General features: G+C 41.8%; 6 protein-coding genes and 2 non-coding genes across 15 annotated transcripts; 7 read left to right on the top strand and 1 right to left on the bottom strand.

Moving 5' to 3' along the window:
- Positions 1–18428: 18428 nt before the first annotated feature.
- pmepa1 (prostate transmembrane protein, androgen induced 1) lies at positions 18429–56549 on the top strand. 3 transcript variants are annotated; one of them, XM_067504513.1, is made up of 5 exons: positions 18429–18953; positions 46489–46643; positions 48674–48727; positions 48862–49229; positions 49706–56549. In XM_067504513.1, the coding sequence occupies exons 1-5, from the start codon at positions 18857–18859 to the stop codon at positions 50016–50018; spliced, it is 987 nt and encodes a 328-aa protein (XP_067360614.1). In that variant the 5' UTR covers positions 18429–18856; the 3' UTR covers positions 50019–56549. The 3 variants fall into 3 exon arrangements, with proteins under 3 accessions (XP_067360614.1, XP_067360616.1, XP_067360615.1); XM_067504515.1 differs by lacking the exon at positions 18429–18953 and adding an exon at positions 19164–19181; XM_067504514.1 differs by lacking the exon at positions 18429–18953 and adding an exon at positions 43933–44134.
- Positions 56550–63436: 6887 nt separating this feature from the next.
- pck1 (phosphoenolpyruvate carboxykinase 1 (soluble)) lies at positions 63437–68126 on the bottom strand. 4 transcript variants are annotated; one of them, XM_067506162.1, is made up of 10 exons: positions 67967–68126; positions 67284–67572; positions 66666–66850; positions 66275–66478; positions 65846–66033; positions 65558–65720; positions 65163–65417; positions 64888–65019; positions 64684–64779; positions 63437–64549 (listed from the first exon to the last, which is right to left on the bottom strand). In XM_067506162.1, exons 2-10 carry the CDS (start codon positions 67505–67507, stop codon positions 64092–64094), a joined length of 1905 nt encoding a protein of 634 aa, XP_067362263.1. In that variant the 5' UTR covers positions 67508–67572; positions 67967–68126; the 3' UTR covers positions 63437–64091. The 4 variants fall into 4 exon arrangements, with proteins under 4 accessions (XP_067362263.1, XP_067362265.1, XP_067362264.1 ...); XM_067506164.1 differs by having other exon boundaries at positions 65193–65417; XM_067506163.1 differs by having other exon boundaries at positions 67284–67518; positions 67967–68060.
- A 5069-nt stretch (positions 68127–73195) lies between these two features.
- Positions 73196–78000, top strand: LOC137128295 (SLA class II histocompatibility antigen, DQ haplotype D beta chain-like). 2 transcript variants are annotated; one of them, XM_067506168.1, is made up of 4 exons: positions 73196–73563; positions 74681–74971; positions 75106–75387; positions 75507–78000. In XM_067506168.1, exons 2-4 carry the CDS (start codon positions 74710–74712, stop codon positions 75644–75646), a joined length of 684 nt encoding a protein of 227 aa, XP_067362269.1. In that variant the 5' UTR covers positions 73196–73563; positions 74681–74709; the 3' UTR covers positions 75647–78000. The 2 variants fall into 2 exon arrangements, with proteins under 2 accessions (XP_067362269.1, XP_067362268.1); XM_067506167.1 differs by having other exon boundaries at positions 73196–73567.
- On the top strand, positions 76364–79424 carry LOC137128297 (ciliary microtubule inner protein 1-like). Of its 2 annotated transcripts, XM_067506172.1 has the most exons (4): positions 76364–76474; positions 76790–76871; positions 78027–78125; positions 78212–79424. In XM_067506172.1, the coding sequence occupies exons 1-4, from the start codon at positions 76416–76418 to the stop codon at positions 78365–78367; spliced, it is 396 nt and encodes a 131-aa protein (XP_067362273.1). In that variant the 5' UTR covers positions 76364–76415; the 3' UTR covers positions 78368–79424. The 2 variants fall into 2 exon arrangements, with proteins under 2 accessions (XP_067362273.1, XP_067362272.1); XM_067506171.1 differs by lacking the exon at positions 76364–76474 and having other exon boundaries at positions 76725–76871.
- On the top strand, positions 79328–87434 carry chmp4ba (charged multivesicular body protein 4Ba). The gene is made up of 5 exons (XM_067506170.1): positions 79328–79511; positions 84674–84851; positions 84996–85110; positions 85406–85526; positions 85659–87434. Exons 1-5 carry the CDS (start codon positions 79328–79330, stop codon positions 85721–85723), a joined length of 663 nt encoding a protein of 220 aa, XP_067362271.1. The 3' UTR covers positions 85724–87434.
- Positions 87435–90809: 3375 nt separating this feature from the next.
- Positions 90810–101747, top strand: ahcy (adenosylhomocysteinase). Its single transcript, XM_067506166.1, has 11 exons — positions 90810–90968; positions 94635–94825; positions 96413–96488; positions 96926–97078; positions 98159–98271; positions 98482–98689; positions 98887–98974; positions 99065–99182; positions 99620–99742; positions 99949–100020; positions 100457–101747. Exons 1-11 carry the CDS (start codon positions 90941–90943, stop codon positions 100586–100588), a joined length of 1302 nt encoding a protein of 433 aa, XP_067362267.1. The 5' UTR covers positions 90810–90940; the 3' UTR covers positions 100589–101747.
- Positions 96693–96829, top strand: LOC137128305 (small nucleolar RNA SNORA17). Its single transcript, XR_010914539.1, has one exon. It is a non-coding gene; the product is annotated as a small nucleolar RNA SNORA17 (small nucleolar RNA).
- Positions 97809–97943, top strand: LOC137128304 (small nucleolar RNA SNORA17). Its single transcript, XR_010914538.1, has one exon. It is a non-coding gene; the product is annotated as a small nucleolar RNA SNORA17 (small nucleolar RNA).
- Positions 101748–125317: the final 23570 nt, after the last annotated feature.

The raw sequence follows: 125317 nt of genomic DNA, 5'->3' as shown, positions 1-125317 counted from the left end.
TTGCTTTTGCATATTTTATGGTCTGTATGTTTTTATGTTGCTTAAACTTTGTTAGTTTGTGATTATTTATATATGTACTTTATGTATTTACACATATAATTTGGACATTTAAAAGCAGAAAAATATTACCATTTTATTTTATATATGAATTAATCTTGAATTTTGTGCTTAATATGTTCCCTTCTCTTTGTGTCTGTATGATTATCTCCTTGATATGTTGTGGGTTTTATTTCTCTTGTTGTACAGCAACTTGTTCAACTTGTGCTTATTATTAAATTGACTTAACGTGACTTGACACAAAAACAATGATTTACTTTCACATATGACCTAAATATGCATGGATGGTTCAATGGCCAGATTTACTGGGCACAGGCACAGGGACCAAAAAGATCAGGGACCTCTGGGCCAAGTGTTCGTGACAGTTGCAAGGCTCAGTTAAAAGAAGCAGAATGACCAAAGACAAAAAACATTCTAAAAGACACAAGTAACTGAATATTAAAATGAAAGAAAAACTAATGACAAAAAATACACAAAGTGATCAAAAGAGAAAATTGTAGCAACAAAGTGACTCTATAATTTTAAATATAAATTTTAAATAGTTTTTCTTTTTTGACACAGAGTTTTAGAGTATGTCACATTAAACGGTAAAGACTTCACTCGTGTGACAACCTTCAACAGGAAATTTGTTGACATTTTGAAAAGCTAAATCCACCAAATAATCAGTCGACAGTTCTGTTTTACTATAGAGTTTTGGAAACATTGAAAACAGAACTACTCTGATACTGAAGACATCCTAAAAACCTGATTAGTTTAAGGCAGGTTCTGAAACGTTCTCATATTTATCAGACCCCTAAGTCCTGTATCTCGTAATTACAAAATAAGGTCTCTACTTTTTTTTTTTTGCTTTGGTAAATGTAATGTGGCGCCGTACATAATAGTATTGTAAGTAGTAAATGTTTGAGTAAAATTTATATTTTCTTTTATGTTTATTAATTTATTATGTTAGCAAACTTTACTCAAAAACCATAAACCCATACTAAATAAAGCAGTAGCTAAAATGCATTTGGTTTAGTAATAGTATTTATGAGTTGATATATCAATACAAAACTAATTTAATAAACAAAATCTTTATGCATATTTCATATCCACACTAAAATTAGTTTGTTTACTAAATTTGTGGGTAAGAATTATTTACATCATTTAAATACGTAAACTTGTTCCTGAACTCTTGCAGTGAAGATCAAGTGTGATTAAAACAAAAAAAGTTAACATCCATGAATCATCGGACAGAAGTGGAGGTTTTGTGTCTTTGGTTGTCCCAACTTAAAATCTACTCAAGATAATTATAATTCAAAATAAACACTATAGTTTTTAATAACAAAAAAATAAATATTGATAAAATAGGATTTATCAGAAAATATAATTTTCAGTGTCTTCTTGTGCCAGTCCAAAGTCTGGAAAAATGCAGAGGGCTGTGTCAGGAAGGGCATCCGATGTAAAACACATGCCAAATTAAATATGTGAATCATGACTTTCACACCGAAAATGACTTAAATACCGGATCAGTCGGGGCCCGGGTTAACAACGACCGCCACCATTGCTGTTGACTTACAGGGTACCGGTGGAAATTGGACTACCGTCGAAGAAGGAGAGGAGGAAGGTACGTTCGTAGGCAGAGAGAGAAGAGGAAAGCTAACAATGTAGGACTGACAGTAGGGACTTTGAATGTTGGGACTATGACAGGGAAGGCTAGAGAGTTGATCGACATGATGCAGAGAAGGAAGGTGGACATACTGTGTGTCCAGGAGACCAGGTGGAAAGGTAGCAAGGCTAGAAGCTTAGGAGCAGGGTTCAAGTTGTTCTACCATGGGTCAGATAGGAGGAGAAATGCAGTAGGAGTTATACGGAAAGAGGAGTTGGTGAGGAATGTTCTAGAGGTGAAAAGAGTCTTAGACAGGTTGATGAGTCTGAAGCTGGAAGTTGAAGGGGTGATGTTCAATGTTGTGAGTGGTTATGCCCCACAGGTAGGATGTGAGTTAAAAGAAAAGGATAAAATCTGGAGTGAGTTAGATGAAGTGATTCAGAGCATCCCCAGTGGTGAGAGAGTGGTGATTCGTGCAGATTTCAATGGACATGTAGGTGAAGGGAACAGAGGTGATGAGAATGTGATGGGCAGGTTTGGTCTTCAGGACAGGAACGCAGAAGGACAGATGGTGGTAGACTTTGAAAAAGGATGGAAATAGCTGTAGTGAACACTTTCTTCCAGAAGAGGCAGGAACATAGGGTGACGTATAAGAGCGGAGGTAGAAGGACTCAGGTGGACGACATCTTGTGTAGACGTTGTAATGTGAAAGAGACCAGTGACTGTAAATTATTGGTAGGGGAGAGTGTAGCCAGACAACACAGGATGGTGGTGTGTAAAATGATGCTGGTGGTGAGGAAGATGAAGAGGACAAAGGCAGAGCAGAGGACGAAGTGGTGGAAGTTGAAAAAGGAAGAATGTTGTGTAGTTTTCAGGGAGGAACTGAGACAGACGCTGGGTGGTTTGGAGGTGCTTCCAGATGACTGGACTACTACAGCTAATGTGATCAGGGAGACAGGTAGGAGGGTACTCGGTGTGTCATCTGGAAAGAGGAAAGCGGACAAGGAGACTTGGTGGTGGAACTAGGACGTTCAGGAGTGTATACAGAGAAAGAGGTTAGCTAAGAAGAAGTGGGACACAGAGAGGACTGAAGAGAGTAGACAGGAGTACAGGGAGATACAGCGTAAGGTGAAGGTAGAGGTGGCAAAGGACAAACAAAGAGCATATGAGGACTTGTATGTTAGGTTGGACACTAAAGAGGGAGACGTGGACACCTCAATCTCATTTTTGCAGTGGCGTCTGGATTTGGACAGACAAAACAAATGAAAAAAGATAGATATGTTATTCATGCCAATGGGAAATTGACAAAGATGGTAATCAGATACAACAGAGGTACAAAAAAGGACAAACATACACACACACACACACACACACACACACAAAGCTGCTGGAAGGGTTTCCGCTCGCACCGGCGCCAGAAGAAAGTCTGTCTGATGATTGAATGAAAATGTTTTTTTCGCGAAGGGGCTGCATGTGCCCAGGGCCCAATTTTCTCAAGATCTCTTCATCTAAATATGGTGTTTGTTGTCACTCGAATAATTTAATTTGTGTTGTGTATTTTATTTGAGGTTTTAGCACCGACTCTGTTTACATCTAAACTTTACCCAAATGTCGGATCGAAATAAAATAATGTTTAATGAACCTGTAACTGACTTGCTTAGAGGTTCATTAAAGTTTAACGCTATGTTTGCTTTGCATCGTCCCTTGACCCACTTTTCTTTTCAGGTTTCTTCCTATCACAGATTATTAAATAGTTCTACATCAGCTATAAAAACAAAACAAAACATGAAAATAACGCATGGATGACCACTGGAGAATAAGAAGAATCTTCTTGGTTCATATGTTTCCACAGTACACCAGAAGACCACTGGGGGACAATATGCACGCATGGTTTTTGCATCACGGTGGGTTTCTCTCTTTAGAGTCATGTAAATGTGCTGAACACAAAGAGGCATCAGGAAGGAGAAGTGAGAGACACCGTAAGAGACGGCAGAATGAAACAAGTAAGCTGATTGGTTGGCAGCTCCGTCCGTCAGCAAGTCGGCCATTTGTAGTTTATAATAATAATCCAGCAAACACTTTTGAGTTTTTAAGTTCTTCGTAGATTTCTCTATATACACGGGTAACAGATAATGAAAATAGTTTTTGTGAACAAAAACACTTAAGAATTATATTATTAAAGATGTATGGTGTCACGTGGTCATTAAAAAAAAAAAGGCTCGTTAAATTTTAAGTGGAAACAACTTTAATACAAAATTCCTACTAAACAAGATGAACATGTTCTCCTGTCGCTTTAAAAATGTGTTTTTATTTTTGATTAATGTTCCAAAAAAAAAAACACATTACATCTTCTTTCAGTCCGGGACAACAATAAAACATTTGAAATATTAAACAAATTTTTTAACAAAATTTTTTGTTAACTCGACGGTGTGTTCAAACTCAGAATTCACACAATTTTAACACATTGAGTCATTTTACACACATACTTCTTTCCCTATGGTGAACAACAGTGATATGATATTTTGTTGGACACTACCTGAGATTTCAAGTGTTAAATTTAATGTCAATGTTATTGTGGTGACCGGCTGCAGACATCTATTTCTTGTCTTCTTACATGTTTGAGAGCAGATTAAATAGATGTGACACATCAGTGAGCATTAGAAGTGATTTTTAAGTTCTGTGGTGAGCCAGACTCCTTTGACGAGCTAATCGCCAGCCGGGGAAAGGTCTCGACGGACAGCTACCACCTCCGAAGCAAATGTCAGGTGACTGATGGAGACAGCTGAAAGTGTCGAACTGTGAAGAAGTACAGAATCACTTTTAGTAAAAGAAGGGACCCAAGTGAGGAGATGACAAGAGACGATGGTAAAATGGATTTATTACAAATATGTAGTAAAGGAAACAGAAAAATCTTTCCTAGAATGGAGGAAAGAAAGAGCCCACTATAGCAAGGCAACAGAATAAAGGACATAAGCACTTAAACGTAAGCTGAAGAAAACAATAGAAATGAACCCAAAAACTGCAGTGAGGGGAAACTAGAGCAAGGAAATAAGGAAACTAATCACAACAGTGGAAACAGAGAAACACAGAAACAATACAACAGGACCGACCAGGAACAGTTGATGACAATAACATGAAAGTACAAATGTACAGAGACTGATCAAAAGGGAAAATAACAATGAATCAAACGGTGGATCCATACAGAGGCGGACAATGCAGGGGTACACAAATAACTAAACCGTGTGCACAAACAGAGATCAACAGTGGGTTAATAGGAGTGAGACAGAAGCAGGGAAGTCAGGAGTCCAGCAGGAAACAATGTCCGGAAACATGGGTAAACAATCCAGCAGGCAGTTGTGGGGAGAGCTGGGTTTGAATCGACGGGGGCACAGGTGAAAGAAGCAGCACTGACGATGAGCAGTACAGTGACCAAATCCTAGGAAGTAGAGCTGAAGGGCTACGCGATAAAAACCCAAACAGGAAGTAAATCTATTCAAACAAAGACAAAATGTCCAGGGCCGGAATCATGACATGCCATTGAGAAGGCCAACAAGAGTCAACTTCCCACGTTTCTTTTTATGTAGACGTGTTTTTAAATGTGTAACTATGGTGATGAAAAACGATGATTGTGGGAGAGACACTTAGGAACATCTAGGTCATCAATGATGCGGCTGCCAGATCTTAACCAGATTATTTAGGAAGGTTTTGGAGCCACGTGTTAGGCCGCTCTCTCCGAGGGGCCTTATCAAAACCCCAAATAAAAGAGTTCCATGCCTCCAGTAGTGTTTCAGAGACTCAGGAGCCCTTAATAATATGCTTTCTGTTTGTTTTGCCTTTCATTTGTCACCCGTCTCTTGATTTTCAGATGCACGTACAGTCGCATGACACGACATTAATGACAGCTGCAACTGTACCAACTTCCAACAGACACAAAAATAAACTACTGAACAAAACAAATGAATATATTTCATATTGCCAAGCTGCAGTTTTACCAAAGGGTGTGTGTGTGTGTGTGTTACACACTTTAGTCTCTCTCATTCCTCATTTCCACCCTTCCTCTCTCTTTCTTTCATCTCTTGCTTTGTCACTTCCTCCTCCCTCTCTGTCTCTTTCAGTCACTGGGTTTCATTTCTAAGACAGCTTTCCCTCTCAAACAATTTCAGAGGAGGCAAATCATTTTTATCTGCTTTTTTTCCCTCACTCTCTTTTCTCTCCTATTTCCATCTCTGTCTCTCTGTTTTTTTTTCTCTCTGCTCCCTCCATCGCGTTCTCTCAGGTGTGATCTGTGTGGGGAGTCACTGTCTAGACAACCGATTATACCGAATAATGAGGGAGAGGGTGGGAGGGGGATAGACTGAGCATGAAAAGGAAAAGAGAGGGAGGAGGGAAGGAGAGGTGTAGTGTCAGACAGAGAGAGAGAGAGAGAGAGAGAGAGAGAGGGAGAGAGAGGTGTAAAAGGGAGGCAAATAGCAGAGGGGGAAAAAAAAGGAGGCAAAGCAATGAGCCAGGGATTAGAGATGAGAAAAGAAAATGTTTGAAGGAACTGTGACACAAAACGGAGGGAGAAGGAAAGAAAAGAGTAGGCAGAGAAAAGGAAAACGAACAAAATATGGGAAAGAAAGGAGTATTAAAAAAAATCAAACAAATCACTGAACAGAAAGGACCAAAGGGAACAAGCATGTCAGACGCACAAACACACACTAACACACAGAAAGAGACACAAACACAGAGAGAGAGAGACACAAACACACACACAGACTAAACCAAACACCACTGAGCAAAAACAGAGGCACAGTCTGATCTGCTGTGTTAGGAAACCCTATCAGTCACACAGGCTTTATTCATTTTGTGTGTGTGTGTGTGTGTGTGAGCTTGGCGATGAGTAATCAAGGAGCCCAAAAACCTCCCAGAACCACAATTACACACACACACACACACACACACACACACACACACACTGTAATAGGCTTATCCAGTGCTGCAGCTCCAGCCTTTAAACTGGGATTTTTTTTTTTTTTTTGCTGTCTAAATTGAAAGAATATTCTGTATCTGCTAAAACAATATTGAATTCCAAAGAAGCCCTCCTCCACATGTTTGTTTTATAAATTCAGCCTAGAAAAAGAGAGACGTGATTGAGACAGACGGCACGACAGGCCGACATTTGGGGGGAACAGACACGAAAATAATCAGCACAGCAGACAAGCTTTTATTCTGAAAGGCAGACACACGAGACACATAGACGATCAGAGACAGCGAGTAAGTAAAGGAAGCTAGAAAAAGTAAGTAAAACAGGAGGCTTTCAGTTACAAAGACAAACAGACAGACAAAGGCCGTGAGACAAAAATCTAATCAGGCTTATGTTTTGCAGCAGTGCAATGTCACTGAAATGCAGTCAGATGATGCAAATACAAATTGTTGTATTTGTACTGTAATGTAATTAGGCCATAATGTCACCAGAGGAAAGATGTCAGGGTGTACAGATGGATTAACAAGATGGCCGCCACGGGAAATCGCTCTTTACTTCCTGTTTACTACCAACAGCAAACACTGGAGCAGAACTGTGTCCTAACGTTGAAGCTTCAGCATTTAAATTTTAATTATTTACTCTTTTGAGAATTTTTTTTTAGTAATAATAGGTTTTTCTCCAAAGCACTTAAAAGGGAAAATAAAGATAATTATATAAATAAAATCAGGTTAAATATAAAATCAATGTAAAGCATTAGGTAAAATACATCAAGTTATATAGATGGAATCTCTAGTTGAACTCTGCTCCTCAACTTCTTATACTGGAGGCGAGGTCACTTCTGTGAGTTTTTCCGTGATGCTTGCCCTTCTAACCATGTGAGAGAGGTCCACTGATTTCTGCTTGTTCCATAACTTTTAGTGTACAGTCATTTGATAATGCTAAAAATGCCAAAAGGTCTGTGTGGAAGCAGGTGGTGTACAGCAGAGAGAAGAGCACAGAGAAACAGGGAGAGCTGAGTGGATTGATTTCGTGTCAGTGCATCCGGCTCATTTGTCTCTACCGTCTCATACAATGCAATGAACCGCTTGTCAAAACAGCGCCACCACATCTGGAACCAGGCATCTGCTGAAATTGCACCTCCTTTGGAACCAGGCAAGCGAAATGTCACACACAGTTTCTTACTAAGGAGCCAAAATGGCGTCTCTCGTATGCGTAGCGTTGATTGTTGAAGACAAGCGCAACCAACGCTCCACATCAACGTTCCCCCCCCCCCCCCCCCCCCCGTCTCTCTGCGATGACCGGCTTTTCACCTTCGTGTTTATAGCTGCTCCAAGTGTTTGGAAGCGCTGTAAACACTTCCAGCCTGGTCAGACAACACGTGACACAAACTCGTTCTTTCTCAAACATAAACACGGCGAGACGGGAAAAAGCCTGTTCGGCGGTCAACATGACAGAGACAGAAGGTGCAGTGGGACAGACGGCAATCGTGTACTGGAAGTAACAGGGGTGGTCAGCGGCAGTGAGATGGACAGTGGCGTCTTCAGGGGGACACTCTGTCTGTCTGCACACAAGACAGAGACAAACAGACAGACGGGAAATTGAGAGGCATCAAATCTGTCACACTGTAATCAGATTAGTCTGACTACACATTGACATCATTAAATCCAACCCCCCCCCCCCCCACACACACACACACACACACACACACACACACACACATTGTGTACCTAAATGTGAAATGTGTCTCTCCAAAAATTGTGTTTATGTCTGTGTGCCGTGGTTTTAAACACTGTGCTGGTGCTAAACATGATTGTGTATCTTAGCTTGCCTGCTGCTTTTAATTTTCTAGGGTGGATGTGTGTGTGTGTGTGTCTGTATGTGCGTGCGTATGTGTGGGCAGCCTGACTCCCCCTTTTTTTAAAAATTCTTTTATTTGTCTCTCTCTCTGCTCACTTGGGTTTTCTGCAGTAAAGAGAAGATCCCTAAACAAAAAGCAGTCTTTACAGATACACCACACAAAAAACAAGCAGCCTGTAGTTGTGACCTCCTCCACGGAACAAATTTGCAATATTGTCTGAAAAAAAAAGCTGATTTTCTCAGCGCTGGCATTAAAAAGTAATATAAACACAGCGTGTCTTGTCGGCATTTTTTTTTTTTTTTTTTAGCAGCTTGGCGGCTGCGATATTAGTTCACATCCACGACGAACATTAAGCTGTTTAATGTCAGCGTTTCCTGCGGTGTGAAACAGCAAACATCTCGACCCCACTGACACAAGAAAGAAAAAAGCCCTTTATTGTGAGAAAACATTAGGCTTCAGGGAAAAAGAGCAAAGGAGCTATATATTTACTAAAGCAAGTGTTAAAGCTGTTATGCAGTAATTAAATTAATGCAACGTGAGTCAAAGTATGATCAAAGTTTTTGGCATTCATTAGCTGTCATCTGTCCCAGGCCTTGGACTGAGAGTGTCAAATTTCCCCCCAACTACCAGGATGAACTGAGTTCAAAGATTTGCTTTCCCCGCTAAGATTGTTATGGAATATTCATAAGTTATCCATCTTCAACTGCTTGCCCGAAGTTGGGACATGGTAGCAGCAGCAAGGTAGAGTAGAGTAGTGTTTAAAAAGTCATTCCCATGACATCCAATAGTCCAACAGTTCCTCCAAAGGTTCCCAGTGGCGTCAATGTGATGCAACAAAGGATGTGAAAAGCAGCGCACAGTGATGCAAAAATCACGTTAGTGTCTCGATGACCCCTGATGTCTGACGCTTCCTCTCACTGGCTGCAGTGGGGGACTGTTGTGTTCTTAATCATTTTTGAACAACAGAGCTCACAGATCATGACAAACAAGCTAATCCAGGCTGCAGATCGACAGACCAGCTGTGACTACAGACAATTCATCGGTGGTTTTCGGGCCTGTATGAGGATTGTTGAAATTAACATGATAGAAAGTTTTAGATTGGATCGGTGTTGGATTTCTCGTGCACGGCTAAAAACATTTAGTCTCGTGAAGCCCGCTCATATTTACAGCAGGTTAAACAGGTGACTGACTAGTAGTAAACTTGTGTGATTTTCTTTGTTGTTTTTTTCTGTATTGTTCCCTTATTTTTCTTTTCTGTCATCCCCTTCTTCTCTCCCTCCCTCGTGCCCATTAACCTGATCCGCTTGCTGTTAACAATGCAACCTCTTCTCAGCTGAGAACATTTTAAAAGTCTGCTGCATCCATCCTCAGCGCATGACACAAGAGAGTGAGGGAGGTAAAGGTGGGGGGCAGACAGAGAGACAGAGGGCGAGATAATGAGATAGAAAAAAGGATGAGAGACAGAGACAGAGGTGGATTTGTTATTCTTGCAGGGTGTTGCACAGACACCAACACAGACAGACATTACCTCACACAGCTGCTGCAGTGAGAGGAGAGGGTGACAGTCTGCGTGTGTGCGTGCAGCCAGGCGTGAACCTGTTTAAAATATCCTGAAGCACAGATTTTAGTCAAACGTCAAGCTGAATTATTCCAGTTTATTCCCATGTAGTGTCTTATTTTTGGAGCTTTTGTTCCCCTTTGGTACAGATTAAGACTCAAACACAATTTTTCTAGCTAAACCGAAAGTGAGTGAGCCTGCAATGTTGGTAACTCTGAGCTCGGTATGCTAAGTACAGTGTTACTATGGCCGTTGTCTCTGCAGATTCAGCAGCCAGGGTCCAGCTGCGGCTCAGTGCAGCTGCAGTGCTGAAAAGACAACTGGTGGGGGGGGGGGGTCAGAGACACTGCTGCACTGTGGGACAGCTGCTGTGCAGGGGGTCTTCCCCGACTTTATCGGTATGTTTCCATCAGCCTGTTGTCATCTGCAATTTCAATTTGTGCGTAAGAAGACGCAGAAACCAACAATATAACAAACCACCATTTCTGAAGGCTGCTACATCGCTAACAGACAAATGTGACAAAGCAAAGGAAAAACATCAGATCTGTGCGGAGACTGCAACCATTTTCACATTTATACTTTAGAGGAAACAAACAGTTTCATAATTTCCCTTCTGCAAATGTTTAAGTGCATCTATATTAGAGAATTTAGGTTAATTTGCTACTTTCATTTAGCATACGACTTAGGATGGGATGCAGGTGCCATAGGGAGCAGGAAGGAAGTTTTTTTTTTATTTTTAAAGTAGATTTAGGGGCATAGGAAGGTGCAGAGGAGTTCAGTTTTTGGAATACTGGCAGCGAGGTTTTGATAGAAACCCACTGGATCTGCCTCCGCTGTCTCACAAACGTGACATGTCAATATGTTTCCTCAAAATTAAACAGCTTCTGGTCCTACTCCCTCACTAAGAAAGATGATGGAATTTATGACTTTGTGACTTTAATAACCTTCACTCTGAAATACTGCTGTAAAAAATACATGTTTTGCAACGGGACAACACTGGATAATGGCTGTCTGAGATTGGACAGAAAGAGATGTGTCCCCAGGACACTTGTTTATCGCTCTTAGACTGTTGCTAAAATTATTCTCATACTAAAAACCGTATTACTATGTAAAAAAAATGACCAAGGCCTCTACTACATCCGCTTAAGTACAAAAGTCTTAAATACAGTTTTACTCATAAAATATCCAGATCTTCAGCTATCATGGGTTTTAGTCTTTTAGTCACCTCACCGTAATAATCTCTCTATTTTGCTAGACTGAAGAAGAGTTATGTCTGGTATGTGCTGCATTGTTACACGAAGGTGTTGCCTGCCAGCCTGCAAGCCAGTCAGTTTATGGAACTGGGAAAATGGTTTGAGAATAACGAGTCCCCGTCATGGTTGAACAAGGTGCCTGGACACACGGTGGTGGACTCACATATGCTACCAGTTAGTGACATTTTACCGCCGTGTATTTAACACATTCACACCTACAGTCAGTTCGGAGTCAGCAATTAAACCCAACATACGTGTCTTTGGACTGTGGGAGGAAACCCACATAAGCACGGGGATGACATGCAAACTCCACACAGAAAGGTCACGGTCGGCCGCGGGCGCGAAACCCTGGCGTCCGTGCAGAGAAGTGGGACGTTAACATAACCACATGGATTCTTATCTGACTGTTGTCAGATTGGATGTGATATATTTATATATTAAGTTTTATTTTCTTCACACTCTGAGTTACTGTGGGCTATTTATATCCAATTTGAGCACGTCAGCAACTCTTAAGCAGTTTCAAGCAGTTTAGTCATCAATGAAATCCCTACCTGAGCCCCGATTTCATGTGTGGTTTTAATTTGAAACTCTAAACTAACCCTTTTGCCCACGTCAAGACCTGTTTACCGGTTTTGTTTGTTTCTCTCCCTCGACCTGTTCGGCAAAGCACATTTGGTTCCCACACAGACAGAACGCAAACAAGCACAAACAGACACACACTGTACACAAAATGCAGTTGCGGAAGAGTGGGATTGGTCAAGCCTGGCGCTTTTCGGTGCAGGGCTAAAGTCAGATTAGTGCTAGTCTGTCTGCTTTCACAGAGAAACACGCTTAATCCGTGTTTAATCCCACCTGCAACGGGATTGGCCACCGCCTAAGACTCTGACAGCTATTAGCACGAATGCAGGAATTAGACACAGACTACCACGCACCTGGGCTGGGAGAGGTAGGCGGACACAGTGAGGGAGGTATGTGAAAGATGTGATGTGATCTCACTTTAAATGAGATGCGCAGTAGGAGAATGCAAAATAAAGATGACAGAGAGTCCGAGTGGTTCAAGCGGATGCTCGTAAATGGTGTTTGTGGTGACTGCAGATATGATGCAACTTTCTATGCCTCTGTGCCGGCAGCAGCTGTGTTTGTCTGCGTGTGTCATTCTCGTGAAAGCGATATCTTAGGCCTCGAGGAAACTTCTTTAAATTTGGCACAAGCACAATTTTACACACAGACTCAAGAATGAACCCAAGAGTGAATGTCGCTGGGACCCCAAGTCTGTTGCATTCTCATCCATTCAGCATCTCCGAGACGTCTGGTTTATGGTTATTATTAGGCGCTGGCTGCATTTGTTTGCCACCGGGGTTAAACATGGTCTCAATTGACACAAAACACTGACTCGGAATGGAATCCAGGTAGTGATTACACTTCCTGCTGCAACACAAATGGGAAAACTATTTACTGCAACATGAACATAATTTCCCGGAGATCTGGTTGAGCCTTCTACTTATGACTTCCATGCCAGACAATGGAGCCCAGACAGTAATAACATTTCTTGCAAAACCATTTATTAGCTTGTAAACACTATATTTAGGAGACAGGGTGCCAATTAAATATGCATGAGTGCACCTTGCTTCCTTGTTGCAACATGAACATAGTTGATAAGGTGAGTCCAGGTTTAGAATCCTGTGTCACATTGTTAATAACCGCTGTGTCTGATAAGCGTCCTAACTCAAGGATCTGTTACTCAAACCGACCTTCCTGGATTGCGTTTCGTTCTCTCACCCGTCCCTGAAGCAGCAAGCCCCCACCTGCGTAGCCCCTTCTTTTAAAACCGTGCCATTTGCAGCCTGAACACCAGGAGAGACTGTGATAAACAGAAACACTCGTGTTCAAAGGGAGCCAGACGGGGCAGGCGAAGGGCAAGTCCTCAAACCCAGTGATTCACCCACTGCATTCTTCAAAGAAAGGCTGCGATAACGAGAGACAGAAAAAGACAGAGCGAGAGAGACAAAGAGTGACCACACCTGGGTGTCCATTTTGGTGACTCAGTAAACTGACTCACTGCCAGCTCAGCGATCGCTGTCTGCTGGTGCCAAGGCCTTTCCACAGACAACACATGGCAGAGGAGCTCCATCTGTTTGCTTTTATTACTCCACTTTCAAAATGGCGTATCAGGAGATTTTCGCTGCATTGCAGGTCAAACGAGCATAGTAGAATTTCATCCTGGTTTTAATACCCGTCCCGTGAGATCAGTTCTAAATTTTATCTAAACGATTTCATGAGGAAATCTGGGGTTTTTTTTATTCCCGAAGAGTTGATTTGGCTCAGTCTTTTGATTTGTTAACATCCGTGTGTATATTACTTTTTTTGAGAATCTGGTGATGCCTTTCAGAGATCAGGTAAAATCGCATTTGATTGGAACGTTGCTCTGTTAATATGCATTTGCTTGGAAAAAGCAGTACAATGTGCAGCAGACCTTTGCTTTCTGATCCACCACTTGTTTCATGTTACTTTACACTCATAATAGTCAGTTGGTTCAGAGTTTACTGGTGTAATGTCCCCAAAAGCCAAATGCCCAGTCAGCGTTTGTTTTCGGGGCCCATGTGGGTCACAAATGGACTGAAAATGGGATTGTACACAACGGCCCATATGGATCTCATACAGGATTGATCTTGGTGCTAGATTCATTCAGCCTAGGCAACACATACAAGACCCATCTTTGTGTAGGTACTCATGCAAGTTTCCCATGGTGGATTTATGCAGGATCACAGTCAGGTGGGGCCCATCAAGGTAATGTACTCAAGACCCAACTGGGTCTCATGTTCATCTCTCTGTGGATGCAACATAGGATTTACGTGGGCTAAAATCTAAGTCGCTACCGGGTTTGTTCACAGTTTCCGTAATGGGCCTGGGCCTATTGCCCACATAGATTTTAAGAAAAAAACACACTGGGTGTTAGGGCAGGCCCTACTGGGCAATATTCATAAGAGCCATCTGGGTCCCGTTTGTATGCTCTGTGTGAGTGCTGCTGTTATGTGGCTTACAAGTGGCCGGTGCAGATTGTGCCCACATTAGGTTTCACAGTGGAACTGGATGTAAGCATTTGAAGGAATAACAAAAAACAACTTCTAAATATCGGTGCTTTTTTATTCAGAATGATATCATTTGGTAATCATTTCAATTTTGGAAAAGGGGATATGACAAGGGTTGACGTTACAGTTACTTGTGCAAGATATGAGTGAGAAGTCAATTACTGGGCTTTAGAGATTATAGTACAGTGTCTTTTTAACACTGAAGAGAGCTGGGCTGGCTGCTTTGCGTCCAGTTTTTCTAACTAACTTATCCTTTCAAGCTTAAGAGTGACGCCAATTTTTCAACTTAACTCTTGGCAAGAATTTGAAATGGCTCGTTTCCCCACGAGTGTATTCGAGGCAAAACCAAGAGTCAGGAGCACGTTCAAAATGCATCCCTTGAAAGCTACAAGTAGTCTATTATTGGACCAAACTAAGACTGGAGGTGGTCAAGAGCAAAGAGCGGCTCTACACCTTCGTGCTCACCAGCATCAACATTGTTTGGTTCAGTCTCTGTACTGGTCCAGTGAGATCACATGTGTCTGTACTGCTGGGGGCCAGCAGGGGGCAACAGAGGCCCTGCGCACTGCCTTGCACTGCTGGATCTCATTCCTAGGGTTGATAAGTCTCATAATTAATAGGTATCAGGCTGACATGTCATGTGATTTTGCTCTTTTATGAAATTGGGGTTTGATGTGTTAACAAACGTATCTGTTTAAATCAGAGCTACAGGAGCAGAATGTGTATTTTCAGAACAAAATATAGTTACTATACTATATTCTCTCAAAACAAAACACTACTTTCTTTCATATGGTGCAAAAATCTACATATTAAAGATAAAGATATACTTTGGTTGACTTCATCGAGGTATCGACCTGTTGCTTTCCTTGCAAAAGTAAATGATTAAAAAAATGAGTGCGAATATGTCATGTTTTCTATACACACAAAGCAATAAATCTGGGCAGTATCATTTTTTTCCCTATCTGCATGATTAGGGCTTTGCTGAGACCAGCTGGGCAATAAAACCATCTTAACGTGCAGCTATAAACTTCAGCAGACCTAATTACAAAGTTGACTCAGATGAGACATGCTGTTACAGTCTCGCCCCATTGGTCCCTAGTGCCTGTCAATCAGAGAGGTGAGGTAATGCTGTCTGGCTCTGTCCACTGGACACACACACACAGACACACACACACAAGACATGTTTAACATCTTGAGTTTGCTTTTACACGATGAATGATGAATATTTTAAATGTATTATGAATATCTAGATTATTTGTCTCCGCTGTCAAAAGAATGTGTTAATGGGCTTTTTTGTTCACAACATATTTTAGTAACACAGCATAACATCGATTTGTTTTTTCATCCTTAAAATAAAATCTTTACTATTTCTTGCCGTCCACCTTTCATCACCAAAGGGAAAAAATAAGGGTGAATAAAGCACCCAGTCATCAGTCAAAGGCTTTTATTGTGAAGCTGCAGCAGATTTAGTTTGGTCACCTGTCAAACTCAGCTGACTTTTAAACAGCTGCACTGCTTCACCACACAACAATATAGGCCAGAAATAAAAGCAGACCAAACATGTTCATTTCTATCTATTTCTATGGGACTAAATATGGAATGGTGCAACACAACTTGTACTTTTACTCTACTACACTTTTCTGACAACTTTGCAATGAATAGTTCCTCTCAATGGTACCAGCTTCAACAGTGCTGAACACATTATTGATTATTAATTAATAATTAGAATCCAATAATCATATTCGCTGATGTGAAATGAGACATTCTGCATAAAGAGTGTTTTTTTTTTCCAAATGCAGGACTTTGATTTGTATTAAAGTGCGTATTTCTACACTGTGGTAATGATACTTTTACTTAATGATCTGAGTGCTTGTTATACATCTTACAGCATTAATTATATGTGCACATAAGTTAGTAATTTATGCGAAATATTGTCTAGTTTGAACTGAGATGCAGCTTAGAAAAAAACTGCAAAGGGGACAAGATTTTCAGGGGATCATCAAATATTCTCGTTGGCCAGTCTTTGGACGTGGGTGAGAGTAGCGGGCATCAGGGGGAGTTGTTCCCCTAATCTTTAACACATATCTATTCTCCTCTGTAAAGCTTCAGTGAGCTGGAAGATTTTACCGATTTCTGTATAATCTGTGAAAAGTTGTGAAGCCTCTCAGTCGTCCAGGTGAGTTCACCTGAAGGTGGGCTCATGGCAGCTGGACTTCTTTGATGTTGGAAATGTTTCACTGGGACCACAGAGTCATCCTTCAGGGTACTTTATTCCCAGAGTATTTCACAGCCCCAGGTTTGGTCATTTTTCTTTTGGTCTTTGGTTTTTGTTCTGTTGTTTCCTGTTTTTGGTCATTTGTTATCTCTTGTGTTCATTTTAACAGAGCGTTTCATTTCATTTTTGTACTGGTTTTCCCAGCCGATGAACGTAACCACAACAGAGAGTGGAACAGGGGGAAGGCTGTTAAGAAAAACTAGTTCACTCATTTGTGTACTATTTATTGATTTGTGGGCCCAAATGATTAATTGGGGTCCATAAAACCCCATTCTCCATTCAGCATGAATCAGCAATTCGTCTACAACTTAATAAACTGCGATGTTTATTAAAATTTAAAAAAATTTATTTCATTGTGTGCTAAAGCCATTTGCTTTTAAAAACTTTTAAAAGGGTTATGGTTTGCCTTGGTGGAGGAAAATAACTAAGTACAGTTACTTAGGTACCATCCTTCAATACTGTACAATTCTGAGGTATTTCTACTTTTGCTTGAGAATTTTGGTATTTCAGACTTTTAATTCACTGCCTGTTCACGGCCTCTTTGTACTTCACTACATTTACCTGATAACCAGTTATCTTATGATCTGAAGTGGTGTGAAATTGCCAGGCTGTCCAGCAGATCATGAAGTCATGTAAATACTCAAAAAAATCAAGCTCCATCATTACCAGCTACCACTTTGAGCTTACGCTGTAATGCATCAGCCACTATACATTAATATGATGAGCACGATTCTCAAATTCACCTACACAAAGATCAGTGGCTTTCAGCTTGTCGCTTCAGGGGGTCGTCAAAGCGCAACGTGTTCCACAGGTTGATTTAACATGAGTTTTTTTTTTCTGTCACATGCCCTTCTTGCCGCGTTTTATCTGGGCACCGGACTGGCACCAAGGTGGCCTTTGGTGGCTTGGCAGGGCCACACCTGGTTGGGTGGGATTCAAACCTTGCTGCCTTCTGCATCCCAACCCAATGCTCTACCACTGATCCCCCAGGCGCTAAAATCTGTCTTAATGCTAAACAGTGAAAGAAAATGTCACAGCTTTACTTTGATAAAACATTTGTTGTTCTGGACTGATTAGGCTCAGGCTGAGTGTATCCTTTGTCCCTGTTGTATTGCACAGATTGTAAAGTCCTCTGATGCAAATGTGTTAATTTGTGCCAAATAAGAAATAAAAAAAAAAAAAAAACAGACAGTCATCGTCTTTGTTCTTCCTTGATCTTCGGTTTTCTCCCTGTCTGCAGCCTGTGCCTGGGCAGACCTGTGATGTGCCAAAAAAACAAGTGAAAATCAGAACCCAGAGGAAGACACAGAGTGTGTCACCACAGAGACTGAGAGAGACAGACACACACTGAGAGAGAGAGAGAGAGAGACGGGCACAGAGTGTGTCATCGCCATGACAGAGAGAGAGAGAGAGAGACAGACAAACAGAGAGAGACAGATGGAGAGAAAGACACAGAGACAGATATAGAGTGTGTCATCACCAAGACATACACAGAGAGAGAGAGAGACAAATGGAGAGAGAGACACAGAGACAGATAGAGAGTGAGAGACAGATACAGAGTGTGTCATCACCAAGACATAGAGATAATAAGAGAGACAGCAACAGAGATAGAGACATACAGAAAGAGAGACAGACACGGTGTGTCATCACCAAGACTGAGACAAACAGAAAAAGAGGGAGAGAGAGGGAGACAGACAGACAGAGAGACAGATAGAGAGATAGGGACAGAGAGAGAGAGAGAGAGAAATCCCTGGAGACTGAGGGTGGGGGGGGGGTTGGGGGGACACAGACGGCAGCAGACAGACGTCCGTTAGCAGTTTAGTCGCCGGTCACTCGGCAGAAAAGACGGAAATATGAAAACTGAAGTGTAATGTACGAAACCGGACATTTAAAGTAACTGAACTCAGCGTTCAAACTACAGTGAACGACTGAATGCGAGAGATAGAGACAGAGAGAGAGAGAGAGAGAGAGAGAGAGAGACAGAGAGATAGATAGATTTCGGAGGAAAAGGAGGAGAAACCGGAGACAGGAGGAGGACGGACTGACCGGAGACGAAGAAGAGGAGGCTGGAGAGAAAAGGGAGGATTTTTTTGGCTGGAGTTTGGTGAGGTTGTTTTTTGCTCTCCTCTCCTCCTTCCTATCGCCTTTTCCTCTCCAGCCTGGCTTCTGTCTCCCCTCTTCTGGAGTATTTATGTCTGGTTTCAGGAGGCTTTAAATGTTCAACTTGATGGGTGTTTTAAACGCCACCGCCGCCAATGTCTCCTGTACTTGTAACTGCAAGCGCTTCACGTCCCTCCAGAGCATGGAAATCAGTGAGTAACTTCATTCCTTTTTATATGTGTGTGCGCTATAATTCTTTGACTTTCCATTGAAGCCACGAAGCCGTTTTTCTTTTTTTTCTTTTTTTTTTGGCTCCATCGGAACAGATTCACACCACCTCGCAGAAAGCGGGTGAAGAGCGAAATGGGACTTTGCTGGTTGGTGGAGCGCTAACAGGCAAACGGGATGTGGAGCTGTGTCAGTGACATCCGTCAACAACGGTGCCCAGTCTTTCACGTCCTTATTTGTTTTACGCTACTTTCTTTTTCTTTCTTTCTTTTCTTTTTTTTTTTTTTTTTTGTTTTTTGTTTTTTTAGCTTTCTGTTTTAAGGTGGAGAAAATCGCCCCGCCGAATTAAAAGACGTCAGGTTTTCTCCTCCGTGGTCATTGGAGCCTGGTGTTGAACTTGAACCAAATCCTCGAGATTCGGGCTCATTTCCGCACTGCCGCAATGAATAATCATCATCGACATTGTTTCCAGACTGTTTCCAGCAGTTTGCTGTGTCTGCTGTGGACACATTTGACAAACGCTGCGTTTTTATGCCGCCGGTGTCGTTTTCCATCGTAGCTTACTCTATTTGAAATATGAGCCTTTTCGCTCCCCCCCCCGGGATTTAAACTGCACAAATATCACCTTAATTGTGTTAAAACTGTCGGGAAGTTGCCATAGAGGACCGTTGGAGGAAAAGGTGAAAAAAAAAATGAGGAGGGGGGGGGGGGGGGGTTAACTCGAAGTTTTATCGTCGCTTCGTCGTGTCGAGCAGAGCCAGACGTCCGTCTAGCCGTCTTGCCCGTGCGCGCGCGTGTTACTGTGTGTGTGTGTGTGTGTGTGTGTGTGTGTGGTCGTATCCGGGAAATCCCTGTCTTTGTGTGTGTAGCCCATGTTTATATAGAGTCTTACTTCCATGTGTGTGTGTGTGTTTGTCTTTTGGTGATGCAGGACCCAAAATCCTCCTCGGTTTCATTCCCACAAACACGCTGAGGATTTATACAGTCATAATACTGTTTGGTAATTTGTAAATGAAAGGTGTGTGTGCGTGTGTGTGTGTCCGCTGAGGTCACGGCAGGACTGACTCAGAAAGCTTCAAAGCCTTTGACAAGACAATGCCCACTGAACCTGAAACAAATGAACATCCTCTCCAGATAGCAGCAATCTCCTATTAGTCATATAAGTAGCACGGCTGCCAGTCAATCTGTCACTTTCTTGATTAATCGATTAATTGCACAATTAGTCAACCGCAAACACGCCATGGTGCTGTCTTCAAATGTTCTGTCAGAGCAGCTGCCAAAAGCCTCACGATATTCAGTTTTTGAAGTTGAAAGCAACGAGAAAACGAGCTGGATTTTTTTTCCTTTGGAGAAGCTGGAATGACAAGAAATTAAGCAATTTGGCTGAGGAAGTGATTCAGAACAGGTTGTCTGGATTGTTGCATGTCCTGCAGGACAACAGCTCGGGGCTGAGTGATGAATCGCTGCCGCCCTTGTCAGCACCAAAACCGGTAGTAGCACTAGGTTAACAGTAGAGAAGCTGGATTGCACGTAGAAAAATAATCTGCCAACTTTGATAATGTTTGATTTTCCAACCAAACATGTCAAATATCCCCTTGTACCAGCAGTTGTGGTAAAAGAAGAGCATCACATTGTCACAGTTAAATCACAACTGTTTGTTTTTATTGTTTAAAAAATTGCATCAACAAGCTGTTATTATATTGGAAATTTGATCCAAACAAACAATTAATTATTGATACATATTGTTTTCAGTCATGCAAAAGCCATTATTTAGCCTCACAAAGCCAAATATATCAGTCTGTGTGATGTGATTCAGGTCACGGGATACATATCAAGCAAACACAATAAATATTGCAAACTGAATATTTTTGGATTTTGAATTGCAACTCTGAGAAAACAAGATAGTAAAAAATGTGACTTAGAGTTCTGTGGAGCTCTATACTAGATATCTAAGCAGTTGAACAAAGCAATAATTTGCTGATGAATTAAAACATTAGTTATCATGGCAAAATCATGGAAGAAGAAGTAGCAGTAATACAACTAGTACATTCAGTCACTATGGCAGACAGCAAAGCAACAAGGCTTTTTTTTTGGCTGGAGTTTGGTCTGGTTGATTTTTGGACTCCTCTCCTCCATTCTATTGCTTTCTATTGTCCAGTGTGGCTCTTGTCTTTTCCTTCTGGAGTGTATATATATATATATATATATATATATATATATATTGTTTTGAGAGACCTCAAAAGTTGTAACAGATGGATGTTTTAAACTCATCTGCCACAAATCTCTAGTTTATTGCAACAGCAAGCGCTACAGGAAGTGACCGGCTGCAAAAAGACGATTTTGTGTAAGAAATGTATTGTTGCCCCCCCCCCCAGAGGTTGTTAGCATAAAGGTTAGGGGACTGGTAAGTTTAGCATAGGAAATCGTTTTTTGGCATTTGGTTGTGACGACTAGTTGGACCTAGTTGGTCCTGGTCGGTGCCAGTCTGGTCCAGTGGGTGCTGACAGTCGGCAGAAATCACCGAAAATCTTCCAGTCATTGCCAACCAGCGATTAAATGTGTTACTTTTGTGTGTTTGCTCAGTCTCCAGGTGTGTGCTGCTCCCCGTCTGTCAAAGACTGGAACACTGTGATAATTTAGTGGAAACAGTCTTTAGGTGTGAACTGTGCGGTCTTTGAAAGTCTTAGCCGACCTTTAGAGTTGTCCTCTGCTTTAAGTGAGATACTTGGGCTTCGGTGTCTTACCTGTAGGAGTGTCCAACATGTGGACCCAAAGTCGAGGATTGAACCAGTGTTTCCATTAGTGGACGACCTGCAATGGCTCCTGAGACACAGCCGCTCAGTATCAACCTGTGCATTCAGATTCGGACAACCAGTAGTAGTATTAGCAGCTTTAGCAGTGCTAATGTTTCTTGTAGCTGCAGTAGTACAGAAAAATGTTGCAGTCCTGCTTTATGTAGCAAAAATAGCTGCGGCAAAAAATAGTCACAGTAACAGAAGGTTTGGACAGCAGCAGTCAGTGCCAGCATAAACAGTACTGCAATATTTGGCCAAAAGTATGTGGAGGCCCAAAGTTGACTAATAAGCATGTGATTCAAGAACAGTGTAGCAGCTGTAACAGTGTCTACTGTTCTAAGAAGACTCTCCACCACTTCAGTTCAGCTGCAAGAGCTTTAGGAGGGTCGGCCACTGATGCTGAACGATAAGGTGAATGCACTTAAAGTAAGACTTAGGTGCAGGCCAGTCACGTTGCGGCAAATTAAATTGCTATAAACATTTCATTATCGCCAATGCATTGTGTTCCCGATGAAACAGGAAACGATCTCCTTTCTACCAAACTGGAAACTGAAATATTGATAGTTCGCCGTAGCATTAGGTTTGTCAGTGTAATACAGATCATTGTCTGGGCTTGTAAGAGAAAGGCAAGAGAAGAATGCAGGCACACACACACACACACACATTTCTGAGAGCAGACATGATGTTTAGTCTAGGAGGCAGAGGGACAGAAACAGATAAACCAAAGAGGGAGACCGAGAAGAGGAGAAAGAAGACTAGAGAGACGGTAAAGAAAGCAGGCAATAATGGAAGTTGTCAAAACATGTGGGGAAAAGGAACAAGCCGTTTAAGAAAGAGAAGGCTGTGAAACCGAACCAGAAATGCTGTACAAAGAAGCTAAATTGCGAGAGGCATTCTGGTCAACTGAAAATTGTGAAACTAAAGAAAGTCAGGGCTTTAAGAAATATGATTATGCCTAAGCTGTTTCAGCTGTGCTGGATACTATGCACTGGAGCATGACAGGAAAGATGAAAGAACGTACAACGCAGCATTATCCATTTTGTACACTTGAGATAAAGTGATCAAAGGATGATGTGGACAGAAAAAAAAAGGGTTCCCCACCTGTTTCTCTACATAAGACCCTTAAAATAGATCCACATTTGGGTAAAAAAAAAAAAAAAAAAAGATCATCTCACGATCATCACTAAGGTGACGTCTCCCTTTACAAGTATCAATCCAAGCCGATAGTGATGGTTTCATATCTGATGCCACTGTAAACAGTTTTCTGTGTGTATGTGTTTCATTGTAACATACATGTGCTGACAGACAATAAAAGTTGTGGTGCTTCATCTACATAGATTGGTTATTTAGGTTAACTGTGCCTTTAAGGAGGGGCAACTAAAAGTGAACTTTAACCTCTTTTTTTTTTTTTTTAACGTGTTTGATTAAAAAACTCCCTCTTAGTCAGGGTTTCAGTAAGCTACGATATGAAACTGAGATTAAACGGTTCCTGTTTTTGCCCACAGGCCTTTAGGATACTAGATAACTTGTCCCTTTTGGTACACAGTTTTTCAACATGACGCTTTCAGGAAGGCAACTGGAGTCAAATGTGACGGCGACATTGAAAAGGCACAGGTGGAAAAGTTGCTGTGTTCAGTTGATATAACAAAAGGCCAGATTCAGTGCTCAAACACAACCGAACAGGCGTTGAGCTCATGCACCTGTACCAGCTGGATTTAATGCGCTGACTTTAAGCGATTCCGTCTAGATTGATTCAGGCTCGTGGAGGACCAGCGCAGTCTCTGACTGACTTAATGCCGTCATTAATCTGTCTCTCTTCCTCCGTCCCGCACATCTTTGCCTCATCTGGATCTGTTAGGTTGTAATTGTAGGGTTACATATACCTGTTACACCCTCTGACATATTAGAGCACACACATACGCACAAACACATCTGTTCTGAGCAGCAGACATCGCCAGCCAAAGCACATGACATCAGCATTACTCACAGGCCAGGCGTGTGTGTGTGTGTGTGTGTGTGTGTGTGGTGAAGTCATTGCTGGTATCAGCTTCTAAGAATGATTTCCTACCAGCAGCTTGGTGTCTCTGTACGATTTGTTACTACATGTCTGGCTGACTTAACATCAAACACCTCCCCAGTCTCATTCTATAGCCAACATAAATGTTATCCACATCGTTCGTCTGTGTGTGTGTGTGTGTGTGAGTTCAACTAGAGGGTAGTGGAATTTATTTGTGGTTATTGAATTCGAGGAAGAGAGTCAGAGTGTTCCTGAGTGAACAGGATGTGATCGCAGGGTTGGCCACAGGAAGGAAACATGAAGTCATGTGACTGGACGCCTTTCCCGGGTGAGTTAAGTCACAGGTTCGACCCCTGCAACAACCCGTGTGCCAACGAGCGAGACGATGAAGGCCTACCTGATTGCAAATGACTGTAGAACGCAGCATGTAGACGGCCTCTTTTTGAAAGAAAGGCCCGAATTATACATGGCACTGGTGAATAACATTGTCTCCTCATGGACACCTGGACCTGGACTCAGTATCAGTTTAAATCATTGCTGACCAGCACACTAGATAATTTAATTACAGTATCCAGATGGTAAAAGGAGTCACCAGAGGATTTGAGAAATACCTTCCGGGTTTGGATTAGTCTTGCAAAGCGATTTTTTTTTTTTATTTGTCATCTTTTTCTCCGTCACAAAGAGACTTTAAAACTAATAACTTAGCTTAGGCTGCGATTACAGCGCATATCATTTCTGTAATAGTTCATTAAACGAGGCATAACACGGTATTACATAAACCAAAACCTCTATAGATTTTGTTCTGAAATGTCTCTAGCGCTCAGAACTGTTGACAGCAGAGATTACAGCATAAGAAAGTATCCTGTAGATTTTCATATGCCCACACAGTAACTGTATTATGGATTTCATCAGGGTGGAAACGGACTCAGTGAGACTGAAGCAAGTTTGACATCTTAAGCAGTATGTTCGAAAAAAAAAAAGTCTCACTTAAGCTACTGCACATTAGGGTTGCAAAAGTATTCTTTTTTAAATATAATTGAAATGTTTCACTGTTGTCACATCGTCCAAATGAACAGTATTTGTACAAAAAGCACCAGCACTTCACTTTATTTATTTATAGCTTGACAAATCATTACTCTCAATTGTCATGTGAATTTCTCTCGTTCTGTGTCATCGTCATGTGTCACTCTGGTTTTTTTATATATATATTTATATTTATATAAAATAAATCCCTCTCCACATCCTGTTCAAGCTGCGGCTCCCATGTGACCCAGAGATGATGTTTACGAATCAGTCTGAAACAGCAAAACAAGGGGGGGGTTTGGGGGGAATGCACTTTTTTTTTTTTGACAGTATTTGTGGTGCAAAACCGGATCCTGAGGCAAACTGCATATGACTTTGTCTTTGATCTCCTGAACTATAAAAGCCGAACCAGAGGCAATTTTCACACCATTTGACTGAAATAACTGTCATAAATGTCGCTGTAGCTCAGCTGAAACAGCGTGAGCACAGAAAAACATCTGTGAAAAAAAAAACAAGAAAAGGAGGAGACAGAGCGTCATTCGAGTCAGGAACAGGCTGTAATTGCCGCGTGCTGGAAATTTTGTTTGTTCACTCTGCTCTTTTTGACATCTATGTTAGTTTATATTGGTTTTTGCCACTGTTTCATAGTTCTTATTGATTGGTTTTCTTTGTTTTGGTTTTCTTTGTTGGCTGCCACCCCCCCCCCCCCCCTCCCCACCCTCCCTCGTGAATCATGGGAATTAAATGATTGAGTCTGTTCTGGCTGGCCTCCTAGACTTATTATGTAAACCTCTGTCTGGCTTTCTCACTACTTTGTGTGTGTGCGCGCTTGTGCATGTATTAGCGTGCAAGTGTTAGTCTACATTTGTCTATTCATTTCCACTCTGTTTGATGTGTTGGCTGAGGGGGGGGGGTTTGTTAAGTTATATCCGAAAATTTGTTTTACATTGGCTTTATCTTGCAGTAAAGAAGGTAAAATGATATGTTACCATTTATAGGCCTGTTTGGATCTAAAACGGCCTTGACAGCTGATTGACAGCTGGCATCATCCCAGACTTATTGTAGTCATTAATCCTCACTTACGATAAACACACAGTAATTTGTCTCAGAAGAGATGATTTACCCGCGGAACGTCAACACGGCTGTTTCCTCTTTGTTTCCCAGCTCCGTTTAACACATAGCACCACGAGGTCCGTGTCCGTGTTCATGTATCCATTTCCAACTTTCTGCTTTCTCTCTGCTTCACTTTCATCAATACAAACGATAAATATAAATGTAGCCTCGCAGCTAGAAGGTCCCTTTCTGTGTGGTGTCCTAAGGGGGTTTCCTCAGGATACAGTGCATCCAAAAAAGGCTCATTTTCCTCTAAATTCTATAAACAAAACTCCATAATAACAACGTGAAAGAAGTTTGTTTAATATGTTTGCAAATTTATTAAAAATAAAAAATGAAAAAAATCACATGTAAAAATCACAAGTATTCACTCCCTTTGCTTAAGCACCTTTAGCATCACTTACAGCCTCAAGTCTTTGTGAGTATGGTGCTACAAGCTTGTCACACCTATTTTTGGGCAGGTTCTCCCATTCTTCTTTGCAGTACCTCTCAAGCTCCACAAAGTTGGAAGGAGCGTCGGTGCACAGTCATTTTCAGATCTCTCCAGAGATGTTCAATCGGGTTCAAGTCTGGGCTCTGGCTGAGACGCTGAAGGACATTCACAGGGTTGTAGCCACTCCTTTATTATCTCGGCTGTGTGCCTGCTGAAAGATGAACCGTCGCCCCAGGTCTGAGGTGCAGAGCGCTCTGGAACAGGTTTTCATCAAGGACGTCGCTGTACATTGTTGCATTCATCCTGGCTAGTCTCCAAGTTCCTGTCGCTTAAAAAACATCCCCACAGCATGATGCTGCTGCCACCACCATGCTTTACGGTAGGGATGGTATTGGCCAGGTGGTGATCGGTGCCTGGTTTCCTCCAGACATAACACTTGGTCTTCAGGCCAAAGAGTTCAATCTTTGTTTCATCAGAGCAGAGAATTTTGTTTCTCATGGGCTGAGAGTCCTTCAGGCGGGCTGTCATGTGCCTTTTACTGAGGACTGGTTTCCATCTGACCACTCTTCCATACAGAGATGGTTGTTCTTCCGGAAGGTTCTCCTCTCTCCACAGAGAAATACTGTAGCACTTTTGGAGCGCCCATTAGGCTTTGGCCACTTCCCTGACTTCAGGCCCTTCTCTCTCGATCACTCAGTTTGGCCGACCGGCTCGCTCTCGTAAGAGTCCTGGTGGTTCCAAACTTCCTCCATTTAGGGAGGATAGAGGCCCCTGTGCTCATTAAGACCTTCAATGCTGCAGAAATGTTTCTGTGCCCTTCCCCAGATCTGTGCCTCAATACAATCTTGTCTTAGAGTTCTACAGACAATTCCTTGGACTTCATGGCTTAGTTTGTGCTCTGGCATGCACTGTTAAATGTGGGACCTTATATAGACAGGCTTTCTGAATGCACTGTATTCAGGTTTCCCCCCACGGTCCAGAGAAATGCATGTGAGTGTGAATTGTTGTCTGTCTGTGTATGTCTCTCTGTTTTGGCCCTGAGAAAGACTAGTGGCCTGTCCGGGGTGGACCCTGTCTCACCCAATGAGGATAGGCTCTAGCCTAAAACAACAAACAACAACCCTAAACAGGACAAGCGGTCACAGGTAATGGATGGACGGATGGATGGAAAATCGAACTTTGTACAATTATCTAAGGGTGCTTTAAAAAACAGCCTTGTTTAGTCTGGTTCAATCAAACGGCACAGAGACCCTTTACTCTTTGTAATAGTATTTTCAGGATTTTTAAAAAGTGCATTCAGTATCTGCTGCTTGGTTTATCGTCCAGATTGTCAACAGGGTTATGACTAAATTCCAACTGTGCAGTTTCGAGTTTCATAATATTGGTAACATAATCACTTATACTCAACAGAATTTTGTTGTGGATTAGTGTTAGAGTTAACCTCTGTTTGATTTCTTGTTCCAGCCCCAAATCCATTATCTAATGACCAGACAAGAATATTCTTGCGTGATATATAGTGATGCTGGTTCCACCATTTGTACCTTTCTATGTGTAAAAGGAAATGGAACCACTAATAAAGTTTGGAAACTGGTCCACTGATCCGGACCAGTTTGTGAAAATAGAACAGATTATTTCAGCATTAATCAATTTACCTTTAATCTGTACTTGTGCAACGTTGGCAAAATGCAGAGAACAGGGGAAAACACCTCTTATTCCATTCTGGCAATTTCCAGGGATTATTCCAGTTTGCCATAATCCTGTTGTTACACCAGATTAACAGTCTAGCTACTTTTTTGTGTTGTAGTTCATTTCAACAGACATACAAACAGTCCAAATTAAAATTAGGCGAATCCTTTGTAGTAGTATTAATTTGTTTTTTTATGTTGACGTACTTGCCAGCAGTGGTGCATTTGCAGCCATTCTGCCAACACTTTGTTTTCTGCAGTTCTTTCCACCAAGTAGAAGATACAGTCGCTGCCAGAAATTCCCAGTATCTAAGCCACAGCACTGCATATTTGAGACAAATGCAAATGCAGCAATAAATTCTGGGTCATCTTTGAATGGTTTCAGAAACTATGGCACCGTGTTTTGTTCACGACTGCAACGGCTGCAAAACATCCTGAATTTGCTACAGCTTTGATTTGTGCTTCTAACTGGCTCCTTCTTCACTGCAGTGGTGGCACAGCCTCGTTGTCATGATTAGAGCTGATGGTTTTTTTGTTTTTGTTTTTTGATGCCAAACTGTCAGAAAATGCCAGATTTTTCAAAAATAATGCTGAAATTGTTCAAATCAGTGGCACAACATTTGTTTCTTCTCTGTTTTCCGTCCTTCGTCCTTGCTTCCTTCCATTCTTCTTTGTTTCCTCATTCAGCCTCTCGGCTGCTTGTTGTTTCTGGGTCTAGACACCAATGGGTCTAGACACCAATAACCCTAGAAATAACAGTCCTCAGCATGGTCCTATCATGCATGTATGTAGATGCATGCATGGTGTGCATGTGGGGGTCAAGGTCAGTGTCACTTTGAGTGGTTGTGTGCGTCTGTGTATGAGCAAGCTTTCTGCATATGATCTGCATACAAGATGGTGCTCAGCTGAGGCCCCTGTTGTCTGTTCCACCCATATTGTCCCTTTAATTAGTCTGAAGAAGGAGCCAGCCCTATATGTCTGGCTTGCAGTGTGAATAAAACCATACAGAGACTGTCTGAGGTCCAAGAAGCTGCACTATAAATAAAGGCAATGACTGTCTGCTTCCTATACGCTTGGCTGTGGAGCAGCAGTGTGGAACATATTGCTTCTTGTCTTTCATTAATTAGTCCGAGACAGAATGAAACTTGCATGACTGTCTGGTCTTCTAAACACTTCAGTTGTTTATGCAGATAAGAAACTGTGTCTTGTTATACACAAATTAGTCTGGGTCAGAGGAAATTGGTATAGCAAAAAAGAAAAAGTGCCTTTTGCCTTTTGTTAATTAGTCTGAGACAAAATTAGTCAAGATCAAGTCAAGCAATGTTGGTTAAATGTTTTTTAAACAATAACCAGCATGTGTAGTTGTACAGTTTTGTAGGGTGATAGAAAACAAACATTCTGTCATAAAATAGTCGGAAGGACTTCAATATGTGCCTCAAAGGCCATATATGGCTCACTTTAAATTATGAAATTAGACACACATCACTGAACAGTCCTTGCATGGGTGAATCAGAACACACACATGTTGTGTTTAATTAGACATGTAGATATTTAGACGTATGTCTGCAAATGCTTATTGTGTGGGTGGATTTAGTTATGTTTTGCACATGAAATCAATGTCACTCTGCATCTGACAGAGGAGGGGGTTAAGTAAGGGAGTCTGGGTATCTAGGCAAAGGTCAGGGTTCAGGTCAGGAAAGGGGGTGGGGGGTCATTGTCAAAAGAATGGGAGCTGCTTTGGAAAGTGTATATGTATTTGTGTTATTCAGTAGTATTTTCTCAGCTATGGAACTGGCCCACGTGTAGCCATTATTGGCAGTATATGAACTATTAATACGAATATGCTCTAAAATGTATCTGTTCTAGCAGATCTAAGTCTTCGTTCTGTGGGAATGAACGTGACGTGGTCCTGGCATGATATATGTATGTTGTTGTGTTTCCTGACATCATGTTGTGGCACCAACTATCTGTGACGTATTTTTACCACAGTGTCCGCAGTGAGACGGTGAAGCTGAGACGTCACTCAGTCAGCTGGACAGAGTCTAGACAATAGTCACTTCAGTCTGCAAAACACACACAAACACACACACACACATGACATAGACCTTTATGACTGTGGGCTTGACCTGTACACAGGCACACACACACTCAGACAGTCTTGCAGGGTGGGAGGGGGTCTGTGTCTGCCTCACATTGCCCTGTGGGCCATAGGAAACAGCTGGGACCACATCATTTGCATCCTTACATACGCATTTACACACACACACACACAGGCAAATGACACCCCACCTTTCTGTTTGAATTACTGACATTTTTCATTATACATTGGACTATTGAAACACACAATGCAGAGGCAAATACCCAGCCTGACACGCACTAAGCTCCACCTCAACGACGACAACCCCCCCCCCCCCCCCCCCCCCCCGACTACTGCAAACACACACAGGCTAGACTACAGTGTGTCTAGACAGAGGAGCAGACTATAAAACATACACACAGACAACGCTGTCAACTTTATGAGCATGTTAGAGGTGATTTAATGGTTTAAGAGCTGAACATTGGGTAGAAAACAACGTGGAGACGTACAAATAAAATCTGACTGCGTTTTTTTCTGTTCTGTTGAAATAACCATAGTTACAGTGACGTTTCGTGACCTGTCGGCCAAGACCAAATGCACAAGTCTCAAATGTGGGGGAGGCGGGGAATATTCACCGTACCGGTCTTTGAGTTGACTCATTGTTCTGGATGGTTAAACCATCAGGACATGGCAGCATGTGGTCGTTACCAGACATTGACGTCCAAGCAAAGAACACTCCCCCAGGGGGGTTGCAGGAGTGTTGAAGAAGAGGCAAAGAGACTGAGTAGGGGGAGCCTAACACTCCAAATTTTACTCCTTCTGAGAATTGTGACTAATCAGTATGTAAATGTGAAACTACCGCCACAGCATTGCACCATTTTTAACTGGGCTTGGAACTGTCACCAGGGTGACCCTTGGTGGCTGGTGGGGCCGGGATTTGATCCCGTGGCCTTCCGTATCCCAAGCTGACGCTCTGTCCACTGAGCCAACAGTCCCCCAAGTACACAAGAACAGACCAAAAGCTTAAAAAAGCCCGTAGTTGGATTTCCAACTTCTTATCAGACATATTCTTAGTAGCTGTCAGTGGTGCAAGTGGTTCGCTATGCTGCATTGTTTACGGTTCTCACTTTCTCTTCGGCGGTATGTTCGGGTGTCATGCGCTGCCCCCAGATGAAGGTGATGTGCGGCGGCTTTTTCTCTGCGCTAACAGTTAGTCGTAAATATAGGAAATTAAGATCATTTTTAGTTCAGTCCATTTTATGGATTTTATGGGGACTTTTCGTGGCCATGATAATTTTTTTTTTTTTGATTTTTTACCCAGACATAGGAGGCTTATAAGCATTTTATGTGCAAATTTAAACGTTAATGAATGTTTCTGCAAAGCTTTTTCTGACGGGGACAACTTGATTAAAAGAGAACTAAAGGAAAGTGAACATGAATTCCGTTCATCAGATGACCAAAAACCTACAGTGATAACAATATTTATTTATATCTACATGTAAATAGACTGTTTGCATATTCTCCCTATAAAATCTAAATTGATGTCAGTGTTGTGTTTATACCTCATTCTGTTGCCCGAAAACTGGGACTATATTAAATGTAAAAGAGCAAAACTGTGACATTTAAGTCTTGCAATTCAGATTTTGCACTCTGAATATATTTTCTATTTTTAGCCTTGGTAGCGTAGGAGCTTAGCTAAATGTTGCTTTGACCACAATGTCTTGGTTAAAGTTCAGCCGCACACCCTGAACCAACCCCTTACCCCCCCCCCCCCCCAAAAAAAAGGCTTATCATGCTATACAGTGTCTAGAAGAGGGAGGTTTGTAGAAAAAGATTAATTTGGGAAAGTTTTTTGAACTTCCCACAAACAGGAAGGTGCGAATCAAATTACACATTACACCACTAAATTGTGAGCCGACGCGTTCCTTAAAAAAAACAACAAAAAAAAAACAACAATCCCATCACACCTGAGCTGACAGATTCTTGGCAACGTCAGAAACACAATCGCTGCTCGCATTGTGTCCAGCAACCTCCCACACCTCGTTGAGAGACGAGAGACTTGCCAGCTGGCACACGCAAGTACGTATATGCCTTATATGAGGCAAGTATCGTTTTGTGCTCCGAAGGCAATGAGCCAGTTTCCCAGCTTGTTTGCCATCCATTATCCCTTCATTACTTAAATACAGATGCACTCATGGTAAACATTACTGACATTGACACTGCAGAGAATTGCTGACAACCTAAGGCCCTATCAGCTGCAGTACATGGAAACCTGCTTTTGCTTTCTCAAACAAATTGAACGAGGAACTAAATGTGCAGGTGTGTGTTGCGTTTTCGCCATATGTCACATGTCATGAATGTTGACTTGAGAGCTTTTCCAACCGGCAGAGGTTCTGTTTTTGTGGAGTGAACCCCCTTAAATTGAACACAAAATACCCAGACGGTTAAAATAGTTTTACTTTTTATTTTTCATTGGCTCGTCTCCTTCACCCACCCTCTTTTTTTTTTTCTTATCTTCCCTTGCTATGCTTCACCTGAAGGGCTTTGTCACAAGGATCTTGTTTTGGTTTCTGTAAAAATTTGTTTTGTCTAAAGAAACATTTATATCTCTCTCTCTCACACACACACACACACACACACACACAAGCAATGACAAGTTGATTCATGTAGATGATAAACTAAGGATCTGGGCAGATTTCAGCTTTTGAGAAATGAAATAATTTCTCAAAGCCGGGTGTTTCGAATGTTTCTACAGTCGGCCACTGAACTGCTGTGGAACGGCAGGCTCGACGACACCTGAAAATCCGTACCGTTGTTGGTTTATACTTCCTGAGGGTGTTGTGGTATTGGTCAACACAATCCTAGACTATTTCAGTATTCATGTAATGGGTGGGCTGGAGGGTGGTGGTCCAGCAACCGGAGTCCAGCGTTCCCATCCTGAATCCAGCCTGTGGTTGGTTTCAGAAACAACAAAAGCAGGTGTCTGAATTCGCTGTAAACTTTCTCAGCATTAAATTAGATCATGACCTTTTTTTGTGCTTAAATCTACTGGTATGAGTGATAATGTAGGGCAGCATCAGATATGTTGGCAAAAAAATATTTGAAAAACATTTCCTTGTTGTATTAACCAAGTTGACTTCACCTTTCCTACAGTGTTACATCGACAGATATCACAGTGATTCTCAAACTGTTTAGCTTGTGACCCTTTAAAATTGAGCAATGCTTATTTGTGACAGCTCATTACACATTACGGCCAGTGTGGACTCATGTTATGACCATTGGTAACCAAATTTCTTTTTCAAACCTCTTTTCATTTGATGGTTGTTACACTTGAGAGAAGAGGCGATGGAGCTACACTTTTTTCTTTTTCCTACTTTTAAAACACCGGAAAAGCCTTTAAACACAAAGTTTGGCACTTTATTTATGTCTCCACTGGTTTACAGTATGTGGATACCGTCTGGAAGGTTGCTGACTGCCCAGACTATTATGAAAATACACGGCAGAGTCTGATAAATCGTTTCTGAACTATTAACTCCAACAAACCTAAAGCAAACATATGATGACAACACACAAAGAGAGAACCGATACCAATGCACATCACACGGTTTAAAACTGCATGAAGTGAATTTCTTTGCCACTGGCAGGCAGAAAAATACCAAGCCAGGCCCACAAACACATACGCACTTCAGACCTTCAGACCAAAGGTGATAGTGCTGAAGTGTTGGCATGTTTACCTACGGCATCAAGCATTTTACGCGTTCATTACACAAAGCTACGCGGTAATATTCACTTTCGTTTCAGCTCTGTCTTGCTCTTTTCCAAGTCAGTGTTCCACTTTGTTCACTCGCTACTGCTTTGCTACAGCTTTGCTGTTTGATGGGACGCGGCTAGTTCACAGCAGGTTTGGGCTGCAAACAGTGAGTCGGAACGAGCTAAAAAGCAAGTTAGAGCTGCCGACTTCAGGGAAAATTCACCGTGACCTAGTGCAAGTTACATGTCGTGTGTTTCATTGTTAGTTTGAGAGATGCTGGCTCGGCAAGTGTCGCATCACAAGACACACACTAATTTTGAGGACATATAACGTAGATGTGTGTCCATGTAAGTCATTAGCATTATTCATATAGCTGTCCTGCTTTTCACGAACACACACACACACACACACACACACACACACAGACACACACACACTCAAACATACAGCGGGATGTGGTTTCAAATTATTGCTATTGTTTGTTAATGTGGAATTGACTTTCACACACATAAACACACACACACACACACCATACACACACATACCTGGCTAGACACAACAATGTCTGAATGTCCGTACGTGTGTGTGAGTCTGTGTGTATAGGGACCGGCTGAGCTGGTTTTGCATTGGCACCAAAACAGTTTAGACAGGAACATGTCTGGCTCACACACACACACACACACACACACACACCCTTCCTTTTGCAGACTTGATCTCTTATCACCTCTCGCTTTCACCTTATTTAACACAAACACACATTCACACACCTGCAGTTTCAACATGCAGGTTTGCCCTTGAATAATTCTTCAGTCCTTAATTTATAAGTGTTCATATGAACTGTATGTTATGACGGACATGAACGTAATGCTCTTGTGTAAAAGACAGAAATTGCAGGTTCTCAGTGCTACAGATTGTCTGCAATTTGTAGAAAATGGCTTCAGGTGTATCACTAAAGGACATTTGAATTTTGAAACCTATGAGACAACTGAGTTAAAGAAAGAAAGTGATGCATTACAGGCTGTTTAGGTGCTTGGCTGCAAGGTTCTGCACCAATAAAGCCAATGAAGGCTAACAAAATACGGTTTGATGTGTGTTTGCAGATTGTACAGATTACGAATAGCTGAAAATGTGTTGCTTTCTAAAGATGGATGATATAAATGATCCTTAAAAGGAATTTCTCACTACGCTAAAGTGAGAAAACATCAAACCATCTGAATCTGCTTAGAACCACAACAACCTGTGGCATCTAACTGGACATACAACCAACAAATCTGATTAAAATCTGTACTCTAGAACGTCACCAACAACGAGATGATCATCCCCTCGGCACAGTAAGGGAAAGATTGACATTTTTCATGTGTCAGTCATTGTATTTGTCTCTTTGGCATTAGTTGGTGTCTATTATTGGTTTTCACTCGTCTTTCTGGTAATTTTTTAAATCACTTTGAGAAATGTTCACCTCTGTCTGGTTGTTTTTTGGCTAATTTCTGCCGTCATTTTTCTGTTTCTGGTCATTTTCTGCTCACTTTGTTCACCTTTTTACCTGTCTTTTGATTGTCTCTGTGTTACTTTTGTGTATTTAATCTAAATTGTGTGTCCTATTAAAAAGACATAATGTTTTAACACTGACTTTGTACAGAAGATCTAGTCCTTGTAGGCCGAATCAGTAAATCCATACACAATCATACTAAAGTCAATTCTGACTTTTATATGTTTGATTTATTAGTGAGGAAATAATCATCAAACTTATTGCTCATATAATTACTTATGAGTTACAGCTACAGAATTTAACATTGTTTTTGTAATGCAGATTTTAGACCCAGCCAGCGTTGCTCAAAGGCACTTTTGCAGTGATACAGACATCAGGGATTGAACCAGCCAACTGACCTGTTGAAGCTGAGTGTGTATGTGTGTACGCAGTCATTGCAGACTGTTAATAATCACTATTATGTCTAGTATCACACTGGATCAGAGCCATTACACACACACACACACACACACACACAGGCCTCCGCATGTGACCTGCCCTCTGCGACACTGTCTGACTTCCCACTCTCTTTCACATTCAAATGAACAGTGTGTGTGTTTGTTCGGAGGTCTGAGTGTGTGTGGGTTTTGTGTACCTGGGACTGTGTGTGTGTGTGTGTGTGTGTGTGTGCGTGTATGCGGGGGTGCAGGGGTGCGAGACGACAGGGGTAGTCTAGCTCCTTCTGGCTAGAATTATAATGAGCATCACACACACATGCACACAGAGACACTCTCACACACACACACACACGCACTTAACAGACCCAGACAAGCAGCTGATAATGAGGTTTGATTTTCATACGTTTCAGACAGAATGCTCTGCAGGTCAGCTAGTACACAGAGGAGCTCTGTGTGTGTGTGTGTGTGTGTGAGTCTGTAGAGACAATCTTGGTTTGAAACCATTACTGTGAGGACATTTTGACCCAGACTTATAGCATCAAAGAGCGATTTGAGTGGTACAATTTGGTTTAATGGTTAATACAGGAATTAGATTTAGATTAGTGTTAGAGCAAAGGTTGGTGTCACATATAAGCTGTGGTGGTTGAGGTTGGGGTGAGGGGCTAGGAAGCACACTGTGTCATAAAATATCAACATTTGTGTGTGTTTGTGCATGGATGGCTCATGGAGAAAAATGAGCCCCTGGGCACAGACAGCGGAAAGGCCCCCCACCCTTTCGGAGTCTGTTTGTGGTCATTTGATATATATCTTTGGACATTTTATGCTTTGGTCATTTGGTGTTTATTGGTAATTGTAATAGTAATTTTGCCTATTTGCACGTGCTTTGTGTCTGTTTTCTCTTTCTGTTCGTTTGTGTCTTTGGTCATTCATTGCCCGTATTTAGTCATTTGATGTATATTGTTTGTAATTTGGTGTCTCTGATATTTTACACATTTTTGTTTTGTTGTTTATTTTCAGTGTATCACTGTGTTGTCTTTCTATGTCCTTTAACTTCCAACAATCCCTCCATGCATGTGTATATAAGTGGCTGTACAGTCACTGTCTTATCACCATAGCAATTTTTCAGAAGAAATTAAATAATATAAGCAGAAACATTGAATGAAAAAAAAAAACAACAACAACTGAAAACGTTATATCACAAAATATGTGAAGAATGACTGAAATTCTGCCAGATATTTGCACCAGCAATTAAATAGACTAGGCGTTGTTTTCAGTGACCAGGAATGGGAAATTATCAAATGAATATTCTTTCAGTTTTAAAAAAATAAAAAAAAGCACACAAAGACTCCAGAGAACAGGTGCCAGACTGAGAAAATATTATAAATACAAGAGAAGAAGCAAATATAGAAATATCATCACTATGATTGGATAGAATAGCAAAGTAGAAATTGCTTTGTTCTTAAATAATGCTGTAGCAAACTTTGAAGATTTAACCGTGGTCATATTTCCAAATATTCACACCCCTTTTGCATTGGATCAGCTCTAAATTAAACCGTTCAATATACTTTACACGCAGATGTGATGACAGAATGGTACCTTGTCATGCTTGGGTGCATGTTTGGACTCCGTTCTATTGTCAAAGTTCAGTGCAAACATCTCCAATAAAAGTTATATTCATTTCTCCTGGATTATGTTACGTGAGGAACAGACATTTGAGTAGAGTTCCTAGACTGCAGCTTTGACTGGGTTGTTTGTTTTTTTTAGCATTACTGCTTCTATCAAGTGCAGAATTAGCCTAGCATCCGAAGGTCAAAGGTCAGAGGTCACAGCACCTCGGCCGAATTAATAGGAGCGGGTACAATGCTCAGTTTCACGATCAGAATACTTAGTGGACTCAGTGTCTGTGACCTACCTACCTCGCTGTTAGCTTTAGCATAGCGAGCGTTCCAGATGGGTCTCACAGTTTAACATGGGAGTTCCCAGGATTAGCAGGCTAAATTTAGACTAATGCTCCACTCTCCTTTCCTCTGCTCTGATTCTACCCTCTTCTCCTCCGACCAGTATCATTTACTCTGCTTTTGTCTATTTTGCTTTACGTTACATTCCATGGCTCATCCGTGATGTACTGTCATCGGGTTGGATTATTCGATGTATTCATACTGCCGTTGGATTCACCTCTTCCCCTTTTTGCTGTGTTGCGTTTTGTTTCTGTTTTATTGAGTCTACAGCGAACAGTTAAACTGCAGTTTAAGTCCAGGAGATGATGAAAAAGCTTTTACCTGCCTTTTCAGTATAAGGATGGTTTACCAATAACATATCTGTCTGTACTTCTGATTTTCTGATTTTCTTGTAATCCCCTCTGGCAATAAAATGTTTCTCATCAAAAAACACCAAATATTTAAATACACTATTGAGCCTACAACAGTTTAAAATCCATCATACATTGCAATAACCTATGCTGACAGTAGAGCTGCAAAACTAGGAGCTATTTTGGTGGACAATGAATAATAAAACTAATGTTTTTGTGAAAATGGCAATGGATGTTTAGAGCCGCCGAGTTGCGAGGACTTTTCTTGCTTTGCTTTTTTGGGGGGGGGATCAGTTAGCAGGTCTGCTTTATGGCAACAAGGAACTTCAGATTTTTGTTTTTTTATTCAATGAAATAAAACATGTCCTGGAATATAGTCCAGTGATAGACTTAACTGTGTGTGTGTTTGTGTGTGTGTGTGTGTGTGTTTGTCCATCATAAGTGAAATATGACTGTGTCAAGTGCAGATGCGCTGAAAAGGACGTTTCCTTTTTCAGAGTGAAGACTGATGAAAGATGAGAATCAGAAAGGAGACTGACAGAAAGATGAGGAGGAACGATAACGGACCCCCTCACACACACACACACACACACACACACACACACACACACACACACACACCTCCCTCTCATTCCAACAGTGGGAGTTTATGGAACAAAGTTCCCACACTTTTTGGTTGCGCCATGACCTTGATCTAAAGTCAATAGAGGCAGAGTGTGTGTGTATGTGCAGATGTCTGTGTGTGTGTGTGTGCATGTGTGAGAGTGTTTGTATGTGGCCCCCCTGCTTCCAACCCCTATAGCTTTCTCATGGAAATTGGCAAGCAAATTGTGCGCCTATGACCTATACTCTTTCTCTCTCTCTCTCTCTCTCTCTCCGTCACACACACATTCACACACACACACAAACAACCACAGACACACACTCGCACACACAGCTGTCTGTGCTATTTCTGACTACCCAGACTGTCAAGTCATCGGAGGACTGGGAGAGGAGGGAGGGAGGACTTAGCAAGCTTCTCTCTCTTTTTCTCCTTCTTCCCTTCTCTCCTTCCCTTCCTCCCTTCTTTTCGTCCTGCTGTATTTTTTATCACTCCTCTCTAACCTTCACCTTTCTAATCCTCTTCCACTATATCTTTTCTTTCCTTTTATACATTTTCTGTCCTCCTTTGTTTTGCTTTCCCTCATTCCTCACTGTCATCCTTCCTCTTTTGTCTTCTCCTTCCTATCCTCTCAGCTTCTTTACATCCTTTCCCTTGCGCCTCCTTCCACCCTTTTTCATTTATCCTTATCTTGTTTCTCTCTCATCTTTTAGAGCATATTTTAGTTCGATCCTCTTTTTCTAATCTTTTCTCCGTCCCTCTGTCTTCTTTTCTTTGCGCAACTTCTTCCCATCTTCCCCCCCCCCCCCCCACTCCTTGTGCCATCTTCTCTATTACCCCTCTCCATCTCTCCCTTGTCAACCCCCACCATCCCTCTCTGTCTGAGCCATCTGACTCGCCAGTGACCGCATGTGACCTTAAGCTGAATGCAGGAGGAGGAGGAGGAGGAGGAGGCAGATAGACGGAGAGCAGGCAGCGGATGACAAATGAGCTAATTGCTTTAGATTAACCATGGAGTGTCTGCCTGCCTGTTTGCCTGCCAGGCTTACAGCCTCCTCCTGTCTAGACTGCACCACAGAGGGAGGGAAGGATCAGCAGTCTTGCTCACGCAACACAACCGAGAAGTGAAAATGTTTAATAGGATTTTTGTTGTTGTTGTTGTTGTTGTTGTTGTTGCACATGGAAACTCAAAAGAACTGTAACCTCGGTGCAGAGAGATTGTGTCAGATGAGGTCAGAAATATGCGGAAAGACTATGTATTAAAGCTGCTCAAGGGATTTCATTTCCACACACTGTGGGTCTCTCAAAGGACATATTTAAAAAAGAAACGTGGACACTTATACAGCAGAGGCTGAGATACTGTGACTGCTATTCACCATCATGGGTCGAGCTCTAAATACTCCTCATCCCATGCTTCCCTTAATGCAACCTGATAGCAATTCTTTGGTAGCACTTCTCGTCCTAGTAGCCATCTTTGTCTCTCAGTCTCATCATCACGCCACATCTGTATTAGAAGCTAAGAGCGCTTCTTCACTGCTTGTCAATAAGGCAGTAGGTAATAGACAGAGGGGGACTTTTAAAGCTCAGATGAGTTCACAGGCCTACCAGTGAACAATTAAAAACAGCAGGATCGGTCATTGTTCTTCATTTCTGTGACAGTTTAGTGTGTGGAAATGTTCACACAAGACTGATTTCACCAGAAATACAATAAGAAATGCGAAAAACAATGTCTTTGGGTTGACCACAGAGCAACCAAAACCACCACAAGACAATTCTCCGAGGAAAGACACACTGTAAGAAAATATCCAGAAATAACAAAAAAGTTTCGAAACCCCGATACACACACAAAGCTCAGTTGCCCGAGAAGTGTTTGGCTATTTGTTTGAATACGATCCATACAGCCATTATCTAATCTACTTATCCCATTAAGGGTGACATGAATCTTTCATTGGGCAAAAAAAGACGTAGCCAGTTAGTTTTTAGTGTCCATTTATAGTTTTGTCTTGGACGTCTGTCGAGTTGCTGCTTATTGTGTCATACGTGATAGTAAAAGGACTAGTTCTAGCTTTTAGACTGTCGGTCAACAGCAACTTGAAAGTTTTACTTTGGTCTCAGGAACAGTTTTTAGGCTTTTTGTAGAAAATTCATTAACAATAAAAAAAAAAAACATTGAAAATTGTTGGGGAATTTTTCCAGTACAATTCTGAAGGTTTAACATTTGATTCTGTTTGAATTAGACCATTTTTATACCAAGTAGAAAGCAGTAAAAAGTCTATTAAAAAAATAACTTAACTTCAAAACATACAGGTGGTTTTAAACTAATAACACATTCACACACACACACACACAAATACTGTAATAACTGACTGAATTCAAAGCATCCAGACAAAAAGGAATTATCTAGGATGTGGAACTCTTTCACTTAAAATCTCATAAGAAAGGTATGATTTTGCTTTTTTTGCATTTTCCTGTGCTCCCTAAGAGCTGTTGAGCCATTTTCAGCAAACCTACGAACTTGTGTTATTGTGTATCATTGCTGAAGCATGAATTAGCCTTAAGGATGTTTTTCACTGGTGCATCTGCACAGCACATTAGCTTTAAAAATCCTTTGGTCATGGCTAAAAAAAAAAAACCTCTTCAACCTGAAAGGAAGAGAGGAGGTCGAAAATAAGCAGAGAATAGATGGAGGAAAAAATAGAAAGAGAAAGAAAGAGTGTGCGTTTAATATGTATTACGAATCTCCACATAAATATGTGAGTGGGAATTAGAAAACATGGCCTAAATATGAACAAAAATGCTTTTTATTTCTGCGTATGCAACAATGCTGGATTCATTTTATTATGTCATTTTGTCGCTGCCAGTGCGCAGAACATCTGGATGGAAATGTAGCACGATTTGCCGGTTAAGCAATTCGAACGGAAGGAGTGAGGTAATGGAGAGAAATGAAAGAAGAGGAAGATGCAAAAGAGAGAAGACAGAGGTAGCAGCGCTGCTTACTGACCTTTTGACATCCTCATTTGCAAGTTGACAAGTCATACTGCAGGCTGGCTGACACGCACACAGTCAGCTGGTCTGCCAGAGGTGGTAGGGTGACACATCAACCTAATATACAATATTAATCATGTTATTATCAATTATAACACTAATACCAATAATAATAATAATAATAATAATATTGTGGGGAAATATGAAATTCAATTTGGGACATTTCCAATTGTTTAATGGGTATTTATTAATAGCAACTGTGGGTCTAGTTAATGGAACTGAAACACCAGTGAGGCTACTTGTTCCATCTGTGCTGTTTTTGCTATAGCGTGCGAGAAAGTCCACAGTGGAACAAGGAAATATGTTAAGAAAACTGCAAAGAAATTTTTTAAGACTTTAAAAGCAGTAGATAGATTGTAAAAATTGTCCTTTATCGCATTTTGTGGGAGTGATTTGGCTGAAAGACTGGAGTCCAGCACTAGCTGACAGGACAGAGAGACGGATAAGCTGTCAGCAGGCAGAATGCCCACACTCACACACACACACACACACACACACACAGGTCTGGGCGGCTTCACACAGATGGTGAGTTTGGCATCGCAGTGCTGTTAAAGTCTCCGTTCCTTTTTGTCTTTCACCGTGACAACTTTGCTCCTCAATAAGCCAAAGAACGAACACTTGTGTTGTGTTGTGTTTGTGGACCTCACGTTATTTCTCCCCCCTGGTAGTGGAGGTTCCATGTTGTCTTTCCTCCAGGTGCACAGATTTTCTCTCTCTGAGTCCAAATACATACAGTTGAGTTACTCTTATTTAGCAACTCTAAAGTGCCCGTAGGTGTGGATGGGAGTGTGGCCCTGCGATAGACCGATCCAAGATGTACTCTGCCTCATCTAGGATCGGCTCCTGCATCCCCGGCAACCCTGAACAGTAAAAACCCAATGGGAGTGAAATGTGGGAGGTGGGTGTCCATGTGGCTGCTTGTTGAACTAGTGCAGTGTGGTCCTGCTCAATGTGCGTCCTGTACCCGGTGATATTCTGACTAAGCAGCAGGTCAGACATTAATCCCCATGCACTGCAGCTGCAAAGAGTGTAAAAATAAATCCCCTTATGCTGTCCTCATTGCTAATCTGACTTAGTATTTCATAATTATTAAATTATAGCTTAGTCAGCTTGTGCAGAAACACAGCTCAGCGTTGAGTCGAGTGAAACACCCCCTCTGCACACCTTTACAATATCAGATGGGGAGGGGGGGGGGTCGGTTTCCTGTAACTTTCAGGAAACCGACAATCCCCCATTCACTTCACATCGTGACTGTCCCAAGTGTCTCTGCCGGTCTCAGTTTCTGCACTTTTCATGTGAGCAACACTGTGAATGTCCCCCCCCCCCCCCCCCACCCCCCCCAAGAGTCACGCCTTTCTCGGGCTTGTAACCAGGTGCTCGTCCTGTCTCTCGTCACCCACAAAATGATGCAGAAGCAAAAGGAATTGTCCCTGCTCATGCAGTAAACAGATTCTCACGGCCTTTAGGCTTGAACGAGGCTCTTAAAAGTTTATTGCCTGCTTCTTCACAGAGGAACAGCTGTGAGCGGTGAGTGTCTGGAACACACACATCTTTCCTGCAGCACAATCCGCGTCGTCACTGTTGGTGCATATCTTTCAGTCTCTGGAAATACGGCAAAACACAGCACTTGCATGTTGTGCTATTGCCTCCACAAGGCTCCACTGCATGTTTTAGTTTATTATCAGCCACTTTAATCATTTCTATTGTGTGTTTGAAGGAACAGTCTGTAGATCTGAAGGATTCTGGGTCTTGGTTGAAATATACTGAGCAGAGAAACTGACCAGCAGATTCATTTGGTGAAACCTTTTGCTTTAAATTTCTCTATGTTCACAAATATTTAGGTTGAGAAGTTAAACTTTCAATCCCCACCCGCCCACCTCTCTCTCCCTCTCATCATTATTCTGTCTATCCCTCTGACCCATCTGTCTCTCTCAGACGCTCCCACCACTCCCCCTCTCTTTTCTCTCACATCTCTCTTTCTCTCACATTGACCCCTTTTGTTTACGGCTATTGGGTTGTGGTGGTGGCTTGTGCAGGGAGGGGAGTCTGGTCAGCTGTTTCCTCAGAATGTGGGAGTGTGTCTGGACAGTGTGGGAATGTGTGTGAGAAAAAAGTTGCAGACAAAGCTCGACCTAGGCTCAGAGTGTGTGAGTCGCCCAGTGAGGACACACTCGCACAGCATCCGCAAGACATGTAGGTTGGAGTTCCACTGCAGCAGGAAGTTCATTTTTGTTTTGTTTTTATTTGTTTTAATTTCATTCGAACCAAGTCTCTGGAAACATCTTCGGGTTATAATTACCGGAATACAAAACGTTTTGTAGAGCGAAGAGACAATGCAGCCTTCGTCAGGGAGTCACAACCATGACAACTGCGTGCGGACACAATTGTGCGGTGAGTTTTTGATGCACAAAGAAGAAAATGTGTCTGCTGATGTGTTTTATTCACAATATACGGATTCATATACTGCAGTATGGAGCTGTTCATTTAAATGCTCGATTCCGAGCTACTTTATCACACCCCCTTCTGGTAACATTCTGGTCGCCAAGCTGTGAACATCTTTGACGGGTGTGCATCCTTTAATGCAGTCGTAAATGTCACTAATGCATTGCAACACGCTCCTTGGTTTGATTAGTCTGCAACAATTCATCAAATCTCCCGTAGAACTTTCCAGGAGGCAAACGGCTGATTGTCCTGCTGGAGTGAAACAAACACATCAGTCAGAGAGACTTTCTGCAAACCAGTGGCTTTGTTAGTTATTAAATATTAGTTCTTTATGTTATAAAGGTATAATATAAAGTCACGTTTGCTTGTTGTACATCAGTGACAAGCTGTTAAAGCTTCAAAACTTTGGTAAAGTTTGGAAACTTAGTCAAAAAGTGTAAGCTGACTCTCCAGACTATATTGCTGTTATAAAATATATTACAAAGTTACTTAGACACTGACATAGGTTTGCATCCATATTTCCCACTCCTAGCCATGAAAACATAAACTCGGTTCTGAAACTCGGGTTGGGTGATAACGTAGCCATCATTCCGAGGTCTTACTCGTTGTAAGGCGTCGTTGCTGGGTGAGTCCCGTCAAACTGTACAAAAAAGGACTGAACGAAAATGTGTCCGATTGTTGATCGCTGCCTTGCTGTGCAGTAGTGTGATTTCAAGTATTTGTAATTGTTGAATTTTACAAATAACCCCCCCCCTCCCATCATGTCGTGGAATGGACTGGTGAGAAGACTGTGAGAACTAGTGTGAACTGCCTGAGAAGCAGACTGGGGGTGTGTGACATGTGTCTACGTGTTGTCTGCAGGTCGACAGGCCACTTTATGTTCTTCTATCTGGCTTGGCCCTGACCCCTGCATGCTCCCTGTGGAAAAAACGTGTGAGAGAAACGCTCCATTTTTATGTGAGTGTGTGTGTGTGTGTGTGTGTGGTGGAGGCAGAGGAGGCGGGGGTGGGTGGCAAAGCAGACTGCCTCTAAACAAAGCCTCTGTGTGTGTGTGTGTTTGTGTGTGTGTGTGTGTGTGTGTGTGTGTGTGACCTCTATATAACAGCGACACCGATGTCTGGATTCTGTCTGAAAACGTATAAACCTTGTTGCGGTTCAGGGATTTAGAACCAGGCACGATAAAATGTAACAGCACATTAATTGAATTATCAGCTGATTATGGATCACAATATGTCAGTCATTGTTCTTCAATATGACAAGTTGCTTTTGTCTTGCATATCCAACTTTTGCAGACCCAATAACTGATAGGTTGTTAGTATTAGTCCATATGATGAGAGCTTGACGTACCGTCCATTGTTCATCTGTGCTTGTCCCTCATTAAAGTTCAAAAACTGCCCAGAAAACGGTCGACTACACAAAAGAGCCATTGTTTGACACATTTCGATATTATGATGAAATCCGTATAAGCAGCCTTCACAAAATAGCCACAAGTCGAAGCTGTTCTTTGAATTCCAGCCACGGCCTTTTCGTTCATGTGTGAGCACGTTTTCATCGAAAAACATGGCCGATGTGTTTGTTTCCATTTTTTCATGTTTTCTTTGCTGAAGGACTTAGTACCACCAGTGGATGGTTATTCTGATTTTTATCCTCTTGCTTTACATTAAACCTTTTGTGCTGTATTTTCGGGGGATTCTTGTTGCTTTCGTATTTGCTTAAAATGTGTGTGGGGGCGGCCGTAGCTCAGATGGTAAGGCAATTGACCATGGACCACAGGGTCAGTGGTTCAATCCCCACTCCTGGCTACAAGTCGAAGTGTCCTTGGGCAAGACACTGAACCCCAAGTTGCTCCCGGTGGGTCAGGTGAGCACCTTGCATGGCAGCCACCGCCATCGGTGTGTGTGTGTGAGTGTGTGTGTGAATGGGAAGCTATATTGTAAAGTGCTTTGGATAAAAGTGCTATATAAGCGACTATTTACCATTTAAAATGTGAATGATGATTAAAATGCACTAATAAAGATGTCAACTTGTAGGCTCGTTTGAATCTCAGTGTACATGATGAAATTAGTCTTTTTTTGCAGAGTTGTACTAAAAGGATGTTGCAGTCATTTAGTGTTGCACTGCCGTGTAGCTGGGTGAAAAAACGGCAGGGAAGGACAGTAGATAATGGACCAAGTTTCAAAAGACCTCCGGCTGTTATTTCCAAGCCTCCTGCCGAATGACGGATGACATTATATCATTTTTTTACAGGCTGAGTCGGACTGACATGAGAACTGATTTTCATCTTTATTTCTGTGTGTTTGCAGCCCAGCTGGAGTTCGTTCAGATCCTGGTGATCGTGGTGGTGATGATGGTGATGGTGGTGGTCATCACCTGTCTGCTGAACCACTACCGCCTATCAGCACGTTCCCTCCTCTCCCGACACGCCCCTGCGCACAGGAGGCACCTGCCGCTGGCCAACGTAAGTCCGACCCCACGTGTATGCCTGGACGATCACCAGGACACATGGGTCTGGGTTGAACCCAGATGGCATCTCCACTGACCTACTGTGGTGACACTTTCAGAGTCGTGACAGAAAGTCTATACACAGCCTCCAACTCACCATCAGGAAGACAGAGCAGTCGCCACAAAATGGCGTCCACGTCTCCGCACTGCGTGATATCAACTTCACATTCTCTATTTATTTATGCATTTTGTTGCCTCCAAACATCACGGCGCCTTTGAGAAATCTGCTTTGACTAATCACACGTACACATAGCGTAAGTAGCAAGGTTTGAATGGCCAAAGTTAAAAGTGCAGCTTAATATTGAAAAGTGGGTCACGTCTTTACTGAATGCAGCAAGGTTAGACAGAAGAGTCTTGATTATGAATCACAGAAAAATAAAGCAAGCTGTTTAAACATATGGCGCAAACGGAGGGCATTAAATATAAACCGCAGCATGTACAGAGTCACTAGTCTCAAAAGCAAGGACTCATGTAAATCACAGTCGGTCTCGGTGTGCAGTTTAACAGCAACAAAGAGTTAGTGCAGCGACATTCTCATTTAATTTCAACTCCAACATTGCTTACACAGTGTCTGTGCAATGTACAGGTGGAGTAAACACGGAGTGACACAAAATCTGAAGAGAAATTCAAATCCTAATTGAAATTATAGACGCGGGCACAGAAGCAGGGACAGAGTGTCACAGTTGCGAGTCTAGTTGTATCCCAGACCAGTGAATGAAGGAACACAAGACGTTTGAAAAGAGATGAAGAAGTTAGAAAAGAAAAAATACCACAAGAAGTAAAGGTAAGAAAGGAAATAAAAAAAAAAAAAAACGCATGTTGAATGTTGATCATTAGTAACAGTAAGCGGTTGTTTTTGCAGTTTAGTCACAGTGAGGGCAGCTCTTCATGGATGAATCAGAAGAAAAACATTTTGAGGAGGCCTGAGTGACAGCATGTGATCGGAGTGATTAAACGCTGCTGCAGGCTAATGCTAACACACACTCTCATTTCTTCATTTACGGGCCACAAACACTGTTTCAAGAAAAATGCACACACGGACTTACACCTGGTGTTTCTTTTTTAAACATATGACTTCACTTGTGCTCCCTGAATCACCAGCAACGCACTAACCGATGTGTGTGCACAAGTAAGATGGGAGTAAAGGATGAGGCATAAACGAACGTGCACACACACACACACAGAGCTCTTGATAAGGTCAGAGGACTCACAGTGTCCTAGTTAATTTGGCTTAATAGACAGACACACTGACACACATACAGTCAGACATGCAGAGAGAAGGAGGGGGAAGCAAACAAGAAGCAGAAAAGAAAAAAACCCTGCAGAAAAGTGGTAAAAGTCCATCTTCTGGCTGCAGGACACCATGACAAATTCCATTTCCCCGTGCGAGTGTGTGCAGCTATGGATTGATGGGAGCCACCAGTGTTAACGCAGCTATTGTAGGTGTCGTGTAACTAGGTGAAACTTCGAACTAGTGTGAATTTTACACGTCCCAATATTCTCAGGACTTGAGCGATTCTGTTTCCCAGTATTAGCCGGGTGTAGAAATTCATTGAGACCTGCGCTACAGGGAAGACAGTGGGACATTTAATAAGGTGGGAGTGTGTTTGTTGTGCATCAGTGCAGCCCTTTAGTGAACACATGTGTACTTACATTTGTCTGGAAGTTGTGAGGTCACACATCTAATTTTTATCATATAGCCCCAAATTTTCCTCATGAAGAATCAATTGAGTGAATCTGAACACCAGTATAAACCTAAGTGTAGCTTGGAAAACCAGCCAGAATGTCCCCACAACCCATGTTGCTGGACTAAAGGTTTTCCAGACAAACACAAAAAACTAAATGAAGAGTAACTCTGTAATACTGTGATTAAAAGTAAGTAATTAGCATTAATTATAACGGCTTCCATAACACAACCAATACTTGGATGCATTTGGTAAATACGTTGAATGTAAAAGTAATATTGTTTAATATTGTCTTTCTCAGGAGGGAGGTCTGTGGTCCTCTGAGGGCACGGGAACAAACAGTGGTATGAATGAGGTGAGTTCTGAGGTGAGATCTTGCGGTGCTCTTCAAAGTTAGCATGTTCCAAAAAGAGCTAAGCTAACGACGAGCCAAGCTTGAAATTTATTATAGTGTGATACAGCAGCTTTTATGTCTGTTCTGTCACACAGCACCAAGTGTATAACCCCCGGCCCCCGGACAGAGGGGTCCCATTGTCCTACCTTCAGCGAGAGCCTCAGCACGGACAGTCCCAGTCCCAGCCTCCCGTCCAGTCCCAGCGCTTCCAGCAAACATACGGCCAAAGTCGCTTCCAGCCGACGTATCCCTACCTGCCCCAGAGCCTCATTGATCTCCCCCCTACCATTTCCCTCTCAGATGGTGAGGAGCCCCCGCCGTACCAGGGCCCCTGCACCTTGCAGCTCAGAGACCCTGAGCAACAAATGGAGCTGAACCGCGAGTCAGTCAGAGCACCACCCAACCGAACTGTGTTCGATTCCCACCCTCTCGAGCCGCCCACCTCCTCCTGTCTGCAGGCCAGGTAACTACACGTCCACTCCTTTGAATTAGTAAGTGCACAGTCAATTTAAAGGACGAATGGTACACGTTTATCACGGTGGAAGTGACTGGACTGGAAACATCCAGTCATTCATTCATCGAGCCCAACAATCTATGGCACCGCCCCCCCCCCCCCCCCCCCCCCCCCAAGAATATGACACCAAAAATTGACGTGGCAATTGTTTTTGTGTAGAGTTTTTAATCTTCAGTTGTCATTACAACCTAGATTTAAGAGCAAACTGAATTCTTCGACTTTGCTTGCTTTACTGGATGACTTGATTCTGAATTATCTTTGAAACTATATTAAATATAGAAAATGACCACGGTTGTACCTACGTTTTAAAGCCTTATAAATAGGAACCTTTGCTCTACCATCATTTTGTTTGCCCGTTCCTGCAGTCAGATTTGTCCGCGTTGTATTGTGTCCATCGATGTGACTTTTCCTTGTTTTTCGTCCAGTCTGCAGGCCCCTCCTCCAAGCGTCCATTCAGGGATCAGTGTGTTAGAAGCCCAGGAGGCCTTGTCCCGACAGCAGAAACAGGGCTCCCGAGTAGAAGGAGCTCCCCCAGCCTACAGCGAGGTGATCGGGCACTACTACCACCCAACCACATTGAACCCCAGCCACAACCATCGGACTGTATCTTCCTCACAAGCACCCCCACCCTCACTCATCCAGGGTCTTCTGCGACCTCCACTTCAGCAACAAAGAAGCGTGGACAACAGGAATGCAAGGAATGCGAAGGAGAAATCCCAGAAGCCCCAGCAGGTGTGACAGTGCTACTTCTTCTCTCCTAGCCTGCAGGAAAACCAGGATTATGTCTGCTTGCCACTTGGATCAGATGAACAGGCATCGAGGAGCGTCCTGGTTATTGGTACAATCCGCTCAGACAGGTTAACGGGCCGGCTCATTGTAGTTGTAGCTGACATGTGGCCAGATTTTCAGTTTCCCCCACTTCATGGATCAGGATAGGAACACGCTGGTTTCTTGTTAGGTAACAATACCTGGAAAATCATATCAATCCTGCAAATTTTGCTGGAGGACATCTGGTACTTTCTGATCCACAGCTTCCTGCTTCCTGTCTGAGGAGCACTTCAGATGAACCCATAGACGGGCAGGAAGTGGGAAGGACAAAGGTGGAGACACAAGGCTCTTTCTTCCCTTAACAACTCCACCTCATCCCGTCTTTATTCATTATAAATATTTACCTGCTCTGCTTGTTTCTATCGTACTTTTTGTTTGTTCGTGACTTTCACAAGAAAATTCCTGTCCACGCCAATGGCGAAATGTTGCAATCTTCTTGGTTCTTCCAGGTTGTAGGATTTATTATTGCTTTGTTTTCCAGTGATAATCCCCCCCCCCCCTTGCTGCTTTGACTTCATTTTACTTCGTTCACGACTGCTCAGCCTATTGTTAGCAGCGACTCCTGCGCCAGGCTTTAGCTGTGTCACTGGGATACATCAGCGCGCTAGAAAAGAAAGAGTGTATGTTTAGCGAGCATCACCTTAGCTTGCCAGTTGTAGCACCGTGCCAGAAGTCCTCAAGCCGAACGTACTGCCTTATATCAGACAACTGATGCGGGAGTTGACGCTAAAATCCTTTTGTGTTGTTTAATTTAATGTTATCTGAAGAAGGTTTGCACAAAGTTCAAGACTGTTCAACACAGAAAAAAAAAAAAAAAAAAAAAAAAAAAAACGCAATATGATTGATAAGAGAGAAAATAGAGAAAGCAGGTGTATTTTTCTAAACGTGATGGATTCTTATGAGTAAAAAAAAGTTTTTTTTCTGTTTGTTTTTATATGTTGTGTAGTTTAGAAAGTGAAATACATCAGTAATCTGTTGGGGTGCCAACTTTCACCTTGAACATTTTTGCTACATGCATGTTGGTATGTAGGTGCATTACATGCGGGCGTCCAGTACACACGCGCATGTATGCAAACCCAGAGCGATCTTAAAAAGCACGAATTTAGAGTTATTTATATAAATGCTGAAGAATTGCACTATTTTTTAGTATGCGCATATGGAACGTGTGTGAGAGAGACTTTTATTGTGTAGGAGCTCTGTCAATTGAGGCATAAACAAAATAAGAGACTTACCAGAGGGTCAGACCAGGTCAGTGCACAGCAGCTGCTATCGTGAGAACATATTGTGGGGGGATTCCGACTTTGGCTCAGCGGACTCGGACCAAACGATACTGTACCATTGACTTTTTTAAAAAAAATGAAAATCCCTGTTTTATGCAAATGTCTGAGTCCCGCGAGGCCACCACAAGTCAGCATCCTGTCTGTGGGCCCAATCAGAAAACCTGTGGCGCCTCCTTTTTCTCGTCCCATTGGCCGAATCGTTAGCCGATCCTAAGGAAGGCTATCACTACCTCGACCAAACAAGTCAAGCACATGTGTGAGTTTGCTTTGTCGTACCGACCAAATGTCTGAACTAATCAAGACGATATGTGATGTAGTAGTAGACCAGAGTAAAGTAGAGCAGGCTGTAGTGGAGATAGTTTTTAATCCTGTGGTTTTATGTGAATGTCAGAGGTTTTGTTCGTCGGGTGAGAAGACGGAGAGGACGCTGCAGGTGCAGTGATCCCTAACGTCCCCCTTTGTAGTGAGCTACTCAGGAAGGAAGCCAGTTCGCACCTACAGGCCCTAAATGTGTGATACTGGTGACTGTGCACCGCTGGGACCTCAAGTGTTCAAGGCGTCCACTACTCTAGCTGGTTTCAAAGTTGCATCTGCGTTTTACAAACGCACCGCGTCACCTCTGGTCACGTTTCTTTCTCTTGCAGGCATCTCTGAGCACTTTAATGCACCAGGAAAGAGACCACAATCCCCCCCCGTCAGCCAGCGCCAGCTTCAGCTCACTGATAAAATACAAATGCTAGAGCAACTTTTGGATTTTCTAGGGCAAATTCTCTCAACCTTTAGAGCCACACTTTTAAAAGGTGCAAAGACTTGCGCTCCAAAACGCCTCATTACGAGGAATCGTTATGTATCTTTCTGAAGTCGCCATGCTCCGTAATATTTATACCAGTACTAACATTTCGAACCCAACTTTAACAAAGACAGATGTGTTTTTCCACAAAACCTTCAATTTATCTTTGTACAAGCAGCTACACAAGGAATGAACAAAATCAAATACAGCCTATAATTGGAAAAACTCCAGTTTAATTAAGCAACTGTCTGCGTAAAGAATATGTAAAGAGGTTTATGAGTTTTACAATCAGCCAGTGTGGACGGAGTTGTTCGTGTTTTCATAACTTGGAACACAAGTCTTTGTGCGTTGGACGCATCACAAGATGGGTTGTTGCAAACTAGACACGCTGAAGTGTTGAAAAGTGACACGAGTGTTAATGGCAACTCATCCTGTGTCATCTTTTTAAGAGTGTGGAAATAAAGATAAAGTGCAAGTGAATGAGAACACAGACATTTGTAGTTGGTGTCTGTTAAGTTGCCCAACACACTTTTTAAACCTTTTTTTTTTCTTTTTTCTTAGTCCAGCCTGCGATTGTTAATTCTTCTAAATGTGAAGGTGTCACAGGTACAGCAGGCCCAGCCCTCTATAGTCCAGCCTTTATGCAACAGCGCCCTCCACAGGGACTGAACCGAGCTGCAGCCACAACAACCAAAGCTGAGTCGACTTAACCTTGCAGCCTGAGCAGAGGAGAGGTCGAGTTCAGGGCAAGAGCAGTTTTACAACTGACTAAAACCCCCTTAGAATAACTGCAGCTGATATGTAAGATGGTGGATTTCTGGTGATGCAGAAACATCTAAAGAGACAAATCAAATTGCTTGTGCTTTCTCCTTTGTTTCCGTGCTGCGCTGCCATGTCGGCTTTTTGTATTTAATGACAAGCACTTAAAGAAAAAAAATAAAAATCACGATATATTTAAAAGCTAATCTGTTGACCCAAAGCAGGTAAAAGAGTCATAATTAGATTAATCAAAAATAGGAATCAACGTATTATTATGAGATCGTAATCCTGGTCTGGAAACATTTGAACTTGAATGAATCTTCTTTCCTTTGCGTTGTTTTGCTTCGCTTTATGACACTTGTGTTTGGCTGTTTCAGTTCCCTGCGCTGGAGGGTTTGCAGCGGGTATGAGAAGGCTGGACGGGCTCGGATCAGGGCTTCACGGTGACCTCACTGAAATGATTGTACCTGAGTGCAGGTAGAGAGAAATCAAACAGTGTTCAGGGAAACTCGCGCTGGCTGACAATACAAAGAAAAGAAAAGAAAAAAAAAAGGCAGGAAGGGAGGAAGAAAAGCTCCTTGAGCAGCTCGGTGGGAACAGGTACAATCTGCTAATAGCACACAGACACATTTGCAGAGAGATAAGAACAGTCACCGCTGTTCATTGAGTGTCTGCTTTCCTTCGGATAATCGGGTTTAATGTTGTGGTAAAGCACAATAACCACTGACATTCAACCTTAATCGGGTTCGTTTGAGCCAACTGGGTTTTCTGTCCAAACGCAAACCGTGGGACCTGCCGATTACAGCAGTGTTGGATATGGTTTTATTCGTGTGCACTCACACGCACATATGATCCCTGAAAGAGTTCTGCGGCCAGTTTAACCCCTGCTCTCCATAAAGTTCCACACTGTGGGAAATGTGATCTCCGTCTCGACACCACCGTCACCACAGTGATCCTGCTCAGTAATTAATTAATTAATTAAGTAAAATACTTTTATTCTATGTACGTTGTCAGTTGACGGTTATGGACACATGGCACCAATCGGGGCGCAGAAATGTGTCCAGCTCGGTGATAATCAGTATCTGTTCGACCTGCTCACGCGTGTCTCTCTGGCAGCATTGAAACCAGAGAGCGTTTCTGAGAAGTCTGCGTGTGCAGCCAGTGGTAAGTGTGCTGTGCCCGGGGAAAGACCCCCAGCAGTCTAGACCAAACTAAACCCATACATCAGACTAAACAACGAGACCTTTGTCACACGCGCACACGCACACACACACAGGTGCACTTCCACTCATACACAAACATGTTTTCATTTATTGCGGACCACACAGGGAAGCAAACATTTATCTCTCTCTCACACACACACTCAAACACGCACCTGCTCCCCCCGCCCTCTCCTGCCTCTTCCTGCCTGAACGAGCTCTACCTGTTCCCTAGAGATGCCTGCTGTCCAATGACAGAGCTCCTCTTAGACCGGCCCTCGCTGCCATTGGTCTCCTTAGAAACGTTTGTCGTTTATTATTGTTGCTATGTTGTTACAAGTGTGCCTGTCTGCGCTGAGATGGGCAGGATGTGAGCGGCTGGTCTGGGCTGTCAATCATCCCAGGCCATAGCTCGTCACTGTCTCAGATGATGATGATTGGATGATGATGAGATTAGGATGATGGATGAAGATGTTTTTGATAGTGATGCCGCAGAGAGCGTTGCAATACACCTACTATTTGCCTTTTTGATAATATTAGTCATATTTTAACGTAGTGTGCTAATTTTGATTGTTATTGTCGTTGTTATTGTTGTTTATTCACTTGAGAACAAAAAAAAAAGGTCATTTTACTTCAGTCTATTGAATTTGTGTGTGTGTTTTCTTTTGTTTGTTTGTTTTTTCCATCTATCAAACCAATGCGAGAGCGTAAAAACTAAAACACGCCAAGCGCTGCTGATCACTCGAGGCGGGATGTGTAGATACCAGAAAATGTACTCCAGCTTCTAAGTGCCCTTCCCAGTTCAAAGTGTGCATGTTAGTGTGCAGCTGCTTGAGAGTGAAGCAGACAGTGTGATTTAAAAGGTGACAAATCCCTTGCGTTTTTACATGCAGCTCAAATGTAAGCTGGCTAAATCTGCGAGCACTTTCTCAGCTTGTCATTCAGTCCCAAATCGGCCAAATGAACAGCATTTAAATTTAAAGAGCACATTTTCGCTGAAGCACTTACGACTTCAAGTATCCTTCTTTGTGTATGAATGCACCAGGTCCTCAGAACCCATTGTGTCCATTCCTAATCATCACGTTTCCTGCCCCGACCCAGCGTCTACGTGTGTGCCTTCTGGCGTCCCGGCTCAGAGGAGACCTCACCTGTCCGATCATTGCATTACGGTGCAAAGGACCCGTCCAAACCCGTCTCTTTTTATCTTTTCCTGACTAACACCATCATTCACAATGATAACATGAGATGTTATATGTTACAATAAAAAAACCTACATTCCAGGAATTTTGGAAACAACAAAAAATTGTGAATACATCCCATCACACCAACGGTTAAACGTACAAAATAATAATGAAATAATGTTTGAAATTTAACAACAAAAAAGAAAAAGTATCAACAACAGAATCAACAACTGACCAGCTGGGATTTATTTTACTTCTCACACTTCTCACAATTACCATAATAAAAAAAAAAAACATTTCAGGACTGGATCCATCATAGCTGTCAATCATATAGACAACAACAAAAAAAAAGAGGGGTGGGGTGGGGGGTTTCCTATCACAGCAGCATTAAAGATGTTCCCAAAAACACAACACATCTTTTTTCACTTTCTTACAGAGAACATGTGGCTTTAAAGCTTTTACTGTTTCCGTCACTCTGCAGTTGTTTTTAGAGAAACAGAAAACTTTACCACGCGCTGCATGAAGCTATAAATCAAACAAGTTTCCCCTTTTGTGTTTTTGCTCATCCTGTGTTTCAATGTTAACAACAAATAATAATAATAACATCCACAAAGTCTCTGTTTTTGGTCGCAGTATGTATGTGTGCATATTTAAACAAGCCTGAACATCTTACAAGGACGCGGCAGCGCGCGATGCTCGTCCACTGCGGTGACTATTGTAGAAGCCTTCCGCCTGTTGTTGAGTTCAATCCTGCATGTAAAATGTGAAGACTTGTACAATAGATCATGTTGCTGTGCTCGGGGTCCCTACGTGTGACCCAGAGAAATGGAAAGTTCAGATAGGACGAGATGTCGGATTAAAAAAAACAAAACAAACAAAAAAAAAACCTCGAAGAAAACAGCGAACTTCCCTGCATTTAAATTTTGCACCAGGCTCATCACTCGTTTAATGAAGTATAATGGACAAAATCCAGTCATCATTCACAGCATGGCACACACACTTATAGAGGCCTACTTATTCTCAATGATAATATTTGCTTATTTGTGTATTAATTTATGTTGGAACAGTCCTTGTGTTGCTGGGTTCGTTATGCTGTTACTTTGTTCTCAGTTTGTTACAAACAGAAGACAACGGTTCATGGTGGTTGTCAAGGAACATTGTATGAATCGGACACATTTCAGTTAGCCTTCAGTTTAAAAAACCAATAATAAAGTTTTATAAATATTCCTGCATCTGTTGTTTCATAATTTCATTTATCTCGTCTTTGTCCCTCATAATGAGCTGGTACTAAGGCCTGTGTTTCTGATAAGAGATACAGATGTGGATGACATTGATTGTAGCCTTCCACAAAAGAAAGAAGAGAGTCAGAACTTTTCTCGGAAGTAAATTGAAAGTGACAAAAGAAACAAAGCTTTGGGAAAAACAGAGGAGTATTAACAGTCCCCTCCAAAAGTTTTGGAAGAGTGAACCAAATAACTTTATTTTTGCTGTAGACTGAAAAATTTGGGTTCGACATCAAAAGATGAATGTGAAATTTACTTTTAGGTATTTACATCTGAATGTGATGCACAACCTTTTCACCTTTTGTTTGAACCCACCCATATTTCAAGTGACTTTATTCAGTAAAGTGCCTTGAGATGACTTTGCCACGAATTGACGCTATAGAAAATAAAGTTGAATTGAAATAAAGATGAATGTGAGCAAAACTATTGGAAAGTAGATTAAAGTAAATTAGACTTAACTTTCAGTTGCAAATCCTTTGCTTGCAATAAGTGCATCCAGCACTTTTAAGTTCTTCTTCTCACCGCAGCCTCTTTCAGTTGGTGCTTGTTTTGGGGGGGGGGGGTCCCCTCTTGCAGCTCTTCCACTTCTCGCCCCTGATGATCTCCTTTGTTCCGTTTCCGTAGACTTCTGAGTTCATTTTGCTGCTGCCATCATGTGCTACACCATCAGTGAAGATTAAAGTCTACAGCAAAAAATTAAGGAATTGGCCCCCTGTTCCCATTCTTTTGGAGGGTCGTGTATATACAATAGATCATTTCATTTTCCTATTTCTTCCCATGGCAGCAGTGTGTCAGCAGTGAACCCATTTCACCTTTCACACAGTGTAAAAAGAGTCAGCAGGTGGAGCACTTTATCCAACCTCTTTACATCCTGACACTGAAAGGAACCGTCCCAATCAGTGTGTGTCAGGGCACAGTTTAATCCCTGCTGATCTGTTTGGGAAGGTGTGACGGCTCCTCTGCTGTGTTGGGAGGGTTTGCTGCCCTCTGCTTTCTCTCAGTATGGGCCCGGTGAGCCTCACATAAACCAGAGCAGCAGCCAGTCTGGTCTGAGTCTCCCGCTGTCTTTTCTTGGTTTTCACAGCACAGCACACATGCATCACACGTTCCCTCTGTCCACCGCTGCTTCTACGCCCTCCTCAACCTAATCGTGGCTCTGTTCTATTCTGGTGACCCGCATTTTAAAAAAGATGGTACTTGTCTCTCTGCCCTTATACACTTCACAATGTTTGGTCGTGTGAGTACTATGAAGAGGTAGCTAGGAAACACGGTAGAAGAGAGACGGTATGACATGCAGCACCAACCCTCCATGTTTGGACCCTTCAGAACCATCATCTATCTCTGTACTCTACACTTGGAGATTTGTGGTAAAAAATGGTTACAGTGCACATTCCAAAGTGTTGTGTTTGTACATTTTGGTTTTACAGAGTAGAAATTCCCCTCACTGCAGCAGCTTTACACTATGAGGGCACGGGGACCTGCAGACCTTCACACAGTCTTGCGTCCTGTTGTGGGTCTTAGAATGGATCCAGATCCACCACATTTGGCTCACACGTTCTGTAGAACCCCAACTTTGATACTGAGAAGATTCCGCCTCTCCAACTCGACCTCCACCACCGTGCCGCCCCACTCAGCCGCCTCACTCCCAATATTTAAAAAAAAAAAACAGTTGAAGACAGAAGTCTTCCTCCTTTTTTTTTTGCTTATTGCTGACTTGTAAGTCACTTTATCCAAAGGAAAGAATAAAAGATGGCCTCAAAAGCCTTGGGATGTAACTTGGGCTCAGCCTCTGCAGGCGAGCTGCAGTAGTAACCGGCTGAAACCTGTACAAGCACGAGTGATTTCCCAGAGCGCTGGATTTCAGCCAGGTATTGATCAGATTCCAATGACTCGACACTTTGAAGCCACACAACGCTCTTATCTGTGTGCCAGATTTCTACGTCAGCGACTCACTTCAGAGGAAGGTGCCCAGCAGGGTCACTGAACCACTCATCTCACCATCACTGCCCACGGTGGAAAAGCGTCTTGCCCCATCGCTGGCTCTCTGCCCACGGCGCAAACGCTGTTCAGCATGTTTTACAGCTCACTTGGCAGTAAAGATGAGAATGTTGAATGAGTTACCAAAGAGTTGTAAAGTCGAAATCGGCTGATGAACGAGAAACCGAATGTTGATCAGTAAAACTGATTCCAAAGATCGGTCAGTACTTTCATTGTTTTCTTCCTTCCTCCATCAATATCCCAGTTAGAAAAATATGTGACAACTTTCTGATGATGAATTTTCACTGTAATCACTTTAATTGTCACACGGATTTTAGTCTTGTCTCATATATAATATAAATAGCATAAACATGGACATTGAAGTCACAATTAAAACCAGGATTTACAGCTGCAACTTAAAATGGATTTTATAATCATAAAGTATGTTGGAAGTAATACACAGAACTGAGGCTGAATGGGATCATCCAGCATCCAACAAGAGGAAGTGAAGAATGGAAGAAGGGCAGCAGGTGTGACACATCAGGGAGGTCAGGGTGAAAGGAGATCATCTTTATTTAATCTGGATTTAGTTTTACTTAAGATACTACAGATTAAACAGGGCAGGTCTTCGTGGACAGATTTTGTGGCTTTAAAATGTTTAGACGTCTGTAAACTGGGTGGATTTATTTAAAGCGGTGCACATGCAGCCTTTTGCAGCAGCAGGGTGTCCTGCTCTGTCAGAACAGATCAGCTCCTGTTCCAGGCCCCCGAAAGCGTCACTGAGAAACCTCACACCCAAAGGTGGGGTGAGCGTCCGACCGGAGCCCCCCCCCCCCCCGTGATGTCACCGCTTGCGGCCGTAAAACTCTACACTGGAACACATACGGTCGATAAGCTCTGACCTTTGATGCTACTGCCCGTTCGCTTTGCGTTGCATAACTATTAATCCCTCTGATTCTGTAGCTGAAAGTTATGGTGTTGGTCATTTTCCCCGTCGCTGCAAACCTGAAAGATGCAAAACTGTGCATTGCATAAAAAGTTCCGAACTCACGTAAGGAGTGTTCAGAAGTGTCCTCTCATATCGTACACAAACGGCGACGCCAGTGTCACAACTGCACAAGGACTGAGAGGATTGTTTTGAAGTTGTGTTCTCACGTTAACTGCCTAGATGATCAGCTGACTTTATCTCTAGGGCCACTTGGAGGTGGACATCTCAGGTACACTACACATTATAGGTACAGTTGGGACTGTCTGCAGCCTTTTCTCCTTTCTGAAGCCAGTAACGACCTCTTTGAACTTCTTCATTATGCAAATTATCCATCACCTGGAAGTTGATGACGTTGCCGTGTACAGGTTAGAGGTCAGCAGTGAAAGGGGACTTTAGTATTCACAGTCAGAATCCACAGAGTCCTGCAGTTACAGGTGGACACACATAAATAAGTGATCACTTTCCGTGATCCCCGTGAAAAATGATGCCCTTTCTTTTTTATGGTAAGCGGCAAATGGCCACTTATGTAGCGCTTTAAAATGCTGATTCCCACTCACACACAATTCACGGTGCTCATCTAATCCACTGGGAGCAACTTGGGGTTCGGAGTCTTGCCCGAGGACACTTCCACATGTAGCTGGGAGTGGGGATCGAACCACTGACCCCGTGGTCCGTGGAAAAAGAGATAAATGAAATGGATCGTAGTACTGATTTATTGAACCCAAACGGGAACAGTTGAGACGCAAATGGAGTAAAAACACGTCTCTCCACGGGACAAATCATCAGAGGAGATAAAAGCGTAACATTGTATTGTGTCTAAGAAAAGGAAACACGGGGTTTGAGTGCGAGCAGGCCACTTGTGAGGAGGTAGGGAAGCAGGCACAGCACAAACACCCCATGTACATGTTGCACCTGGGTGAGTGGAAAGGAAAACGAACTATGTCCGATAAGAAGCTGCAATTGCCACTACAAGGTGGCTGTCGCACAGTGGGTAAGGCGGCCTTCCACGAACCACAGGGTCAGCGGTTCGATTCCCGGCCCCTCCTGGCTATGTGTTGAAGTAGCCAGCTTTTGTTTGTATGTATTCATGTTTTTCTGCGAAGTTGATTTAATTTTTGAGCTCATTGGGTCAAATGCATTTACCATTTAGTATTTTACCCAATACATTATTCATTTATTTTATTGTGTTACACATTTTTCTGAAGCATTGAATCTTGGGGAAACACACTGGAGAAGTACAGTATGTAAAGGGTGTAACAGATAGGAAAAACAAACCTGCACAGATCAGACATGTGCACGAATACAAGCAGCTGGAGACACGCAGTGAAAGTGTGACTTAACGTGCTTGTGAGGTAATAATTTCCTCAGATAAGACTCCTGGAAAACAAGAACATTCAGAGGCTGTGTGGCTGGAAGAAAACAAGGAGTCAATCATTGCAGAAGAATCTCCAGCGACAAACAACTCGTGTTTTTTTTCTCGGTACTGTCCCACACTGAGAGATGAACAGGTCAAAGCAGCCCAACGCACAGGGAACAGGATGTTTGCATATAGAGAGGAGGTCCACTTCACTCCCCGTCACTCTTGCATCATTCCTCAGACTTATGTAGACAACGTACATCTCAGCGCACGTTTGCGTTACAGTAAAGCCAGAGATTTGTGGCCCATGAAAACCATATTGCAAATCTGCTTTGTGTCTAGTTATTTTTGATTCTAATTGAGCTTTTTTATCTTCTGAAAGTTTGAAAAAAGTGTCAGTGCAGTGAAAACATAAAGTTTTTAATAGAAACTAAAACCTTGATGACTCTGGTCATTAGTGTACGTCTTTGTGGACATGACAGCTTTTTCAAGCCGGTTTTACTTTTTTGTGGAACAATTTAGTTAAGCTGCAGCTTTAATAAGTAAAAACTGAAATATTCTGTGTTTTTAATCAATGCTGTTTTTTTTTTTTTACTTTGATTCCGGAGCCTTACTAGTGTCTTCATTCATGGGCATGAGTTGGACGCGCGGGACAAATCCAGGCACAAGCTGTCAAAGGTCAAACTGAGATCAGTGCGGTGTTTTTTTAAAGCGTTTGCATAAAAACAACACGGTACAAGTTATGAACAAGTAGGATTTAGGCCATTGATATCATGAAAACAAGTTAGTGATGATTAACTTCTGTTACCACCATTATCTTACACAACAGCTGCAGTGAACAGTTAGACATGAATATGTGGCCTCATGGAGCCACAGTGGAGGTTGATGCTGGTTTTATTATTATATATTATTAGTAGTAGCAGTAGTACTAGTAGTAGTAGTAGTGGTAGTGTTTACAACTGCAATGTGAACATTTCAAGAAACAGCAAAGAACCATCTTGATTTAAAAAAAGAAAACCCTCGAAACCTTTTAACTAGCGTTTCTATCACTGCTCCACGTGATTTGCCTCATTATCGCTTTAGACTAAAAACACGAGTAATGCAATTTTAGGCCACGTGGTTCAAATGTTTTTGGTTTTTTTTTTTGTAGATTTGTTTAACTTTTAACAATGAGACGCCTGAGGGACTTTTTCCTCTCCACCTTCTCATCTCTATAGTCTCAACTTTATTCTCTAAAGTGCCTTGTAGGGTTTATGTGTTCTCTTTCCTTAATATATTTGATGGGATCATTCTGTTAAACATGTTTAAATTACATATAATAAGATGTTTGCAGAGCAATTTGTTATGGAATTAATTGAGAAATGTACTCGTACAGTCAACTGCGAGGAGCCGATCAGGTATTAAACGGCTCTAATGTCGAGGTCTGTTACCAGATGCTGCTAAGATTAGTCTCAGTTTTTTATTCTTTCAACAAGCTTAAACAGTTTGAGTGTTGCACTAAATGCGCGTACAATAAACTCATCAACCCACTGGACTTATTGTCCTCTTAGCCATTTTCCACAGACCGAAGCCTGTTATGAGGTACGATGTTAGAAATTTCAATTTATGTTTTAGTCAAACTCTGTGACGAGTGAGAACTTCAAAAAAACTCTTAAGAGTTTGTATAAAACTGACAGAATCCTTGTTTGTGATATAGTCGTATAATATAAATGTTACATATGTTACGGGACTTTTCATGTTTTCATTGATTGTCCTGTGTGTGGAAATGTTCTGATGATAATTATTGTTTTGTTGTCATGAAAGTGACCTTATATATGGTGATTATCACCACCCGCTGAATTACAGTACACTACCTGCCTGCATGTAACAGAAGCCAAGTAAACTGTTCCAAACTTACCTCTTGTTGAAAAGTGGCATTGAACCTGCTCGCAGGAATATGAACCAGAGTAAATGCTTCAACAAGTTTGGCTCAAACACTAGTTTTTTTTTTCTCATGCACAAGCTAAAAGCATCAACATGGATTCTGATCACACAATGCATCTCGTTTATCACAAGGCCACATGATCCCAAGCTTAATTTTCCCCAACTGTAACCTGAAATAAAGCAGAAAGCAGCTCCAACAACATGTTAACTGTAGCTGCAACTCACCACCAGGAAACAGCGACGCCTTGTAGTAAGTGTAATGATGCACTTTGTCTTGCTTTTAGAAGAATTTGTCCTCTAGTATTTGTGTTGGTGACTTCATGCTGAGCACATTAGATTACAGGTGAAGCAGTTTCCACTCATCAGTCAGGTAAACCGTAAGCTAAGGCCTCAGAAAAAGCTCTTTTTTTTCTGAGACTTCACTTTGACTTTCTGTTGTGATGCTGCAGTCTTGTGCAGCGGATGTAGCACCAAGCCACAGGAAAACTGTGGTACCTGTCTTTTTACATCTCCCTGGAACGACTTGTTGCGGGTTTGGATTATGCTGTGTTCCACGTAACATCCACATGCATAATAAGTGACACAGAGTCATTATTAAGTTTAAATACCTTTATTATTGCCGCCCCTTTCTGGGAGCTCGAGATTACAGCAAAACAGAACCGAGACATATCAACGCAGTATAAAAATAAATTAAACATGAAAACAGAGACACTAGTGACACAAAAAGAACACGTATATTTCCCCAAAGTTTGGGGTTATCAAACAGCACTGGAGCTGCTAAGTGTGATTCATAATAAGTTATTATTAAATAGTAGAGTTCAGAGGAATGAATACGGCTACTACAACAATATATTCATGAATAGAAAAGGGATTTCTATCCAAATCATCAGTCTCTGCACGCAACCATCTACTTTTCCTAAAAGTGGTTCATCTTAACAATTCCAGACATTTATTACTGGCTTCTGTTACTTTTAACAGAAGCCGATTCAGATATAAAGTGAATAGAACTTCTAGATAACAAACAAGGAGAATTTTAAAAAAAAATTGCCAGCAATTACCAAGAAGGTGTAAGACTCCACCTCAAAGAGAGGAAACCTTCCTAAAACGAGTCCTTCTGCAAAACGATCTGATATTCTGTTTCAGAATTACAAAATTTCAGATCTAGAATTTCTGATACGGTGTTTAAGAATTACCAACATGCTAACTGCTAAATGCTAACGGGTGGTTCTTTCCATCCCTCTAACTCTCACATCTGGTTCACTCTCTGCTGCAGGAGTTCTAGCTGGTGGGTCACCTCGTTGGGCAGGTCGTTGTTCACCTGTGATTCGAAGTAGGTCCTCACATCCTGCACCTCCCTATGCCAGAACTCCTGATCCAAGGCGAACAGCTCGTCTAGATCCACATGAGCTCGCAGGCCCTGGAGGTTTAGGGAGTCGTGGCAGGGCAGGTAGCCCACGGCGGAAGGCATGGCACCAGCCTCGCCGCTCACCCGCCGGAACATCCAGTCCAGAACGCGGATGTTGTCACCAAACCCGGGCCAGAGGAAGCCGACGGTGGGGCTCTTGCGGAACCAGTTGACGTGGAAGATCTTTGGGAGCTTGGCACCAGGTCGGTCAGCCATGCTCAGCCAGTGAGAGAGGTACTGTCCAAAGTTGTAGCCGAAGAAGGGGCGCATGGCGAACGGGTCGTGCATGATTACCTTACCTGGATCAAGGATAAGTGAATAAGTAGAGAGGGGGAGAGAGGTGAGTATCTTCTGGTAAACAACTTAAAATCGAATTAATGATCGTCAAACTAACATAAAAGGTATTTTGTCATTAGAAAAATCAGATACTAACCTTTGTGCTCTGCTGCAGCAGTGGCCTCCGATCTCATGGCTGCTCCAACAAACACTCCATGCTGCCAGCTGAAAGCCTCATACACCAGAGGGACACCTGGAATGAAGAAGAGTTCATTTTTCACACATCGTCCTTCAGGCCTTTATTCCTCACTTTATTCCTGCATTCATTCCACCATTGTTCTAGTTTCCAATTCCTTCTCACCTTCCGGCCTGCGCCCTCCGAAGATGATGGCCTCGATCGGGACTCCCTCAGGGGACTCCCAGAGTGGGTCGATGATGGGGCACTGATCAGCCGGAGTGCAGAAACGAGAGTTGGGGTGAGCACAGGGTTCGCCTAAGGTGAGAGAAAGCAAGGAGGGTTGGATTTACTTACCATTCTCTCTGTAAAACACAAAGCTTCCTTATAGGTCAGTAGAAGTTTGAGTTTGTTTCAGATCGTTGGTGAACCGTATAAATCTAATAACATTTCATGCACACCCACTGCATCTTCTGCTTGAAGGCTCTTACCATCTTCTGAACTCCAGGGTTTGTTCTTCCAGGAAGTGATGGTAACTCCATCAGCCAGTGACTGGTCCATTCCCTCCCAGTACACACCACCATCGCTGGATTCTGCGACATTGGTAAAGATGGTGTTCTTGACGATGGTTGCCATGGCGTTGGGGTTCGTTTTTGCTGATGTGCCAGGCGCAACGCCGAAAAAGCCGTTCTCCGGATTGATGGCGCGTAGATTACCTGGAAATGGAGAAAGAACATGATGATTCCTGTCACATAATTCCTGTCTCCTGTCAGTTGACTGTATCGCTGCTTAAAAATATAATCATATAAAGTTCCTTAAGGCAAATGGAAGTGTGTGGAAGGCTTTCTTCACCCACCTTGGTCATCAAACTTCATCCAGGCGATGTCGTCTCCCACACACTCGACCTTCCAGCCTGGAAGCGTAGGGCAGAGCATGGCCAGGTTTGTCTTCCCACAGGCACTGGGAAAGGCAGCTGCCATGTACTTCTTCTCACCAGCAGGGTTGGTGATTCCCAGGATCTGAACAAAAGGAACATTAGCTTTGGTAAGAATGGAGCTGTTCTAGAGAGTTGAGTTTATCGTTGGAATCGAGCCATTAATTAAAGTCAAAGTGATGTGACATGTTTTTCTTTCCCCTCCCTTACCAGCATGTGCTCGGCGAGCCAGCCCTCCTCTTTGGCGATACGTGAGGCAATGCGCAGGGCGAAACACTTCTTTCCCAGCAAGGAGTTCCCTCCGTAACCACTACCAAACGAGATGATCTGCCTGCGATCCGGGATGTGGGCGATTAATGTCTGTTCGGGATTACAGGGCCAGTTGTTCACCAGTGCCTCTGAAATTGAAATCAGTAAATTGCCTCATTTGAATCAACAGACAATTGGTATTTGCAGCATGTGGTAATCAGTATTAGTGGTAGCAACAGCAGAATTATTACTACCACTAACTGCCAGTAGTGGTAGAATTATTAATACTAAGGATTAAATGTAAGAAGGTACAACAGTAGTACCAGGCCGAATTAGCATTTTCCTCTGCGTTGCTTCTGCTGAGGGAGCAGGAGGAAGAAAGAAGCGTACTTTTAAGTGGCAGAGGACAGCCGACGGAGTGCAGACAGCGGACAAACTCTCCATTTCCCAGGGCGGACAGGACAGCCTTCCCCATACGCGTCATCACCCTCATACTGGCCACCACGTAGGGAGAGTCCGTCAGCTCCACTCCGATTTTGGAAAGGGGGGAACCTACAGGACCCATGCTGAAGGGAATCACGTACATGGTGCGACCTGAGGACAGAGTTGGAGATTTTAAAACTGACACAACACTCTTGATTGTGTTTCCGCGCTGGTCCGTCTAAAGTAGAAAAATACTCAACAAACAGTGAAGTAGTAGTACTCATTCTTACACAGGATAATATTACTTCTGAATCAAACTGTCAAGCTTAATTGAACTAAACAGCTTCCACTGTGGTACCTTTCATGCAGCCAGGGAACCGCTGAGCCATGGCTTTGTCAAATTCTTCCGGCGACATCCAGCGACCCAGCTGGCTGACAGCGCCGCCCAGCGTTGTGGGCACCGTATCCCTCTGGTCTTGGGTCACGATTACCGTCTTACTCTCCACACGGGCCACATCTCTTGGGTCGGTCCGGGCCAACCAGCTTTGGAAGGGCGAGGGAGGAAGAGGTGCCAGAGGGAAACGAGGAAAAGGGGAGAAGGAGGGAGTTTATCATTTTGACATTATTGATGTTATAAAGCTTTATGTGCAATAATGAAACAACTGAAGCTGCATGAGCTTATTTTTGTGTGAGGGTTGCTCGTGACTAAACTGGACTATTGTTCCTCGGAACGTAAACCTTTATCAGTCAAGCTGTTTAAATTGCACAGTGGTTTTAATCATACTAAGGTACCAAAGTCTTCATCTGACTGCTGATATTGAAAAATCCATCTAAGACCTGGAACCGATTGAAGGAATGACTAATGGAATCAGTCATCACTGAACATGTTTGCTCTTGGGTCACTGTGGCCATTATTCCCAGCAGAAAAGCTAAAATACTGAAATACAACCACCATATTGAGCACTAGCCAACCTACCAGTTTTCATACTTGACGAGCTTCTTGATCATCTCCTGCTCCTCCATCTGGGTCAGGATGGCACGGCTCTCCTCATCAGAGCCATCACAGATGTGCAGGGAGTCAGGCTGGCACAGGGTCACGTTGGCCTCCACAAACTCCCTGACAGCGGGGCTGAGAGCACCGAGATCACCCTGCAGGATCCTGAGACCGGACTCTTTCTGGGACTGAAGCTGAGGAGGCATGACGGAGCGGACTGTAGAGGACGAGCAATGCGCAGGAAATGGGCAAAGAAAAGACGGCAGAAGGTCTGGGGGTTGGACGAGCATGACGAAAACATTTACAGGTGGGAGGGAAAGAGGAGCAAGAGAAGGAAGGTTAGAAAATTATAGAGGGACAAGACAGAACAAAGTGGAGGAGACAGGGGTAAAGAGAGAGAAATCCCTTTAGAGAGAATATCTTTTAAGCACACACATCTTCTCCAAAGAGCATAAAGAGCTGTATGTACTTTATGTCTTCCCTGACACATCTTTCAGCAATCATCACCAATTTTATACATAGGAAAAGCTACAGTGGACCTCAGGAAAACTGCTAGAGCCTCCAGGCCAGACAACTCTGGATGATGCAACAGCAGCCCATGTGCAGATACTATGGCACCTCACATTACACACAGCACCTGCTGAGGAGAAAGAGCATCGAGTTACCTTTGGTTTTGCAGTTTGAAGCAGAGCCTTTAGCTTGGCGTCATCAGTTGAGCAGTCTGCTGGCTGTTTCTCCCTCTTGGTCCGTTGTGTCTCGTGGAGACTCTCCTTGTTCTTTTTATACCCTGGGATGTCCCACAAGAATAAGGGAGGAGGAGGGGAGGAGGCATCGTTTGGGGGGGGGGGGGGGGGGGGGGGGGGCTCTTCCTCCAGGTTATTTGCATGTTGTACTGTGAAAAACAGCGTGTTACAGGCTGATGAATCATTAATCAGCTGCAACATGCAGCGTTGTTCCTGAGATCCATAGAGAGACAGACAGGTTTGTCCCCACTACTACTGTCCACTGTCTCTGTGTAACATAGAGCGATAATGTCTGGGTTAATGTACAGTGGGGTTCAAACACTGAAACAGTTTGAAGTGAGTTCATTTGGATTCATGATGTCTTGCCTAAATATTTTTACTGCAACCGAGAAAAAGTCAGCACTGAACCTTTTTGTACTAACATCTCTAACTACAACTCAGATGGTCCTGGTTTAAGCTGAAAAACTATTCTGTGCTGTTCTGTCTTTCTCCATCTCTCTCTGTCCTCATGGTGTAGCAACTCCCTGCAATGTTGCAGCAGCCGCTGCTGAACTATGACCCACATCCTTAAGATGATGCAAGTTTACGGTTCAGCATTGTCAGACGGTGGCTGACGTCGGCAGTGAGTGGATGGCCCCTTTTTATTGGCTGAGAGCTGGAGGCTCACCCTCACATGGTCAAAGGCTGGCTATTGTGTGTGTGTGTGTGTGTGTGTGTGTGTGTGTGTGTGTGTGTGTGTGTGTGTAAGAGAGAAACAGAGAGGGAAAGAAAGTGGATCTCTGAGAGAAGACAGAAACATGTAGATATTAAACTTAAAAGTACTCAGTTAAAGTATGAATAGTTGAAAGTACCAGTAGTTGCCACATCAGAAAACAACGGTAATTGTAATAGTAGCAGCTTTAATGATCACATTGTTTCACCTGCATGCAATGATGCAATTCTGCATGGGCCAAAGTGCTTTATTCACCTTTATAGAAGTTGGTGCACTGAACATGTACAGGAACAATTTGTTCTGTAATGTGAAGTCGGGTGTAGCGATAAAGCTCCAGAAGGTTTTTCTGTTGCTGTTGTTGTTAATAGATGAAGTTCGTTGGACGGGAAGAGCATAGTATTGATGCAGCAGTGAAATGATACTACTTTCACAGGGGTCTAGTTTAATCCTGCACCAGAGGAGAAACAGATGGGAAAGGACACAGCATGATAGTGGCACTTAAAGTTCCAGTGCACTGCGCAGTCAGCAGTCATAAAACACACAAAGCCACGTGATCTTTAATCAGCTGCACCGTTTAATCAACTTTAATGACAAAAACTGTGTTTTTGGACTCTACCAACTTTCTACAACCTCCCGAGGAAACTCACTAATGCTAATGAAGCTCTGTAAACCCTGAGAGGCTGCACTTTTAGGTGGAAAATCCTCTGTAGGGTCGTTATACAAATGCCAATTAAAGCCCCTTTAAAGAATTCTGACCTACATAGTGAGGTTGCCATTTTACAGATGAACAATAAACTTCACTTAAAGAGGAAATGTTCCAGCTAGAATGAAATCAAACCGGAGAGGGACAGTATAGAAGTTGTTGGCAGCAAGTAACTGCTCTGAGAAACACCGCTCAGTTCAGCCAACGCAAGTGTCATTGTGCCATTGAATAGCGAAGTGTCAAACATACTCAGCCCGCCGCTATGGCGTGGAAGGTCCCCCATAAACCGAATCATCATCACTGGGCAAGACCTGGCCTGCAAACCAACACGAGTAAATGCAGGAGCTCTGTTGTCTGTTGCATTACAACTACTAACGTGTACATTTGTCAACCAATTTCAGTGAATTTCATTGTAACGAGTTAATATTCGAAGTTTAGCAGAAAAAGACTATTTGTGTTGCTGGTTCTGCGAATCTCGATCAATAGACCCTTAGAGATGTGTGTAATAATGCAGGATTGCATGAAGTGAATTAATGTTAAAGATTTTATGTACCTGCTGGCTCGTAGCTATGATGCTGATAACAACGGAACAGCCGTCGAATGGCTTGATAACATCCGGTGGTTGGTCAGTTAGATGTCAGATAGTGTACATGTGCTTTTGTATAGCAGGTGATGGAGTGGTCAGCGCTGTCCCCCTTACAGCTAGAAGACCCCTGGATCAAATGTCCTGGCTGGTCCTGCCGGCTTTGCGGGCAGAGTTTGCATGTTCTCTCCGTGGTTGTGCGGGTTTCCTCTTGGTAAATGATGAGGATTGTTTAATTAAATTCCGGTAACAAGAAACTTGAGTGGCACTGAAATCTACCAGAGAAAACAGCTTGTGTGTGTGTGTGTGTGTTTCTCAGATAAGCTGTGACTTCAGTGTTTTGACTGTTTACGTCCTCTCAGGGATAAAAACACTGATAGAGCAACACTGAACAACTACCAACAACAACTGATAATGACATTTTGTGAGCTGTTTGTTCATGTGAGTTTGCACATGTTACATCTGACCAGCCACAATGTTCTTCTTGATTTTTCCCCAACTAGCAATGTAACATTAAAATCAACGATGTTGGTGTTGTTGTTTTCTATATGACGTCGATGCACATTTGATTAAAAATTGCCTGTACAACGTGTTAAGTATTTTTAGCCACACTGCTGCAGCTGCATGGCAACGGGCTGGTCGACCACTTTGCAAAAAAACAAAAAGACCTTTCCCCAACATTAGCCACCGTGCTTCTGTCGCTTAAAGCTGACCACAGATGGGACTGATGGGACACACTAGAAACAATCCACCCCACAGGTTTGTGGCTGGAGGAAGAAAGAGGCCAACAAGTTTTATCTAAAAAGAGAAAATTCCCAGATAACTTAGGATGAGTGTGACACTCACGCAGGCTATTAACTGTGCTGGTATAGACATTAAATCCCTGCACTGCAGAGAGAGAGAGCATCATGACAGCAGCTGGAAATCAACATCTTTTTAAGCTGCTTAGCCAATTTGGATTTGTAGCATTTTTAGGTGCTGAATAAAAAGATAAGATTAAGATAATTTTTTTATACATCAGTCAGCCACAAGATGGTGGTTTTAATGTTTGTGGTCAGCTTGGTCTGGAGCTGCACAGCCCCACACTCAGCAAGTTGTGAATCTCCGTGTGTCCTGTCCCCTCACCATCATGACGAGCATGACAATTATATTATATATACTACAGGTGAGAAAGCAGACAGATGTGGATAAGAATAAAATTACTTTTATGAAAACATACGTAATGTATAACAACACGTCAGTACCACTTTTCCATCTGTACGTCGAAACGCAACTGAAGTTACACATTAATCACCAGTTAGTAATCTGTGAGTTTTCAAATAACTAATGCTGCATTTGAATATTCTCACAAGCCCCCCCCCCCCCCCCCCCCCCCCCCAAAAAAAAATAGCACATGCTCAAAATCTCCTGTGATCATTATGGCTGTTTTTTGTGCACACTAGGGTTGCAGCTAATGAATTAATCAACCTATTATTGTCTTGAACAATGGAGTAATCCAGAGCTCAATCTCCCGAGCCAAGTAGCATGTAGCATGACTACTGCAATGTGCATCTTCCAACATACTTCAACTTCAACTTTTTCTGCACGTTTCTGTGCAAAACAACATAAAAGAGAGGAAGTGAACAAATGCTAAAGTGGGAGGACAGAAGAGAAAAAGCAAAAATACGACTTCTGATAGAAAGTGATGCAGAGCGTGCGGCAGAGCGTTAAGTGACCTCTGATGTTCACTATCGCAGTTCTGCTGGTGTGACGGCAGCAGCATGCGGCAAACAGGCTAAAGCGTGTCATGTTCCTCTTCGGTCTGAACTGTTCAATACGTGTTTCAAGCACTGCAAACATTAGCTGCAGTATAGGAGGTTAAAGTACCAAGTGCACTGACGTGAACACACTGATAACATACACTGTCAGCCTCTTTTTACAGAGAACAATAACGTAGGAGCAGGTTGGGACAGTCCACAAACTCACAGCCCCAACACTTTGGATTCAGTGACTAAAAAAAAAAAAGCTCATTTAAATTTTATCCTTCTTGATAATATAATCAGGCCACATAAAATTACCAATATAACTGTTTTAAACCAAATTTAAATGATGTATGTTGTGTCACAGTTCACTTTGGCAAACTTTTTTACAATATCACAATACAGACACACACCAAACTCAAGTTGTCCAAAAGTCATCAGCTGATCTTTTTATGCAGTGAAAAGCTCTGTTAACTGTCGACTCCAACCTGCGACTGAAATCTGTATGTATATTATTATACATTATTCTTTGTATGATCCTCCCCTGCGACCGCAGATGGAAATTAGCTGAAGGTATTGCTCGTCATTGCATGAGAATAACAAGTCTTTATACCAACTCTGTCATAAACTCCACATTTTCCCTTTCATCAGACAACATTGATGGTTTTGTTTCTCGGTACGTGCATGAAAAATGCTTATTTTTAATTATGCTTATAGCAAGACAGAACAACTCTCAGCTTTCTGATTTTTCCAAAACCCAACACGGATCAGAGCATTGAGGACGCCCCCCCCTTTCAAACTCTTTGATAACAGCGCCACCTGGTGTCTCTTTAGCATAAAACGTTCAGATGTGGCCTTCACACCAGAAGTCTTTTTGTAGGACTCTAAAAACATCATATTGTTGTTTTGCGGTTTTGAAGTCCACTTTTACACAGATATTCTGACGTGAATACTGCTTTAATGTTACTCCAGGCAGCAGCAGGTTTCCTCCGAATTAGCCTAAAACTCCTGTTAAAAACCCGCTCTGAACACAGGGATTCCGTGAACGTCTCATCAGAAAGAAGAGTCCGCCGGACTTCGTGCACTGGTGCTGCACTGTCATTTAATGCAAACATAAGGGAAGTAAACCGAGCTGGAAGTTGTGGGAAACGCAAAAAAAAAAAAAAAGCGAACAAATCTGTGACTTCCCTCATTCGCATGCTCGCTTTTGACATGAGCTCACGAGGTCACTTCCTTGTCTTCAGTATTTGTCCATCTACTGATAGATTTGGTCCCACGTGTATTAACCCAGTACCAGGCCCATTGTGTATGTCACACTATGTGCTCTTGTCAAAAAAAAAAAAAAGAGGAATTGATGCCCACCCACCCACACACACACACACACACACACACACACACACACACACACACACTCCCTCAGCTGACGACCGCTACTTTTGTTTTGCTGCTGGTGTTGCGTTTCAGCGTCCTGTTCATGCATTTCTTTATCAGTTCTGCTTCTCAGCAAACCTGTACAGTAGATTTATTTATAACTTTAATAAGATTGACATTCATTAGTTTTCTTGCCATCGGATCCAGGTTGAGTGTCCCAGTGCACTGGGTCTGTCTCTCAAAGAGGACATGTGTAACTGACACATTTACATTGACTAAAGCTGAAAAGTCAGAATCGTTTGCCAACTTCCCACCAGGGCTTGAGAATCCACAACACTCTCGTCTCACTGGGGCTTTGACATGAAACGCTTCACACACCTGCTGTGTCTGTGCGTTTTCTCTTCATCTGTGGTGGGTGAGTAACTTTAACTTTATGCTTTTTAATGTCTGTGGCTGCTGCATTTTTTATTTTTCTTCTAAACGATACTGTGGCCCTGTTGAAGGTGAAAAAAACTACTATACGGACCAAAGGGAAACACAAAAGTAAAAATACTTTCAATGATTTGAAGCTTCATATTTTGGGAACTGTATTCCTCAGTATAGAAATCACAGAGGATTTAATGACTATTATTAATAAGTCCACCTATCAACCAAATGTGAATCAAGGCTGTGCATAAAAACCACCAGCAGCATTTAATCAGTGAATGAGCTTAAGTAAAAGGTTTATTAAGTGTTCTTTCCATTTCATTATTAAATTATGATGTATTGTTAAACAGGGCAGAAACTAGACAATTTAAGCTCCAGCTACAACTTTCTGAGTGGCCGTTTTTTTTTTCAAAATTATGCTCCAACATACATCTTAATGCAGAGAGGTGCATTTGAAGCATCTCGTGGCACAGAGTCATCAAACAGCAACCGGCATTTGGTTTTCAATGCATGTTAGAATCCAAAACTCTGCAGCCTACAAACATCCCAAAACACATCAGTATCTCAAGTTCAACATGTCTCATTTCCCCCCCCCCTTTTTTTTTTTTTGTTCTTTTGCATTTTTGTACACTCCAGTGATCTACACAAGGAACTTGTCGCCACAAAGTCACATTGTTTCAAATGGCCTTTTCATGATGTGAATAACAATAATCAGCTGCCCATCCAGATGTTGAAACAGGCTTGGCCCCAGTCATTTTGCTTCCTGTTGATATTGGCCTTTAGATCCTTTCTAAATATGCCTTTTATGAAATAATCACAGTATAAACAGACAAGCATAATCTGCTCCAGTGTTTATACTGGTAATTTATTATTATTATTATTATTATAGCATCAGTATCCTCCTGATGTGTAAAAGCTGAACATTTAATGTAAATGTAAATAAATCCAGAGGAAAAAACTCCTACTCCTGTTTTGATTTTTGTGCCATCGAGCCAACACTTTTGCATGTCGCACCATCTTTTTGATGGTGATGTAGCCACTGTGTCTGCACAGCACAAGAACACAACTTTATCATTGTGAAAGTGTTTTCTTCGCATTTTAGACTGTTCTGCTGATGAAAATGGCTACTTCATGTATGCGAACTTCTGGTGTGCCGTGTATCCCGGAGAGCAGAGGCAGGTGGAGTATTTGATCGACTGGTATTTTAACAAGGAGCACACAATGCGGTACAACAGCACAGTTGGGAACTGGACGGGATTAACTCCGGCTGGATCCATCACTGCGTCTTTGTTCAATGAGGACAAGCATGATGTCCTACAGAGGAAAGTGGAGAAACAGTTGGTTTGCGTCAACAACTTCCGACTGGCATTGAACGCAACGGAGGAAAACATTGGTGAATATTCAGACAGAGGATACATTCTAACATTTTACTCCAAAATGTCTCAAATGTGAGAGTAAGATATGGAAAAAACTCCAAAATGGCTGGAAATTTTAACCTTTTTTTTAAATTTTTTATATGTCCCTCAGCTGAACCCAGCATCAGCCTGCAGCTGGTGGAGACAACAAGCTCCCGTGAGGACACCATGCTAGTTTGCAGTGCTTATGACTTCTACCCCAAAAAAATCAGAATTACGTGGCATTTCAATGGACAGGAAGTGACCTCGGGCGTGACGTCAAGTGAGGTGCTGACAAACGAAGACTGGACCTACCAGGTCCACTCCTACCTAGAGCACACGCTAAGCCGACACGACACTGTCACCTGTGTGGTGGAGCATGCCAGCCTCAAGGAGCCCAAAATCTATGACTGGGGTAAGAACGTTTTATTGATGAAGCTGTATTTTAGATTACATTGGTATTTATAATTTCCTTTTTTAGGTTAAGAGCAGTATTTTACATTTTAATGGATATCTCCTATCGTTTTGTTCCAGACTCTTCTTTGTGTAAATCTGAGAGGAGTTCCCTGATTGGTGGAGTCTTTGCTCTTGTGTTTGGAGGGCTGTCTCTGTCTTTTGGACTGCTCAATTACAGGAGGAAAAGTTGTGATCCACGCGTTTCAAATGCTCTATAATATCTAATATACCGCCCCTTACATCTGTTGCTTTGATTAAGTTTTTCTCCAAGTGAACTTTGACCTGTTGGAAGCCATAAATTAAAAGTCAAAGGCTCATGTCATCACCTGTTTGTTCTCCTAGGTGTCATTGATTTGATGGTAAACTATGGTTGCTGAGGTGTTTCAGTCTCAATCATGGGTATTAAAAAAAAAACATTTCCTGAAAAGTTCGGACATTGATTAAAGTGTAAATACATTTTTGAAGTTTGAAATTTCCTGAGCGGTTTTCATAGTATTTACAACAGGTTTCAGTGATTTGCAAATAACTGTGTTCTCTTTATTCACATTTCACATTTCAAAATTGACACCGTGTCACAGGTGAATAAAAGCAGGTCACATTTTTAATGTTAAATCTCTTGAACTGTGCTCAGTTTCTTCTGCCGGTAACATGATATGAACATTTCACAGTGGTTAGAAACTTTTCTAAATGTGGCAACCAGTTTCTAAATGGGTCGGGGTTGTGTAGACCACTGGACACCACTGCAGTGACTGAAGCCGTCTGAGCTCCCAGTGACCCTCTGATGGTTTCGACCCAGCATAACCACAGTTACACAGACAGGACGCAGGGAAGAGATGGATGTGTCGGGGAACTCTGTGTCCATGACAACAGTAAACAGGCCTGTCGGTGTGACTTACACGCAGGTGAAACATTAGCCATGAGGGAAAGAAGCCACACACACATATTTATACTACAAACACACACACGCACAGATACCAGTCAGGACAGATGGAGGATTCAAAGCGAATATCTGAGCCCATCAACTTTGTGCATCAAGATGAAATCTGGTAAATCTTCTGATACTTTGTTTGTCAGTGTTTCTGTTTATTTTTGTCACTTTGTCACTAAAGTTCAAAAGATGTTCTTCTTAGTGAAGTTCACGATTAGGAAATTGTTAATAACATTATACTGAGAAACTGCAAACATTTGTCGTGGTTGACTAGAACTGTATTGTTCCGTATAATCTGTTTGTTTTCAGCTCTTGTTATTAATATATATTATTCTCTGCAAATTTGAAAACCGCCCAATTGGATTAAAATGTATTCCATGAAGCTGCATGTCACGTATGATACGGGACTGAGTGTGTCAGTGTGTGTGTGTAGGAAAGCACACGTAAAAGCCGAGAAGCATTTGGCGGAAGAGTGGCCCAACAAATGGGGCTTCCTGACCGAGGTCTACAAGGAGGTACACACAAACACACACACTCACCGAATTGTAGTTAAGTAAAAGTGGGAACTACTATTTAAACAACAACTATTTAAAGTACGTAAGTACTGTTAGAAAGAGTGCTGTGTGTGTGTCGGCCATTGTAACAATATACACAACACTAATAATAATGATTTATAATATTAATGCTTTTTTAGAGATTTTTGAAATCTTACACAAGACTGGCTACAAGTCTCACTCAGGGACAAAATACCAACAACAGGGAGCATCTCGTAAAAGATATTTTATCTAGAGTTTCAATGTTTTCAATCAGTTTTTTAACATAAAATAATTGCATTTTATTGAATGTGCTAAATTGTTGTATCACTGTAACACAAATGATTCAGCAATGCAGCAATTACCTTCAATTACATTTATGGATTCGGTTTATGAATTGCAACGTAATTTACAGTACTTCATGTGTAGCATTCACACCCTCTCTACTGCATTTGGCCACATGTTTTCATCAACATCACATCTCATGTCTTCCTCTCCTTCCTGTTCTCTCTCTCCCTGCCACTCTTCTCTCTCCACCAACCTCCTCTTTGATCCATATTTCCACGAAATGTGCTGCAAAAGTAGAATGTTTTGCTGGGATTGGTCTCTGACTGAAAATGGACTTCAATGAATTTTCTTAACTGTGGTGACTGAATGCATTCTGTGGTAAATCAATGAGAAATGATTCACAGTCTGCTCCACATGGACTTCTGTTTTCCGGACTGCGTGAAAAGTTTTGACAATGTGACTTCAAAAAAAAAAAACAAAAAGTTATAAAGCTAATTTTACTAATGGTTTACATTGTCATGGGTTTTATTTAATGTTTACAATTTATTGCATTTTCAGTTTCCTAAACTCTTCGTCTATCAAATAATTAGTAACTTCAGCTTCCAAATAAATATGGTCACATAAAAAACAGTAATGTCAGCATAACTGTAGTAGAATATTAATATAAAATTGCATGAATTAAAACAGTCAAGTGAAGTAAATTGAGGTCAGAATCATGTAGGACCTTGTTACTTTCTACAACTGCCCTCTACTGTTGAAAAAGCCCCACATTAAATGTAAGTACGTTGGCAGGACACCAGATTATTTTGTAGCAGCAAAGAAACGTTGCTCCTCTGTTCTGTCTTTCAGTACGAGAGGGAGAGTGTGAAGCTGAATAGCACGGTCAGAGTGGAAGTCCCCCATCACCCGAGCACACGACCTGCCACGCCTCCAGAAAGTTACATCCATGTATGAAATCTATCTGTCTAGATATCTGTGTGTCTGTCCCCCTTTCCAATAGACGTTGTTCTTGTTTTTTGTTTTTTTTCCTCCAGGTTGGGACGTCTCCTCCTTTTCCCCAGACAACGCAGGCCCTGATTGGTTGGCGTTCAGGTCACACACGCCTTCAGCTGGAAAAGTATGGCGCAGTGCATCATGGGAGGCGTAGTTTTCTGAAGGAACTGGGCTGGCCTCTAGATGGTTGCTATTGAGATGAAGGCCCAACAATCCTTTTGTCTCAGCTGAGTCACATCAAATAATATTTTTGATCATTTTTTTTATAGCATAAATGCATCATTTTTACTGACTCCATGTTCTAAAATATGAGGTTTTGGTAACATGCAAGCTAACTGAATATCATCAGATTTGGAGATTTGGATCTGAACACCACAAGGTAGTAAGAACTCATTAATACAAATTATATTAAATATCATTCTTTATGTGCTTTAAACATTGACATATAATGTTAAACATCAATGACATCTTTCTCCTTGTAATAAATATACTTTATCACAACCGTTAACTTACCATTTCATCATAATCACATCCTCACATTTTTACCATCATTTTTAATTGTATAATTTTACTAGCACTGGCATTGCACATCACTTCTGTTCATTGTACATATTATATCTTAAAATTTAATTGGTATTTGTCGTATCCAATGTTCTTTTTTCTTTTGGGCAGGAAGCAGTTGTATCTATGCAAAGTAATTTCTCCCGGGACTAAGAAAGTTCTTCGCGTCTTGACGCGCAGATTTATTGATAATTATCAGCAGTAAAAAAAAAAACCTGATGGTTGTAAACATTATTCAGAAGAACACATAAAGTGTTGCTAATAGTAACCACAATTTAATGAGGGCGTTACAGACAGACTGCTGTTATCTCATTTCTGAAATCCCCCGATTCTTTTCCTTTGTGTGTGTGTGTGTGTGTGTGTGTGTGTGTCACGCATGAGTCACGTAAAAGCGTTGACGTAATGACATCACGAGGCCTGTCTGGGAAGGCGGAAGAAGAGACCGAAATAACAACAGGCAGGAGCGGTTCTCTGGTTCGGCAACTGCATTTGAGGGAGAAGACAACATATTAATTTGTTAGGTTGTTTGTTCGGTATCACTAAGTGTCAGTGGTGTGCGGCTAATTAAGGCGCTTTAGTTTACATTTAATAACAGAATGTCGATATTTGCTAAGTTGTTCGGCAGCGGGGGTAAGGGTGGGAAAGCGCCGACACCCCAGGAGGCTATCCAGCGACTTCGAGAAACCGAGGAGATGTTGGCCAAAAAACAGGAATTCTTGGAGAAGAAAATCGAGCAGGAGCTCATCACAGCGAAGAAAAACGGCACGAAGAACAAACGAGGTGAGGAGAAGCTCACAAACCGCACAGTTTTAATGGTTTGACTTAGCAAACACGCTAAGGTGACAGAGTTTGTTGATTAGCCCGCAGGCTAACTGGGCAGGAACGGGGAAGTTGGCAGTTGCCAGTGTGATACCTGTCAGAGGTGGTAACAACGTACATTCACTCAAGTACTACTCAGTTTTGAGCTACTTGTGCTTTACTGGAGTATTTCAATTTAATTTTTACACGTTTGTGGAGCTGACGAAGTACTGAATTCACTAGAAAAACGAACAGGGTTTTCAGTTTCTTTTCACTACAATAAGAAATATTTTCGGCACTGATGTAACTTCTAAATTATGTTTCAATAATGTATCTGTACTAGGAATATTTTATCAATTCAGTCACCCATTTTCTGCTACTTAGTCATTATTAGAAAAGATTATTTTTAGGACTGCTTCTATCACTTTATTACAGTTTCCTAAAGCCCAAGCTGTCAAAATGTCATAATTTCTTACCTGGATGCATTTTACATCAACAATGATGTAAACACTGTATTTGCAAAACAGTTGTCAGTTAAGTTTCTTTTTTAAACGTTTTTTGGGGGGTGTTTATGCCTTTAATCAGCAATTGAGAGCAGACAGGGAACATAGGGAAGAGAGAGAAGTGCTATGACATTAAGCCCAGGTCCTGAGCCAATGTCTTCATGTGGCATGTGCCTTAAGTATTTGGCTCAATCAATTGTCTATTTCTTTCGATTGTGAATCAGCCATACAAATATTTTTTGTAGTTGGGTAAAATAATTTAGATAATTATTTTAAATAATGGCCATAATTGTCTTGATAAAAATGGTAAGATATGCATTTACACTGACTTTTTATCTGCCCAAGAAAAATCATGTAAAAAAAAAATTAAAATAAACAAGACTGAACCCAAGACAGAACCCTGAGGGACACCACAAAACCTGAGCTGAAGAAACATAGTTTTGAAATGTCACTGTGAAAGCTCTGTTTGAGAGGTAAGACAATAAACACTTTAGTCCTGAACTACAGATACCAACCCACTGTCTGAGCCTGTCAATCAGGATACCGTGGCCCACAGTATCAACATACCAACACAGAACATTCTCACGCATCACTGTGCATTACAAGGTGATTTAAGAGTCAAAGAAGAGCAGTTTCAGTCGAATGCAATTGTAATGAGTCTGTTGGCTGAGGAGGACACAGAATTTGGGGGAATAATGTTTGCCCGTGTTTAGTCTTAAAATTAAAAAAAAAATGGGTTGGAAGTTGCTGTCGGAGCGATAATTTTACTGGTTGTGTCGATCACAATTTTGGGCTTGTCAATTATTACTAGTAACATTTGAAATGTAGCCAACTCTAGCATCCATAACCATAGTGTTAAAACACATTAAAAGTCCCTTTTAACAGTTGATAGTGGATTTGTAGTTTTGTGGATTTCCACAGATGCTCGACTCTGCAACAGGTCTGTCTAAATGAGTTAATGCTGTCATTCATCCAAGGGGGGGAATTGATTGTGGGCAACCAGTCTGGACTTAGTAGAGGCAATATTATCCAGGAATGAAAGGCAGTACTCATTAAAAGGATAGATCAAGATCATAACCCTACCAACCTGACCAAGCCAAATTGCTTAAAGCCTACATACACATGTGGTGCAAACACTCATTGTAAAATAGTGGATTAAGTGAATAGGAAATAGTCTTTCTGTTAAAAATTCTGAAATTTTAACACAAAAATGGCTTTAAAAAGACCTGAAAGTGAAATATTATTTTGTTCCTTGATGTTAATGGGACATTATATATTTGTCTATTAACTTGTAATTGCCCTACTTAGGGGCACGCCTGTGTTTTCCTTGCTTAGTACGAACAAGTCCAGTTCAAGGCCCTTCAGTCACAGGGTTTACTAGCTTTGAAAAAGTTTTATGGGAGCAGCAATTTGCTTCTGCGTATCAGTACTTGACAGGGAGCAAATATCAACTCAATGAGGTATGACTAAGATTGGGCTAATAAAAAAATAAAAATTAAAAAAAAGCAGCCATAAACATTATTTTATCATTTTTAACTCAATTTCTTTGAAAAGTTAAACGAAAAAAAAATTGCTATCATGTCCATGCTAAATATTTATACTAGACTATTTTTTTGCTTGAATTGATTTTCTACCCTTAGTTGTCAGTAAAGATTGTCATTCATCTAGGTTTGGTTATCCAGACTTTGAATCGAGTCAGCAGGACTGGAGATGGCAGATGGTATTAACCTGCACTCGCTAGTCTCAGGCTTTTTGTGGTCTTTCCTAGGTTTAGCTATATCAGGTGCAGGCTGAGAACATCTTCACTATGTTATCAAATTGGTCAGAATGAGAAATCTGAGTTAATAGTAGAAATAAATGTCAAATTTGTGTCATTATCGAGAGACTACACCCTGATAAAGATCGCCATCATGGGGACATGGGGTATGACACTATGACTGCGGACATTTAAATATAAAGAACAGCATTTTCTGCAGTAAAATTTGTCAGCCCATTCAAAATGCTTTTTCTTCTAGTTAGTTTGTATCCGGCGTGTTTCCCTGCACGCTCACTTAAACCTTGACCAGCAGTTTAGTTGGTAAAGGAGAGACTACTTTTCACAGCATCATGCACAACATGTTATTTCCCTTGACTGTGGTTAGATGTTTAAATTGGCTTTTCTTAGACACACCTGTCTGGGAACAGCCCAGCGGTAATGTCATGTCAACACACAACAGGGTTTCAGATGCTTAGGCCATGTCACCACGTCATATATAATATAATAACTCACACTACACATTTTAATTGCACCTCCCGCAGCTAGAACCTGTGATTTCTCAGGTCGCACTGTATGTGTCAATTGATGACGGTGAGGAGATCACACTGACTGAACATAAGCACACAGCCCACAGCTAGGTTTGGCCAGGGATAAATCCAATAAAGCTCTTTTAGACGGGATGGCTGCAATCTCAATGTTGAAAAAAAGACAGGACGCCAGCAGTACTTTTGTGCAAATCTAAAAGAAAGGAGCACAAGAACACCAAAGGAATAATATGGGGCCACAGATGGTTGGACGTTGTTCTTTAATAGAGCATCTCTATAATACAGTTTTAGCTACGTGATGTACAGTGCTGCTCCAATAATATTAGAACAAATGTGCCAATGTTGATAACGGATATTTGAGAGTAGTTGTGGGAGTTGTATGATGGAAAAGTTCAAACTGCAAGTGTTTGTCTTTAACCCTGAGTGGATAGAAGTTGTAATGATTAATCAGTTGCCAGGACCCTGCTTCAACTCCACATCAGACAACAGCAGATCAAAATGAATCTCAGCCTGGTTCTAAAAGTGGGCAAGATCTGTGACTTTACAGTTCACACTATGCTTTTTGCATACATACAATGTTAACGCTTGGATGACAATCACTTGACAATCACTTTAAGCACATCTGCTGGTTTCACTTTTTCACAACTTGCTATATGATCTTTAAACCTGATTGTCAACATTCTGTAAGTGGAACTCCATCTTGCCAGAAGGTAGAAAATGATATTAATAATATCCCACAAAGTCCTCATAGCCAACACATCAAATGGCTGGTTGTTTTAATTTTTTTTTCACCAGTCGTTTGTATGATTTCCCACTATGTGACTGTGACTTCATTCTTGTGCAATTTGGGCCCTCAAACTTTAAAAAGCAACAGTAATCAGGAAAAAAATGCCAAGACTGAAGTCATGTTGATAGATGTATTTATGTAATGTATTTTATAGACAACCTAAATGGTGAATGGTCTGCACTTATCTAGCGCTTTTCTACCTCTTGGCACTCAAAGCATCAGAAATGCACATTTCTCTATTTCTCTTGTTAAAATGCTTTATGTAACCAGTTATTGTGTCACTTTCTACAAAATGCTAGTTACAGTGGTCATGGATTTTACATTCATTTAAACAGTTCAGTGAAGGAACAACAAGCGAAATATACATTACATGCAACTTCTACTTGCAGAGAGTAATGTAAGATTCCACTGGTGGTGTTAGTTGGCTTGAAAAGAGCAGGACAACAGGAAAGGCTAAGGGACACAGACCTTCGGAAATTTAAAGGGGGTGGTCTCAATGCAGCTCTGCAAACTGGATAATGCCATTATCGTTTGTGTGATGTTGGATAACAATGTTATTAATCCAGGAATAGGGCTGGGCACTGGTGTAATCGAATGAAACGGAAACACAAAGCAACTCTCTGGCTCCTAGTGGACCAGACCGTCCACGTGCAGTAGGTTGATTATATTGTGTTTGTGTACGAGCGATTACACAACATGTATGGAAAACTATTGAAGACCAAATGTTGTTAATTAATGTTTTCGCATCTCAAGATGGCGGATTTTTAATTATCATAATTTAATGTTTTTTATATACAGTACTGTGCAGCTGCATGTAACAAATTAACAACATTGATGCCATTAGTTTTGCATGTATCCAGTCACAATTAAATACATTAAAGCCAGTTAAATTACATGTAAAATCACTAAAAAAAACACAGCAAGATTCAGGTATTTTGTGATGAAATTTCTGTCCTATAATAAAACGTAAAAAGCTGTTTGCCTGGTGTTAACCACCGACTTTATTTAAAGCCCCCAAAAAACGATAGACGTTGTGTTAAGGCAACAGCTCAAAAGTGATTCTGGGTTTCAGGACTCATTTCTGTGGAAGAAAAAACACATTGTCTGTCTGCAAAATGTTGTCTGTTGCTGCTTAACAGGACAACGGCTAAATCCAAATCCTATTCTTAACTGTCCTCAACTTTATACCTTATCTTCCTTCTTTCTAATCTTAACTCTAAAGTGAAAATCTAACCCACCCCCTCCCCTCACATATGACTCGGGAGGTTTAAGCCACTTCTGCCTTGATCAGGTGATTTGGTTTTTTTTGTTTTCTTTCCATGACTACACCAAAGGGGATTTCTCCTTGTTATTGAGCTTCAGTTACAGTATGTTGCTAAGGAATTGTCTGATCTCTTCCGTATGCTTCAACTAAAAGCTAAAGAGAAACACAAAAAAAAAAAAAAAGACTTTATTTAAAGCTCTAACATCACCTTCCTCTTGTGACTGTAGTGGCCATGGCCGGTGAGATCTCTTGACCTAACTTTGAGTCACCCTTTCTCTCTCATCTCTAGCTGCTCTACAGGCCTTGAAGAGAAAAAAGCGCTATGAGAAGCAGCTGGGTCAGATTGACGGGACATTGTCGACCATTGAGTTCCAGAGAGAGGCGCTAGAGAATGCTAACACAAACACAGAAGTGCTGAAGAACATGAGCCACGCCGCCAAGGCAATGAAGGCTGCACATGAAGACATGTAAAGGAACTTTTTAGACTACTATTTCTACAACTTCAGGCTAGAATCAACAGTAACTGGCGTAAAGACCATTATTGGTTTATACCCAGACGTGTATTTATCTATACATTTACATCTATCGCTCTATGTCTTCTTGTTTTACAGGGACATTGACAAAGTAGATGATCTCATGGCTGAAATCACAGACCAACAGGAGCTGGCTCAGGAAATCTCAGATGTCATTTCCAGACCAGTCGGATTTGGAGAAGAGTACGATGAGGTGAGAACACGCAAAACACACTGAATGGGGAAAAGTAGATGCTAAGATCCTAACTTGATGTGGAAAACGATTTGTAATTCATTTTTGGGATTTTCTCGGTGATTTTACTTGTCTGATTTTTGGAATTAGTCTTAGTAGAGAAAAGGCAGCTCAAGACTCTTTCAACTTCCAACTATGGTGGTTGTTGCTTTTTTTTAATTGTTTCAAAATTTCACCACTGTTATTGATAATAAATTATTATTTTCTGGTCCGTGTGTGTGTGTGTGTGTGTGTGTGTGTGTGCGCGCACGCTCAGGATGAGCTTTTGGCTGAACTGGAGGAGCTGGAACAGGAAGAGCTGGACAAAAATCTACTGGAAATCGAAGGGGACGTCCCTCTACCCAGCGTACCTTCGACATCATTACCATCTAGACCAGGTATTAAATGACTCTTAATTAGCGAACGAAAGTTTAGTTAATTTCGCACACAAACGTCCCTTAGCAGCATCCACCTTGCTGAAGTCTTTCAGTAAATTTATTGGTTTATTTCTCACTTCTTTTTTTTTGTAGCCAAGAAGAAGGAGGAAGAAGACGAAGACGACATGGCAGACCTTGAGGCCTGGGCAGCTCACTAAGCTACCTTGCCCTGTTAGCTAGCTAGCGCCCCTCTCCCGTCTGTCTCTCTACTACTAGACGGGCCCTGGACATCTGGAGGAGAGACATGGACTCTGGGCTGCTAACATGCCGCTCTGTCTTAAAGTCTACATCCCAATATCTTAACCATACCCTGACCCTAAACTATGCACTTGTGCATGTTTGCTGACTCCCAATGAAAGGAACCCAGGCTTTTCTTTTCTGATCAATGTTACAGTAAGAATCTCTTTGCTTCCTCTAAACACAACTCTGTTTTTAAAGGCCGCAGAGTATGGAAAGCAAATGTCATAGCCGGACAGACTGGTATAAATGTGCGTGAGTGAGCACTTAGTGCTGGAGCATGCAAGTGCATACTTTTAGGGAAGGGTGTATGGAGGAACAGGACGGGGCTTGTTTCTGGGAAGAATGTGAAGAATCAACAGATGTGTGTGTGTGTGTGTGTGGGGGGGGGGGGGGGGAAAGCAAAACCAGAAAGGCAACATGACTTAGCCATTTTTCTGCTTCCTGCGTTGTCATCTCCGCTTTTCTAAGATGATGACCTGTGCACTCCATCTCTGCTAAATTGCAGAAAAGATGAATTATTAAAAAAAAAAGTAGGACTTTCTTATTGAAATGTCACTGTTAAATTACAAAATTTACGAGTTACAGTCGTGGAACTTGGCATTTAATACAAGACCCGCCCGTATGCGGAGGCATGCAGGTCCACATCCACAGTGCGGCTGGGAAATGTTCGCTTATTGAGACAGATTGCCGATATAACGGTTAAAGTCCTAAAATGTCCTCAGCTGACATTGTCTAAATAAACATGTGGTTTAATAATTGAAATAAAATCCTTTTCCAGGCAAACACTACACAGGAGCTGCTGTGTCCACTTTATATATTTATGCCTGGAGTGCAGAACCTCCACTGTGGGTTCCACACGACAAAGGCTTCTATTCCTGAGTTAAAAATGACAATGTGCCTGCGTCTTGTCGATATGCGGTTTAACAGTGACATTGAGAAAATCCTGTATATGTTGAAATTTGAAGATAATGTGCGTGAGTGTGATTATTTTTTTAGCTTTTTGACACAGTGACCTCTTGTGAATATTTAGTCAAACGGAGCCGGTGAATTGGATAATTTGTTTTCCTTTCGCTCTTGACTTATCTGTAGTACGAAAATGATTAAAACATTTAATGACTATCATGAGGCATGTTTGTTTCATGCTGGTCTTTCCAATAAAACTGTGAAATTCTGCTCAGCGTAATGCTACCTATGACTGTAGCTCGATTGCCTCCTATCAGCAGACGCATTTATGCATGAACGGCTTGTGCTTGACCCAGAATCCAGCTGAGGTTTGAAACATGACCTAAGTCTTTAAATAAACGTTGAAACCAAGTAGCAGTTCAACACTTTTGCTAATTTTTATAATGCCAACTCACCTTAATTGTGAGTGTCATCTCCAGTCCTGACATAGAAGTGAAACTTATAAATGTCAAATTTACTTTTGTTTTTCTGTTTTATTTTTTTTAGCTTTACCTCACACACGCCTCATATTCTATTTGACTGTACAGGACGACAAAGCAACATCTGGACAGTTCTGCTCAGAGCCGTACAAAGAGATTTTCCATGTGAAAATCAATGTTGCTCTGTTGGCTGTTGTCACTGCCTGGTTGTATACAGTTTATCTTAATAAATTGAAGTCAATGCCGATATCGCCACTGTTGCTTCTGTAAAGACAGGAAAAGGTTTCCCTTTCGCACATTCTTACATCAGCACACATCTGGAGCTTGGTTCTGATTGGCTGGCACTGTACCCTGGTATTTAGGTTGTTTTCTCTTTCTTAAAAATCTGTCATCCAAAGTTTCTTTGCAGTGTTGTGATAGTTAACAAAAATTTAAAAAAAATTCAGCCCATCGATAAGAAGAGGTACCATGTATTAAGCTACATTTCTTGTGTGATTAAAGCTACATTATACAGTTTCAAATATTCTTTTTTTTTGTAGTAGAATGTTCCAAAACATTTTTCTGTGAAAGGCCCCTTGTGACCCAGACTCATTAACCATTATTGCAGAGATACTCACATCTAAAGGTTTGGGAGCGAGGCACATTCTTCTAACCAATCAGAAAAATTCAATTACTTCTGCCTGACTGGGGAGTTACTGTAACTTCACGAGACAGATATCTGAATATGTGTTCAGAGCAGGGAGAAGCAAACCTGGGCCCGGGTCGAAATTCTGTGAAATTCTGTGAAAATGTTCACTTTTTTTTGGTAACGCTTCCTTGTAATCTGTCGATGGTTACAAGGTTAAGTTGTAGTTCCACAAGGAGGGTGCTTTTGTATAAAGTTATTCAGATATTTCCCATGCTAAGCCCTCACAGAAATAATCATAACAGCTCATAATCCGATTAATATCCTGTAACGTGAAATGTTTCAAATCCCACCAGAGCAGAGCTGTAACTAGATGTCTTTTTTAGCCCCTCTCTCAGGAAAGCTAATTAAACTATCATGTAAATGGGAAAGCTGTTTTTTATCATTGGGGTTAGGGGATTCAGAAAAGCGAAACATGCTCCAGGCAGATTTCTCCAGGAGAATGCAAATTTCTCTGCCGTGTATATAAGTAGGTTTACGATTTGCTGTGAATCCTCTTTAGAATCAAAGTCTGACTCAAAATTTCACTGACACAAAGTGCCTTGCAAAAGCAAACAATGTAAAGAAATTTAAGAAAGCAGCATGTTGCGTCACTATACAGCTAAAGCCTGTGAGCCAGGCTTCCAAAATAAGTCTGATGTGGAGGAGATATCAAGTTACTCTTCTGCTGCATTTCTAGTAACCGGTAACTTGGCGCCTTGATTACCAGGAAAGCGGATTCCCCTGAGTAACCTGGTTACTGAAGTGCACGTAAGCACAGTCTATGTCAAACATATTTAAGTACCCAAAAAAATTCTCAATTATTAAAACGTAGAGCTGTTTATTTTAAGAGCCAAAAAAAAAAAAAAATAGATCAGCCCCTCTCCAATGTAGACAATGGATTAGGGAGAAATAAAAACTTTACTTTTTGCTGGCCTGGTGATAGGGACAGGCCACCTTACTTTATTTTATAATTCTCCCATATTTTCTCTTTCCATTACTCACTTTGGTTTTACAGTTGTGAAGCTGTTACTGAGCAGATTCAGATGATATTTTAGGTAAGTAAAAAAAAAAAAAATGGCCCCAGGGCAGGATTTGCATGTTTGCACAATATTAACTGAAACTCTTCCTGATCCTTGTTTTCTGTTCCATATACGGCACAAAAACTGTGAGGCTGTTTTAAGGTTTGACCCAGTTGTTTGTTTTTTGTCATGCTTTGGGCAAAAGTGTAACCTGCAGTAATGCTATAGTTCCAATGGATCCAGAACAACTCCTTCCAGCTTCTGAGAATAACTGGAATTTAGAGTAACATCTACCAGACTTCAAAGTGATGAATCTTTGGTGGGTCAGGTTGAGACCACATGAAACGTGTTCTGAAATTAGCTGTAGTGTTAGCTATAGTGTTTCTACCAGCGGGCTATAGAGCGTAATTTTATTTAAAGCACAATTTAGACTGCTCAGAAATGGCATCATTTTGCATCTGAATAGTTCTGTATAACTTAAGCTCCAAGGTCTTCACATCTATGTAAATGTACTGGAGTCAAAAATTTATCCATGCCTCAAATCACAAAGGCACAGTTCTTCTTCTTGCACTCAGATTTCAAAATTATTGAATAGTACAAGTTGAACCACTGACCCTGTGGTTCATGGATAACTGCTCTATGAACTGAACTTCAGCCACACCAAATATACTCAAAAGGTACACTGCTCCCAAAACTAACACAAATTGATTCTCAATAATCTCAGAAGGCAACCGTACGTATCTCCTGACACTTACGTATTTCAGTATGTCAAATGTCATAGTGATGGAATGTGTGTGATGACCTTTGCCCTCAGTGGAATTACATTAGGTTCTTCTCTGGGAACATAGATGCGCAGCTCTTCTGCGTTGCAACAGATGGGCCCAGCGCTTATCGGAAAGTAGTTTACCTTATTTCTACAAATTAAGCATGATTTCTACTAAGTCTTGTTCATTTTTCTTTGATAATGGCTCAGTGTATGATAAAGGCTGCAAAATGATGGACAGAAATAATGTTGTAAAACTTTTTACAAGAAAATACTACAGACTTTAACAAATACTACAGATGCACGTGTTTACTTTTTAATTCAGTTCTTGTTACAGCTTTGACAATGGGTGTATTACAACAGGAAGAGGGTCCAACTGAGGCTTCATATGCATGAGGCCCAGATTGCTTGGCCTAAACTATCGAATGTTTTGTATTATGTTCTAGAGAATCATTCTCCCACATACACATTATAATTGCACATAGGTCACACATTCACCTGTTTAACTATCTAGCTCACTTAGAAAAACAAAAAGAACACACAGTATAAATTAACTCATTCATTAGTACAAGTTAAAGTGCACATGGAAAAGAAAATGTGTTGCACGTGCTTGTGTAATGTGTTATGGAATCTGAGCACCCAATACTAGAGAATATGTGTAATAATGGAACGAATGAATGAAAATAGTGTATCAATAACACAATAACGCTGCCAAACAAAAATATGAACTTAAATAAATAAATTTTTAAAGATATACAAGATGATTTGTTTTTTAATTCCGAACATTCTTGTAAATTTTATGAAACGTAATCGAACAAAAGTGGTTTGGATACTGACTCTTAATAGAATTAAGAACACATTTGATGTGAGAAATATTACTGCAGTTCAAGTCCTATATTTATGTTTTTAAAGTTTGATTATACCACAAAATACAGGTAATACACGTATATAGGGAAATCTACCACGCTTTTAACATGACCTACAAATAAATTATTTTTCACCGGGTAAATCTCAGACAACAGTCTAAGCCAAAAATTGACAACGGCACCCGAAGTTATCATTGGCTGGCCAGCCCACATCACCCGTCGCCCAATCACAATCACTCATTTTTGAGGCGGGCCCTGTCTGGAGCCAATAGGGATCCATCTCAGGTCCACCTCCGTCGGGTAAACTCGTGTGACTGTGGCTTCGGATAAAAACCAACTCGTCATGTTGCCGTCCCTCCCTCTCCACCTCTGTCCGTCGGCCAGCCAGCCAGCCGCTGTGCATCATACCTGCCGGGAACCACACACCAGAAAACAACAATGTCCGAGAAACTTACCTACAAAGTTGGTCAGTGTCAACGTTTACCGTTTAAGTGTGCTTATAAGCTAGCTTTCAGGAAGTGGGGTAGCGATTTGCTAGCTAACTAGCATGCTGTTACGGGTTACATGAACTTGCACGTTGAGTAACGGCTGCTCTAGCAGACGGGTCTAGCCTAAAAGCTAACCCGACAATAAAACAAATGGAGTCGTGGCTCTTCAGTTTTGTTTTGTTTCTTTTTTTTTAAGGGTTTTTAACGTTAGCTCTTTCCCGGCTAAATTGTTCAAATCTTGCTACACATGCTAGCAAGATTAAATTATAAGGTCTCGATTATTGACACTTGGCGAGCAGGATGTTTGGGGGTTAGCCCGAAGTTAATCACAATGGTTTTTGTTTGCAGATTGTGCATATTCGCTTTTGGATATTATCACTTTTCAGACTTTGATTCGGGTCTGCGAATTAATTGATATGTAACAAGCTTACTTGCGCCGAGCGTGGGCTTTGCTGTTAGCGGAAACTGCTTATACGTAACTGTGGATGTTGTAGTTCATTGGCGGAGCAGTAGGCGTTAATCTGGTCGGCTCGAGGTTTGTTTGCAAACTTCATTTCCCATGATGCCTAAAAGCCTACCGCCAGTTTTTTTTTTTTTTTTTTTTCCGTGAGTGACAGGAGCAGCCTAGTAATGCTGGGACTGCACGTGGTGCTCCCGTGCAGCACTATTATGAGATTTTAAGTTTATAAACGAGAGAGCAAATATTTTGTTGATTTAAAGTGTCTTTGATTGGCCCAAGTAACCCGAAACGGGGGTGGAGGACTAAAGGAAGTAACACAGTGCTGTAGCAGGTTTCCTATTGACAGATTTGCGCACAAAAAATGCACTGAAAAACAAATGATATTCAGTTGCTGTTGTTTCAGTTCTGTATGGAATAAGAGCAATTGTAGCACATTATAAGCAAATGTAACAATTGCTGTAGGTGCCGCTTTGTACATGTGAATCTGTTGGTTTAGGAGCATGAAAAGTTACACAATGTCCTGCTAACAGGTAGCTCTGGGGCAAAGTCCACAAGTTCTACGTTAGCTACATGTGATCAGGTGTCAAGGCTTCATCCTATCGACTGCATCAAGTCAAGTTTTGACATGTTATACGGTGCCACTCCTTTACTACACCCAGTCAATCAAGAACACATTTTATTGTCCATATAGTCTGTAGAGTTGCAGCATGTTATTCCTGTATAGGTTAAGAGAGCAAAAGAGGAAATTTAAATGGAACCAGTTGTAACTTTTAATGCCTTTTTTTTAAAACATTTTTAATTAATATTTTGCAGTGATCACTAAGCAAAGTAAAATACATTTACATTGTAGCTGTTTTGTTAATTAATCAGATATTTTTTGTTTGTTGCAGCTGGTCATGTGTGGGTATTTTATTTTTATTTTATTGTGTTTATACGTAATAGTAATGAAAATATATATTGGGGCTCTTAAAGCAAGACATTGGAAGACATCACTGTAGTCTCTGGAAACTGATGAGCACTTGTCATAAATTTATACCATAAATTCTATAGACTAAGTGACAGTGACCCATCATGGGGAAATGAGGTGGAGTTTTCTTTTCAGCCCTTTTTTCCCCCCACTGATACAATATTGCTCATTAAGTATTTTATTTCTGCTTTTTTAAGTCTGTGTGACACCTAAGGCCTTAATGTGAGTTTTACATGGTGGCTTGGTTTTGTTATATTCTCCAACATATGACATTTGGCTTTAGCTGATACCCACTTCTCATGCTAACACTGTGTAGTTATAACGCGGCTTTGAATAGAATTCAAGCCCCACTCCCAATTCAATTTGTTGCCCTGCTCCTCTCCAATCTGAAGGTAGTAGTTAACCCAACTTTACATCCAACTTCCTCTACTAATCCTCTCTCTGGCCAGTCATTCGGTTTACTGCTGGCTCAGCGCATTAACCCTGACTGAGGTGTGTTTGAAGTGTGCCAGCCTCCGTACTTTGGAGAGAGGGTTGTACTTTGAGACCTAGATAGGTCAGATGCAGAGGGGTCCGATGGGAAAGGGAGACATGTGACTGATTCACAAAAGCAACCGTCTGAATTTAAAAACCCATGGAGGAAAGTAACTTATTTAGACTCCTACAAAGCACTAAGTGTTTATTAAATTTTACTATCAGACTTTGTTTTAAAAATGAGGCTTCATTGCTTCGTTAATGATCTCTTTTATTTAGCGTTTCATTCATTAAAATCTCATTTGAGATTTGTAGCAGCATGTTCTTGGTGTCCACAATTTCTCATTTAATGCGAACTGGAGACGGGTTATTTTATTTTTCATTTGATGCTGTCCTGTCCTACACTACTGGAACTACACAAGTAGCCCAACCTAAATCTGTAGCAGAGTGATGCATCTGTCCGTTTATAAGGACAGATGCATCACTCTGCTACAGATTTCTCTAGACTTTACCTGGAGGCGATGTACGTCCAAGTAAGACAAACCTGAGATTACCCGGAGACTATCCTTCGAGCCCCCTAGTACAAAGTCCACTTTATGTGTGTGAGCCTGTCTGTTGCTTCGTCTTTAACTGTCGGGAGGCTTTGAAGCAATGTTTCTATTAGGTGAGAGCCAGACCATCTGTAATTATTAGGAAACTTTGCCATTTGGCCACATTGATTGTGGTCAGGATTTTTTAGGAATCCAGGGAATTTCAGCTATTCTCCTGTCTTGTGTATTAAATGTGCAGTTCCCTATACACTTCTAGTTCGCTCCCTCAAAAGTGGTACGAGGGGCTGGGGAAATGGCAGGATACTCGCTAGACAAGTTGCCAGCCCATCTCAGGACTCAGAAACCACATGTGCACATGCACATTCAACCTTAGCGCAACTGGCTTAGCAATTAATCTAACTGCACGTCGTAATTTTGTGCGCGTTCATATGAGCCCATGGTTACAGCATGAATGTCACGGGTAATTGGTCAACTGTTAATCTTAAACAGCCAAATTCAAGTCTGTCAAAATCCTGAGTTGGGGGGGGGCGCCCTACACACCTTCTGTTACAGGGAAATGTTTGATTTATTTATTTATTAATTAGTCAGATTTTGTGGTCCCTTCACCGATGAAGCTTTAAAATTGCACCCGTATAACGACGGATGTCTGGAAATGAAAAGAGTGGCTGTGCAGGCCAACTGCTGGCACCACACTTATCTCTTGCTGTGTAACAGCTGTGGCTTTGAGGATTTTCCCAGTACAGCAGTAGCATAGTGACTCAGTTGGATTAGTCAATTATACAGTATTTAACACACAAAAAGACATACATCAGCACACGTTGTTTACCATACGTTTTTTCTAGAATTAAGCAATCAGCCTGTATTGTATATATTAGATGCAGTACCCATAAATTGGTCAACGTCATATATATTTTTTTTAAATGTATGTTTTTAAAGTACCTGTCTTTTATTCTGGTGTGACTTTTTTTTTTAAATAGAAAACCATACTCTAATCTGCATATATGGAGTATATAAAAAAAATATATCCACAAAAACTGTAAGGAAAAAAATCCATAATCAATATAAAATATTTGTTGAAAAATCTTCCATTTTGCAGGATCAAGAATCTTGATCGTTGCGATAGACTTTGCGATAGACATTTTGGTAGCCTGCAACCTTTTCATCCTGCTGCGTGTCCCTCTGTCTCCCCCAGCCGACATCAGCCTGGCTGAATGGGGGCGAAAGGCCATCGAGATTGCGGAGAACGAGATGCCAGGTCTGATGAAGATGAGAGAGATGTACAGTCAGTCCAAGCCTCTGAAGGGTGCTCGTATCGCCGGCTGCCTCCACATGACCCTTCAGACTGCAGTTCTAATTGAGACGCTCACTGCCCTCGGAGCTGAGGTAACATTTACTGCACAAGCTGCTATTTAAATGTGTTAACACACTCTATGATGAGCATTTGGTTTCATATAACAAAGTGCAGAACTCAATTCTGCTTTAGTTGAAGTATGATGTTTTTTCTGCTGAGACCTTGTAAATTGTCTGTATTAGTCAAACCTCTCTAGGATATTAAAGATCTGCTGCCAGAGGAGTGTTTAGTTTAGTTATACTTCATCCTCGTTACTTATACCTCATCTGTGTGAAGAAGCATAAACAATGTGTTGGATTTATATATTGGTTGCTTCATGGCTGCTCGTAGAATGAGTTGCGACTGTTTGGTAGGGCTCCTGTGAGTCATCGCGTCTCAATTCATTTGATTAGAGGGGGGGGCCAGTGACGCTGTGCCCTTTTCCTGCTCAACGTTTTTCAACTGGAGGCCTTCAGGGTGCTGCTGCAAAAAAAAAAACCGCGAGGCGCATTGCACCGCATAACAAAAAAGCCGCCCCTGACTGCTAAAACACACCCTGTCTGATTAGGCTCTTAATGAGCCATTTATCAGAGCAAATGCCTTATTGTGTCTTGGAGCTTTTCTCTCAAGGTTGGCGTGTTTTGTTTCTCACGTTGGTTTTGTCTGCCTGACCAGGACTAGTCTGGTCCTGCAGAAACCCTGAGAACTGACACAGAATAAGTATCTCTCACGCATGTTCTCAGGGTTCGGGACAAGATTGAATCCATTTTTTTAAAAGCCATAAAACTATGGTGCTGTCCAATTTAATGATTTATTAGAATATTATGCAATGTCTGTCTGTGACAATAAAGATATTCTGTAATACCAGTCAGTAATTCAGTAGCTTAATCATGTTTGTCAAAGTGCTTTACACTAATCACAAATGTCATACTTATCACTGGCACAAGGTTGGAGGGAAAATGATCTCAGGATATTCAGTTATAAAGCTTCAAAACGACCTCAGATCTCTTTAAATTTACTATTTAAATTTGACTTTTACAAACTAATAACCACAGTACACAATCCGGTAACTAATAACCCTTGTGTATGCAAAAATTAAGACTGATTTCAGGCATTACTACTTTTGAACCTCTGCCACCAGACTTGTTTATACCCCTTGAAGGTTTAAAGCGTAAAATGAACTGCTTTAATCTGATTCAGACGTAGTTTTGTTGACGTCTGACCTCCTGACGTCCCTCTTTAAAGGAGGCTCAGTAAAATCTAGAGGTGTTTATGTGCAGCTGGTCAGCAATCAAACAATCTCTCTGCATAGCTGTTGTTGAGAGATTTAACCGTGGGTAGCAGTGTGTGACAGATTTGCAGTGGGGGTTTATTCATTTCAGGTTTTAGAAGTAATAAATCCCAATTTGAGTCAGTTGGATAATGTGTTTTTATTTGTTTTACCATTTTGTTGAAAAAACCCAGTTAAACCGGTAAAAGGCGAAGTAGCTAATTTCTTATTGGTAACAGGTTACTTGTGTTCATGTAAATGCACTGAACAGGTGGATGTTTGTCCGAATGTCAAAAGACATTCAGTCAAAACTTTCAAAGCTTACTTTTCTTTCTTCTTCTCCCGAATTCATTTCTTCTTCTGTACTCAGGTTCAGTGGTCCAGCTGTAACATTTTCTCGACTCAGGACCATGCTGCTGCTGCTATCGCCAAGGCTGGAATTCCAGGTAACACCTGCAACGTCCAAGTACATTTTTTTGACTTTGCATTATGATATAATCCTGTGCCCATATCATGACTTTGTTGCTGTTGCTTCAGCAAAGTGCTTGATATTTAACTAATAACTAGAAATATGTCTTCAACTGAAAGTGGGAGTAAATTTTTCGAACTCACCATTTTCATGGTGTTAATGGTTCAAATGTTCATATTGTTCTGCCCCTTGAGGCGTTGCAGCTCAACTGTCAAGTGTTGCAGCTGTGTCATAAGGTGGCGCAGAGAGACTGGTGGTGGTCTGCACTGAGACTCCACAACACGCCGAGCACTCAGACTGATTCTCACCACCAACACTTTGCCTTTGTCCACGAATGAAAACACAAACTAATAGCCAGTAACCAGTCCAATCAAAATTACAAATAGGCAGTTAAGTCGCTCTCTTTCCCTGTAGTGTATGCATGGAAGGGTGAAACCGATGAGGAGTACGTGTGGTGCATCGAACAGACCCTGTACTTTAAAGATGGTCAGCCGCTCAACATGATCCTGGATGATGGAGGAGACCTCACCAACCTGGTCCACCAGAAGTACCCCAAACTGCTGGCAGGTTGGTTCTTTAACACACACACACACACTATTATTGTTCTTGTATGTATTTATTCTTTTTGCTATATTATTGGCATATTGGAAAGTGTTTTGTTGTTGATCTCTGTCCTGGAGCTTGTTGGTGGGACGTAGTAGTTGTGGACAAACTGAAGAACAAGGCTGTGGTGGTAGATGTAGCAATTCCAAGCACTAGCAACATCTCGAGAAATACCAGGAACTGAAAGGGGAGTTTCAAAAGATGTGAAAGGTGGTGCCCATGGTAATGGGAACACTGGGGGCTGGGACCCCCAAACAGGTAGAGTGGCTCCAGCAGATTCCAGGAACAACCTCTACTAATATGAAGTCAGCATGTTGCCTGGAGAGATAAAGATCAAATTGCATTCAATACAAAGTCATTTACATATGACATATTTTCTGAGAAGAAAATGTAAAAACTAATGCAAACAAAAACACCACATGCTCTGCTTAATTTTGGAACTTTTACTGTTGACCGTTTGCTACACTCGGACAGTTCAGTATTGAGCAATAGTGTTGGACAATAATGTCTTATGTACAGCTTTGTTTAGAATTGGTTGCGTAATGCAAGAGTTGCATTAAACTTAAAATAAAATAAAAAGTTATATGCAAATTTTCTATGGCTTTTGCAGTATTTTCATAAAAAATAACCATAGTAGCATTTAACCAATTGAATCTCTCAGAAAATACTTTCTTGTCTGTCTTTTTTTTTTCCCCCTGCCCCTTGAGGCGTTGCAGCGCAACTGTCAGTGTTGCAGCTGTGTCATAAGCGGCAGAGAGAGACAGGTGGTGGTCTGCACTGAGACTCCACAACACAGAGAGGACTCAGAGTGATTCTCACCACCAACACATAAACATATATTATTTCACATGTACAGTGACAGTCTCCTAGCTTTTGTGGCTGAAAACATCCTGAACAACGCTTGTGGTTTTTTTACGGTTATATTTTTTTTATTATTATTATTATTATTATTTTTAAGTGATTTCTTCTTACCCCTCCATTGTACATTTGTTAACGAAACATAAAATATGCAAATCCCAATTTGAAATGGTCTTGTCTTTTCAGGTATTCGTGGGGTGTCGGAGGAGACTACTACAGGTGTCCACAACCTGTACAAGATGTTAAAGAAGGGTGAGCTGAAGATCCCCGCCATCAACGTCAACGACTCGGTCACGAAGGTAACAAGCTTTCATCTTTAATCTTCCTGCAATGTGGAGTGTGACAAAATGTGCTCAGCCAATGATTTGACATGTTGTTGTTGTGACATGGAACTTATGGGAATAGTGTGACTTAAAGAAATTCACAGAAAAATCTTTCAGTCTGACTCGAGGCCTCCAGTGGGATCTCGTCTCCGCTGTCTTAATAAGATTGCGTTTATTCCACCACAGAGCAAGTTTGACAACCTGTACGGCTGCCGGGAGAGTCTGATCGACGGTATCAAGCGAGCCACAGATGTGATGATTGCTGGCAAAGTGGCAGTGGTGGCGGGCTATGGTGACGTGGGTAAGGGCTGCGTCCAGGCTCTGCGTGGGTTTGGAGCTCGCGTCATTGTCACAGAGATCGACCCCATCAACGCCCTGCAGGCTGCTATGGAAGGTGAGCAGTGAACACGAGACTAAAAGCAACGTCGCATTTGCCATATCTGCTTCTTATTACCGTGGAGAGAGACCACTGCAAAGAACCCTGTAGGATATTCAAGTCTCAATGTGAACATGTGGGTTGGGGTGGTTAAAAAAATCCATTTAGACAAAATAAGTTTATTTGGTCTCCACTTATTTGCTGTTGGTCTTTAGGCTATGAGGTTACCACCATGGATGAGGCTTGTAAGGAAGGAAACATCTTCGTCACCACCACTGGTTGTGAGGACATCATCCTGGGACAGTAAGTTTGCCCAACAGAGTCAGAAGTCTCTTAGTGCTTAGTTGAACTTGTGTGTTTCTAATTTGTGTGTGTGTGTATGTGTGTGTGTAGCCACTTTGAGCACATGAAGGATGATGCCATCGTCTGCAACATCGGTCACTTTGACTGTGAAATTGACATGAGCTGGCTGAACAAAAATGCTGCGGAGAAGGTCAACATCAAGCCTCAGGTAAGAAACTTAAACCGAATCATATAGATGGAAAATGGATATTTCACAGTTCAGTCTCTTTGCTTTTTCTGTCCTTTATTCTTTAGTCCCCACAGGAATTCGCAATGTTACAGTTGCAACAAATAATTCTCCATCAATTCTGTATAAAACGTCATATAAAAAAAAGAAAAAAGCTGCAACATGCATAACAGTTTTGTAGAAAAGCTGTCAAAAAACCAGCAATTTTAGACCACAGCAATCACAAAGGTTGTTAGCAAAATCCTGGAGTGAATGAATGACAACACAAAAAAAACGCAACAGGATTTTTGGATTAAAAACACTAGTAGTTGGAACTGCTGAGCTGAGCTGAACCTGCCGCCGACATCGAGCTGAGTTTGGTCTGAAGTCGTCTTTACTGCTGTAGCGACAGCAGAAATAATCCGTCCCTTCCTCCTCAGGTCGATCGCTACCGCTTGAAGAACGGGAATCACATCATCGTGCTGGCCGAGGGCAGACTGGTGAACCTGGGCTGTGCCATGGGACACCCATCCTTCGTCATGAGCAACTCCTTCACCAATCAGGTGCGGTGTGTGTGTGTGTGTGTGTGTGCGCGCACGCAACCAAGAAAAGACCATTAGAATAACATAGACGATAGAATCTTTAAATTCCTGTCAGTAATATTGTGTGTGTCTTCAGTCATGAGACGGTGTTTTGGCATCGATTTCACTTTGGATGTAACTACAGTGTTATTACAATCCACTGGAACGTTCCCTTTTCTTTCCTGTAGGTACTGGCTCAAATCGAGTTGTGGACGAACACTGCCAAATACCCCTTGGGAGTCTACTTCTTGCCCAAAAAGGTCAGAAATCACACCCTGATAATAGAGTTTACTCTTCACTGAACAGACAGGACAAGATTCAAGTTTACTTCTCTAAGAAGTAGTTGAAAAGCAGGCAGACCTTGCGCATCCACCCACGTGTGATCTGCAGAATGAAACTAATTTATGCACTAACAGATCATTGTCTTGGTTCTCTACCAGCTTCAAACTAAGACCAGAAAGTGGGTTCACAGGGTGGGCGGGAGTTTTAACAGACCGAAGGTTTGATTTGCGTCACACGCTCAGAGAAAGTTAATAGTTTAAAAAAGCAAAAGATGGTCACTTTTAACGAGCAGGGTTACGCCCACAGAGCTTTTCTCTCCATCCAACATGACTCCTTTTGTCCCTGAAATACTCCCCCACTGTCCAATACTGTCCACTGTCCATCTAACAGGAACTGTCTTTTTCCGATTAACAGTTGGACGAGCAGGTGGCAGCTGCCCACCTGGATAAACTGGGGGTGAAGCTGACCAAGCTGACGGACAAGCAGGCCAAGTACCTGGGTCTGCCCACTGAGGGGCCATTCAAACCGGACCACTATCGCTACTGAGCCCCCCCCCCTCCTCCCCCACGTCCCTGACTGGGGTAGAGGAAGAGGAGCAGGAGGTGTGGCCATAGAAGGGTGTTGGTGGTTTTGGTGTAGCAGGGTTTGGTGGGTGGGAGCACTTGGAGAGTTTGGCCAGGTTGCACTCTGGGTGCCATGATTTTGTTTTGGCAGGATCTCAACGCTTCATGGACACAGACGGTTTTGTTCTTCGCTCGCTTACTTTCCAAATCAACAGTAAAGATGTTTTTCAAAGTTTTATCCTGTGTCGATCAAAGTGGTTTGTCACGGAAGTTTGGAACCAAAACCTTGTTCTGCTTTACTAAGGTGAAATAAAACCTCACCTTCCAAAAATACAGTATGTAAAACCCATAAATCCCAATCGACCTCATGGTAAAACTGTTTGTAAACTTCAGGGAAGAACATTTTTTGTTCAAACAATTCAAAGCAGCACCAGAGCCTGTATTTCATGTATGTCGGTCTCCTCACCATCTTATTTTTGCTTTGACACTGAAGCCTCCAGTTCTCTGCCGCCTCTCCTCTCTTTCTCATCGACGTGTATCTGAAACCCCATCAAGTCCTCCCGTGTCCTTCCCTCTTCGTTTTAAGGAACAACAATCAACCGATGATCTCAGCTCTTCTCTGCGTCTGGTAGCGGCTTCAGGAATAATAATTGAATATCACGATGAATGAAAACGGCGAGCCGTTTAGTGTACGGCTGTGTTCGCGTTAGCACTCAATTTAAAAAATAAAATAAAATAAAATTATAGTAACTGCAAGAAGTCTGGAGACTTTGGTTGGTGTTACCCAGGCTGATGAGTAGTAGGAAGGAAAGAAGCACAGCTGCCAAAGGAACCACCCAAAGCACTTCATGTCCTTGCCTGATTTAATTCCTATTCTTTCAGTTGCCTCCTTTTCTTCCCATTATTGTGATTTACTGAAAATGACTCAAAGGCCTTAAACATGTCCAGTGGACCTGCAGGTTTGTTTTTTTATTTTTTTTCCTCACTGTGGCCAGTCAGGCTCCTCCAACTCTGGATGTAAATAGATCAGGTTGTAGTTTAAAGTCTTAGAGCTTTTCAACGGTTACAGTCTTAAGTTCTGCTGCAATGGATGTTGATCCTATCAAGTGTGATGATGGAAAAATAAAATGTGTTTACTCGGATTTTCTTTTTTTTTTCTTTTTTTTCTTTTTTTTTAAATTCCCTTCCTTGTGGATGTAGTTAATGTTATGACCCAGTGGAAATGAAAATTGTACTGCACAACTTTTCCTCTCTTGACCTCAAAAAAGAAAGGACTGGCATGTTTAGCTTTTTTTTTTTTTTTTTTTTTTTTTTTTAAAGTTACAAATTACAGTTGGTGTCGAGCTGTTATGCACCAGAAAAGAACTTCATGTATCAGTTATCTTGTCTCTGAAGTAATATTTTGAAATGGAAGCTCTTGTGTTTGGCCTCCAGGATCTAAACGGGGAAGGGATCCCTGCTGAAAGCGCTGATAAGATCGTCGGCTGTACAATTCCTGCGGGCATCAATCGCAGCTTCTATTTTGTTATAGAATCGAGTTAGCTGACAAAACATAAACCAGATGTGGGAGCAGCAGATCTAAGGCAGATGTAAGGAGTCCTTTTTTGACCCACTCTGAAAGTCTGCTGATGGGGTGAAAAGTCAGGTGGGATGGAAGAGCATTTAAAAAACACACACACACTTTAGATCATGCCTCAAAAAAAAAAGGAGGATTATTGAAATTTAAAAGTTTGATCCGTCCTAAAACAGACAGGTGCCCATGTGAACTCTAAAAGATGATTTTCTTGCTGTAAATATAGTTGAACATAAAATACCCCATAGTGCGTCTTCATAGGAAGTGACGGTGGGTAAAAGCAACAGTCTTGGTTCAGAGCAAAACTGGTGCATCTACAGTAAAACTAATGTGAGGCTGATCAAGTAACGGCACAGAGGAGCAGGGCTGTGAGCCACATTCCAACCGGACCTATTGCAGTTAAGTGGAATGTGCTGAAACTCAGCTACCAGGCTGCTCTGTGGCTTCACTAGTCTCCGTTAATCAAGTCAAAAGTTGACATCTTTTAAGTATAAACCTCGTCCTCGTGATCAGCGACCTTTTTAAAGGCCTGTGTTAACAGTAGGGCTCATCATCACTACAAGGAGATAAAAAAGGGGGGGCGGTCTATGGGTGTTTGAGGCAACCCCAGTGTTAGCACTACATTGAAATACATGCACTTTGTTTTCAATGTTAATAGAACATCTTCACATATAATTTATAAAAAACAAAAGCTTAATGAACTACTTTTACTTGACTCATCCACCATCGCCACCAGTTAATGAACGTGGATGACAAACTCTGTACACACCAGCTTCACCACAGCCATTTCACCAGCAGGTGGAGATGTGTGTTCTCAAATCTCTAATTATGGCAGTGACCAATTGTGGGTAACTGCTTACTTTAAAACAAAGTCTAAAAGGGCAAAAATGTAAAATAGCACATAAGCTTTTGTTTTGCACAGCCCAGTTTTACAATAGAACTACTCTTCCTGGGGTTAACAACAAATATCAATAACATCCTATGACAAACCATCACATCTCAGTGTATAGTGGAATACAAAATTATCAAAACTTCCAATAGGTTTAAGAAGGTAATGTTTGAATTTATTGTTTCAATTTAATTTCTTGACTGCAAATCCAGATTAAAGTCCTGATTTGAGAATTATTTGTATCCAAAATGTATTAAGAGTATAGACTTACCGAGGCAATTGTATACTGTGCTAATTAATATTTCTTCAATCTCTTTCTGTTCTTCATAAGTGTGTAGCATCTGGTTGGAGACCAGTTCTTATTTTGATCTCTTGCATTTGTGGAAAACATCCTTTTGCAGTAAAGAACTGCTCTTTTGCACTAAGAGTGTATAAGAATGTTACGTTCCGAAATCGGCGCTGCTGTAAAAATTCATGTGGCTCTGTGTGTCATGACAACTCAATCAATTTTGCGTTTACTGTGATTAATAATCGCTTTATTTATACTGTGTGTATATTTACCCCAACCTTAAAACCGCCCAGGAACAGAGTGAGAACAGCCATCAGTTTGCTTGTGCTACAGTCCTGTCGAGAAATCCTGCGCCCAGTGAACAGAATGATTTGATTTTGTTCACATAACCGTTTTCATAAGGACTGTTTTCTCTGCAGAATGTAGTTCCAATGAAAAGTGCCCCCGCTGAGGTCTGTGGATTATCCAGAGTAACCAGGTTGGACATCAGCTGATTTTCCTGATGAAGGAAAGTAACAACATGTACAGGACTTGTTTTGGTGGTTGATTTGTTTTTTATCGTTAAAATGTATTAAATTCATGTGTCAATCTGAAACTTGTCACATGGGAGATGTCCACACGGTGTAACGGTAGAGTTGTTAGGGTGGCACGTTTACTCTTTGGGCTCCTGTATCTGGATTTTATCAAGCTACGATTTTCGAACACTTTAATTTGACCCTGGCTTCACATGTGTTCCTGTTGGCCAGACCATGTGGTTTATCTAAGCTGGCCGCAATCAGCTCACCTCCCGTTTGATCACATTTCTCTGCTGCTTTGATGAGACTGAGAGCAATGGCTAACGTCTGAGTAATTGAAGCGGCCATTGGACCGAGACAGACCGTGGAAGTATTAGGAAAATGGAAACAGGAATGGGCTGTTTCCACAAACTTCCTAATAACATAAATGCACCGTGGGAGGAGAACAGTTCACTTGTGCTTCTTTCAGGGGCTAAAGTCTTTGCCCCTTTTTGACAACAGCATCTGTCTTCAAAGGTTCTTACTGTTTGAGTTGGGACAACTGATCTGCCCAAGTTGCACAAAGTGACAGTTTCCCCTTTTCCATCTGGTTCCTCAATCACTCAGTTCTTTTTTTGCTTTTCGATAGCCAAATAAAACTGGTTCCAGCGTGACGTGGACCCCTTGTTTTGCATGCTAATGGCGTCTCGCTTGCACAGACAAGCGGTAGGCAACTGTTGCTGGGAGACGTTCACGGACATGTACGGTGGCATAATGTTGGCTGAGAAAGTGAACCGGTTCTCAGGTTCAGGAACCAGCTCAGAACTGTCACCTTCAGAAAGAAGTGTATGTGAGTATAATGGTAGCAGCTGTGTCAGCAGTAAACAGCAGTATTCTAACATTAACTCTGATCACGATGGAGCACGTGAGGCTGTATTTAACTGTGCAAAACTGTGTGTTATCGGTTATTGGAGTCGAAATTCACTTGTTCAGATGTCAGCTCCTTGTTCTCACTGAAAAGAGCAAACACAAAAGGAAAAAAAAACTCAACAACCAGTGCAGGAGGTTTCACTGTAAGAAAAAGAGAAAAACAACCCCACTGCGTCGTTACTCAACCAGATATTTTATTTAAAGCCTGTCCAGGAAATAATCTCAGGCTCTATTTCGCTTGATTGGTCCAAAGAAATAGGAAATTCACTGAGGTCAGCTTCTCAAGTCAGGCCCTCCAGGAATCTGCGATGTTGCAATCGCGCCAATTATTTTAACCCATCCTCTGTGAGTTCTGCACAACATCGTAATTTCCAACACAAAGGACACGACTACATGAAAAGCAGCATCAACTCATCAGACATTTTAGGCCACAACAATGACAAAGACGTCTGCGAAATCCTGCAAAGTGGTGAGTAAAGAGCCGAGTGAGAGCTTCAGCATCATTCAGCATTTTGTCGTCTTGACTTTTTACATCTTCACACACTTTTTGCACTCTAACGCCCAGTCAGTCTTTTCCTTTTATAGACTCCGAAGAGCTGTTACTTTTGATTTGCAGGATATACAATGGGCCGAGGGATCTGTTTGTGTTCACGCCGGCTTGAGTAAAATCAACACAACCGCAACATTCATAGCCGTGGCCGAGTGTTTTCCTGACATTTCGGAAGCCGACGTATCTGTCTGGAGAAACAAAACGGGTAACAAAAGATGAAGGCTGAGAAAAACCCCTTCCCGAATGGAAACCAAAATAAACCCTGCATCTGCATCGTTGCTCTTTTTGATAGCAGCCAAACTGAATGAAATCCCCGGCTTTGCAGCTTTGCTGGGCTTCAGAGCCACTTTTAGCTGCTACACATTTATATAAACGTGCATGCAACGCAGAAGGCCTTGACAAAGCCCTGCTTTTCAATGCGTCGGGAATGTGAACGGGCTTGTGTAGTAAATACTGCCCTGGGAGGGGGGAGGAGGGGGAGGGGGGAGTAACGGAAAGAGTGTAGTAGCTGCTTTTGGATTGTGTTACTTGCAGTCACGACGTCTGACATCTGATGTAAATAAATCAAAGGATGGGAAAAGAGAAAATGTAGAGGAACATTGGAGGATATTGGCAGAGTCCGACTTCGCGTTAACCCCGGGGACAGGTGTGTTAGAGCTGGTGTAGTGGAGGTCAATGTGGGGACAGTGTGCTGGGGGAGGTGGATGGGCCGAATGCAAATTAGCCATGTGCAGCTTGGTATGTAATCCAATTAAGAAGAGGTGGTTCTAAAGTTTTGGCCACCTCATTCATTTTAGAGTTACACATTCACATGTCGTTAGGATGGACTCCAGTACGGCTCCACCACGGACTTTGACCTCAGTAATAAACACACTGTAGAATTATCACCTTTCTGACAGTTTTAGCCTAAAAACTGAGAAATTATAACCTTGTAAAAGTAGAATTCATGGCAGAGCTGCTGTATTGAAAAGTGCATTGAATTGCACAGGTGGTCATAATGTTACAGGCCCAGATCAATTTAATATTTATAACTGTGCAATGATAATTCAGAGTGAGTGCATTTCATCAAAACGGTGGCAATCTGTGGATTCAACCTGGTATTCTGACGTGTACATTGTACAAACGGATAATATTTTTCAAAAACCATGGCCTGAAGTAGTTAACATCAACTCACCAACTCCATTTTCTTTTCAGTGTAAAAAAAAAAAAAAGATGACTCCATCCTTTTATCTGACTCCTTAACTATCGATTTTGGTTTAGTGTCCGTTAAATTTAGCTTGTCAAAAGTGTTGTTCGCTACATCACTGGGGACACTTGGCCTGTCGGAAACCATCTGTTCTGATCTGATGCCAACAGTTGATCATTTATCCGCATTCTGCTCTTTGATGTCTGCTCTGGTGTCGGACCCGTTTCCTCTATCTGTCCAATGAAATGCATTCTCTCATCTTTTATAGTTCCAAGATAACTTTAATCCCTCATCAATCATCATGTCTGGATTAGCTGCCTTGGTCCCTCAGGACCTATAAAAACCATAATTGCTTCTTTGACCACGGGCTCCGCTTTGGTTATCTTTGTTCCTACAGAGCTTCATTCTTAGGTTTCTCCTCACCTGCACAGATTTGCTAGATTCCTGCCCCAAACAAGCCGGGAGAGGTGGCCTTTTATAGACGTGCACTACAGTACACAGCTTGTGTGCAGAATGTCAAGTGGGTCTTGGCTCCTTAAAGTGGCAAAGGGGATCAAATGCAGCGCTACAGATAAACTCAGCGAGTTCTGATAAACCAGCGCCACATATGCAGTTAGCGACTAGCCAGTGGTAAAGATGATCTCAGAAATAAAAAATGTGGAAGTAAAAATATTGGGCATCGGACATTTGTTCCACTGCTGTGTTGATTTCCTTCTGTTTTGTCATAGTGTGAAACTCAATTAACATCTAAATGATGCGCTAATCAATTCGTTACTGATCAACGAATTGATAAACTGAGATCTTCTTTCACCAGTAAACACTTGACTTCAGAGTTGCACCGATTTTCATGCAAGTACAAGTCTCATGTAGATCATCTGCCTCGCTTGGCAAATTTGCATCCCGAATGCAGCACGTGGACTCAGGGGAGGATTCTGTTCTTCGTTTTGAAAGGTCGTCGCTGGATCTGCACGAGAGGGCAAGAAAAATAAGCTCAGAAGCAAACTGCAGCTGGGGTGTGAATGGAGCCCGCGTCTTCACACATTCGGGTCCAACCTCAGACAAACAAGGACGAAACCTCTTGATGCTTTGTTTGACATGTTGGGGTCGAGCGATCCCAATAAAAGAGAACTTTATTTATCCCCTGACAAGCAGCTCGGGCCATGTGCTGGCATGTGTTTCCAACTGAAACCCGCAAAAGCTGAAGCTGTTCTCATTTAACAGCTCACATCAACTCCATGGCGAATCGTCTTTGGTTTAGATCTCAAGAAGTCGTGTCCAAGTCCAGCACAGACAGCCCTGCTGGGGAAGACAGGCTACCATACTGTTTTTGTCTGAGCCTCTGTCAAGAATAGTGTGTGTGCAGTTGACCTGACTGGGGGGGAAATGATCTCCAGGAAGAAATGAGTCAAAAGATATAAATGCAGTCCTCGAGTGAGTGATCTGTCCAGACGAAGACAGAGGGATTTTCTTTATGTTGTTGTTGTTGCTGTTGTAGTCAGAATGAGTTTAATAGCTGCAACGACTCAGATGAACTTTTAGAACATTAACTTTGCTTGACTCACATCAGACTAACATTCAACCCATCAAAACGGCCTGTGGTACATTTTCAAAAATCACTTGCTGACAATGTGGAAATAAAACCTGCAAAGAGTCCAAAAGAGGTAGTAGCTCATGGCTTTTCTTCGTTTGGTTTATACGTTAGAATTCACATTCCCGCACGCTTCTTTAAATGCGGTTGTCTTATTGAATTAGCGCACGAGAAGAGACCCTTGCATTGTATATCCCCCGTCTCTGTGTTCTAGTTCTAGATAATGTTAACTAGCTTATGATAACACAGCAATGTTATGGCTTTTTTTTTTTTCTTTACTTCCTACGTGGGACATCAGAGGAAAATGGCAGCTAATACTGTTATAAATTCATATCTGAAAAGAAACTATGTAGTTCCCAAAAATGTAGTGGAATAAAAGTAGGATAATAGCCCCAGGAATGAGTAGTACATGGAAACACTCAAGTAATCGCATGTCAAATTCGCCAAGACAAGTGAAGAATCGCGTGCAATAAGACAAACACACTGACAGTTTCTCGGTGAGACTTCTGGACATAAGCCTGCGATGCACTTGTGACCTGTCTACTGGCTTTCGCACAGTGTTACTGTAGCTGGAGTTGGCCTCGGTCCCCTGATCACGGAGTCAGGATGAAGATGGATGAAGAGGCAGGAGTGTGGCGAGTTCTCTCAGGCTGCTTGGAACAACCTACATGTCAGGTACCTTCATAGAAAAAGTGTGTTTTTTTATTATTTTTATTTTAAATGCAGAGGGTAGTTACGCTTAAAACATCCTCAGTCCGCTTTTAAGGCTACAACCTTTGCCCATTATTGTTGATAAACTCCAGTGGAACTTAAACTGTGCAGAATACAAAATGTCAACGCATGCAACAGGCTTTAAACGGGATTATTGTGATATTAAAAAAGGTATTTTAGAAGCTTAATAAACCTGAACACTAAGCATCTTTAAAAGCCTCTAAAATGTTTCAATTGCCCCATAAACTACACAGACACCCCCAATAAAAATCAGCATCCAATAAATGTCTAAATTTAATGCCTCAAACCTTGTTCTAATTGGCACGATGAAGCTGAAGTTTGGTTATTTAAAAGCGGCAGACATGTAAAAAAACAGGCAGACTATCAAAATGCAGCACTCGCTGGTTCGCGTTTGGTCTTAATTTCTAGCCCTGAATCAGAAAAACAAACCAAAAAAAAAAGATGTAAAAGATGTAAAATCAAACGGGTCGAGGCTGAGAATGCATTTGTCGACACAAGAGATCTGGGGTTTAGAACCAGTGAACTGGAATAAATTGAGCTAGAAAAATGTTTCTCCCCACTTCTCTTGGACAATATGAAGCTGAAAACCAGGTTTCCACTTGCAAGTATGAGCTGGTGCCAGAGCCATGTCAGGAAACAGTCAAAACACAAATTATTGTCAGAAGAATTCTCGTGGTAGTTGAGCTGAAGGTGATATAAAGCCGTCATGTGTGAACCACAGTGGAAATCTACTACTACCTAAAGTAGTAGTAGTAGTAGTAAAGGGTTCCAGCTCAATGACGGACGACTCCGTGGTATTAAGTACTTAATTTAGGGCAGATGGTTTTCTTTTTACTCACTGCAGCTACAGTCAGTCAAACACTTTATTTTGAAAAGCCAGTAACCAACAGACTCAAGAGACTGATGGGTAGAAAATGAGCCGATTTTGGATTTTTTCCTGGGAAATCCATCATTCACCTCCCATTATTAACACACACACACACACACACATCCCTGTAACATGAATGTAACCCCCCTTACTCCCACCTTAAAGAATAACCCCAATCTTATTTCTTATTATTTCATGTTATTTCAAGTTATCATCACACATTATAGAAACACACACATATAATGATAATAATAATAATAATAATAAAAAATATATAAATTCTAGATAAGACAAAAAACAAGAAACAATAGCGTATTTAACATGGTGTAAAAAATGCTTTATGTTGCTATTACTTCAGTCAGGAGCTAAGTTCGGCCACGACTGCTGTTATTTCTTTTTGTGCCGTTATTTCATCGTAACCCAATAATTATCTCATTATCTCAGGGTAACACGTTTGGCTTCTCGTGATAATCGGAGAATTTCTCGGAAATACAGAGTTGGTTTTTCTCGTGATGTCCATGACCACACTCAGCTTCCGTACCTTAGGACAAGGGACCAAACACAATCCAACACCACATTCGCTGTTGTCTTTCTATACTTGTACCCATAGTCTAACCATAAGCTAAATCTCTAAAGTCTCATGGCTCAGTCCTTTGTATGTCTCAGGACCTGCTAAAACGTTCTACAGGGCGTTTAGGCAGATGATGTGCCCCTAAAAAAATTAAGAACTATAAAAAAATCAACTTCGAAATACTGTGATGAAACAATTGTTTCTAATTTTTCTTTTGCAAACTGTTTCTATTTTGTCCATTACTGGAGGCAAAACATAAACTTTGAACATCTGCATGTTTGACATTTAGTAAATTGTCAGTCCATTCCCATCTGAGCCTCTGCAAAGTCAGATTTAAGCTAAACACATCTGTGGGACAGGTGGTTAAATGGTGGTGATTTACATTAATGTAAAGTCACCATCACAGGTTTTCTTAGTTATTCTGATTAGAGCTTCTTTTAGGATGCAGAGAGTGGGACACACAGTGTTAGTGGGGTTTTTTTTATTTTCCCTTTATGGAGCTAAATTAACATGTTTTCCTGATAAAGGAGAGTCCATTAAAATCCAGTCTTCATCAGACACACACACACACACACACACACACACATTCCCCACATCGGTCAGCAGCTCCTGCTCTGGTACAGCAAAGACCTTGCAATGTAACCCCTTGATTTGTCTGACGCAATCTGCTGAACCCTCAGCTAAACTCTATTGTCCATTTTGATGTCAAAGTCTGTAGATCAGTTGCTTTTTATGTTTTCTTATGTCGATTCTTCTGGTGAGGCCTGCAGACTTTCGGAATATCCAAGAAAACTTGCACTTTCCACTTGAGCTTTGAGCAAAGGGCAGGGACACATTTCACATTCAACTCCGACAGCATCTTTTATTTTTTTCAAAAGCAATTACAACGTTTCAAATCAGCGCAAACCGGCTGTAAATGAACAGATGATTCGCTGAAATATGGCAGTTCGCCTCAACATGAATGAAGCTTGGTGGCTTTCAGGAGCTGAGCTGCTGACTGCTGAGATCGTCACAGTCTCATCTGGCCCATAAAATCACGGTGCTGCTACATCGTGAGTTCATGACCAAACGTTTACATTTGGATAAATGCTTTACGATAACCTAATGATAATGCACATTCAGTAATTACGTTAAATCAGCATCATATATATTAATTGTTACTTTACTGAAATTTAAAAAATTCAAATACTTTCTAATAAAGGAACATCTGTACCAGCTGAATTTGCTTGGAATGTTATGTTGACGAAATGTAAAAATAAGGAAGTGTTGGATTTATCAGGCATTAGTGTTGATGTCTGGACTGTGGCATCTCAGAGCTGGCTCAGCTCAGTCGGACCTGAAGGACTCACCTTTGTTGCCCCACTTGATCAGAGGCCCTACCTCTTGTATCGAGACAGTGAGATGGTGGGAAAAGCCTGTAATGTGTCCCGTGATGTGAAAGCCGCCCTCAGATGGGGCTTTACGAGCCCTTGGGTTCTGGACAGTGTTCTTAGACAGCTCATTATTCTTCCCTCTGTGGTTGGCGTCCAACCAGATCTACATCTGCAGCCAGACTCGCCTTCATCCTACATCTTTGTCCTCCATTGTTTGTCCTCCTTTGCCCAAGCACAACTTTCAAATGAGTAAACCGCACATTAGCGAGTTATTCGCACAAAACAATCAATGTATCTAAATACAGATTGAAGGCAGAGCTCAGAACAAGCGAGCGAGTGATTCTAATAAGGGCTTACATGCAACAAGCTGTCTGAATGGTGAGAACCGCATTCTTACCCCCCGATGAAGTCAGAGGTGCAATGCTACATCAAATTACCTCATTTCCTCTCTGCGTGCTCCAACAAATACTCAAATTGAAATTAGAAAACGACTCAGTGAAATTCCAAAGTCACACGACGTGTAGGAGCTTCTTCAGATGACTTATTCCCCAGTACAAACAATAAAAGAACGGACACATTTCTTCCGATAGCACTTTGCTTTCATGTTTTCTCCTTGACTCTAATTTTTTTTTGCTGCCTTGTAATGATTTACTGTGTCAAAATAGTAGATGTTGCATAGAAAACACATGCGAGGCACAGAACACACCTATGTCTCAGGACTCTATCGTGATCTTAGGGTCAGAGCACTTTCAATTAGCGAAAAAGAAAAAAATGTATGAGAAGTTTCCCATTCAGTTCATTAAATCCCTGCTGCCTCTGAAAGCACATGTTGGTTAACAGGCTCCAGCCTTTGATTTCAGAAGTGCTGCGCCTGTGCACCATCATGCACAACTAAACCCCTGTGTTCACCTTGATTAAGTCATCTGCAAATGAACCAGGCTGCTATAACCACACACACACCCTTTAATTCTGTGTGTCCGGATTGTTTTTCCAGCTGTTGTTTTGAATTCATTTAGTTTTGTTTTTTTTTTTAGCCATTTAAATTGTATCCTTAAAATGTCTTACAGTGGAAATACGCTCGTAGCATAGGAAACCTCGAGCGGAACCAGGCTCGGGGTGGGCGGCCATCTCCCTTTGACTAAGGTGAGTTGGAAGCCGAGAGACAAAAGAAAAGGACGAGCGTACACTGGGGAGTAGCTGCACGCTGGTCACGAAGCCAACAAACTCTGGAAACCTCAGAGTGGGATTACAATGAAAATAAACTTTGGATTGATATTTATTATAGGCTTATAAGATCCACGTATAGTTTTTCTTTCCCACTGGGAGAAAAAAAGGGGAGTGGTGTCATTTCTTTGCCAACAGCACTACATCTGTGGGTGGGATCATTTTTACAGGACAATATGTAAATCGTCCATCGTTTGCTGCCATCTTGCCAGTGAATGGTAAAGGCATTCTGGGTTATTTCTCATAGCCCTCCATCCAACCCTGTCTCCTAACAATGACGTTCAACCTGCAGTTTTCCTGCAGTACAATGTCCAGTTTGTTTGACTACAGTGTATTTAAAGGCTTTAATGCTTGACTTTAGTTAGTTACAGCAGCTGGTTGGGAGTCAGAGGCAGATCGAGGGCTGGTTGAACTTGTCCACAATCTTTTTCTCCAAACGCTAATGTCAGCGGTTTTCTTGCCTGAAGCGAACTAGACACAGGACTCAGGAATCGATCTCTGGTCCAGTGCTATGTACATCCGCCACACTCCAGAACCACCTGCTGGCAGCTCACTTTCCCTTAAAGTACAATTTGTGTCATTCACAAAATACATTGCGTCCGAAAATAATGAATAGCTCGTTTTGCTTGCTACAAAAACACAATCGCCTTTGGCACTTTAGTTGTATGGAAACGTCCTGGGATTGTTCCATCTTGAGTGGTGAAGGGCTGCGTACCCACCGCATCATCCTACCCCTAACTGCTACCGCTAGACCTGAACGTGCCAAGTGGAGGGTTCTGTTTCCTGTGGGCCCTGTTATTCATAAATCACCAATGTTTTTATCGCCATGAAAAAAAAATGTGTCTAACCCATGAAAAACCATTGTTTCACTAGAAATTTGCATATGAGTCAGTTTGGAGTAAATCAAATCTAGAGAAACAAAATGTAAGTTTAAATTAAAATCTTATGATCGGGCACCGCGTACGGTCCCGTGTCATTTCTTGAGCTTCTTTCTGTCAAGTGGCTCCAAGGGACAATAAACCGAGCAGCCTGCGCAGATGCTGGGCAGTGTGATCCTACTCCAATAGTAAGAGTGTTTCATGAATAATCGTCCAAGCTTCAAAAAGAAATGTTTTGTGACGTTAGTTTGTCTTTGTAAGAGGCTGCCGGTTCAACTCTGACAGAGAGCACAACACCATAACTCTCACGAACCCCGTGTGCTCTGCTACACACATGGTGGCCCTTTTTCCCAAGGATGTGAGGACTCTGGTGATGCATTCCCGAGCCTCCTACCCTAATCTCAGCCGCTACAGCTAAATACTTAAACCCAACCCTTACGCAAAAACCTAATTCTAACCTTAACCATAAAACCAAGTCCTAACCCACAAACAGCCCTTTGAAGTGAGATTCCTCACCACACAGAAATGTCCTCATAATGATGGTTACAAACACAGGATGTGGAACTGACAAAGTACCACACTTCAAATTGCTTGTGTCTACAGTCTGGACAGAGTGATAGGAAGCTTGGACAGTGTGTGTGAGTGTTTGTGTGAACACTGGGGTCACAGCTGGAACATTAACTTTGTCTAATTATAGAGTCATTCGTTTTTCTTTTCTTTTTTCTGTGTTCTCATGCTCTGAACCAGGCTTCGGAAAAACCTCACAGTAACTGAATATGCTAGAAGTTTTAGACATTCAAACAATCTGTGGACAAGGACAACCGGGAGTCCTGTGTCCGAGGGTGAGCCTCCCATCACAGATTGCAGACCTCGATATCATGGCCTTTTTTTGAGGAAACACACCTGCAGACCTGCAGCAAGGTCTAAAGGGGAAGTTGGCCAGAGAAGCCAGTCACACAGTTGAGTACAGAAGTTAGTGGCCCCTTATTTTAACCTGGCAAAAGTGTCAAACAAAGATACAAAGGCGTTAAACGCTGACGTTCAAGGCACCTGTTTGCGCCTTGAAGACGCAGAACTTTTCCACAGGAGACCAGGGGTTCAGCGATAGCGTGAGACGTGTGCTTTGATTGTTTCACGACGTGGTGCACATGGTTACTATGGTCAGCAAGTACACGTGTCACACGAGCCGCCGCTGGGAGCAACTTGGGGCTCAGGACACGTCGACATGTAACAAGGAATTTGAGCGAGACTCGACCCTGTAGCTCGTGGAATGACTCCTCTACCACCTCTGCCCAACGTGGATGAATTATAAACTGAGAGGCAGAAAAGGTCCTTATTGCCGTTTCCTCTTTATTAACACCGTGTGTTTAACAGGTTGTGTAATTTTGCAGGCCAGAATAAAAGGACAACAACTTTCACAAACAAGTCCCCATCGTTGGGGAACTGTCGCCCTAATCACTGCTGATCACCTGGATCAGGTGGATCAGGCACCAAAAATGTTCTTGTTATATTCTCCCTCTCTCCCGTTCGCCATCTTCTTTGTACAAAATCTGTACGTTGTTGTCCTCTAATGAGTGTCCTTTGTCCTTCAGATGAAGGGAATCGGCTGATTGTGGTCCTGAGGTTTTGCTTCTCCTGAGCGGGGCCGTCCTCCCGCGTAGTGGCTGTTTGGTGTCTCAGATGTCAAGCTCGGTCCAAAGGCCCACGTACCCTGTGTTTGTCCTCTTGTATTTTCGGTGTCCACTCTTTTTGGTGGACAAGTCTCGGGTACGTGATGTTTTCTCAAGAGCCTTGGACGCTTCTCAGACACTCGGCCTGCTTTACCTACCCGTTGCCCTCAGACCGTGCTTTCTACAGCCAAATGTGCATCTGTGGCCTTCCAGCCAAAAACAAGCCGTGGAAAGTAGAACTTGCATCATAGTTAGTTTTGTTCTTCACACATCATTTATTATTCTAGACAACCAAACTCGACCACACAAAGAACAGATATTACGTGACGTTCACGGGGATGAATGGTCCTTTCGGCTTATCCCGTGAGTTCCGCGTCGCCACACACAGTGGTAAAATGCATAAAAGCTGCTTGGAAGGAGAGTCAAACAATGTAGGGAAGAATAGTTAGCAACAACGTATTTATGGGTCACAGTAAAAGGGCGAAAATTACACTAATTGCTAGTGCGACACTTAAATGCTTTAAGTAGAAGGGAGGCAGGCAGCCAATCGTTTCTCTTAACCCCCCTCCACTAACGTCATGACTGCAGTCTTCGGTGGATCTGAAGAGACCATGAAAAACCCAGTCAAACCTGCTGCGTGCAGATAAACAGATCCATATGTCACCTCTCTCGTATCCTCCTTGCACTGCCTGAGTATAATGCACTGTAGCAGTTGTGGTGTTGTGTGTCTTCGCACGGTACGTTCACGCTGGGTCCTCCCAGCAGGGGACGACCGCTTAAAAACCATTTAGCCCTCTTATTATTGCCCCGGTGGATCCGTAAAGGTTGCCGGGGGATTATAACATATGGTCGTGTCAGATGTGCGTTTCCTGGAACTTAGTCACGACAGGCACTGTGAAAAACTTCGCCGTGATAGTGAGCAAGGGGAAGGTTTTTATCAAATCAAATCAAATGTCAAAAGAAATTCGACAGATTACAAGGAATAAAAACGAAATAAAACGCAGAGGACATACATCAGACTTTGCTGTGTATTAAAAGACGAAGAAAATATGTTTTAGGGGTAAAGTATTTCATAATTTAGTGAAAGCACAAGCTCCCCAGCATTTGTGTTTGGTCCCTGGCATCTCTGAAACAAAGTGCTCTGAGCCATCGCAGTAATACAACGAGGCGGAGTGGTGGCAGTCAATTTAAAACCTCTAAAACAAAACCCAACGACGTGAAATTCAATTTGAAAGTGAACTGGGAGCCAGCGAAGAGAGGCCAGAACTGTGCTTACAACCACATTTTCTTGTACCAGCGGCAGCATTTTGAAGGCCAGAGAAGGACACACCAGTACGAAGCATTAGAGTAAAAAGTGTAAAAAAAAAAAAAAACAAGAAAGGAACAACTTGATTTTATTCAGCACCTTAGCTGGAGGAAGCTGGGCTTCACAACTAAGTTGATCTATTTATCAAATCTCAGATCACTATCAAACATCCCTGTTTAGACCATGTGAGTTGCCAAAGAGCACACTCACATTTTTTTCATTTAGATGTAAAAAGTTAAGAGCTTTCCATGTCCTCAAGTCCCTCAGACAGTCGCACAATGGCTGTAGTGACCTGCCTCATATGCCTAAACGTAATCTGCATAGCAGGGGAAAGGGAAACCATATTTCTCTACAAAAGACCCCCAATGGCAGCATGTGCATTAAAAACAGAACTGGACCGAGAACGAAGCCACGAGTGACACCTCAGGAGAAGGGGACTAAAGAAGAGGGGCAGGCACCAATATTAACAGGAAACCTGTCAGCAAGAAATGAGCTGAACCAATTAAAAACAGTATGTTGAATTCTGCCGAACACTGCTGCAACTGAGACTAGAGGATCCCTGGTTTCTAACACTGATACACTCAGTTTTTTAGCTGGTGAAAATCATTAAAAATGTTTAAATAGCACTGCACTTTTTTGGCCTGTAAAAGAATGAAACAGCGCAGGGAAATTTCCCACTAGACTCCGCAATTAACTCAAAAACTTGAAGTTACATCACACTGTGTGGGACAGAATGGGTGTTTCGGAAGTTTTTAATTCCTAAGGACCCGACCTGGAGAAAATACGTGAACAGTTTTCCAGTGGCTCTGTGCACAGTTTTCTCAGTCTCATAGCTGACCTGCTATGGCAGCGGCCTCACACTGACCCACGGAAAGGCAGGGAAAATCTCACAAGATGGTGCCCACGTCCCCCAAAAGCTAACACAGCATCGACATCGGCTTCGCATTCTTTATAGACCGGGCGTCTGCATGCACTTCTGTATCTTACAGTATCATACTCATAACACAAAAAAGTCTCGTGCAATTTAACTAAGCAAATATAATATGGACAATTACTGCGGTGATTAACGTGTATCAGCTGGCAACAAGCTGTTCAACTGTAACCGATGCAATGAGTTGCTGACTACCGGAATAAACTAAATGACCAGGTTTTTTGTTTGTTTGTTCTCTTCTTCTCTGGTGGCACACGCAACATTCCTTTCCACTCCAGGATCCAATTCAGGATATTTTTACCCACTTTTAAAGCCCCTTAATGCTCTGGCACCTTTGTATCCGGCTGATCTGGTCTGCAATCTCAGGTCAACTGAACAGTTTCCAGCTGTGCCCAGATCTAGGTCGAGGCGTTGAGGTAACAGGGCCGTTGCTCTTATCGGCCCTAAGCTGTGTTAGCTTTGCCTCCTGATATTCCTGTTACTTAATATCTGAGCTCGTTCAATGTTGATTGTTGTCAAGTGCTAAAATTACATTACGGCACACGATTCAGCATTAAACATCATTTTTGGCCAATCAATCAATATTTCATTAATACCAATGCAAATGTCTCTGCAAGCTACTCCACTTTTCCCGTGCATAAAACACTTGCACATACACACACACACACACACAAAATCATAGATGAATGAGCAGCGACACTCCAGCCTAGAAACCTGCAAACCGAACCTTAATGAGAAGCCGCTGCAACCACCTGCATCACTAAATGATTTAGCTGGTGGAAACGACTCTCTGCAGGAAAACACTCATTAGGCTCATTTTCTTAACCGGCAGGAATTTGCCTCGCTGCTGTCTGTCTTTTATCCTGTCTAACGCCGTTAGCTTCCTTCGGTGTGAAACACCATAAACCAAACGGCTCAGCGATGGGCACAACATGTCTGGCTGAAATTTCAAAAAAAGACTTTGCTGCTACTAATCTCCAAAGCTGTTACGTTGGCGCCAGGCACGTATCTGTATTTGCTGTCAAGCTGTTGACCACTTCATATATACGATACTCGCTTAAAATATTCTGCGTATGAATAACTGAACGCTATGGAGAAATGGATGTTTTGGATCAGATGGTGTTAAAAAGCAGTCGACCAGCTGCATGTTTTCGCGTGTTTTTGGAGCACAGCTCTTCATTGCTGTGGAGCAGTGGTGTGAAATTTCGCTTGGATGGCAGTTTTTTTGTGTTCCTGGAGAAACGAGAGGGGGCTTAAAGGCCAGCATGAGAATCTGGTTTACACTGCATACAGATGAAACTTTGCAAATGTTCAAAATCACGTTAGGAATTTTATCCTCCAGCTATGACATTCAATAGGGAGAATTGGAGCTGGTGTTCTGGATTCATACTGTCGTGTCCCACTGCATTAATGTGTGGGTACTTCCCTCCGAATGGGCACCGTACCACAATGAAATGCTCTTGGGACTTTGACGTTTGGGTTACATGGAGGAAAACGTGCCTGCTCAAATTTCGAAAAGCTTTCTTTCTTTTATTTCTTGGTGCTCTTTTCATTTGTTTAGATAGTCCAGCTGGTGCTTTCGATAACTCTAACTGAGTTGTAGAATTCGATACACCATGTGCTTGGCTTCGTGCTGGAACATAATAGAAAACACTTGCAATACAGTATGTTGTGTTCATTGCTGTTGTTGGCCACCACTGGTGCATCACTGCTGAGCCGCACTCCCAGTCATTGTGATGCTGGCCTGTGATATTCTGTAGGCATCACAATCGCCTGGGAAGGACTCGTTATTATTTTACGCCAAATTTGTAGCGGGGGAGCCAGCAGGAAGTCGGCTGCTCGGCCAGAGACGAACGTTTGTGTGCATCCTCTGTGGACCTAAACATGCAGAAACCTGTGAAAACCAGAAAAAAGTTCTATTAGACGGAAAATGAAAAAACCAAGACACGAAAACTGCGTTGGGCTTAGAGAAAACAAGCTGATGGTAAAGTTAAGTTACGAGATAAATGAAACAAAAGCAAAAACGACATCAACATCAAACATGTACTTCATTACTATAGCAACCACGTGCAGCATGTTGTGTTACGATCGTCATTAAAATGCACAACGTCCAGCACTAAAGTCAAACTCTGGTCTCCTGTGGAAAAGTCCTGTGTCTTATTTTACCATCCATCAGCCTGTCCACCTCCCTATGAGACCTTTTCGCTTTATATAATACGTCATTGCTTTAGGCATCAAATTTTGAAGCGCTGGGCTTTTCCTTCCACTACAGTCAAAGCTCGGGGACCCTGAGCGTCCGTGTGTAACCAAATGGACTGGACGGAGCATCGCTTTGAGAACAGGCGGCTAGTAATAAGCCCTGTGTTAATGTAATTGGATTCATTGATTCACTTACACACTTGAATTTTCTTTGTAACTTTGACAGTTTCGAGTCAGAGGTAACACCCACATTCTGATCGTATTTCGTTACAAAGATTCCTTTTTGTATCTGAATAGTAGGAGGGCTGAATATAATGGGTTATGATTTGGCCTAATTCAGTTCAAGGGAATTGTGGCTCGGTGAAGCACATATACATTGTATAGACAACAATCCAGGGCCCATAATTAAACCCTGAGGGACTCCGTTGAAGAAGCAAATCAATAAATACACTTTGGAATTTTCCACCTTGATACCCCGACCCTGCTAGGAAACATGCCGTGGAAAACTTGTTTGTGTGTTATTTCTTCAGCGCGTTGCGTTTGTTTGTCTGGGACAGAGATGAGGATCAGATTAGGCTTTAGGATGCGTTAGTGCAGGAAAAGCTGCATGTATGGATTCACGTATACCCACGTAGAAGGTATATTACAGAGCTTATCCTCGGCTGACCCTTATTCAAGGTTAAGACCTTTAACTTTAAATTAGGGCCCATAAAAATGCTTGTTCCTGGTAAGAGAGGGCACAGAAACAAACCTCAAAATAAAAAGGGATTATGTGTGAGGAGAAAATGGAGACAAAAGGAGTAATTAAGACTCGATGTAAGCTATGTTCAATCCATAATGACTTTGTATTCTTAAACAGTTCCAGAGGACGTCTGCTAACCGTGAGCCAGAACGACTGCACTTTAATCCTTTTTCCAGTAGATGTTGTTTATGAGGATGGTACTTGCTGCTAAGTGATTTTTTTTTTTTTCGTACTTACACTAAACGTTAAGTGTTCTAGACCTCCAGCTAATCACATCCGTGATGGGTCCCAGAGGTGTTACGCAACACAGGAAGCAACACATTGTGTTTCAAATTACCTCGGCCCTTATTAACAGGACTTGTCTTTCTACGACCGTGTTTACAGCTTTGTATGTGTCCCAGGGAAGAAACGATGGGTAACTCAGTCAAAGTTTCATAAATGTATTCATAGTTTTAATACAGTTGTGTAGCTTTAGCCTCATTCCGCTAAGAGCAATAAGGGACATGCAAACTGCTCTAGTTTTTCCTCCAGATTGTGACGATTTAACGAGAATCCAGATGTGGAGGCGACGGGAGCACAATGCAACAATGATGAATCAAAGTTCAGCTTGTTAAAAAAAAGACATGCAGACAAAGTTTTACAGTGCTAACGACATAAAACCCAGTGGTAACACCAAACACTTTTAATATCTCACCGTCCTCAGGGCTGGAATTACTGCATGTAAACCTGCTTTTTGCTTTTCTTTCATTTTTAATTCAAAGCCTCATCTACGTCTTCGTCCAACCTTAATTAAGTTAGCGCAGTTCCTTATTTGCAATGTCTAACCAAAAGCGCTAGCAGTCAAAATTAAATCCAATTTTTGCACAATACAGACAATTGCTGAATGTGTTTAGACTGTATTTTTCGAGTTTGTTGAGAGCCTGTTCTGAAAATCAACTGGAACTCACGTGTTCCACCTTCGGTCAACCAGAGGGTGACAAATACTTTTTCATGATGACCAACACACCCGATCAGTTAAATGCACTGAACAGTCCAATAATTGTTCTCAAAGTTCTGTCATATTAAAATCAGGAATTTCCAATTACAGGTGCAATGACACCTAAGAGCTTCATCTGTGAGCTCCAGAATCACAGCAGTATTAGCAGGATAATCATTTGTTACGTCATCATGCCTTATTATGTGACAACAGTGTGTTTAGGGACAATTTGGTTGCGGAATTTACGACTTAAACTAACATTAGAGGCTTATTGGGGACATGGTTGTCAGGAGAAGAGAGCAGCTGCAGTCACTATAAATGAAGAGGATTATCATTCAAAGTCTGCCTTTGGAGAAAAACATGGGATTAAACAACTCGACATCCACTAGCCAGGACAAGGATTACATTGTATTTAATTTTTTCGTACAATTTTAATAAAGTTAAAACGTGATGGGTATAGGCCCGAGCCCAGCTAAGCTTGCTCACTTTGCTGGTTGTGTCTAAGGAAAGTCTCCATCTTGTGCACGATGCTAGAGCACGTTCAACACAGGCCAAGCTGAGCGATGAAATCTCACTGGACGCTGTGCTCCTGGATGCAGCGCTGCTGGAAATAGTTGTGTTGAATGAAAACAAAATTTTTTTGTTGTTGTTTCAGCATTTCTTCCGGGTGGGAAGCAGTAGCGTACAGCAAAAGCAGCAACAAAATAGTCACTTCCCTTTTTTTTTTCTTTCAATTTCTGCTTATTTTGTCTACTCATGGTCGTCACAGTCAATCATGTGGTCTACACGTTGATTTGACCCTGCAGTCAAAAGGGCAACCGCTCTACCCAGTGAGCCTCTATCGGCCCCCTCAAAGTGGTCCCTTTCACTGTTTTACCTCATTTTTATCCTAATCTTTCATCTTTCTTAAGGCCTCTAAATGTTCAGGGCGCCAATTATGTAAATTCGAGTACTTCAAGTGAAAAAAAAAAACAAAAAACTACCATGATCTAGCTGCGTGGTACATTTAAAGCTACAGTTTGTACTTTTCAAAATGTATTTCCAAACTAGAAATATGCTTGAAAAATGTATTTTATTATGTAGTGTGAATTTTTTTGGTTTTCTATTCCAACTGCCCTCTACACCAACCGAGTTTTAATTTAGACTTGATTTTGGCAACGACCGGAGTCTCTGTGTACGATGGTTGGAATGTTTCAAGTGGAAATCGTAGATTAAAAAGCCATTTTTGGAAAATGTGTGCAAGTGGAACAAATTTTGAGCAGCTGCATCAAAGTAGCGTTTAGGCCCGTTGTGAAAGTTCATCAGGCCGCGGGGTTGCGTTTGTGTTGGTGGAGGGAGAAGGTCAAGAGGAAAAGTGCAAATGCCTTTCAAAATGAGAATTCGTGAGAAGATACATCCACTCAGCAAGAAATAGGGTGTCTGAGTAAAACTACTCGCAATTGTTGGTGTGTTTTATAAATATGTAATATTATAATATCGAGTAGAACCAGGATCTCTTCTAAAGTGTGCTTTTTACTGGGACATTGTTGTGTCACCCACACTGTTGTGATCCAATCATAGGTGGCACCAATCTGCCCTGGAGGGAGCAACAGTCGCTAGAAGAAGAGAAAAAAATAGGTTTGGTTATATAACATTATGGTTTTGATACAATGAGACATTATGGACCAGATACTGCAGGAGTTCAGAGGCTGAAGATGGCAGTCATGACTTTGCTAAATCAGTTAAAGGAAAGTTCATTTTCTAATTTAAACTTTGTACAAGTTAAAAAATGGTACAAGTTTAAATGATCTACGTTGGCCTTGATTGTGAAGGTGAATGCTGTTATTAGTCTGTGGAGCTGTTTATAGATGCATCAACTTCATTTTGTATATTTTTTGAAGTATGGACACACGTCCCCCAGTGTGACCATGTGCTTCATTAATGTGTTTTCTCTTTTTTCCAAATAATTAAGGGGTCTACAGACAAATAAGCTATAAGAGGAATAGTCTTTGTATGGGATTCACGGTCTTCGTGGTGGGATTTAAGACGCCCAATCTAAAATCAATAAATAGTGATCTCACTCTCTTTCTGCAGGAGCTGTTTGCTGAGCCTTTCAAAGGTTGACAACACATGATAGTGCACTTTACAGAGCACGTGGAAAATTGTAGAGAGCAAATAAAAATGTGACCTGGTGAGAGGAATTAAAACCACTGTGCTTTGACATCTCCAAGCACTTATACACCGATAAAAGAGAAAAAAAATCCTTTTGAATACTTAGAAAGCTTTTAATTCTGACTTATTAACCACAAGCTTTTACACTGCAACGCAATGAATTTTAATGTGAGGCCCTTTGTGTCTCAGGAGTTGTTCCGGCCTGCTGTGCAAAAATCAAACGTACATTCAGTGGAAGTAGTTTTCTATCGAGACAATGCTGACATATTCATAAAGAGAGAATTGGAAAACCGCAGAGAGAAGGGAGAAGAAGACGCTGATGTTGGAATGAAGAGGAGACAGGGAGACTGCTGGACCATAGCTTGGTATGGTTTGATTCTCTGTTCACATAACTCCAGCACAGAAACATAGAAACATAGCAACATATAAATTTACTTAGTAACAATATATTTTTCAATAATGCCTATTGTGTATTTGTTTCATGAAACACTGGGGTTAGATGTAAAGATTACATGCACAAACACCCACTTACCACCATAACGTGACCCTCTGCCTTTTACGACCTCTTTAGTACAACATTCCCTGTTTTAAAATTCTTTTTAGCTTCTTATCTTGACATTTCTTCCTCCCAACCTACTTTATCTAGGCCAAAAGTGAACACACCACAGCTGACGGCCACTTATGAATTACCTTCCGCACAATCCATAAACGAAGCACCATTGCTTACCGTTTTCACACCAATCTCTCGCCCCTCTGACAGTTTATTCGATTTTGAAAAGACGCTGCAAATGGGACTGCAGGTGTTGTCAGTCCTTTAATTTTAAACGGCTTCTGTCAGAATTCAAAAGAAGAACCTTCAGAGTCTCATGAAGCTCAAAACTAAACCAGAAATTCTGTTTCAAATGTTGTATGAAAAATTAAATCAGAGCACATAACACATCCCCCAGTAAGAGAAATCAACCATTCACAGCGTGTGTGTGTGTGTGTGTGTGTGTGTTATGAGAAGCCATATGTGCCTAATGATGCATAATGCAGCCTGTAGCTGTGTCAGTGTCATGCTTTGACTTGAAGCTACTGTCCATTGTATCTTTACTTATTTCCCTGTAATGACAAAGACGTAATACAAAAACTTTACACTCAGGTAAAAATCCAAGTATTTGCCTAAAAAAACACGAGTACTGCAGGAGCACTTCAAAATCCTTTGTCAAGCTGAATTAAAAAAAATAAAATAAAATAAACCAATGTGGTGACAGTTGCTGAAACCATAATAAAAGAGTTATTAGCGACTAAGGTTTAGTTTTGGAATCTGCATCTACGATGAGTAACTACAAACTGAATTGGTATCATATGAACCGCTGAGTTTGAGTCAAAGCACTTGGTGAAACACACTCTCCAGTTATGCAGACATCTCCATTAGATAACTGTATTCTATGGGGAGCATTGGTATTGCCGAAATATCAGGACTGAAACACTAGACAGCTTGGGTGAAACCATCTGCTGTTTAATTTCTCTGTTGTGTTGCAACTTTTTCAAAATTAAGTCATAAACAGCAATTAAAATGTCTGCTGAGCTGCAAAGCTCTTGGGAAAGAG

Source organism: Channa argus, chromosome 5 (genome assembly GCF_033026475.1).
Source record: "Channa argus isolate prfri chromosome 5, Channa argus male v1.0, whole genome shotgun sequence".
NCBI classification, from domain to species: Eukaryota; Metazoa; Chordata; class Actinopteri; order Anabantiformes; family Channidae; genus Channa; species Channa argus.
This window is presented reverse-complemented; position numbering and strand designations above follow the sequence as displayed.

Coding starts and splice junctions, on each gene's coding strand:
- LOC137128295 (XM_067506167.1), top strand. CDS start 73,513: ATGAAACGCTTCACACACCTGCTGTGTCTGTGCGTTTTCTCTTCATCT. Junction 73,568..74,680: donor TTTCTCTTCATCTGTGGTGG/GTGAGTAACTTT, acceptor TTCGCATTTTAG/ACTGTTCTGCTGATGAAAAT. Junction 75,388..75,506: donor GCCCAAAATCTATGACTGGG/GTAAGAACGTTT, acceptor GTTTTGTTCCAG/ACTCTTCTTTGTGTAAATCT.
- pck1 (XM_067506162.1), bottom strand. CDS start 67,507: ATGCCTCCTCAGCTTCAGTCCCAGAAAGAGTCCGGTCTCAGGATCCTG. Junction 66,851..67,283: donor CTCGTCAAGTATGAAAACTG/GTAGGTTGGCTA, acceptor GCCCTTCCAAAG/CTGGTTGGCCCGGACCGACC. Junction 64,780..64,887: donor CGGAGGGCGCAGGCCGGAAG/GTGAGAAGGAAT, acceptor TCTTCATTCCAG/GTGTCCCTCTGGTGTATGAG.
- pmepa1 (XM_067504513.1), top strand. CDS start 18,857: ATGTTCAACTTGATGGGTGTTTTAAACGCCACCGCCGCCAATGTCTCC. Junction 18,954..46,488: donor CCTCCAGAGCATGGAAATCA/GTGAGTAACTTC, acceptor GTGTGTTTGCAG/CCCAGCTGGAGTTCGTTCAG. Junction 46,644..48,673: donor GGCACCTGCCGCTGGCCAAC/GTAAGTCCGACC, acceptor TGTCTTTCTCAG/GAGGGAGGTCTGTGGTCCTC.
- ahcy (XM_067506166.1), top strand. CDS start 90,941: ATGTCCGAGAAACTTACCTACAAAGTTG. Junction 94,826..96,412: donor TCACTGCCCTCGGAGCTGAG/GTAACATTTACT, acceptor TTCTGTACTCAG/GTTCAGTGGTCCAGCTGTAA. Junction 99,183..99,619: donor AGGTCAACATCAAGCCTCAG/GTAAGAAACTTA, acceptor CTTCCTCCTCAG/GTCGATCGCTACCGCTTGAA.
- chmp4ba (XM_067506170.1), top strand. CDS start 79,328: ATGTCGATATTTGCTAAGTTGTTCGGCAGCGGGGGTAAGGGTGGGAAA. Junction 79,512..84,673: donor CGGCACGAAGAACAAACGAG/GTGAGGAGAAGC, acceptor TCTCATCTCTAG/CTGCTCTACAGGCCTTGAAG. Junction 85,527..85,658: donor ATCATTACCATCTAGACCAG/GTATTAAATGAC, acceptor TTTTTTTTGTAG/CCAAGAAGAAGGAGGAAGAA.
- LOC137128297 (XM_067506171.1), top strand. CDS start 76,725: ATGTATTCCATGAAGCTGCATGTCACGTATGATACGGGACTGAGTGTG. Junction 76,872..78,026: donor TGACCGAGGTCTACAAGGAG/GTACACACAAAC, acceptor TCTGTCTTTCAG/TACGAGAGGGAGAGTGTGAA. Junction 78,126..78,211: donor CTCCAGAAAGTTACATCCAT/GTATGAAATCTA, acceptor TTTTTCCTCCAG/GTTGGGACGTCTCCTCCTTT.